Source organism: Podarcis tiliguerta (assembly GCF_965153285.1).
Source record: "Podarcis tiliguerta genome assembly, chromosome: 5".
In the NCBI taxonomy this organism is placed as follows: Eukaryota; Metazoa; Chordata; class Lepidosauria; order Squamata; family Lacertidae; genus Podarcis; species Podarcis tiliguerta.
In genome coordinates, this window is record NC_139538.1 from 63,140,211 (window position 1) to 63,284,389 (window position 144,179).

Here is a 144,179-nt window from a genome sequence, read left to right on the forward strand (position 1 = left end):
AGAAACGAATGATGTCAGAGATAACTCAAGTGGGAAGTGGTCACTTTCAGCTCTGGGAATTATCCTGAAGGTATCTTGGTTAACTGGCACATTATTAGATGTTAGGATATAATCTATGGTGCTAGTAAATCCTCACAATCATCTTCAAGGGGAGAAAACAGTTTTTTTGTTGGAACTATAAAAGCAGATTTGTTAAAAAAAGTCCTCTATTTTAGATTGTTTGGGAACCAGTGAGAGAGTTACATCCTCTGGGTCCCTGTGGCATTTACTAGCAGGCATAGCATCACCATGGGGAATAAACAAGGAGAGGTTTCCCCAGCCGAAGAAGAGCGAAGAAATAGAAAGTGCTCAGTTTGTTCAATTTAAGAGCTTCTCTGTGTGGTGACTGCCAGGAGTTCCATGAACAAAGTATAGAAGGGAGCTGGCGGTTAATAGCTAGCAGCTGGTGGCCTGCCCAGGATGCTTCACAGAACTTGCCCAAGATGTTTCTCATAGCATAGGCAAGAACGTGCTGATAGAATCTCAGTAGGTTGGTAAGTTTAAAAGTAGAGAAGTAAAAAAAAAGGAAAAATTAATTCCCTGGGTAGCAATCAATGCTAATTACAGTCCTATTATCTGCAGAGCTCCAAAGCCTGCTTGCTAAGCTGTCATCATCTTGGAACCGCCCCCATGTTACCAACAAAATATTAAGATGTTGCAAACTCAGTTTTACATGATTGTGAATCAGGAGGTGGAGTGGAAAATAAAATTAATGAGACAAAATTTTTTTTAATTTGCTAATAAAACTGACAAATTACTAGCGTGGCAGCTAAGAAAGCGTCAGAGTCAAAATATGATAAATAAAATAAATATAGGAGATACATTGACAGAAGACTTTTCAGAAATTTTATAAAGGTTTGTATAGGAAGGAGAAGGAAGATAAAAGGAAAATTGAGAGATATTTAGAAAAATATAAATTAAAACAAATTTCATTAGAGAAACAAGAACATTTAAATTCGCAAATAACGGCGTTGGAAATCCAAATGGCAATAAAACGTATGAAATTAGAGAAAGCGCCAGGACCTGATGGTTTTACTGCAAAATATTACAAAACACTTAGTGAACAACTTACACCATTTTTTCTGGAGGTTATGAATAATATATTGATAAAGGGACAAATCCCAAATACCTGGAAAGAAGCATATATTACTTTGATTCCCAAGCAGGATACAGACCGATTGAATGTCAAGAATTACAGACCAATTTCATTACTAAATAATGATTACAAACTATTTGCAGACATTCTGACAAATAGAATGAAAGATGACTCAAACTCAGGAAGCAAGGGAGAAATGTGTTAAGAGGAAGGCATGCTTGGCAAATCCACTGTGATCAACTCCCATCTAGGAAACCAATGCCCCCACTGTGGAAGGACGTGTGGATCCAGAATTGGCCTCTACAGTCACTTACGGACTCATTGAAAATAAAAAATCTAGATTTCAAACCGAATTGTTGCAGGGTAAAGTTAAATTGCTGTCAAAGATGTATAATTTGTTGTTAGAATGGTATACAACAGATGAAAAAATTAAAGAAGTTATGATAAAATGGACTTTAGACTTTGTGTATAATATTGAGTTTGAATCCTGGTCAAAATTGTGGAATGAAAGTTTAAAATTTACAGCATCTATGGCCTTAAAAGAGAATGTAATGAAAATGATGTATAGGTGGTATTTGACACTGGTGAAGTTGGCCAAAATGTATAGGATGAGGAACAAATTATGTTGGAAATGTAAAGAGAGAGATGGAGATTTTATCATATGTGGTAGACTTGTGATAAAGTAAAAGCATTTCGGGAACTGATCTGCAATGAGTTAAAAAAGATGTTTAGATATACCTTCCCCCAAAAACCAGAAGCATTTTTGCTGGGTTTGATGGGAGAGGAAATTGCAAAGGTAGATCAAAGATTATTTATGTACGCCATGACAGTCGCAAGAACCTTATTAGCCCCAAAGTGGAAATTGCAGGAATTACTAACGATTGAGGAGTAGCAGATGAAGATGATGGACTATGCGGAATTAGCCAAGCTGACCAGTAGAATCCAGAACCAAGATGACCAAAAATTTCAAAGAGACTGGAGTAAATTTATTTGGTATATGAATAATTACTATAAAAATGTGAAGACACTAGCGGGATTGAAATAAACCCTGCAACGAATTTTTTAAAAACTTTTTAGGCCAAAGAGACAGAGTTGATTATAAGGATACAAAGGTCAGAAGTCAAAAATTTTAAGTGCAGTATAAAGACCTGAAAATAATAAAAAAAAACAGTTGAAGGGATGGAGGGAAGTCACAAGCTTGGCAGAGCAAAAAATATATTTGTTTGTTATTGGAACGTTGGAAATACTGTGTTGAAAAAGAAATTAACAAAAAAAATTTTTTTTAAAAAGCAAGAGGAAATTAATGAGAACAAGATAATATTTATGGATTATTACAAAAATGGAACTGTGTGAGAATATTGATACGATTTAAAGCACTGGGCTTCCACTGAATCGCAATTAGGGCTATGCTTTTGAAGATCTACCATAGCTTTGCTAGGGCGCCAGATCGTTAGTGGCTGAGTGTTGGATGAGAAAGAAATGTTGGAGACCTGCCCAGGGCTATGCCTGGATGCCAGACCTTTTGTTAGACTTTGACAAACAAAATAGCGTGTGACGCAATGAAAAATACAGCCCCTGAGAGCAGAGGAGAGCAAAAAAGTGGAAGCAGAGATGCTGTATTACTGAATTACAACAGGAAGAATGAAGAAACAAATGGAAGCTTAACATCTCATACAGAAATTTACAGGACATAAACTCCTCTTGTGGAAATAAAATTTATTAAATATGCAATTACTAATGAAAGTTATGAAATCAGTGGCTGTTAAATAAGGGATTGAGACCAGAACTGTTGTAATTGGACTAATCAAGATTATGGAAGCAGAAAGAAATAAGAACTTTTTACCCTGAAGTCCAGCACACGGGACGTCACCCAAAATTGTTTAATTCTGTATTTGAATAATTGCCTTTTTAAATTGTATTGTAATTTGGAATTGTGATAATGTGGCTCTTATTGGATTATTGTAATTAAAAATTAATAAAAAATATACACACACATAAAAAATGGACACAATTTTATTGATTACAACTATAGGTGAATTTTGGCTCAGCCATTTTGTGTAGAGTTGTGCCTCAGAAGCTGAACAGAATCCATTACGGAAGTCCGTTTGACTTACGAAACATTTGACTTCCAAAGCACGGCTTCGGAAGCCACAAAAGCCCCATCAGGCATTCAGCTTCCGAAATAATGTTCAAAAACTGGAACACTCACTTCCGGTTTTCAATCATTCAGGAGCCGAAAAGGTGTTTGAGAGCCGAGGTACGACTATACATCTATTTTAACCTCCTGTCAGAGGAATGACGGAGGGCTGAAATTTTGAACAGGGCCCTGCCAAGGATTATGGCCTCCCTAAGATCTACTGAGGTAATCATCACCAGGCTGTCATTGGAAGCTCTATGGCCCATTTCCCCCCAGTTGACTTCTGGACAGCGACTTCCACCTGGACCCCTCTTACGGTTTGCCCCCAAGTTCACCTGGTTTAGGTCAGGGTGATGCACTAATTCGTAGTTGAGTAAGATTGTCTTCCAGAAACACGGTTTTAACAATGAGTCAGTAAATGACTGTGGAGGCCAATTCTGGATCCACATGTCCTTCCACAGTGGGGACATTGGTTTCTGGACAGGAGTTGATCACGGTGTGGATTTGCCAAGCGTGCCTTCCTCTTAGCCCGTTTCTCCCTTGCATCCTGGGTTCGAGTGTCTTCAAAGCCCATGACACCTTTGGTAAAGGCTGTTCTCCACTTGGAGCGCTCACAGGCAAGTCTTTCCCAATTGTTGGTATTTATACTACATTTTTAAAAATTTGCCTTGAGACAGTCTTTAAACCTCTTTTGTTGCCCACCAGCATTACATTTTCTAATTCACCCATAACCTCGATGACTAGGATTCCACCCAGTGGAATATGGCAACCATTTGAGAACCATAGCAAAGTCAACTGCAGTGGGCACAGGAAGCAAAGCAAGGTTAAGACAAGTTTAAAAACAGAAGCATGAGGGAGGGAGGGTTTGCTCTTTGGTCAACTGTACTGCCAGTGTCAGGCGCAGCTGGCTTTTAACCCTGGCCAGTGAAGAAAAGTGAGAACTTTGCCGCTCTGGTCTGCCATCCCAGTTCCTCCCACTTGGCTGCCCTCGCATGTTTGCATTTGTCATGTAGAAAGTCCATTGTGGATGCTAACCAAAGAGGAATATTCAAAGTGTATTTTTTCATCATGACAGTATGTTTGGGCAGTATGAACGCCATATGACTACAGTGAGAAGAACAATAATGTGTCTGAAACCACCCAAAGAAATGAGATTTGAACAGGGCTCCCCCCCCCAGCAGGAACTCACAGGAACTGAGCTCCAGCACCTCTCAGGTGGGTGTCACTGCTATTATTAAAGAACAAATGGAGATGTTCATGGGAAGCTCCAGCACTTATTTTTCTAGAAAAATAGCACTGGATTTGAACCATCTACCTGCTGATTGATGGTTTTTACTCTTAATTAGAACACTAAACTAGCATTTACACTTTGACAAACCTTTTGTTAAAATGAGACTGCCTACTTGCCTGGAAGAACATCAAATGGAACTCGGTGAAAATTACATCAGAGGATTATCCTGGAAGTTACGCAAGACCAAACCAATCATATCAATTAGCTATGACTTGTTATTCCAAGTAGGTGTTGTTTGCTCTTGACAAATAATGCCAACCTATTTAAAGTCATGTTGTTTGTAATTTCATTCCACGGAACCTAAATACATCTTCTCGGTGACTGAGGAGCAGTCTTGTATATCTGGGCTCAAAGATGGATTTGCTTCCACGCCAATCAATGATATGGCTCTTCATAATGGGGGCAGGCTTGGTCCCAGTGCTTATTAGTTCAGGAATATTGTGGAAAAGAAGAAGCGTAGACCCAGAAGCGACTATGAATGTTGTAAGCCATTTTCCTTTTCCTTTCTCATCTTCTTACCTCAAGGCATCTTTGACAATTAGTGTTGCTTAATGGTGCTGTACGCCACATCCTTGAAGTTAATTTTCCATGGACTGCTGGGGTTTTAGGGGACCAGAAAATATTTATTATAATATTTTGAAATAGTACCCTGCCCTCCCAATGCATCATTGCTCAGGGCAGCTTGGAATTTTATTTTATTTTAAAATCTCAATAAAATTCCCAACATTTGCTTCAAGGAACACCAGTGCTCTGTGAACATCAATTAGGTGCTCTGCAGTAGCAACTCTAGCATCCTGCACAGTGCATTATAATTGTTCAGCAGCAAGAACAAAAATCATTCAGTGGACCACCAAGTCCCTCAGCAATTTTCAAGTGGTCCAAGGGAAGGGGAGAGTTTGGGAACAACAGCCATAAAAATGTAGAACAGCAGCAACAGCAGCAATTGGCTGGGAAGGTATCCTGGGAAGACATTCTGCAACAAAAGGCTCCATTTTTTCTAATTTCAGCAGAGGGAGGCAGGTAATCAGTTCTTGGATTTCTTTGGAACTGACAAATAAGTGATGGCATGAGATTGTTTTACTACCTTATCTGGCTTATCACCCATCTGCACACTCCAGTTACCAATTCTATCATGTGGAAAATAAGTGTTTAGCAGTGTTTTTCTCCAGGGGGTACTCAAGGGTACACAGTACCGGCACCTCTGTTTGTTTGTTTAAAAGTATAGGACTTACTATAAAAACTTCATGGTGAGTACCAGCACCTATTTTTCTAGAAAAAAGCAGCGGTCTGTAGACATCTTACAGTTGCTTGTTAACCAGTCCAACCACACCATCTCCACCCTGCAGAGCGAAATTATTTCTTTCAGAGGATATCCCAGTGAGGAATATGAAGTGGTGACAGACGATGGTTATATTCTGAGTATTAACAGAATCCCTCATGGCAAAAGAAATCAGTCAAACAAGGGTGAGTGTGTGCTTTGAGGTATATATTGTGTGTACACATATATACAAATGTTCAATATTTTGGGGATTTATTATTATTATTATTATTATTAAATGATGAATTCTTGCTTTGCTAAAATTTGATTTAGTGCAAAAGAACATAGGCAGTTTGTTTGGTAATGTGCACTATTATTATGATTGTTGAGTGTGTCCTTCTTCTATTTTTTCTATAATATTGCAAAAGATAGGCCATATAGGTAGTTGAGGTCAAGTGCTTCTTATTCCTTTCCTGAACTATTAAAGAAGTAAGGAAATATGGTGACAAGGAGATGAGGAAGCTGGAATAAATAGTTCATAGTCCATGTTGACAGCAGCCATTTTCTGTCCTGATGTAGCTGTGCTCTCCATACCTTCTTGACCCAAGTCATAGGGAACTGCATGCAGTCTTTTTTGTGGGGGGAAATCTCTTTAGTTGCAAAAGAGTGTTTTTGCAGTTATTTAAGATATATGTTCTTCTGCCATTTATAGGGGTCATAAGGTAAAGGTAAAGGTACCCCTGCCCGTACGGGCCAGTCTTGACAGACTCTAGGGTTGTGCGCCCATCTCACTCAAAGAGGCCAAGGGCCAGCGCTGTCCGAAGACACTTCCGGGTCACGTGGCCAGCGTGACATCGCTGCTCTGGCGAGCCAGAGCCGCACACGGAAACGCCGTTTACCTTCCCGCTGGTAAGCGGTCCCTATTTATCTACTTGCACCCAGGGGTGCTTTCGAACTGCTAGGTTGGCAGGCGCTGGGACCGAACAGCGGGAGCGCACCCCGCCGCGGGGATTCGAACCACCGACCTTTCGATCGGCAAGCCCTAGGCACTGAGGCTTTAACCCACAGCGCCACCCGCGTCCCATAGGGGTCATAGCCTGAATAAAAAAAAAAGGAGAAAAAAACCAGGGCTATGAAGAGTTGGTGACACTGCCAATTCCATTGCCCAATGGCTTTGTGTGTTGTATGCAGCTTTTTCTTGAGTGAAAAGTGAAATGCAAGGGGGGGGGAGGAGGGAACCAAGTCATGTGGAAATGCCAAAAGATGTAGGGCATCTTCTTCCACATGTGGTAGGCATGTAAGCAAGCCAAATATACTGGAAAATAATTTATGGGGAACTGAAAAAATATTAAAGATGACCCCCCCCACCAAACCAGAGGCCTTCCTCTTAGGAGTAACAAACTTTGATATCCCCAAGAAGCTACTTAATCTCTTATTGTATGCGGCAACAGCAGATTGAGTAATCTATGCACAAAGGTGAAAAGACCCAAGAAATCCCAACTAAAGAGGAGTAGCAAAATAAACCTTAGACATGCCTTAGACCTGGCGTTTACCTCTTTGGATGTGGGTGATCTGACACTAAGTAAAAGTGAAACAAAAGAAGTGCCATGGTCAGATTACTTCTTGGTGCAACTGGACATCTCTGCAACCCTTCCACTCTGCAGGGAGGTGGGTTCGTATGGTCCACCCCTGCAACTTAATGGATCCAAATGGTTTCCAGAGAGTGGTAGGAGATATTTTATCCCATGTTGATGGCCTTTCAGCTGATTCCCTGGTGGCCTGTTGGAATGCAGAGTTAAGTAGGGCTATCAACTGTCTGGCTCCAAAGTGCCCTCTCTGATTGCATGGAGCCTGGACAGCTCCGTGGTTTTTCCCAGAGCTGAGGGCAATGAAACAATCATTGAGATGGCTAGAGCACCAGTGGCAGAGAATTAATTCTGAATCAGACCAGACACCGGTTAGAGTTCAACGTTGAGCCTACCAAGTGGCAATAGTGACGTTGAAGAGGACCTTTTTCACTGCCTCTATTGCATCTGCAGAAAACAGCAGCAGGTGACTCTTTCAGGTGGTTCATAATTTAACGGAACCACCTGTGCCATCGGGGCCTGATAAGGCCCCCAAGATCTCCTGCAATGATTTTGCAAAAAAAATTTTTGCAGTTAAAGTTGCTCAGATTCGGAATAAGGCAGACTCCATTGTGGGAGCAGGGCTGGGGTGGGAAAGTGCTAGAGTCCTGTCTAGTCAAGTTGCATGGGATCAATTCCAATCTCTCCAAGGGATCAATTCCAATCTCTCCAAGGATGTGGACAGGCTGCTTGGACGAGTGAAACCAACTATCTGTCTCCTTGATCTTTGCCCATCCTGGCTAATAAAAGCGAGCCAGGAAGGGTTGGGTGATGGGCACTGCAGGATGGTGAATACTTCCCAGCTTCGCTGAAAGAGGCGGTCATTAAACTGCTTCTTAAAAAAACACCTTTGGACGCACCCGATTTTGATCCGTTCCAATCGGGATTCAGGCCTCATCATGGGACTGAAACCACCTTGGTTACATTGGTTGATGATCTTTGGCAGGCTAGGGACAAAGGTGAAAGTTGTTTCCTAGTTCTTCTGGATCTCTCAGTATTCCAATCTTTTGATACCATCGATCATGACAGCCTTCTGGATTGTCTAGAGGAGCTGAGAGCCGGGGGCACTGTTATACAGTGGTTCCACTCCTTTCTCCTGGCCCGTGTCCAGAAAGTGGTGTTGGGGGATGATTGTTCAGACCCCTGGGCTCTCACTTGTGGGGTGCCTCAGGGTTCCGTCCTCTCCCCCATGCTTTTTAATATCTATATGAAGCCCCTGGGAGAGATCATCAGGTGGTTTGGGCTGGGTGTTCATCAGTATGCAGATGATACCCAGCTCTACCTCTCTTTTAAATCAGAACCAGTGAAGGCGGTGAAGGTCCTGTGTGAGCGCCTGAAGGTGGTTGGAGGATGGATGGCAGCTAACAGATTGAGGTTGAATTCTGACAAGACAGAAGTACTGTTTCGGAGGAACAGAGTGTGGGCAGGTGTGGGGGACTCCCTGGTCCCGAATGGGGCTACTGTGCTTCTGAAGGACCAGGTGTGCAGCCTGGGAGTCATTTTGGACTCACAGCTGTCCATGAAGACACAGGTCAATTCTGTGTACCAGCTCCATCTGGTACGTCAGCTGAGACCCTACCTGCTGTCTCGCCAGAGTGGTGCATGCTCTAGTCACCTCCCACTTGGACTACTGCAGCACGCTCTATGTGGGGCTACATTTGAAGGTGACCCAGAAACTGCAACTAATCCAGAATGTAGCAGCTAGACTGGTAACTGGGAGTGGCCGCTGAGACCATATAACACTGGTCCTGAAAGAACTACATTGGCTCCCAGTACATTTCTGAGCACAATTTAAAGCCCTAAACAGCCTCGATCCAGTATACCTGAAGGAATGTCTCTACCCCCATAGTTCAGCCCTGACACTGAGGTCCAGCTCCAAGGGTCTTCTGGCAGTTTCCTCACTGTGAGAAGTGAGGTTACAGGGAACCAGGCAGAGGGCCACTTCGGTATTGGCGCCTGCCCTGTGGAATGCCCTCCCATCAGATGTCAAGGAAATAAACAACAATCCGACTTTTATTTTATTTTTTTAATAACTTTTTTATTCAAATAAAACATATTATCCAAAAACATATCATCCTTATTTCCCCATTTTTCCTGACCCCCTGACTTCCCTCAGTTCCAGTCTTTGATTTCTTTAAAAATGCTATTTTCTGCATGTTACACAGTTGTATAGATCCTCAAACTATTTAGCTGATTATTATCAATAAAAAGTTTGTGAATGTTTATTCAAAGTCAGCCAAGGAGACCAATTTGCTTTGTTGCATTTTCAAATACTTTGTAAAGGGTTCCCCTTCATTCCCATTTAAAGTCCCATTCATTCCCATTCCCATTCCCATTTAAAGTCACAGTTATCCTTGTCCAGTAGTTTGTATGTCAGTTTTGCCAGTTCTGCATAGTCCATCAATTTTTCTTGCCATGATTCTTCAGTTGGGGTTTCTTCAGTCTTCCATCCTTGTGCTATTAAAACTCCCGCGGCCGTTGTCGCATACATGAAGATGTTTTTCAGCTTTTTGGGCAGATCTTTTCCTACAATCCCTAACAAAAATGCTTCAGGTTTTTAAAAAAATGTTAAATGGAACATTTTCTTCAATTCGTTGTATATCATTTCTCAAATTTTTTAAATTACCTTACAATCCCACCACATATGATAAAATGTCCCCTCCTTTTCCTAACAATCCGACTTTTAGAAGACATCTGAAAGCAGCCCTGTTTAGGGAAATTTTTAATGTTTGAAGTTTTATTCTGTTTTTAATGTTCTATTGAAAGCCACCCAGAGTGGCTGGGGAAACCCAGCCAGAAGAGTGGGGTAGAAATAATAAATTATTATTATTAACCAATAGATTATGTGGAGCTGGCAAGTATGAAAGCAAAAATTGGGATCAAGAGGGGACACTGCTAAGGAAGGAGTGGAAACCCTTTGTAGAGTACTTGAAGAGGTATAACTGTCAGATAGATTTACAAGAAGGACCTGAACAGTGAGCAGCAGAAATTAACAATTTGGGCATTATGTAGAGTGAATGAGGGTCGTTAAAGGCAATTAACATATGTATGTATTAAAATTTGAGGAAATTCTTAAGTAATTATAATAAAAGAAATGCAAATGACAGTCTAAGGGTGTTGCTTTTCTGAAAGATATTAGGGCTACCTAATACCTGAGAAGCAAAGGTGGTGTAATGAAGGAAGGGCAGGAGGACTTAGCCACCTGCTTCCAGTGCCAAGCTCCCAATATAAGATTATAATTGAGTAAAATGGCTTAAAATGTAAGAATAAGATGACTTATTGAATAATAAGATTATATTGAATAAGATGACATATTTTTAGTCATCTTATTCAATATAATCTTATTATTCAATAAGTCATCTTATTCTTACATTTTAAGTAAGTTCAAGAATTTGTAATGTCACTGGCTCACTTATGCACATGTGGTGGCAATGCCCCCAAGTTTTTTTGTTTTGGAAAAAAGCTTTTTCATGAAGCAGGCCTTATGACAAAACAGCATATCCCTTTGGATTCTGAAACAACACTTCTATCATAATAGTCAGAAATATTTTAACAGCTTTCCCCAAAATGTATCATTGGTCATTTAATGACTGCAATGTAGTATTGCAAGGTGTTGGAGGTTTCTAAAGGCAGACTTGTTTGAGATGTGGATCTCACCACTCTGTGATTTAACATTCATGGACAACCTGACAACCCATGTCTGAAGAGAGCAAAACAGACAAGGCAAGGTTGGGGGAGCTTGACCTGGTGTTGCATGTAGAGGTGAGGGAATTGGATTGGCTCCGCCAACATGCACTTCTCCCTTTCCCTTCTTGCTCTCCGTAAGCACCAGCAACCCCGTTTGCTGGGAAGCCATGAGAGTAACATTGCCCCACCTGCACCACTTCACTGGCTGCTACTTGAAATATGGAATGACAACAACTGCCATTCAAGGTTCTGATGGACCACTGTCTTGTTGGAAAGAAACACTGAAGTAGCCTCTTATAACTATACTTAAAAGACTTCTATTTCAGATCCGAAGCCCGCAGTGTTTCTGCAACATGGCTTGTTTGGCAGTAGCGATAACTGGGTGTCAAATCTGGACAACAACAGCCTGGGCTTCATACTGGCTGATGCTGGCTATGATGTTTGGCTAGGAAACAGTAGAGGGAACACCTGGTCCATGAAACACATCAACTATACTGCAGAGCAAGAAGAATTCTGGCGATTCAGGTAGAGGGAGCTTTCTAAACTTCATTATGTGTTTCTGGTTCCTAGTCTTCCTTTTGGGGTTTTTAATCTGCCATGCTCTTCTCTCTTCTTCTGTTTCAACATTGAACAGCACCCTGACAATCTAAAGGTATAGAAATATATTTCCAAGTAAATATAATTGGTAGTTGTTTCTTCAAACAAACAAACAAACAAACAAACAGCACATATTGTTCATGTGGGGAATTAGATGCTCTGATGAAGACTGGAAGATGATAAGATCCCCCAAAGATGTTCTCTATGGGGAGCTGACTTCAGGCAGCAGGCCCACTGGCTGACCAACTGTGTATTACAAAGACATTTCCAAACATGATGTGAAGGCTAGCAACATCAACTCCACCTTGTGGGAATCTCTTGCAGACAACAGCAGTGCCTGGAGACAGATAGTTAGGTGGCAGATAGTTAGGTGGTATATTCACAGTAAAGAACAGAGGAGAAATTACCACTGGGATGAGAAATGGCATGGTACACCTGCATCAGCAGAACCAGATGCCCTGATCTGCCCCAGCTGTGACAAAACATGTCTCTCCTGTACAAGCACAGCAGGCACTGTAACTCTTTGACAAATAAATAAAAAATAAAAAAATTGTCTAGTAGCACCTTAGAGACTAAGTTTGTTCTTGCTATAAGCTTTGACATTTTGAAGGCACACTCTTCCTGACCCAGATGGATGTCGGCAACAAGACAAAGCACACAGCCGGGACTGAAAGGATGAAATATGGCATTGCTAAACTCTGTAGATATAAACAGATCAGGTTGGCTTCGGGTGAAACTAGATTTGATGTGGGAGGACCAAGTGCTAGTGCCAAATTTTTGTTGTGGGTGCTCAGCACCCACACAACAGGGCCTCCAAGGTGACTTCCAGGGCTCCTAGGTGCCACTGTGGCACGTGCAATGTAATGTGACTTCATGACCTCAAGGGGCAATGTGACATCCTGACCTCACATTATGTTGCACATGCCGCTGGACACCCATAATCTGCGGCACAAGTCGGCGCCCCTCGGACCAAGTGTGAGTCCTGCTGATTCTGAGTAAAGTTACTTGGCCAGAATTTGAAGCTCCTCAGATATGCAGGGAGGCGAGGCAGAGCCTCCTGAAACTTCGGTTTTTAAAAAAGCTTTATGTTTCTCCTTTTGCTTCCAGTATTAGTCACACTAGTGCCAACAACAGAAGCATTCCTCTTCCCCTTCTAATCTGCCTGTATTTTATTTTTATACCACCCAACAGGTTTATGGGCACTCTACTGGCAATTCCTATTTTGTGCAAAGTCATGACTTATTTGGCTCTCCAGGTGCTGATATTTGACATTTAGGGACAGCTTGCCTGTTAAAACTGTCACATTGCAGGAACCCTATGGCCACTGTGAACTATTTGGTGGACTTTTGAAGTTTTCAGTGAATAGCTCATAGTGTTGCATTGACTGCTAGTGAAATATCTAAAGAAGATGAGTCATGGCTTAATTTAATCAGATTGTTTCACAAATGTTCAGAGAACTGGTAGTCCATGGAGGAGGTGATCTCTGGTTTGCCAGATATTGTATTGCATTGGGTGGAGAAGTCTGTATGCAAGTCTGTAAAACACAGTCTGTTATTCCTTTTCTTTGCAGTTTTGATGAAATGGCTAAATATGACCTTCCAGCTTCAATAAATTTTATCCTGAGAAAAACTGGACAAGAGAAAATATTTTATGTTGGTCATTCCCAGGGCACCACAATGGGTAGGTTAGGAAGCTTCTGAAACACATATTGCCAAGTCTAATAGCAACATGTTTATTTGTACAGTTGGTGTTGTATATTAATTTCAAGAGAGATTTTGGTCATAGTACAGTGGTAACACATAGAGCCACTGGACATGGAGAACCATCTTGAATAACAATCCCTGTGTAGGTTTCCTGCATTTTCCCCTTAGTAACATTTCCCATAAAAGAAATGTTTCAAAGCTGCTATGGACTTAGAGAAAGAAGTGTATGGAATATAATACAGTGGTACCTCGGGTTAAGAACTTAATTCATTCTGGAGGTCTGTACTTAACCTGAAACTGTTCTTAACCTGAGGTACCACTTTATTAGCTAATGGGGCCTCCCACTGCTGCTGTGTGATTTCTGTTCTCATCCTGAAGCAAAGTTCTTAACACGAGGTACTATTTTTGGGTTAATGGAGTCTGTAACTGGAAGTGTCTGTAACCCGAGGTACCACTGTACTCCCCTCACAAACCTTGTTTTATGTGCTTTGTGTTGCTTCAGTTCATCTCAGCTGACAAAGTCTTGTTTAATTTGAATAAAATCCTGGATTTCAAGCCAGGATCAAACCTGGTTTGTAGTTGGAATTTAAACAGAAGTTTCTGAGTCTGGATGTAACAGGAAACTGTAGCTTAACAATCCTGGAAGTACGATACTTTATTAAGGCTCCCAAGAGGAGGGGATATGAGCGTGTACTTTCCAATATTTCGTTTGACTAGAAGCATGTGACATAAGCCATTCCTCACAGGTCTTTCAATAATGTATACAGTCAAACCTTGGTTGTCAAATGTAATCCATTCAGCTTCCAAAACGTTTGACACTGGGGAGTGACTTCTGATTGGTTGCAGGAGCTTCCTGCATTCAAGCCGAAGCCGCGTCTGACATTTGGCTTCCGAAAAATGTACAAAAACTGGAGCATTTACTAATGGGTTTTCGGTGTTTGGGAGCCGAAATGTTCCAAAACAGAGCCATTCAGGAACTGAGGATTGACTGTACTTTATTGCTTTTGTGTTATGAGAAAAGGCTAAGATTTTTTTCTTGTATTGTGATCAAGGCAGTAGTGCTTGCTATATTCATTTATCTTCTATTTCGATTTCCCATCTTGTTTCTTAGCATTCATTGCATTTTCAACCATGCCACAGCTCGCCCAGAAGATAAAAATGTTCTTTGGATTGGCACCAGCGGTCAACACGGTTTATTCTATCAGCCCAATATCAACTGTGATCACTCACCTTCCTGAATCCTTGGCCAAAGTATGCATTTTGGACCAAATATTTGTTTAAAATAGAGGGTGCAAATATCTCTGGCTGTAGCTAAGAACTTGGAAATGTATCCATCATTTGACCTGAGGCCATTTGTCATTCTCATAGACACCTAAACTGTTCAAGCTGGCGAATGCTGAAATTTGGTAACAGGGTGTTGCTCAGTCTAAGCTGATCTGTAAAAATTGGGGTGCCCATTTTTCTATCTTGCTGTAAGTAGCATGGGTGCCAGCACAAAACACCTGCTGCGGGCAGGAAAGAAAGAGGTGCTGGTGTGAGAACAATCCTCAAGTGCCCAAGCAAAAGGACTTGGAACAAACTTACATGAAGATCTTGATAGTATGATGGCAGATTACACCTGTGCGTAACTCAGCTGCCTTTAAAGCAATAATGCTGAACAGTTATAGGAGCGTGTATTTATTACATTATTGGTTTATTTTACGTATTAAACAATGTATGACTATAGGACAAGAGAGCCAAACCAATCTACTGAGAAATAACTTGGGATGATCACAGTGTGGTGGGCAGTTACAGGCACATGAGCCCATTTTCTGGGCTCAGAAACATTTGCTGATTGTGTTGGAGGCTTTTGGGGGCTTCTGTGTTGGCCAAATGTCCCCCTCACCCACTTTTAGCTCAGTAATTCATACAACAACATTGTAACATGATCAGTTTTGTTCCCAGATTAGAGTCTGGTTGGTGGGAGGATTGAGAACAAGAGATTGTGGATTGTCTAAAGCCCCATACTGACTGTGGCTACGGGGGATATTTGATTACCTTGGGGGCTTTATGATTCGCAGCTCACCCTTGGTTTCTATGCTACACTACTTCTACCCTAGACAAAAGCAGATTGAAGTGCCCTTTTCAGATTGTAGGAACAGCCACTCCTTGTATTCTCAACCTGGAGAAGTCAGAAAACAAGGCAGTAAAATCATTCTCCCTTATGTTACCATGTAGACAATAGAGAAGGCATCATTCGCTGAAATTACTAGGAAATTAAGTAGGATTGCCATATTTCAAATTGTTGAGCTTTTTTGCCCAACATCTGGGCACTACTTCTGAATGTGGTATTTTGGATATGTCCGGACATATGGCAACCCTAAATTAAGTGATTTCAAGCACAGCACAACTATTTGGCTATTGGCTATTTGTGGCTATGTTTGCACAACAGCAAGTCTTTTGCATATTTGGGCTCCTACTGAAATGGTGTTCCTGAATCACGTTGCAAGGGCGCCAGTTGCACATTGCATACATCTCAAGATGCACTTTAACTGTGTCATCCTGTCTCCTCGATGGCTGAAATTACAATGTCCATGTCTTGAATATAGCAGAAGGTCCTTTTGTTTGACTATGCATGTGGGATTTGAATTATTGCTGTTATCATTATTATGGCCATGGATTGTTGAATGGGCATTCTAGCCTAACAATCTGAGTAGAAGATTCTCATAATACTGTTTGTGATATTTTCTTGCTACCCAATATTGCTGGAAGTATCTCTAGGGAAGCAGTCTTGACTAACAAAATGACCTGTGTACTAATGTTTTTGTTTTGACAGGTAATATTTGGAACCAAGCACTTTACTGCTCAAAGCAAAACTTCTAAATGGTTTGCTACTAACCTGTGTAATCGTTTCTTACTTGATCATCTTTGTGCCAGTTTTTTCTTCCTAGGGATGGGCTTTAATGTGAAAAACATAAATATGGTAAGATTTCTAACTACATAATAGGAGGTAAAGAGTGTGATCTAAAGAAAAGTATGTGGAGGCTTCTTTGAAATGGTTGCTGCTTATAACATCCATATCTTAATTACCCCTGGAGAAGTGGATCCCAGATGACTACTTCATTGAGCACTAGTGGATAGTGTAATTTGTGATATTTGGGGCTGCGCGCGCACACAAAAACCAACCCAGGACTGCCACTTAAATTTAAGTGTTTCATTTGAGTTAAATTGGTCTACCATATTGATTCAAAATGGTGCCCTGCATGCAAACATAGTTGAAGACTAATATATCCACCTCAGGAGTCCTCGTACCAAGTTTGGCGATGATATATTGAGAGGCAACCTGATTGGTTGGAGCTGTCCCACATTTTGGGCAATGATATCTTCAGAGATGTCCAAGTTGGTGAAGGTTGAAATTGTCACCTCAAATTTAAAAAAGACTTGCAGAATGGGGTGAAATATCTTCAGAGGTGTCCAAATGGGCAGAGCTATTATTATTGTTGTTGTTGTTGTTGGAAAATTATTGTCTGGTAGCATTAAGGCAGAAACCTTAAGAGGGCACAGCTGCCACATTCCTTGAGACAATACAATATAACAAATATTAAATACACAATAGAAATAAGAGCAAAAATAAGAACAAAATGAACCAATATGGCTTTTGTACAGATACTTGTAAACTGGAACTTAATATTTGTGTGCATTGAAAGATGGTGCACATCAGCCCAAGAAACATGTGAAGAGGTGAGAAGTCATGGTGTGCACCAAGGCCTGGTTAAGGTGCTTGGGGGCCCTTGTGCAATTCCCCATACAGGGGTCCACTTCCCCAAAACAGAATGCAGGTAATGCCTTATGGGTCACAAGAAGGCTGTGTCTTCCTTGCCACCATGATGCAATAGGACCATAGTTAAGAGCACTACTGAGTTTCAGTTCATAGTCTAGGAGTGGCCCTTAATTATGGTTGGTAACATAACTAGACATGGCACCAAAGCAGGGTGGAGTGAATTCATGTCCTACAGGAGGAATGCCCACTGCACAAATGGATGTTATTTGATATGTCTGTAATTGCCCTGGTTGTACCATATAAACAAAAATATTATAACTGGGGCTGTAATCCTGTGCATAGTTACCTGGGTGTAACCTGGTTGAACACAGTACAATTTACTTCTTAGTAAATGTGCATAGGATTGCTGTATTAGTAGAAATGTATTTATGTTGTGGGGCAATGCTTTGCTGTAAGCGAATTTCCCTCTTGTTTGGTAACACAATATTGGCATTTGCAGCTAGTTTGAAGTGTCAAGTTGATCTCCAAAACTGGCATGTAATTGCTACTTAAACACTGATTCCTGCATGATATCCAGATGTAGAGCTCTAGAGTGCACTTGTTTTGTTCAAACAAACCAAATGAAATTGAAATGGCTGTTACACTTTGAGATAAATTCAGCCAATCACTTTGTTCTTTCTTTCAGACTCGAATCAATGTATATTTATCACACTGCCCAGCTGGGACATCTGTGCAGAACGTGCTTCACTGGAGTCAGGTAGCACCTAAATCCTCAGGTGTTGGTAGTGCCAACTTGCTTAGATGACAACTCCCATCAGCCAGGCCACACTGGCTGGGGTTGATGAGAATTGTAGTCCAGAACATCTGGAGGGTTCTAGGCTAGTGAAGGCTGTGTGTCAGTAGCATAAGGCTGGCCAAGAAGTGCCATGATCTGGGAGCACCTGGTGTTGAATGTAGTTGCTGGTAATTTCTTCAAAATTGCAAAAACTAATCAGGGTTGGGGAATCTTTTTGATATCACAGGAGATTTTTATCAGGATTAGTTTCATAGGTCACATTTAAAAGCAGGGTGGGGCCACCTACCTGTCAATTACCTGTTGTAGCAATGGAGGATTTCAAAGTGTGTTGCAAGGTGCAGATGAAACTGATCCCTCCTCTTTATTTTCACTGGAGATTTTGATGCAGACCTTTTGCTGATCTGTTTTAACAAGGAAACCCCTTTAAGAGAAACTCCTTTCTGAATTGGGAAGGGATTTGCATGGAATTCTGGCAAACTGAGTAGGATTTACACACACACCCACACACCCACACACCCACCCAGCTGGCTTCAGCTGCAATCTCAGCTGGATAGTAGGTGGGAGACTTTGGGAGAAGTGTTTGGGCCAAACTGGATCCCCTGGCAGAATAAGATTGTCTTGTGGCGTGGAAGTTCCTGGTCCCTGGTATATATTTTGACTTACTTAAGTCCCCATAAGTTTAATCTTCCATGAAAGATTTGGAGGATGGCCACATAGGAACTGGCCATTTTTCCAATAGCTTCCCATTTGGGAATGCTTTTCCCAGGGAGGCTCACCTAGCCCCTTCATTATATATCTTTAGGCACTGAGCAAAAACATTCCTCTTCTCCCCGGCCTTTGGCTAATTACACAACCTATGGCCTCCTCCCCAGTGACCTCCTCCCCAGCCTGACCCTTCCAGAGAAGAAGAAGACAGTTCAGAATTACAACAGGGGTTTGAGGGAGGTCACAGCTCAGAGGCAGATGAGGGGGAAAGCTGGGAAATGAAGGGAGACGTGGAGGGGGAAGAGGAAGCACCAGAGGGAGAACAGCTGACGGACACAATGTCTTTAGAAAGCATTCCAGACCCCCTCTCTCCCAGAACCCAGCGAGCCTTGAAGGTAGTAGAGCAAAATGCTCAGAAACAGAGAGCCCTCCGTGGCACCCGTAGGGAGATGATGACGATGAGAAATGAGAAAAGGGGGAGTGGAGAGTCACTCGGGACAACGCCATTATCCCAAGAGGCTGTGTTCTAAGCCTCTCTCTGTAAATATTGAATAAAAAGCAGATGGTAAAAACTTTTTCTTCTCTTCTACGTTCCTCACAACCTGCCATGCCTGTTGTGTCTGTGCGTATTGTTTTGTTATTATGTTATGTGCTTTTGTGCTTTTATATAGTAAACTGCTCTATGATCCTCAGGTATTTATTGATTAATAATTAACAGCAATAATAATAACTTCCCCATTTAGTTTTTTTCAAAATATGGTACACTTCTTTTTTCAGAATAGGAGGAGTAAGGAGTTCAAAGGTTTTGACTGGGGTAGCAAGGAAGAGAACATGGCTCACCACAACCAGGTAAGAATTTCTCACTAATTGCATCTCTTTTCCCCTCTTTCTCCTCCCCTCCCTCCCTTCTCTGTTTATATGATGGTAGACATTGGTAAGGTATGGCAAAAGCTACTGATGGCAAAGGCTGCTGTTCATGTAATACATGGTGGATAAAATGTAGCTGCAATATGAAACAAAATAGTTAAAGGTTTATCTTTGACGTTTATAACCAGACTTTATATACATAAAATGTAATGATAATGATGATGATAATGATTTATACCCCACCCATCTGGCAGTTTTCCCAGCCACTCTGGCTGGCTTATATCATATATAAAAACATAACAAAACATCACGCATTAAAAATTTCCCAATACAGGGCTGCCTTCTGATGTCTTCTAATGGCTGTGATGCCCATGAATATGTTAACAAATTCTAATATGTAAATCTATAAACTGACTATTTATCAAAATAATATATCCACAATTATACAATAAACCCTAATAAAAATAAAATTTCTGTACAATGCATGAGATGGTCTTATACTTCTTTAATGATATTAATTAGATAGCTGATATGGCTCTATAAGATATTTTTAATGTTTTTTAATCAAACTTTCTGGATAACTGAAATACCAAACACATTTTGGCATTTTATGCTTCTTCAGTGGACTATTTTGCTATGCAGTATTCTGCATGCATGAGTTCAGTCTCTCAGTTTTGTTAAAAATTGTAACTAATATCCAAATAAACCAATCACTTTAACTAAAAATCTCACCAAACTAGATCCAAATATTACCTTTGCTGTTGTCGTGGTCAAAATTCGATATCTTCAGTCCATACAGGTTTGCAAAAAATGCAATCATCTGTTAAAGCAATGCATATAACATTAGAAACATATCTCAAAAATAGGAACGTATGAAAGTAAGTAAGTAAATATGATGAGAAACTTACCAATTAAAATTTCTACACCGCGGGGATCATGAGTGAACTTAAGTGAAAGAAGCTATTATTTTACCCGCAATATTGCACTGTTGATCTGATGACAATAGTTTCTAGCTCCATTTCATAGAAATTCCCCACACTGTGTCAGGGGCGCAGCAGTGGGACCATGGCTCCAGGCACACAATTTTGAAGTGGCACAAATCAGGCACCCCTATGCAGGGATTCCTGCCCTGTTTCTGGGGGTTTCTGGGCCCTGGAATCTGGCCCAGCCTCCCTGCTGTGTCCCTGGCCACCTCGCCCAGACAGCACATGCTTGCTCCTCAGTCAGATGGTGAACAGGTAACAACAACAACAACAACAACTTATTATTTATACCCCGCCCATCTGGCTGGGTTTCCCCAGCCATTCTGGGCGGCTTCCAACAAAACACTAAAATACAATAACCTACTAAACATTAAAAGCTTCCCTAAACAGGGCTGCCTTCAGATGTCTTCTAATGTTTGGTAGTTATTTTTCTCTTTGACATCTGGCAGGAGGGCGTTCCACAGGGTGGGTGCCACTACTGAGAAGGCCCTCTGCCTGGTTCCCTGTAACATGGCTTCTCGCAGTGAGGGAACCACCAGAAGGCCCTTGGCGCTGGACCTCAGTGTCCGGGCAGAATGATGGAGGTGGACACGCTCCTTTAGATATATTGGACCGAGGCTGTTTACGGCTTTAAAGGTCAGCACCAACACTTTGAATTGTGCTCGGAAATGTACTGGGAGCCAATGTAGGTCTTTCAAGACCAGTGTTATATGGTCTCGGTGGCCGCTCCAAGTCACCAGTCTAGCTGCCGCATTCTGGATTAGTTGTAGTTTCTGGGTCACCTTCAAAGGTAGCCCCACATAGAGCACATTGCAATAGTCCAAGCGAGAGATAACTAGAGCATGCACCACTCTGGTGAAAAAGTCTGCGGGCAGGTAGGGTCTTGGCCTGCGTACCAGATGGAGCTGATAAACACCTGCCTGGGACACAGAATTGACCTGCGCCTCCATGGACATCTGTGAGTTCAGAATGACCCCCAGGCTGCGCACCTGGTCCTTCAGGGGCACAGTTACCCCATTCAGGACCAGGGAGTCCTCCACACCTGCCCGGCTCCTCTCCCCCCAAAACAGTAATTCTGTCTTGTCAGGATTCAACCTCAATCTGTTAACAGCCATGTTGGCTGCCCATGCTCCCCACTGTGCAGACAGGCAGCAGGAGGGACAGCGTGGCCCCACTTGGCTCTGGGGACAAGGGCTGGCCTCGCACGGTGGACTCCATTCACCAGAAAATGAAGCTGCATTGCTGCATTGTGTAAATACAATTGTGTTCTTAACCTGAATTGTGTTCTTAACCTGAAACTGTTCTTAACCTGAAGCACCACTTTAGCTAATGGGGCCTCCTGCTGCTGCTGCGCCGCCGGAGCACAATTTCTGTTCTCATCCTGAAGCAAAGTTCTTAACCTGAAACACTATTTCTGGGTTAGTGGAGTCTGTAACCTGAAGTGTATGTAACCTGAAGCGTATGTAACCTGAGGTACCACTGTACATATTTACTATAGGGAGTGGTCTCCAGATTCCCTTGAAAATAGCTTATTTCTGTATCAAATGTATATGTATCTCTCAGATTTAATATGGGAATGTAGGTTTGTTGACAAATCTGCAAGATGCCAGGTGTCTATCTTCAGTCCCTTGTCATAAAATGAAGATATTGTCTACACTTTCCTCCGAGGGTCTTCTGCTGGTTACTTCACTGCGAGAAGTGAGGTTACAGGGAACCAAGCAGAGGGCCTTCTCGGTAGTGGTGCCCGCCCTGCAGAAAACCCTCCCTTCATATGTCAAGGAAATAAACAACTATTTGACTTTTAGAAGTTTGATGTTTTATCATGCTTTTGCTATTCCCTTGGGAGCTACCCAGAGTGGCTGGTGAAACCCAGCCAGATGGGCAGGGTATAAATATAATAATAATAATAATAATAATAATAATAATAATAATAATAATAATAATTCTATTTTTATATAGCAATATGTCACCATTATACAGACTGCTTCAGTCCAGTATGTATGTTCCTTCAAATTTATCCATATGTAGATTTGCTAACTCAGATGTCTGCTTTGCATGATGATATCTGAAATGTGCAAGAAGGATCTCTTTTAAAACTGAAATAATGTTGATTTGGTGCTCATGTCACTAATGCAAAAATGAAATGGGTTCTCCCTCCTTCTCTCTGTCTCTCTCTATCTGCCTATATGTGTATTACTTCCATTTTGCTTAAAGGATCCTCTGTCATCAATATGACTTCCTCCTATGGAATGTTAGTATAAAATGAGGCTCCATGAACACTTCGTTATCAGAGAATGATATGATAAAGGAAATAAATAGACAAATTTTGTATGCAACAACCTTCTTCGACCTAGTTCCTTCCAGATGTTTTGAAGGACAGCTCTCACTTCCATACATCACTACTGGGAAAACCATAGCTTTAACTATACAGACCTTTGTTGGCAAGGTGATGTCTCTGCTTTTTAAGATGCTGTCTAGGTTTGTCATTGCTTTTCTCCCAAGAAGCAAGCGTCTTTTAATATCATGACTGCTGTCACCATCTGTAGTGATCATGGAGCCCAAGAAAGTAAAATCTCTCACTGCCTCCATTTCTTCCCCTTCTATTTGCCAGGAGGTGATGGGACCAGTGGCCATGATCTTCGTTTTTTTGATGTTGAGCTTCAGACCATATTTTGCGCTCTTCTCTTTCACCCTCATTAAAAGGTTCTTTAACTCCTCCTCACTTTCTGCCATCAAGGTTGTGTCATCAGCATATCTGAGGCTGTTGATATTTCTTCTGGCAATCTTAATTCCAGCTTAGGATTCATCCAGTCCAGCCTTTCGCATGATGAATTCAGCATATAAGTTAAATAAGCAGGAAGACAATATATATGTGTGCGCGCGTGGGCACGTGCACATTTGTTTTGATCAGGAAATTTTTTGCAGATTCCTAACTTATAAAGTATTTTTTAAGTTGTTATCTCCCCCTCTCTTTTAGGAAACAGCACCTTTCTATGATATTAAACAAATGACTGTTCCAACAGCTCTCTGGAATGGTGGAAACGATTGGGCTTCAACTCCAAAGGATTTTGCCCTGCTGCTGCCTCAGGTCTCAAATCTAGTTTACCACAAGTTTATTCCTGACTGGGCACACCTGGATTTCATAATGGGCTTTGATGCCCCACAGCGCGTGTATAAAGAGATAGTTGAGTTTATGCAGAATTATCAGTGAGTTTGTGATCCTGAAATAGTCCTTCAAGAAATCAGCACCATCAGTCTATGTCTATGATGATGACGACAACAACAACTACAAAAACTACAAAAAAAAATCACCTTGGAAAGAAATCCCTGTTTGTTCACACAAAATAATTCCTTTGAAAATAATATGTTTGAACTGCTTATCATTATTTATATCCATGCATTTTTAATGGAGGTGTTGAGACATAACTCAAGTGACTTCTCATCACAGTACAGTGGTACCTGAGCGGGAGGAGGCAGGCAGACTCCTCAGAGGGCCCCATGGAGCATCCTGCCCCAGCTTGCCCCACTGAGTGACTGCTGAGGCATATGAAGCCTATGAAGAGTCATTTGAAAAACACTGAGGTGGCATGGTTCCCCACCTCCCCAGGCAGAACTTTCATATGTGGTGGCTCATTCTCATGTTATGCTTGGCATGGCAGTCTCTTCACCCATCCCTCAACAGGACCACATTTGCACCATTTGCTTCCAATTTGACACAGCTAGGCACTAGAGTGCCCATATGCCTTACTTTCCAGAAGTATCTTCAATAAACAATATAGAAGAAAGACTTGTGTAGAATAAACCAATTGCAGCAGAATGGAAAATACCAAATGATAATTTGAGTGGAAGTTGGAGCAGATTGAGTCACAGTTGCAGCACCCCTTGTGGCAAGTCATATAAAATGTTTTCCTGCAGCTGTAATTATGCTCCAAGAACACCATCTGAGTGATAGGCACGAAAGGTTAGTGAAGCATAAATGGTTTAGGCAACACTTTTTAACCCAGGGCCATTTTGGCTACAACTCATTGTGTTTCTACTTTATTACAGTTTTGTAAATAGATAGATGATAATAGATAGATAGATGATAGATTAGATAGATAGATATAGATAGATAGAGAGACAGATAGATAGATGATGTTGTTGTTGTTTAGTCATTCAGTCGTGTCCGACTCTTCGTGACCCCATGGACCAGAGCACGCCAGGCACTCCTGTCTTCCACTGCCACCCGCAGTTTGGTCAGGTTCATGTTTGTAGCTTCGAGAACACTGTCTAACCATCTCATCCTCTGTCGTCCCCTTCTCCTGGTGCCCTCCATCTTTCCCAGCATCAAGGTCTTTTCCAAGGAATCTTCTCTTCTCATGAGGTGGCCAAAGTATTGGAGCCTCAGCTTCACGATCTGTCCTTCCAGTGAGCACTCAGGGCTGATTTCCTTAAGAATGGATGCGTTTGATCTTCTTGCAGTCCATGGGACTCTCAAGAGTCTCCTCCAGCACCATAATTCAAAAGCGTCAATTCTTCGGCGATCAGCCTTCTTTATGGTCCAGCTCTCACTTCCATACATCACTACTGGGAAAACCATAGCTTTTACTATACGGACCTTTGTTGGCACGGTGATGTCTCTACTTTTTAAAATGCTGTCTAGGTTTGTCATTGCTTTCCTCCCAAGAAGCAGGCGTCTCTTAATTTCGTGGCTGCTGTCACCATCTGTAGTGATCATGGAGCCCAAGAAAGTAAAATCTCTCACTGTCTCCATTTCCTCCCCTTCTATTTGCCAGGAGGTGATGGGACCAGTGGCCATGATCTTCGTTTTTTTGATGTTGAGCTTCAGACCATATTTTGCGCTCTCCTCTTTCACCCTCAATAAAAGGTTTTTTAATTCCTCCTCACTTTCTGCCATCAAGGTTGTGTCATCTGCATATCTGAGGTTGTTGATATTTCTTCCAGCAATCTTAATTCCGGCTAGGGATTCATCCAGCCCAGCCTTTCGCATGATGAATTCTGCATATAAGTTAAATAAGCAGGGAGACCTGGAGCAGGAACCGGCAAGCCACTCCAGTATCCCTGCCAAGAAAACTCCATGGACAAAGACAACAGATAGATGATAGATAGATGATAGATAGATGATAGATGATAGATAGATGATAGATAGATAGATATAGATAGATAGATAGATGATAGATAGATAGATAGATAGATGATAGATAGATGATAGATAGATAGATGATAGATGATAGATGATAGATAGATGATTGATAGATACCAGAGATTCTTATACATCCCTTTACTTGGAACCTGATCCCCTTCACTGTGCTGCAGAGAGAGTGTGGTCAGGGGAATTTCTATAAAGAAGTCCCCAAGCTTTGAAAACCCCTTAAGAGTCAGACTGAAAAACTTGTCTCTGAGATTAATTCTCTGGGATTCTTAAACAGTTTAGGTCTCAAAAAGTTCTTTGAAACAACTCAAGACTCAAAGAAAAGCATTAACTGCATTGTGGAAGGAAATATCAAAGGCATCATGAATACAGTAAAATAATACGTCATGATTATTGCTCAATAGAAATAGTTGAGGCAAAAAACTTTATTCACTCCATCTGACTGAAGTAACGATCGGGAACCTCAAGTTATCTGTGCCCACCTTGAATGGTTTTTACTTGTGTTTTTTACCTCCCAGAACTCAGAAGAAACAGAAATATCAACATATCTGGAATCACACACCATGCTATTTGGCCACAGATGATCAGGCAATATATTCAAATCAAATAGCTACTAGTGATATAATTTAAATGATTATGTAAAACCTAAAACTGTAGTTAAAGGCAGATTCTCCCCAAGCATTTGTTCTCTCTCTCTCTCTCTCTCTCTCTCTCTCTCTCTCTCTCTCTCCTGGAAGGCCCTCCAGCCATCCAGAGCAGATTATGTGGTTGGTAGTGGGTGGGTGGGTGGATCCATCCGTGCAACAGTTTGCATCCTGTATCTCTAAAGCTTCTGGGTAGACCGGGAGAGCAAGGAAGCTTACAGAGATGATTTTGAAAATGTTGTTCAACAACTTCACAGAGTTAGTAGTCATGTTAATGAAATTTGAATATTCATACTTAGAATGCATATCCCTTGAAAGCCTAGACCAGGGGTTGTCCCTGGTCTTAGATACTTAAAAAGAATTAAATCTCATAACACACAATACACATGCACATATCAGCCACCAGCAGATGTTCCGGAATCAATTACCTTACCTGTGTATTCACATTCAAAGTTGAAGAATTTCCAGAAAGGTGGTCCTGTGGAACCTTAAAGGCAGAGCTCATGAAGTGATGAATGGCCCATTTGAAAGCCATCTCTATGACTGCAATTCTAATGTGCATGTTTTAAAAAACTGTTGCATGTTGAGTCCCACAATGCCACCCCCAAAAAATTCACACATCACACATCAATTTTTGTTTAAGTTTTTTGGCATAATTTTGGCCACAACTTTATTCAAAATACAAAAAAAATGTGAGTAGTTGCTTAGGCATTGGTTATGACTATCTGTCCTTGCCCCCAGGGACAGAGCTGGCCTTCCGGATTCCAACGGAAGCCAGAGTGGGAAACAAGTATTGGGTGAGAAAATGAAGCTGGGCATCAGTCCCTCACTTCTCACCCTCATGTTCCTGTGGGGCTTGCGCGGCCCAAGTCCGATGCCAGGGACAAGGACGAAAAGAATGGCAAGCCCCTGGATTCCTTTAAAGGAATTCCCTTTCCGCACCACCATTGGAGGGGTAGGCACTTACCCCTCCAACAACCAATTTTAACCAATGCCTAACCGCCATGAAGCCCTCAGCTCACCGCCAAACCACTCACACACCCAACCAAGCCTTCAGCTTAGCCACCACCGCACCCAGCCAAGCCTCATTCCCTAAGGCAGAAAGGTGCACGCCATCAGCTCTGAAAAAGGATTCAGCCTGAAAAAGAATCTCAGGGTGGGAAATCACATCTCCACCCAGCTCAAAAATCTTTTTAGACACAGCAGAATTGATGCGTTTCCTGGCCCTTTCGGTGGCAGCTGGGCAACGACTACCCATCCAAACGCGTCGTTGCAAAAGCTTTGACCAAAATATTTTTGCTGTCGGCACCACTGCCTGCAGCTTCTCCAGGTCACCCAAAATTGCAGCACGTAGTGAAAAATAGTCCATGGAAACCAAGTCGTTCTCACCCAGCTGCACCACGATAGCCGTGGGCGGTCCTTCCAACAGCAGCTGCCTCCGAATCAGCGGCAGGAACTCTGACCAGCACATTCCCCATTTGGACAGCCAAGACAACTGCACATGTGGAGGAAGGCCGAGACCTGGTCCCAATCCGGACTGCCGTGCTCTGATGCCAGCCCAATGGATGATACTGTGCCCCACCATCCAGATGCGGACAGCTGCTAAACCTGAGACAAACAAGCAAAAAGAATGTAAGATACCAAAAATTGTTAGCGAACATAACCTCTGAACGCATTTGATTTCCAGCGACCCAAATCCTTTATCCTGGCGGCTGACAAGCCCCAGTGAGCTGTCATCGTGGCAGCCCCGATCCTAAAGGAATGGGGGGCAAAACCATAGGCCGTGTCGCCACAAGCCAGGATCGCCTTACGCATCACTTTTGCAAACTGGTGTCTTGACAGGGGCAACCCATTCTCATGCCTCAACAGAGGACCATCCACTGGGGGGCGAACCGCCAGGTACTTCCTGACATCTTTTACAGGGCAAGGGCCTGCTTCCCCCGTAGCAGGGAGACGAATGAGGGCTCCCTTACCCCTCTGATCCATTTTTGAGTTCCTAATTGTGATTCTCAGCTCCGCAGGGGATAACTGTACGTCCTGGAGCAATAGGCCCCTAGAACGACCGTCCCTGTGAGCCTCCAACACGAGCTCACCCACTCTCAACGCTCCGAAGAAGGCAATAGAAAAGGCTGCCGAAGAAAGGCGAGCCTCATAGCCCGACCAGCACACATCCCGCAACTTTTTGCACATCCTACTCAACAAGTCAAATGAGATGGGGCGCCGGGTTGCTGGCCGGGAAGGACAAAGTCTACCCCAACCTTCAAGGGCCTTGTGTACGATAAACTTCGTGCACGGATCTTTATCAAAAAATGATTTACAGAAAAATGCTATAGCAGCTGCTTGAATCCTGATTGTCTTAGCTGCACGTCCCAACTGAAATAGGTGCGCCAAATAGCTTAACACCTGCAAAGAGGAGGGCGGGACCCCCCTTTCCCCACTGGCCAACTGACACGTAAATGCCAAAAAATCAGTCCAAGCTTTAGTGTACGATCTGAGGGTAGAAGGGGAAATAGATGCTGCTACTCCCTGCAAAACTAATTGCTGCCAAGGTTGCAGAGATGATCCGAGAAATATTCCGGACGTATCCGAGCCTCTGGAACCAGGAGTCTGAACCGCTCCATCTGAAAATGGGACAGAGCATCAGCAATTTTCTTAGATACCCCAGGAATGAAATGTGCAGAAAACACTATATTATAACCTATATTTTGCTCCTGATCCGGTGCAAAACAGCCAAGAGGACGCCCAACGTCGGGCATCCTGTATTTAAAGACTCTGACCCCTCCTCCAAACTGGAAACAATCAAAACTCCCCAGCAACCCAATTTTAACCACTTAATGGCTTGGGTTCATCCCAAATCTGCCCAGTAACAGCAGGGTGGCTTGTTCCCCCAACCGCAACACATGCTCTCTGTTAGGGAGAACACGCATTATATGGAACTAAGGTAAAAATCATAACAGGAGTCTATGACATGAAAGAGGCTGTGCAGTACAAATACAATCTGGTTCTCATTTCATTATCAGAAAATAATTCAAATTTATTTCTGCTTCCATGTATCTTTATTATTTTAACCATTTTAACCATTTACATGAGAATACTTTGATAATAAATACTCACAATATAAAAAGGAAGAAAAGGAGGATAAAGAAACAACTAATAACAAACTACAACAAAGAGAAAAATATTATATAGATAATTATCTTAACCACGCATATCTGTTTAACAATATAGCTAAATTATATCTAATCTTATTCCCCAAATATGTGTCATTCCAGGCCATAATAAATAAGGACCATGTCTCCATCCAGCTACTAATAGGCACAGCCTCCTCTCTTTTATAAAATGTGAGTTCTAATAATGTTACGATTTTTCATATTTCATCAAGCCATTGTTATATAAACGATGCTGTGGTTTTCTTCTAAGAGTTTGGAGTTGCTGATTTTGCTGCAATTGGCAGAGTTATGACCATTTCCAGATCAGAATCAGGTACCAGGAGACCTTTCTTTTTTCTTTTTAAAAAAGAAATATATCAGAACAGACACATATGCACTGCCTGTTGACCATCATCACCTCGGGAAATGCTGCTGAATCCTCCCCAAAGAACAACAGAGCTCATCAACTGCTCTATTCTAAAGCTTTTGTGTTCTTTTGGAAGCCCTGTTCCACCCACCCACGTGCTTCTTGTTTCTCAGTCGCCCCATGTGGACTCTGAATCGTGCTGGCACTCACCAGCTGAGGCAGCTATTAGGGGGAATGATAATTACAAGATTCTTTGTTAAAATAAAAATAAATAAACTTTAACACTTTTTGTAAATCCATTCATCCCTTTTTCACCATCTGCTAGTATCAAGGAAATGACTTTTGAAATAGTGAAATGGTATCATGCCATTATATTCTTTTAAAAAGGTGACGTAATATAAGTCAGAACATATGGGGCAATAGAGGAGCATGGCTTCGAACTCTTGCATTAAATGAAGCCATTGCATGCAGGGGCGGAGGAAGGGGGTGCGGTAGGTACAGCCCATCCCGGGTGTCACCATTGGGGGGGGGGTGTGACAAAATGCTGGGTGGCACTCACAGCGGGGCCTGCAGTGCATCCAGCTACGCATCTCTCCTGGGAGAGACGTGGTGGCTTGGACGTGCACAGCCTCCACACTGCCCCAACAGTCCACCCACTGCCTCATCACCCCCCAAGCTGTAGGGCGGCTGAGTGGAAGGAGGCAGGTAGATGCCGGAGGCCCTACGGTGTGCCCCGCCCCTGGGCATGCCACCCCAGGCACCCGAGAGGCACCCTCTGGCACTGATTGCATGCAGCTTCTGGGTGTGCATGTAATTGAAAAGCATCATTAAGGGCTGGATCCTGGCATCTTTTGCATGCCAAAGGGCACAGCAGGAAAAACAGGAAAGGGCATATATATGGGTAAGTTCTACTTGTGCACTTTAAACAGTGGCAAAGGTAAAGGTAAAGGTACCCCTGCCCGTATGGGCCAGTCTTGACAGACTCTAGGGTTGTGCGCCCATCTCACTCAAAGAGGCCGGGGGCCAGCGCTGTCCGAAGACACTTCCGGGTCACGTGGCCAGCGTGACATCGCTGCTCTGGCGAGCCAGAGCCGCACACGGAAACGCTGTTTACCTTCCCGCTAGTAAGCGGTCCCTATTTATCTACTTGCACCCGAGAGTGCTTTCGAACTGCTAGGTTGGCAGGCGCTGGGACCAAACAACGGGAGCGCACCCCGCCGCGGGGATTCGAACCGCCGACCTTTCGATCGGCAAGCCCTAGGCGCTGAGGCTTTAACCCACAGCGCCACCCGCGTCCCAAAACAGTGGCAAAAGGATATTGCTAAATTTGTCTAGTAGGGGGGAAAGCCCAGAATTAAATACAAATTGTTAACAGATGCTAAAGAGAGAGGTGGATTTTCTCTGCCAGATTTGAAATTATATTATGAAGTGTCCTATTTGTTGGCTACGGGAATGGGTACTACTAAAAATTCAGGGGTATTGGATTTGGAAGGACATGATAAAAGATATGGCTGACATGCTTATTTGTGGTATGGGAAAACAAAAGTACACAAGGGATTTCTGAATCACATTATAAGAAAATCAAGCTATCAAGTATAGGAAAAGTACAAAAATCTGTTGGAAAATAAAACGCGATGATGGTTCTCCCCATTAGAAGCAATATTGGTCAAAAAAGTAATTATGAAAGGAGAATGGGCAACTTACAAGGAATTGTTAAAGAAGGTGGAAAACCAATTAAAATTGAAAGAATGTAATGATATAAGGTGTTTGCTAACAGATTGGTTACAACATCACCAACTCAATGATATTTTCAGGTGTGATAAAGGAGTGGGTTTTGGGAAGGAATTTTCTAGGTTTGAAAAAGAACTATTGGGAAATAATGATAAATGTCTATCAAAACTGTATAAACTACTGTTGGAAGGGGAGACAAAAGATGAAGAAGTCAAAGTAGTGATGATACACTGGGCAAAGGATGTAGGTTATAACATACCAATTAATTTATGGGAGAGGTTCTGGAAAGAGAATTTAAAATTTATGGCTTGTGCATTGAAGAAAAACTGTATGAAAATGATAGACCGTTGGTATTGGTATTTCACTCCAGTAAAGTTGGCAAAAATGTACATAAATACATCTAAGTTATGCTGGAAATATAAGGATAGGGAGGGTACTTTCTATCACATGTGGTGGTTATGAAAGGTAGTAAAGGGCTTCTGGGAAATGGTATATTATTATTATTATTTAAGACAACGTTTAATTAAAAAACCAGAAGCATTCTTACTAGGTTTAACAGGAGAAGAAATACCAAGAGACCTAAAAAACTGTTTATGTATGCGACAACAGCTGCAAGAATGTTGTTAGCCCAGATGTGGAAGGAAGAGAAGGTCCCAACAAAAGAAGAGTGGATTAACAAAATGATGGACTATGCTGAAATGGCAAAGATGACTGTGAAGATCAGACATCAAGATAACAAAAATAATAATCAAGAATGGGAAAAATTTCACAGAACGAGCCGGGCACTCTCTGGAGCCACTCCCACAAGCAGAAAATACCTGTTTTCAAAAACGTAATAAGATTCGGACCAAAAACCGGCATGTTCCAGATGGAAGGAGATAAAAGAAAAAATCTGCCTAATTATACAGTCGATGGATGCTAAATTGCAGACTCTAAAAGGACTCTCATCTTAATGCAGCGATTAATGAGGTGAGAGACCTCTGTCTTTTTGCATTCATCATATCTGTTACCTCATGATTTGGCAAAGCTCACCCAGAAAGAAATTAATTATTCAAAGGAAGCACAAGAGGTGAAATTTCAATTGAATGATGCACAGCCCTCAACGTAGAACTCTAATTGGAATTGACAGGGTAAGATCTGATATGAAAGCAGCTCAGGCTGAGGACAGGGTGGGGGAAAAGATGGCGGCTGTATTGCGCAGTTACAAAAAGAATGGAATTCGTTTGGACTACAAAAGGCATATACTTTGCTCTAAGACACATCTGCTTGTATGGATTATTTCTATATATGATTTGAGGACAGAATGACAGTGAATTCTGGGCCCTGCCAGTTCTCCCAGGGCCTGGGAGAACTGGGGGGGGGGGGAGGGCGGCTCCTTTAGAAGAAACTGAAATAATTCTCATATAACATACAGATCCTGAAACATACCCCACGATACAGTACTTAATTTCATCGTTCTGTATGGGACAATGACAATAAAGATTATCGTATCGTATTGTATTATAATGGAAACATAAAGACACACCAGCTTATTAAGAGAGATCAGAAAGAATTTGTTGATATGCCGCCATAAACTTCAGAACCTTAACGAGACTTCGTCGAATGAAGGAGAGATCAAAGAAAGAGGACTGCACTTCAAAATAATTGGACAGAGAATAATATGGAACACAAATGCCTCCTTAGTATTAATAATATAAGGAACTGTTCAAAAAGATAGTGAGTCACAGATATAGTGACTGATGGACTGAGAAGATGAGGAGTGTTAAAAATCAGAGTTATGAAAATGGAAAATAGCGAACAACGCAGAGACTTTAACGAGGACAATATCTCTAGCCACCTGGAACATGGGGAGTCCTCCTCTGAATTTTTTTTATAATTGGAGTATATAATTGGTGGTATTGTTATTATTGTAATTAGGAATGATTTGATTTGTCATTAATTGGAATATTTTTATTGAAAATGAATAAAACTTATTTAAAAAAAAAGAATGAGAAAAATTTGTAAAATATCTTAAAAACCACTTTAGTTACTTAGAAACATTAGCATGATATATATAAGCAATAAACCTTCATCTTAAGGAACACAATGTGTCAAACTTACTTAAAAATTGGCACCTTGGGACTAAACAACATTTACTTGGAAATGATTTTTTAAAAATTTGCATTGATGTCAGTCCCCAGTTGTTGGAATGCAAGATTTGACCATGTATTAGAGTGTTGTCCTCGGTGGACCAGGGCTGAAGTTTCTACTCACCATAACTTCAAAGAGAAGCTATAAGGAGGACAAAGGTAAAGGTAAGGTAAAGGTACCCCTGTCCGTACGGGCCAGTCTTGACAGACTCTAGGGTTGTGTGCCCATCTCACTCAAGAGGCCAGGGGCCAGCGCTGTCCGGAGACACTTCCGGGTCACGTGGCCAGCGTGACATCGCTGCTCTGGCAAGCCAGAGCCGCACACGGAAACGCCGTTTACCTTCCCGCTAGTAAGCGGTCCCTATTTATCTACTTGCACCCGGGAGTGCTTTTGAACTGCTAGGTTGGCAGGCGCTGGGACCGAACAGCGGGAGCGCACCCTGCCGCGGGGATTCGAACTAACAACCTTTCGATCGGCAAACCCTAGGCACTGAGGCTTTTACCCACAGCGCCACCTGGACAGGACAAAAGGGGCACATAATTTTCCGGAAGTGCTGCCACAGTCAGTTTAAGCTGAAATTGCCACTGCAGGGGCCTAAAAGTGACAACCACTCCTACCCTCCTTCTCTTCTATATCTCTTCCTTCAATCTCCCCTCAGCCATTTACCACAAGCACATTTGCTCTAGAGAACAATAGCAACTATTTAGAAACAGAAAGGAAAGAGTAGGAATCAATGGATTCAAAAGGATCTCTCCAAAATGACAGTAAAATGGCAAATGCAATTCAATCCAAGCAAGTGTAAGCTGATACACACTGGGGCAGATAAAATCTTAATTTCACATGCTGTATATGCTCATGGGGTCTGTACAGGCAGTGATGGACCAGGAATGAAATCATGGGGTCAGAGTAGAGAGCTTGATAAAGATGTTGTGGCTGCTGTGAAAAAGGTGGATTCCATGCTGGGGATCAGTAGCAAAAGGACTGTAGATAAAGCTCCCAATATCACAACGATCCAAGAAGCCATGGAGGTGTTAGACCAGTGCTTGGAGGCAGTGACAGGCTGGATGTGGATCAAGTTTTTAAAACTAAATTTTGAAAGAACAGAGATGTTATGTGTTTCAAGTTCTCCAGTCTAGAAAGTACAAAAATGAAGTACCATTCCTGCCATTTAGGCGAAAAGTGAAATGGGCAACCTGCAAGGTGAATTTTGAGGTGGTGAGCATAAGCCCCTCGCACCTTTAATTGTAACTATACAGTATGTGCAAAATCTGTAATTAGACAGGGAAGTTCTTGTTGCCTTTTGAATCTTAAGAGTGGTGCTGGCTTCTGCTTTAGTTTGGATACATTTTCGGAACGAGTTACCACTTTAAGCAAGTTGATGCAGTCTGATGCCACAAGATGGAGCTGTGGCCCTTATGAGTGATACTTTGTAATTCGTTATTACATCTTTAGCTGGGAGGTGCTGTTCTTGCAACATAAAGAGAACATGAAAGAAACCACCCCTCCTTTTAAGTGTCTTAAAACAAGATTCCCAATATCTAGCCTGCCTTGCAACTTCGCTTCCTTTGCAGCAATAATTTTGTTTGTTTAAGGAAAAGACTGTGGTGATCACACAGGGTCCCCGGACGTTTGACGGTTTATTGATCCCTGTGCCACCACTGTGATTGCCTCTTCACTGCCACCAACCCGTTTCCCTCGGGGACACACGGAGTCCAGACAGTTGTTAACATTAACAAATAATCAAGTTTATTTTTATAAGCATGAACACGTTTAAGGTTTCGGTTAATTTTTCTTGGCAGTTTCTTAATCTTAGTTTCTATACTGTCTTATATGTTCCTAACAACTTCAAACTGATTATCCCAACTATCTATCTGACTCCACCTAACAGTTCCTCTCATTCCCTCACAACACATTTCGACCAACCCACAGACTTATCCTCCCTCTTCCTTCTCCAACTCCCCACTCTCAACTGACTTCCAAAAAAATCCACTTTAACACTAACTCCTCCTATCAGTTTCCACTTGCCAATCACATCACACTCATTTTAACCCTTTCCTTATGACCCACCTAGGAGGCACAAAGACCTTGTGGGTTCCTGTGTGAAGATGCAGAAACAGACATTTACAGTGGTACCTTGGTTCTCAAATGCCATGGTACTCAAACAACTTGGAACCCCAAAACTGCAGACCTGGAAGTAAGCGTGATCTTTTTTTCAGAAGCTGAACATGCTCTGCTTTGAGTGTTACACTTCTGATTTGAGTGTCACACTTCCGTTGTGAGTGCCACACTGAGTGTTAGGCTGAGGTCTGTCTGTTTTTGCTATTAATTCTGCATTATTTTTGGCCTCTCTTTTTGTTTTGTTTTTGGGACTGAGTGGAACTCAGTTCAGCTACTGATTGATTGATTGATTGATTGTGTGACTGCACTACATTGTTTATTGCTTTCATTTTATGGATCAATGGTCTCGTTAGTAAAATTCCTGTTAAATTGCTGTTTGGGGGGTTGTTTCTAAAAGTCTGGAATCAGTTAATCCATTTTGCATTACTTTCTATGGGAAAGTGTGCCTTGGTTTTAGAATGCTTTGGTTTTGGAACGGACTTCTGGAATGGATTAAGTTTGAGAACCAAGGTACCACTGTACCAGACATAGTAGCTTTCTCCAGTACTGCAAGCATTTTTCATAGGAAGTCTTCTAAAAAGCAAGTTTTAAGCCTTCGGACTCATTCAGGCCTGCGGGCATAGTGTAATCATTTAGGGCACACCTGATAGGTGACAGCTGAGCATATGAAGCCTAGGAAGATTCATTTGAGAAACACTGAGATAGCATGGTTCCCTACCTCCCCAGGCAGAACTTTCATATGTGGTGCCTCATTCACATGTTATGCTTGGCATGGCAGTGTCTTCACCCATCCCTCAACAGGACCATTTTTTTTAAAAAAAATAATTTTTATTAACTGACCAATCAAATCAAATCAAATCACATCACATAAATTCCAAATTACAAAGCCGAATTTTAAATTTTTGTTGGGGGTACCCATATTTCAAGTTCTGAAGGGGGTCCAATCATCTTCTTGCTGCTGCATTAATGTCCACAAATCTGTCCAAATAATGTTCATAATACTATCCAGTCCTATCTTGCTGTTTCCACATCTCATCTTGTTATTTTCGTATATTTTTCTTTTTTCTTTGTGACCTCTTCTAATAATCTCTTTAAGCAGGTAAAAGCAAGTTGTAATCCTGTGTGAATTTTTACGTTTGTCCAATAGCCATATCGAGATGGTTTCCATATATCATCACTTCCATAAATAAAAGCACTTTTTCCATCATTAATCTTCGCAAATCTGTCGCCTTCTTTTAGTCCTCTGAGGAGGTTCGCCCGCAGTATGAAAACAAAACCATTCGTCCTCCCAGACATAAATCTTCCGACAGAACTTGCCAAAATGGCGACGCTGTTTTTTACTGTGTCATCCCAAAACTCTTGTACTTTCCTTGATCTCCTTAAAGCATGCTTTTGGTTGGAGTTTATCTCCACACAGTCTTAAATCATCCAGCTTAGGTCATTTAAGCGGCATTTCTGACTTGTGAGGGGGATTATTGGTTAATCACATAGAAGAAAGAAAGAAAAGTCTCCCCCCCCCATCCAGTCCCGTTGCCGACATACCGAGCCTTGGTGTGTCTTCTCATGATATATTCCTGTTTATCTGACCCGTCTTCTTTCACAGAGGTCCCTTCAATTAGCAGTCTTTACTCCCCATTCTTCACTTGAAATATGTGCATTTGCTTCTTCCTAATTGTTTATTTTCAAGTTGCTGCGGCTAGTGGTGCAAATCGGAGATAGCGTCCAGGAGAGCCGAAGTCCACACAAGGGCGTTCTGCCTAGTGCCCTCACACCCTCAAATCCGGGGGTGATTTATGGGCACAGCAGGCAAGGGCAGTCCCCCCCATTCCCTTGGGGGGGGGCAGGGAGGCTGCATACTACCAGTACAGCCTCTTAATTACCTCGTGTGGGTCGGAGAGATGTTATTGTCGGCCATCTTCCAATGCACCCCTAGTGGCCCCCCCAACAGGACCATATTTGCACCACTCACTTCCATTGTGACGCAGCTAGCCACTAGAGTGCCCATATGTTGGGATACTGACAGGGAGAGAAAGTCCATCATGACTCCACGTCGTCTCTGACACGCAGTATCAGCAATTAGTGACACGAGCTCCAGAAATAGCTTGCCACATTCCAGAGCCGATGCACACTCTATCAGCAGATAATGCACAGAGAAAGATGCAGTCAGGAGAGCATTAATTACAAGTTTATTCAGCGTTGGTCAGAACAAAGAAAAACAAGACTGCCTGCTTCGGAGTCTCCGGCAGAGAGAGAGAGAAACGAAAGCAAAGACACAACATAAACATCCTGTGAGAACAGGAAATGCGCAGGCTGTGACACAAACATCCTGCTCCCTTTTAAGGTGGAACGGAAATATCCTAACACCATATGCCTTACTTTCCAGAGGAAACTCCTCTGTTTGAAAAGCTGCCTGGGCCAAGTCCAGTTTAAAGATTAAGAAAAAAAACAGCAGGAGTCTTGGCATCATGCCCCATCAATGCATAGCATGTGGACAGGAGAATGAGCTGTCTTCCCCACTATGGTAACATAGATTTCTATTTAGATTAAGGACAGAAGCAGATCAGAAGCTGGATCAGGTCAGGGGCTTATCTGAGTCAAGCACCATCTTTTTACAGTGGGCAACCAAATGCCTATAGGAAACCTCAAAGAAGGATCTCGGCACAACAGCAATCTCCAGCACTCAATAAGTCATAGAATTATATAGGTGCACCAATAGCACTAAATATAGTAATTATTTCAAGATTTTCATGTATACACAGAGGCAAGAAACTTGAACTCTCTTTGGATCTTCTTTTGGTGATGAGTAAATGGCCACTTGTTGCTTGCTTCCCATAAGCATTCTGCAGTCAGTTAAAAAATGGCCAGTTTTGGAATGCTATAACTAGAGTTAAAGGGTCAGTATTACCACAAACTCCAGTCTAACGAGCTGTAGCTGCTTCTTCAGTCTTCTCCTCCTGCTGTTTTTTTTTAAAAAAATGAAAATTAACAGTGTCCCAAAATATAGAGCTGTAGGACTTCCAGTGCAATCGCCATGGCGTTTGACACCTTTCCCCCCAGTCATGCAATTTATCAGGGATAATATGGGGGTAATTAGCCTTGGTGACCCCCCATGGCGGGGGGGGGGGACTTCTCACCTGCGGGTCATCCGATATCTGCCGCTTGCTACAATGGAATGTGGGGGCAGGGATGCTGGTTGCTTAACATTGCACAAATTGGAAACTCTCCATTGCCAGCGCCATGAGCGGGAGCATTCCTGTTCCTTAAAAAATATTTGAATTTGGACTCAGAAACTGGTGTGTTCTGGAAAGAAGGAGACAAAAAGGACCTGCTAAACAAACCAGTCACTGGGTCCTAAGGTTTTGATCCAGAAAGGACTTTGGTCGTTTTACTACGGTATATGTGAGGTGAGCATCTGTTTCTTTTCTATACATGCTACTTCATGACTTGGCAAGCCTCACGAAGAAAGATTTAATTAACTAAATGGAATGCAAGAGGAATTTTGTGAATCTGAGGATTTGTGGTGCGGGCCTCTGTGGAGGTCTCTAATTGGAACTGGCAAGATATGAAGGGACTTTGCACAAAAACATGATTAGATATATTCTCAGCTCAAGATGATAAAATGGTGTAATTTATGGTGATTTGAAAAAGAAAGGGCCTTTTCAGGGGGGCTGAAGACAACCAATGGATTACAACCGGGGTATATTTCACACAAGAAATCACATTTGCTGGCATGAACTTTTGTCGTATATCGATTAAAGTTAAAGTGAAGGTGGGCTTCCTGTTTCCGGCAGTGGGAAATGGCTGACTTCCATACGATTGGATCCCAGCCTTGCCGGTAATTCAGGGCTGATATGGGGGTAATTAGCCCTGGCAGACTCCCCAGGGTGGAGGAGGACTGTCTAGTAGACCCACAGATTGTCCGAGATTGTCAGTTTGCATCAAGGTACAAGAAGCAGGACACTGGGTACCAGACCACAACACGGCTGGCACTCTCTGAAGTCACTCTCATAGCCAGAAATATCTGTTTGATAAAATAATTTGATTTGGACAATAAACAGACATAGTCTGGACTGAAGAAGACTAAAAAAAAAACCTGCAGAACTGTACAGTCCCTGGCGATTAAGCTCGGACTTCTAAGAGATTCTCATCATGACATTTGGATTACGGAGGTGTTTGGCACATTCTTTTTCTATTCTTAATATCTACAATTGGTTTTCTATGCCAAGCCTCATCAAGAAATTATACTGTATTCAACAGTGCAGCTTTACTCAGTCTTGAAAGACTTGATAAAGATAAAAGAAGAAACAAGATGGCGTTTGTTAATAAGACACAGCACGGAAAAATGAGAATTCCTCCCTTTTTCAAGGGAAGCAGGAAATATTTGATGGCTGACTTTATAATGACTTGAGATAACAATTTGGGACAACAAATAGTGCAGCTGTTTGCAGACGTTTTTCATTATGAGCGAGAGAGGAGGCTGAATGGATGTCTAGCAGCCCCCCTTCTAGGGCCTGGAGGTGGGGATTGTGTGGTCTCCAAGAAGGCTGATCAATCGCCAAATGACTTATATCTGTAGATTACAGTTTATTTATATTGCAAACAGTCTGCCCAACAATCTATACAGTGCTACCTCTGGTTACATACTTAATTTGTTCCGGAGGTCTGTTCTTAACCTGAAACTGTTCTTAACCTTTCATCAAACAAAGGAAAGCTGGAAGGCAACCCAGAGTCCTGGAAGACAAGACTGTGGAATGAGAAAGGGACCTCGGGGGGGGGGGGGGGACTGCAGCGAAAAACATTTGGTGAACAAATAACAAGAAAAGCAAATTTCTTCTTGCATGTTAACATACATATGGATTTGTTAAATACGATTGAAAGTCAATACTAGTAACTATTAAGATAAGATAAAGGATTAAGATTAGAATTATGATGTGAACAACCAGGAGAGAAAAGGCAAGAACAAGAAACAAAAGATTTTCTCCTGACCAGCCAGAACATGGGAAGTCTCTGTAAATTGTATAATTGGGAATGTATGATTGGCTTTGTTATTTGGATTATGATATGGCAAGATTTGATATGTTATTAATTGGAGTGTTATAAATGAAAATTAATAAAAAACATTAAAAACAAAAAACAAAATATAGAGCTGTAGTAACCACATGACCAAGCCGTGCCTTATTTTGCTTTTAAAATTTTTTTCTTGTTTCATAGCAGTTCTTATCTTTTAGCACGTATTCTTCATGTCAGAATAACCATTTTTACCTACCTGACTTCTTACAGGTTAAGTGCTTGGTAACAATCCTAAAGCAAAGCTTTGTTACACTGATTTTTACCTGCTATAAATAACAACAAAGTGGAAAATGAAACATATTTTAAAGCCAATGGAAGGAAGATCATTATTGCAGTTAGTATCCCAACAAAGTGTAGAACCCTGAAGAAGAAGAAAGACTACAGACACTTGCTTTTTCCACTGCAGAGAGTACATAAAACACACACACACAGTCACTGAGCTCAGCACAGAGCATCCCTTGACATGGCATTCCTAAAGCCAGCTCTCTTCATACATGCATTAATGATATATATTATATGTCATTTATTTTTCTATGTTGGAATTTGAGATGCGTATCTAGTTCTCTCATCCAGATTCTGACCTGGTTGTTGCATCATACACCTTTGTGCACCTTGTGAACACAGGTTGACAAGCATCATTTGTAATGTGCTCCCACCCATCTTTTTCATTTTCCTACTTTTATTAAGGGGACGTGGGTGGCGTTGTGGGTTAAACCACAGAGCCTAGGAATTGCCGATCAGAAGGTCGGCGGTTCGAATCCCCGCGATGGGGTTAGCTCCTGTTGCTTGGTCCCTGCTCCTGCCAACCCAGCAGTTCGAAAGCACGTCAAAGCGCAAGTAGATAATTAGGTACAGCTCTGGCGGGAAGGTAAACGGTGTTTCCGTGCACTGCTCTGCTTCACCAGAAGCGGCTTAGGCATGCTGGCCACAAGACCCGGAAGCTGTACACTGGCTCCCTCAGCCAATAAAGCGAGATGAGCGCCTCAATCCCAGAGTTGGCCATGACTGGACCTAATGGTCAGGGGTCCCTTTACCTTTTTACTTTTATTAAGAGTCCTTCTGGTTTAAGTGATGATCATCTAGTATTATTCCACTGTGGGTAAGCCAAATGCTTCTGGCAACTTTACAATTGGGAAATGAAGGAATCAGTTCTCTCCCTCTCCTTTTCTCTCCTTTCCTCTCCTTCCCTATCCATCTCTCTCTCTCGCCCCCACTTGTCTGCAAGATGTAGGCTTTCAAGGGAGATGGATTCTAAGTTTGAATATTCCAATTTCATTAACATGACTACTTACTCTGTGAAGTTGTTGAACGTCATTTTCAAAATCATCTGTGTTAGAGATACAGGGTGCAAACTGTAGCACTGATGGATCCACTACCAACCACATAATCTCCTCTGGATGGCTGGAGGTCCTTCCAGATTGGGGTGGGTGGGGGGGAGAGAGAGAGAGAATGAGAGAACAAATGCTTGGGGAGAATCTGCCTTTTACTACAGTTTTAGGTTTTACATAATCATTTAAATTATCTCACTAGTAGCTAATTGATTTGAATATGTTGTCTGATCATCTGTGGCCAAATAGCATGGTATGTGATTCGAGATATGTTGATATTTCTGTTTGTTCTGAGTTCTGGGAGGCATAAAACACAAGTAAAAACCATTCAAGGTCAGCACAGATATCTTGAGGTTCCCTATCCTTCCTTCAGTCTGTCAGATGGAGTGAATGAAGAAGAAGAAGAAGAAGAAGAAGAAGAAGAAGAAGAAGGATTTATTTTTACCCCGCCCATCTGGCTGGGTTTCCCCAGCTACTCTGGGCGGCTTCCACCAAAGTATTAAAATACAGTGGTAACTGCCCTAAACAGGGCTGCCTTCAGGTGTCTTCTAAAAGTCTGATAGTTCTTCTCTTTGACATCTGGTGGGTGGGCTTTCCAAAGGGTGGGTGCCACTACTGAGAAGGCCCTCTGCCTGGTTCCCTGTAACTTGGCTTCTCGCAGTGAGGGAACCGCCAGGAGGCCCTCAGCGCTGGACCACAGTGTCCGGGCAGAAGGATGGGGGTGGAGATGCTCCTTCAGGTATACTGGACTGAGGCCATTTAGGGCTTTAAATCATAGAATCATAGAGTTGGAAGAGACCACAAGGGCCATCGAGTCCAACCCCCAAAGGTCGGCACCAACACTTTGAATTGTGCTCTGAAACATACTGGGGGCCAATGTAGATCTTTCAAGTTTCACCGGTGTTATGTGGTCTCAGCGGCCGCTCCCAGTCACCATTCTAGCTGCCGCATTCTGGATTAGATGTAGTTTCCGGGTCACCTTCAAAGGTATTATTATTATTATCATTAAACTATGTATTAAAGTAGAAACATGAAGAGTTGTAGCCAACACTGCAGAAACTGAGTTCCACTCATGCAAAAGGTCTTGCCTTGACTTACTTATTCCCACCAAATCAGTTGCAGATGGACCTGCAACACTCTGGAGCAGATTTTGAGGGTGCACAGGAGGCTGCAGGGGGAAGAAGAGGACATGGAATTCCATTTTGGAAGTAGAGGCCTGTTGCATGAGTGGAACAGCAATGTTGGATGCAAACTAAAGTCTTTGTTATGTACTGAGTTGAAAGGATCCAAAATGCAGCAGTCTGATTGGTTCTAGAACAATAGGATCCAGAATGCAGCAGTCTGATTGGTCCACAGGAGCCACCCAATCCAGCTCCAGGTGGACATGAATCCACAACCTGATTGGCCTACAGGAGAATCCCGGAATTAGCCAATCACGTGGGGCCCATTGTGTAAATAATGTATATAAAGCGGACATTTTGGGGGAACTTCCATGCCTCACTACTATGAGCTGTATAAAGAGCATGAAATCCACACTCGACTCCGAGTATATTTCAGTCTTCCTAATGTTTCTTTGGGGTGTTGCTATTTCCTTCTAATTGGTGAATAAGTAGCACCCTGCCAGTAACATAACTGGCTGTTGAAAGGTGGTTGTTGCTGCTATAATGATAGCCACACCCCAGGTTTTCAAAGGGCCCTGAGCTAAAAAGTGTTGCCTAAACCATTTGTGGTTCAATAACCTTTCATGCCTTTCTCTCAGATGGTGTTCTCGGAGCATAATTACAGTTGCAGGAAAACATTTTCTATGACTTGCCACGAGGGGTGTGCAATTCTAGTGTGCATGTTTTAAAAAACAGTTTTAGAGAACTACGGTAAAAATCATAACAGGAGTCTATGTCATGACAGAGGTTGAATTGGAAGATGGAAGAAAATCCATTTAATAGTCTGTTTTCCTTCACCACCCAGTCCCCATACATTAAAATAGCAAACCTTGACACAGCCATCAGTATATAATTTCTGATTCTTCCCATAACCTCCCATATAATTTCTGACTCTTCCCATAACCTCATAAATAAATGTTCAGATATTCAAACTGGCTCTCTGAACCAAGCTCTAATTTAAAAAACAACATTTTGAAGAACCCTTTCTCTCCCTTAGAACATCCGAACAGAAGCAATGCAATCAAATCTGCAAAATTCCAAAGAGAAAAACGAAACAGGAATGGGATCACCTCAATCAGCCATAGGAATTTAAACCGGAAGTTCAAACTCTGCCCCATTTCCAATGGATCCTCCACAGGGTCAAAGTTGGCATCATTTACTCAAAAGCAGAGACAGGTGTGCTGGGATTCTGAGAGAAAGAAAGCAACTCCCTCCCCAGAGGGCAATTTGACTTATGACATCTGTGCCATACAAATACAATCAGGTTCTCATTTCATTATGAGAAAATAATTCATTTTTATTTCTGCTTTCAAGTATCTTTATTATTTTAGCCATCTAAACCATAGGTAAAGGTAAAGGGACCCCTGACCATTAGGTCCAGTAGTGGCCGACTCTGGGGTTGCGGCGCTGATCTCGCTTTATTGGCTGAGGGAGCCAGCGTACAGTTTCCACGTTGTGTGGCCAGCATGACTAAGCCTCTTCTGGTGAACCAGAGCAACGCACGGAAACACTGTTTACCTTCCCCCCAGAGCGGTGCCTATTTATCTACATGCGCTTTGACGTGCTTTTGAACTGCTAGGTTGGCAGGAGCAGGGACCGAGCAACGAGAGCTCACCCCGTTGCGGGGATTCGAACCGCCGACCTTCTGATCAGCAAGTCCTAGGCTCTGTGGTTTTACCCACAGCGCCACCTGCAGCCAAGGCAAAAGCCTACAGCACACAGTATTCCCAGGCGGTCTCCCATCCAAGTACTAACCAGGCCTGACCCTGCTTAGCTTCCAAGCTCAGACAAGATCAGGCGTGTTCAGGGTAGTATGGCCGTAGACATCTAAACCATACTTTGATAATAAATACTCACAATATAAAAATGAAGAAAAGGAGGAGAAAGAAACAAATAATAACAACCTACATCAAAAAGAAAAATATTACATAGATAATTATCATATCTGTTTAACAATATAGCTAAATAATATCTATTCTTATTCCCCAAATACATGTCATTCCATGCTATTGGGCAATAGAGGGGCATGGCTTCTAATTATTGCATTAAATGAAGCTATTGCATGTGGTTTCTGGGTGTGAATGTAATTGAAAGGCATCATTAAGAGCTGGATCCTGGCATATTTTACATGCTAAACAGGAAAGGCCAAGGGTAAGTTTGGCTTGTGCATATCCTGATTTATTACTGGTAAGTAACTGTTTCAAAACACCTCTCTTGGGTAGTTTTGAGTTATACATTATACAATATACATGAGGTTACCAGTAGTTGCTGTATTGATTACAGTCCTTTGGAGAACCAGTGACCACCATAACTCTCTGGAAAATTCTAGAAGCAGATTCACCCCATGGAGTGATTGGGAGGTGGCTGCCTCTCTGTGTGGTTGCTGTTGTCGTGTGATCAGCTTTCTTAGAAGGTCTGTTGTGCATGTCAACCACATTTGCAAAGTATTCTTTTTCATCAATCCAACATTAACTCCATATGCCTGGGACGCGGGTGGCACTGTGGTCCAAACCACTGATCCTCTTGGACATGGTGATTGGAAGATCAGCAGTTTGAATCCACGCAATGGGGTGAGCTCCAGTTGCTCTGTCCCAGCCCCTGCCAACCTAGCAGTTTGAAAGCATACCAGTGCAAGTAGATAAATAGGTACCACTGAGACGAGAAGGTAAACGGTGTTTCCTTGTGCTCTGGCACTTCTCCTCTCTGCACCAGTAGCAGTTTAGTTATGCAGGCTACATGACCCAGAAAGCTTTCTGTAGACAAAAGAAGGCTCCCTCGGCCTGAAAAGCGAGATGAGTGCTGCACCCCATAGTCGTCTTTGACTGGACTTAACTGTCCAGGGGTCCTTTACCTTTACCTATTAACTCCATATGATTATGGTCTGAAAAATAATGTGCCTCATGCCACACAGATGAGCTTTGAATCAGCTACCTGCAAATTGATCATTGCACTCTTAACTGCTGTACTAAATGATCTGTTACACGTTGACTAATCTTTTATTGAACTGAGACTGCAGTCCTATGCCCACTTGCCTTGAAAGGTGCCACACAGAAGTCAGTGGAGATACCTTCTGAGAAGTTTGCGTAAGATGATATTGGGAGTTGGGCAAGACTGAACCAATGATATCAATTAGAGAGGATGTTTCTGTTCCTTCCAGGAACGTGTTGTACTTGGTGAAGAGTGGCAAGCTATTTAAGCCACACTCTCTGCCAATTCATTCTCCAGTATATGATATAGGTTAAAGCTCATATTCTTTAATCCAGCTTTGTGGAGCCCAGTCTTGTTCTTTACCCTGAAAGATGCATTTGCTTCCATGCACATCAAGGATGTGGCTCTTCATAATGGGGGCAGGCTTGGTCCAAGCCCTTGTTACTTCAGGAATATTTATGAAAAGAAGAACTGTACACCCAGAAGCTACTATGGATGTTGTAAGCCACCTATCTGTTATTCTTTTGTTTGCTTAACTCAAGGCATCTATGGTTATTAGTGCTGCTTAATTGTGCTATATTCCACATACCTGAAATTTGTTTTTTATGGAATGCTGGGATTGCCGGGGGCAAGGAAATGATGATGATGATGATGATTTTGAAGTATGTACCCTGCCCTCTCAATGCATGATTGCTCAGGGCAGCGTGCAGCATCTTTTTTTTTTTTAAGCATTCCCAAAGTAGCTCCCAACATCTGCTTCATGTAACCCCAGTGCTCTGTGAACTTCATTTAGGTATCAGCAGTAGCAAGTTTAGCATCTTGCCTATGCATTATTATTGCTCCACAGCATGAAGAAAAATCATTAAGTGGTCCACAAAGACCTTCAGCATTTTTCAAGTGGTCCAAGAGGATTGGGTGGAGTTTGGGAACCATTGCTATTAAAGATGTAGCCTTCTGTGGGAAAGAAGTGTCCAGGAGTTTTACAGTCCCAGCCAAACCCGGCCTTTTCTTTTCTCCCTTTCCGCCAAGGGTGAAATGATTTCCTTCAGAGGATATCCCAGTGAGACATATGAAGTGGTGACAGATGATGGGTATATCCTGAGTATTAACAGAATTCCTCATGGGAAAAGAAATAACCGGAAATCAGGTGAGTGTGTTTTTTGAGGCATTTATTCTGTATACATGCAAATACTGTGAGGACTTTTAAAATTATTATTTAAAAAATGATAAGATTTGGCTTTGGAATTCATTTACTTATTGCAAGAAAACCTCAACAATCTGTTTGGTTATGGATGTTTATTAATATGATTTCATTAATTATATGTTTTGGTCCTATTTTTTCCATAAAATTCCAAAAAAGGCCATAGATTAGGTTAAACACATTTTAGTCCTTTCTTGAGCTATTAGGTCCTCTGCATGGAGAATATGGAGGTATGCTATTGGGTGACAGAGAAAAGGCAGAACTGCTTTGTCTGTCTTCTTTTTAATTTTTTTAAAATTAATTTTCACATTTAAACATTATCATCATATAAACCATAAGAAACAACTTCAATAAAAATAAAAATAGAAAATAGAAAATAAAACATCTTCACACCATATTAAATCCATATTTTGGGATTACTCAGACCCCTTGACTTCCCTACATTTCCTCTCCTAGTTCTTTTATAATATATTATACATGTCTATAATTTATTAAATTTATTAAAATTTCCAATTTTAAACATTCTTAATATTACAAATGTTTTTAAAAGCCTGCTATTGTATTAACTTCTTTTACAATGTCTTTGTAAATATGCAGTAAACATTTCCCATTCTTTTTTATATTTGTGGTCTTCTTGATTTCTTAGACTTCCTTCCAGTTCATTTAGCTATTTCAGCATATTCCATTAATTTAAATTGCCAATCTTCTAATAGAATGAAAAACATATTATTACAAATAATACATAAAGACCAAACAGGATTTCTGCCAGGAAGACATATGAAAGAATATATAAAGACTATAATAGATACTTTTGAATATCTGGTAGTAAGAAATGAAAAACAAGCAGCAATTATGTTTGTAGATATGGAAAAAGCATTTGATAATGTTTCCTGGACCTTTATGTTAAAGGTCCTGGAAGGAATGAACTTTGGAGAAACTTTTAAAAGAGGAATAGAAGCCATATATTCAGAACAGCAAGCGAGATTAATAATTAATAATGTAACTGCAGAAGAGTGTGAAATTACAAAAGGGACAAGACAGGGGTGTCCCCTATCACCTTTATTGTTTATTTTAGTCTTAGAGGTACTGGTGAGAGATATAAGAGCAGATGATGATATTAAAGGAATAACTGTAGGAAATAAGTCATATAAATTAAAGGCATTGTGGATGAGTTAATGCTCATGATAGAAGACCCTGGTCAGAGACAAAGAAGAAGCAGGCACCAGCATGGGGGTGGGGGGTTGGATCTCCTGAACATAGAAGTGCAAGAAGCTGAAACGAAGAAACAGCTAGAGCAAACAGTTCCGCTGAGGCTGAGTTCAGACTTGGAGGGGGGGGGGGAGGAAGTACAGTCGGCTCTTTTGAGGCGTGCGCCAAAGAGGTTGGAGGTCAAAAGGAAAGCCGTAAAGCTGTCACACTTGAAATGCTGGGGGAGGTGTCGTAAGTCATTCGAGCCAACTGACCATGATGAATCAGAGTGAATAACCGGAGCTTGTGTTGACTTTGTTTTTTTTTTTTAAAAAAAATAATATTTATTAAAAGTTTAATAGTTACAGAAAAAGGAAGAGTAAGAAAAGAAAGAAAAAAAGATAATGAAAAAAACACAATAAAAAGTTTAACAAGCAATACATCAAAAATAAGAAAAAAAACCCAGAAAAAAGAACAAGAAAAAAAAAATTAAAAACACATCCAATATTCCATATCTTAACCTTTCATTTACTAGTTTCATCGACCTCCTCACACCTCCCTTTTTTGTATTCTAGTTCAATTAGCTATTTCAGCAAATCCTTTCCATCTTTCTTTGACTTTGTAAACAGTGTACAATAAACCCTATAAAATCATTAAGCTGTGATTGCTACCATTACTAGCGAGGAGAGAGACACCTCTAGATGTGACACTTACTGTATTCTCTCCAAAATCTATCTGCTTCAGTTGGCTCTTTAATTCTATGTTTTTCCCTCCTTGTATGTAAATGTGAGTCCTTCTGGGAATTCCCATCTATACCTTATATCATTCCTTCTTAAAGCATCAGTTAACACTTTATAGTTCAAGCGGTTTTTAAGAAGGCGAGCAGCAATTTCTTTAAGCAAAATAATGTTTTGGCCTTCAATTTGGAACCTCTTATTATAATTGGTCTGGAACATTCTATCTTTAATAGCTCCTGAATTCAGAAATACCAGGCAATCTCCTGGCATCTTCTTAATCTTTGCCATTTAATTCTATAGAACCTGTCCGCAGAGCTGTCCAGGAATTCTTCATCCAGTTCCAGCCATTCTGCTAAGGCCTCAATTAAGTATTCTTTTAGATCCTGCTCTCCTTCTTCTGGCACATTTCTCAGATGGACCACCAGTTCCTTCTGTTCCTTCATCTCTGCCACAGCCATAGCATCCCAAATCATTTCCTGGGTTGCATAGACTCCTTGTATGTCAACCTTCAATTTAATTTAAAAGGTAATCCAATCTTTGTTGCTAAAAATTGACACAGTATTCCCTCTTGAATAATATCTCCAATGTCTCCAACTTCTTCAAGAGAATATTAATACTTTCCTCAATTAATGAGGAAGTCTCTTAGTCTCAACTGTCTTCCAATTCAATATTAAATATCTCCAAGTTCATCTTTCAAAATGGCTTGAAGTTAGTTGGAAAGGTAGGCACTGCTGTCTGGTTCAGAGGCTTTGCTTTACAGAGCTGCACTGGTGCCTAGATTGCTGGCTTTTCTTTCGGCTCCCCCCCCCCCTGCACTTTTTGGTGCAGAGGCAGAGACCAGAGCCAGAGCCACTGTTCATGCTCTGCAGGACTCCTCGACACCTCAAACTTTCTTTTGAGACTTTTTTTTTGGGGGGGGGAGCTCGTCTCGGCATTTTCCCCCTGGTCCTCCGTAGAGGCAAGTTTGACGAAGCTGTCAAACCCATAATCCATCCACCATTCATGCCGAACCGGAAGTCCCTTTGCCTCTGTCTCTAATTCACAAGGAAAGTGATCCCTGACCTGGTGGTGACATATTAAATGATGTAAAGAGGGAGCTGCAGCCCAAGATAGGAAAAGAGGTGGTAAGGAAACACCTAGCTACTTTAAATGAATTCAGATCTGCAGGGCCTGGTGAGCTGTGCCCCAAAATACCTCTGCCTTGCTTTCCATATTGCATTTAGAAGATATTCATTCCAGACTCAAATTCCAGACATGTGAAATTGCTGGCCTGCTCTGCGTCCCAAGTTTATAGTTGGTGATACGCACTAGTGGCCAGTGAGGCCGCACATGTGGGGCATTGTTGCTCTCCTGGCTTCTTAACACAGCCGTCACTGGTGATTATTGGGAAGGAGAGCAGAAGTGCAAGGTGAGGAGAGCTTGGCCAGGTGAGGCTGCATCTTATTGGATGGAGACACTGAAATTACATATTGTAACTATGTTTAAAACAAGGAACTAGGCAGAGGGCCTTCTTGGTAGTGGCACCCACCCTGTGGAACGCCCTCCCATCAGATGCCAAGGAAATAAATGACTTTTATTTATTTTTTAATAATTTTTATTAACAGACCAATCAAATCAAATCACATAAATACTGAATTACATAGCCTTATTTTAAATTTTTGTTGGGGGGGTACCCATATTTCAAGTTCCGAAAGGGATCCAATCCTCTTGTTGCTGCTGCTTTAAAAGTCCACAAATCTGTCCAAATAATGTTCACAATTCTGTCCAATCCTTTCTTGCTGCTTTCCACATCTCTTCTAGTTGTTTTCATACATTTTTCCTTTCTCTTTGTCTTTGTGGCCTCTGATAGTCTCCATAAGCGGGTTGCAACAAATTTGTATTCCTGTGTGGATTTTTCCATTCATCCAAGAGTCATATTTCAGACAGCAGTCGTATTTCATCGCTTCCATAAAGAAAAACATTCTTGCTGTCTACTCCTTAACTTTTCACAGGTCTGTCCTTCTTTCTCAGTCCTCGAGGAGGTTCTACCAGGAATCCAATATGAAAACAAAGCTTCCTCCTCCCGATCATGAATCTTTCGACAAGACCTGTCAAAATGGCGACTCCCTTTTTGTTGCTGCACCATCAAAAGCCCTTGTTCTTTTTCTCGATCTCACAAGCCAAACTTTTGGTAGTAAATCATTTCCACACAGTTTTTAATCATCCTGCTTAGGTTGGTTATGCACAGTTCTTTTTGAGGAGCGGTTATTGATTAATCACATAGAAGAAAGGAAATAAATGACTTTTAGAAGACATCTGAAGGCAGCCATGTTTAGGGAAGTTTTTAATGTCTGATGTTTTATTGTTGTTTTAATTGTGTTGGGAGCCTCCCAATGGGGCTGGGGAAAACCAGCCAGATGGGCTGGGTATAAATTATTCTTCTTCCTCTTCAGGTCCCAGGCCTGCAGTGTTCTTGCAGCATGGCTTGTTTGGTTCTAGCAGTAACTGGGTGTTTAATATGGACTACAACAGCCTGGGCTTTATATTGGCTGATGCTGGTTATGATGTTTGGCTTGGAAACACCAGAGGTAACACTTGGTCCAACAAACACATCAACTATACTAAGAAGCATCAAGAATTCTGGCTATTCAGGTAGAGTGAGCTTTCTAAACCTAATTTCTTGTTTCTGGTTCCTAGTTTACCCTTTGGGGAAAACTTTAATTAGTCATGCTCTTCCTAGTGGAGCCATGTTTTTCCACCTCCCCTTATAATATATGATATGGAGGTATAGAAATACATTTCCAAGTAAGTAAAATTGGTAGTTGTTTCATTAAACAAACAAACAACTTGTTTGTTCCTGGGGGGAATATGGTCTTGGTGAAATGTGGCCTTGGTGAACTCCATAGAATAGATGATAGCAGATCAGCTTAACTTCAGGTGCAATTAGACTTGATCTGGAGAGACTCAATATTGGTCCTTCTGAATCTCTGCTGGAATTTGAAGCTTCTCAGACAGACATGGGTTGGAGGGAAAGCAGAATCCTCTCCTGCCCACAGCATAAATGCTGTTCCTCCTGAAACTGACTTTTTCAAAATGTTTTTGGTTTCCCCATTGCAGCCACATGGTTGCTCTTAACTATGTGGTGGGCATTTTCAGTTTGCAGTGAACAGCTCATAGTGTGGCCCTGCTTGCTACTGAACAGTGAAAATGGAAATATATAAGGAAGATGAGTCATGGCTTAATTCAGATAACTGTTTCACAAATGTTCATAGACTTGGTGACTTGAAGGATCCATGGAGGAGATGATCTCTGATCTGCCAGATCCAAGCCTGTTCTTGTATTGAACTGGGCGGAGAACAGAGCATTTTAGGCTTTCACAATGGAGATCCCACTGCATATACATGTCTGTTCAACATGTTCCTTTTTCTTTGCAGTTTTGATGATATGGCTAAATACGACCTTCCAGCTTCAATAAACTTTGTCCTGAACAAAACTGGTCAGGAAAAAATATTTTATGTTGGTCATTCTGAGGGCACCACAATGGGTAGGTTAGCAAGATTCTTAAACACATGCGGGCAATTCTATTAGCTACATACTTATATGCGCAGTTGCTGTTGTATATTAAATTCAAGAGACATCTTGCTCATGGTACAGTGATGTTCCATGGAACCTATGGACACCTATGGAGAAGCATCTTGAATAACAATCCCTGCATTTCGGTTTCCTGCATTGCGTGGACAGGAGGAGCCCCCAGATCCCGAGCGGTCCCCCCCCCGTCATGTGGAATAACGACTCTAGACAACGTGCTATGGGATTAAATTGGCCACAACTTTATTAAATTACAAATGTGGGTAGACCTTGGCTCAGGCATTGGGCGTTCTCCCTCCCCAGTCCCCAGCCGGGGACCTAGGGAGCTTCAGGGTTATCCAGTGTGTGTGTGGGGGGGATGAGCTGGCTCTGGAGAACATATGTTCAAGCAGAGATAGCCGCCCCCGTTACACTGCCACCGCAGGGGAGAGCAATGACGACCTTTCGGCGTACGGTCAAAGCCTCCCTTCAGAAACCCCTTTAACGGGGAACCCTGGTATCGCCGCCACAAAGAGGAAGATGGACTAAAGGATTCCGCCCAAGGCCTGATACCGCCAAAGTTGTGATGTTTTGCTACGGGAAAGGCGAAACCTGCCAATGCAGGGAAATTCCTTTCTGGCCCTTTAACAGCGACCTTAATGTTGCAGCGCCCGCATACCTGTGAAGAAAAGTTAACCTGCAAAAGAAGACATTAACTGAGGGTGGGTAGGGTGGGAGAAGCTCTGGAGCCAAGTGAGGATTCCCAGGTAAGATCCTCCCTCTATTGTGTGGGCAGGTAATCCCTCCCCTACCTGGCCTGGTCTCCTTGGCAACACTTCCCCCAGGTGGGATTGGACAACTGACTGAGGTAGGTGGAGACCTCCAGGTATCCCACCTGAGGGAAGGCAAAGCCAAGCCTATGCTGATGGAGCCGCTCCAGATCCAGGGGCTGCATGCGTCCACGCAAAGGGCGCCCCCCGTTTTAAGCGGGGAGCGGTCATTTTCCTCCTTTGTGATATTTCCCATATAGGTGATGATTCAAATTGGTTAAGGGGCTTATAAAAAGTGGTTTGTCTAGACTGAGAAACTGTTAAAATTCTGGATTGCAAACCAGTATCAAGCCTAGTTTGCAGTCAGAGTTTAGGTAACAGTTTCCCACTCTGGATGTAACAGAAAGCTATAGTTTAACAACCCCGGGATGTAATGTATTAAGGCCCCTGAGACAAGAGGAGAAGAAAACTTGTTGGCTGAACACTCCTTCTTGGTCTCATAAATCATAGTTCTATAACCAAACCGGTTTCAAAGTCACCTCACCTCTGACTGTCACTTCATGTTTTATTGGTTCTTAGTACAACCTAGAGTGACTGGAGAAACCCAGACAGATGGGCTGGGTATAAAAAAATAAAATTATTATTAATGTTGTTATTAGCCACAGAATGTATTACGCAAGTGAATTTACAATTATTACACCACTGAAAAAACATATGCAGCACTAAAAAGTTTTAAGTAGGTCAGAAACAAGGCAGGGCCTTTTCTGTTGTGGTGCGCAGATTATAATGAACCATTTCTAGTAGGGTCCTAGGTCAAAATGATCCCAGATCCTGAGATTTCAGGGCCCAAACCTGAGACTTAGTGGAGTTGTTATAGGGGTGGCTCTATATAGTGTCAGAGAGGTGAACCCCAGAGATGTCATGAAAAATGGCACATTAATCATGGTCTCTGAGAGCATGTCATTCACATAAAAAGCTACTGTTTGGAAATCAAGACAGAAACCTTAACTGAAGGGGTTATTCCCAGCTACAGCTAATCTACGAAGTACTAAAGATTCTTGCTATGAAGAGGATGAATAAGAGAGGTACTGGAGAAGTCAGTATAAGGTGCATTTTCAGCTCTGCTGAAAGTCTGTAAATTTTGATAATATACATGATTTTGTTATTGGGTTTTTTCAAGACTGCATTGCTAACTCTATTTATTTTTCTCTCCCCCCCCCCCCACACCCCACAGCATTCATTGCATTTTCAACCATGCCACACCTAGCCAAGAAGATCAAGATGTTCTTTGCATTGGCACCAGTAGTCACTGTTAAGTATTTGACCAACACGGCTTTCACCAAACTTGCAATGGTTCCTGAACCTAAGCTCAAAGTATGTATTTCAGAAAAAATACTTGTTCAAACAACGGAATGCAAATATTGCCTAATGTAGCCAAGTACAGTATTTGGAGATGTCTGTTTCATTTTACCTGAGGCTATTCATAATAATAATAATAATAAAATTTTTTATTTATATCCCGCCCTCCCCAGCTGAAGCCAGGCTCAGGGAGGCTAACAACAATAAAACAGTACAAAAGTACAGCACAAACAACACTCTAAAATCATTCCTTATAAAATTAATTAATTCAAGCCACTGGCAACCATTGGGTCAGAGCTCCGCGAAGCTTGCCGAGGGAGGGAGTCAGGCTGTGCCCTGGCCAAAGGCCTGGTGGAAGAACTCTGTCTTGCAGGCCCTGCGGAAAGATGTCAAGTCCCGCAGGGCCCTGGTCTCTTGTGACAGAGTGTTCCACCAGATCGGAGCCACGGCCGAAAAAGCCCTGGCTCTAGTTGAGGCCAGCCTAACTTCTCTGTCGCCTGGGACCTTCAAGATGTTTTTATTTGAAGACCGTAAGTTTCTCTGTGGGGCATACCAGGAGAGGCGGTCCTGTAGGTACAAGGGTCCTAGGCCGTATAGGGCTTTAAAGGTTAAAACCAGCACCTTAAACCTGATCCTGTACTCCACCTGGAGCCAGTGCAGCTGGTATAGCACCGGGTGAATGTGATCTAGCAGTGAAGACCCCGTAAGGAGTCTCGCTGCAGCATTCTGCACCTGCTGGAGTTTCTGGGTCAGTCTCAAGGGCAGCCCCACGTAGAGCGAGTTACAATAATCCAGTCTGGAGGTGACCGTCGCGTGGATCACAGTGGCTAGGTCAATGCTCTTAGACATCTAAAGAGCTCAAGCTAGCCAATGCTGCAACTTGATAGCACAGTGTTGCTTTGGCTGTTCTGTGCCAGGACTTTTTTGGGTAAAAAAATGAGGGGCTGGTTCTTCTCCCTTGCTGTATGTGTCATGGGTTCCAGTTTCTGCTGTGGGCAGAAAAAGAAAGGTGTTGGTATTCTATACTCAGGATACTGTTTGCATCTGGTGCCCATATTAAAGAATTTGGCGCAATTCTCTATGGTTCCTAATAAAATTGCCATAAGAATCTTGTCAGTATGGTGGCAGATCACACCTGTGGGTAACTTAGTTGCCTTTAAAGCAATAATGCTGAGCAGTTACCGTAATTTTCACCCTATAGGACTCACTTTTCCCCCTCCAAAAATGAAGGGGAAATGTGTGTGCGTCCTATGGGTCGAATGCAGGCTTTCGCTGAAGCCTGGAGAGTGAGAGGGGTCGGTGCGCACCGACCCCTCTTGCTCTCCAGGCTTCAGGAAGCTATCTGCAAGCCTTGAAAGCCCGGCGGGAGTTCCCGCGGGCTCGCAAGGCTTGCGGGCAGCAGCCTGCAGCCTGAACCATGGGGCACCCTCCGGAGGGTGCCCCGTGCTTCGCGCAGGTGTCCGCAAGCCTTGCGAGGCAGCAGGAACTCCTGCCCTGAGCACGGGGGACAGCGGGGAGGCTCAGCGCGCCTTCCCGCTGTTCCCCGACCTGGTTTGGAGGCTGGCACTGGGGAGAAGCGCCAGCCCCACAAGCTCGGGGGACAGTGGGGAGGTGCAGCGCCACCACCCTGCTGTTCCCCAACCTGGTTTGGAGGCTGCCAGCCACACAAGCTCGGGGGACAGATATTCACAAGCCTGGGGAGACCAGCAGGACTTCCCTGTTCTGGGGGCTGGGGTCGGGGGAAGCATCCCCTGCCCCAGCCCCACGCCTAGGGGGGAAATAAATCCCCCCCTTTATTCCCCCCCCCCAAAACTAGATGCGTCCTATGGTTCGGTGCGTCCTATAGGGCGAAAAATACGGTACATAGGAATGTATTTATTACAGTATTGCTTTCTTTATAGTACAGTAAGCCTATGCTCCAGGGATCTAGCTTAATGGCAAAACCTAGTAGAGTCAAAACCTTTTGGGTTCAATGGCAGGTGGGATTGCCAAAGCCCTTTTTCCTGAAACCCTGTCCCATTTCCACCTTCCTTCCTTCCTTTCTTAGTTGCGGACTTACTTCCTTACCAACAAGGAATGGCTGTAGGGGAAGAGAGTCATGCTGATCAAATTACAGGCACATGCGCCCATTTCTAGGGCTCAGAGATACTCACTGATCATGTTGGAGGCTGTTTGCTTGGGTCTCCTGTGTTGTCTATCTCTTCCACCCTGCTGCTTTTAGCTCTATAATCCATAAAACAACATTGGAGCATGGTCAGTTTTATCCCCATGCTACAGTCACCCTTGGTTGCTATGCTACACTCCTGTCCTTTTCAGATTGGAGGAATAGCTACTTCTCGTATTCTTAGCCTAGGTTCAAGTCAGGAGACATGGCACTAAATTAAGTCACTAGGCATACAATAGAGCAGTAAGACACTTTTGCTGAAATTACTGGGTAATTAAATGATTTCTAGCACATCTATTTAGCTACTGGACATTTGGCAAAATGTCTGCATAACTCATGTGCTTTGTATATTTGGGCTCCTACTGAAATAGTATTCATGTTGTGGGAACCATTATAATCTAGCTTGCTCCTGAACCACTTTAGAAGGACGCCAAAAGTCTAGAAATCAACGAAGATGATAGACTATGCAGAATTACCAAAGCTGACAGGCAAAATCTGAAACCAGAGTGACAAAGCGTTCCAGAGAGACTGGAGTAAATTTATTCAATAAATAGACAGTTATTGTAAACATGTAAAGACACTTGCAGGACTGCAATAAATCTCACAAAGCTCATTGGAAGGAACTTTCTACTTGTGCTTTAAGACTAAAATAACCAAGAAAAAAAATGTAGGATTGAGATGGTATAAATGTGTGGAAATATGATGTTGTTATACAAAAACCAGATAACGGGATGGAGGGAAGCCGAGTGGCTCGGTAGAGCTATGAATTAGTAAAAGGAAATAAGATGTTATAATAATGTTAAAAATGGAAAATAATAAAAAAAATTATAAAATAAAATAAAGAAACCAATGCCCTTAGAGGCTATGTTTGCATAACTCATGTCTTTTGCATATTTGGGCTCCTACCTAAATAGTGTTCATGTTGTGGGAACCATTACCATGTAGCTTGTTTCTGAACCACTTTGGAAGGTTTCATTCCATTCCATTCCATTTATGCCCCAACCATCTGACTAGGCTGCCCCAGCCACTCTGGGCAGCTTCCAACATATATAAAAACATAACAAAACATTAAACATTTAAAAACTTCCCTCTATAAGGCTGCATTCAGATGTCTTTTAAAGGTTGTATAGTGACTTATCTCCTTGTCTTGGGGGCTGCAAAACTCCATACCCTTCATCATTTCTCCGGTGAAAATAGGGAACTTTCTGGGATCAAATCAGAAACCAGGATGGCTTCTGTATATCTGGGATAGCCTCTGGAAAATAGGGACACTTGGAAGGTCCAGAGGGTCATTCTGTCTGACTGTGCTTGTGGGATTTGAATGGGTATTCTACCCTAAATATCTGAGCGGAAGATTCTCATAACAGGTTTTTTTGGTAATATTTTGTTTCTTCTCGATAGAAGTATCCATAGAAAAAAAGAGAATTGACTAACAAAATAGCATATGTACTAATATTTTTGTTTTGGCAGAAAATGTTTGGAACTAAGCAGTTTTTCGCTCAAGACAAAACAATGAAATGGTGTGCTACTTACTTGTGTAACCGTTTCCCAATGGATTATCTTTGTGGCAGTGTTGTCTTCATCGGAACTGGCTTTAATGTGCTAAACCTCAATGCGGTAAGATTTCTGATTACTTAATAGGTGTGTGCTCTAAAAAAAAGGTAGGTGCATGGAGGCTTCTCTGAAGTGATTTCTACTTGTGCCATTCATAACTTAATTACATTCAGACAAAACACAGAAGATACCTGCACATTTCGTCCCATCATTTTGCATCAATGATGGATAGAGATCTATTTTTTAAAGGAGAGCTCAGATTCTGGACCACTAGTAAAAGCTTGTGTGGGTGCCATGGTGTCTCTTGCACTAGGAGCAGTGGCATAATAAGCCTAATAAGCCTCATGGCTGTACTCAAGTACAGCAGCACACATGTGCAACCACTGCCTATCCTCCCTCAAGGCCTCCCTGCGCATTGACCGGCATCTTTTTGCCTTTGCTGTGGCGTTGTTTAAACAAGTGGGATGGGAAGGAGGGAAACGGACAGAATATGTGTGCACATTCAACCACATAATGACATCTGCGGCATCCAGGAGATTGCAGCCACAGAGATAAGAATGGAAGAGTCATTCCATTGTCTGGAGAGGTCACTTCCTAGTTTGCATGGAGAAGCAGTTTGCGACTGAGCCCAGTGACGGAGGAGCAGAGCTGTACTGAGGCATTGCTGGGTGTTGAAATTTTGCACCGCTAAGAATTTTGCACCCTGGGCAACTGCCCCACAATATGCCACTCAAGGGAGTGTCTCAATCCCCTTCTTATGTACAAAGCTAAAGTTCCAGAATACATTTCCACTGCCTACAAGATATTGGCCATATAAAGCTTCCTGTAAAAAAAAGCACAAAGACTTCAGTAGACCTCATAGTCTCACGCATATTTCTTCCTAATCTGGGATTTTGTCTCTGGTGTAAGCACTGCATAATGGCTAACTATTTATTTAAGTATTTAGATATCACTATATCAGCAAAATGTATCAGAGCAGTTTACAACAGTAGAAATAAGATTAAAACCATTTCATAAAAGCAGAAAAAGTGAAAAACAAGTTAAAAGCAGAGATCAGTAACCATAGTGGTGGGTGTACTGGCAGAACAGAGTTTTCAGCAGGCATTTCAAAGTTGGCTTAGAAGGTACCTGCTGAGTCTCTGTTGGTAGAGTATTCTGCAGGACTGGGCTGATGACGTTAAAGGCCTAGATTCTCATTGTTGTCAAGTGAGTCTCACCAGATGATCTCAGTTCATGCAAACTAGTAGCATCTCACTAAGCACACTAGTAACATCTCACTACATTTGTGTGGATTTTGCGGGTGATCTTTATGAGGCTGCTTATTTGTCTTTGCCCTTTCTTGCTTCCTTTCCAGCCAATATTCCTCTAAAATTATTCATTATTTACATTCTACATTTCATCAGGTGGTCACAGGGTGGGATACATTTTTTAAAAAAACAACACTTTTTTATATGTGTTGTAAGCTGCCCGGAATGAGCAGGAGATAAATAATACAATTATTATTATTATTATTATTATTATTATTATTATTATTATAACAATAAACAGCAGTCAAAAGCCCAGGAACATGAAGTGAGAAGCCATAAGTGCACACCAAGGCCAGGTTTGGTACTCAAGCAGGATAGGGTGAATTCTTGTTCTGTAGGAGGAACATACACAATGCAATGCCTATTGCATCAATTAGTGTTAGTAACCGTACCTGGATTGGTTCTAGTTGTACTGTATGATGAAAAGCATTATAGTTAGGCTGTAATCTAACCAGAGAGCCAGTGTAGTGTAGTGGTTAAGAGCGATAGACTCGTAATCTGGTGAACCGGGTTCGCTTCCCGGCTCCTCCACATGCAGCTGCTGGGTGACCTTGGGCCAGTCACACTTCTTTGAAGTCTCTCAGCCCCACTCACCTCACAGAGTGTTTGTTGTGGGGGAGGAAGGGAAAGGAGAATGTTAGCCGCTTTGAGACTCCTTTGGGTAGTGATAAAGCGGGATATCAAATCCAAACTCCTCCTCCTCCTCCTCTTCTTCTTCTTCTAATCCTGTGCAAAGGTACATGGGAGGAAGCCTGGTTGAACACTGTATAATTTGCTTCTTAGTAAATGTGCACAGAATAGCACTGCAAGTAATTTGATATATAAAATGTAAAAAAAATGCATTTAAGTTCTGGGACAGTTAAAACTGAAATGCCTTGCTCTAAGATAATTTCCGGGGTTTTTTGTTTGTTGTTTGTTTTTGTAACATCATATTGGGATTAGTAACCAGTTTAGAGCGTCAAGCTGTGTTGTTACTATGTAGACACAGATTCCTGTGTGATATCCCGATGTTGAGCTCTCGTGCACTGCTTTTGTGCAAACAAACCAAATGGAAGGGAAGTGGCTGTTGCAATTTGTGATAAATTCAGCTAATCACTTTGCGCTTTCTTACAGAGTCGAATCGATGTTTATTTATCACACTGTCCAGCTGGGACATCTATCCAGAACATGCTTCACTGGGTTCAGGTAGCACCAAAATCCTCTTTTCTCTTTAAAAAAGGGTTTTGGTATCAATTGAAGAATGAGCAGAACAGGCTTTTACAAAGACTTTTAAGAACGAATTTAATAAATATGATTGAAAGAAAAATTCTTAATAACTCAGCCTCTCTTTTTACAGACTCCAGAAATATGTTTTGTTTTTATGAGAAAGGATTTAAAGCTGAGAGAGTTTTATTGTGTTTAAATGTTTCCAAACAGGAGTATTTCAAAAGCTACAGATACAATAATATCCCCAATGGATTTTTTTTTTTTATCGTCAAAATAGTCCCTCTGCATGTAGATGGACAAATAGTACATTGCTGTGGTATTTTACTGACTTGTGTCTCAGTGAAGAACCCAGTGGAAGCTTTGCCCGCCTGTTTGGACTCCAACTCCCATCAGCCAGGCCACGCTGCCTGTTGCTGATGGGAGTTGGAGTCCAAAGCATCAGGATGGCTCCAGGCTAGACCAGCACTTTAACTTAGTGTCACCTGAATTATTTGTATAGAAACACAAAGACGGCTTGCTAAAGTCACACAGTAGAAGATTGGAGCATCTAGCTAAGATGTCCTTTCTGATTGCATATACATTGTGGAAGTGAAAATGAATAATGGCTTTGGTAGCCCTTCCTCGCTGGACTATCTTAAATCCATCATGCTAACCCACAGAGCTAAACATGCTGGTTATTTGAGGCTCATATATCCCACAATCGAGTTATTTTTTCCTAGCCACTGCTTCCCTTGAAGCTGCTCTCTATTTTGGATCAATTGTGTGAAATAATCTTTAGGATGGAGTTGGTGTTTTCTAACTCTGATTCTGTGACTTAGTCTGCATTTCTAGAAACACTTCCCTGGGAATAAGTCCAATTGAATGGTTCTGAATAGACATGATTAGACAGATGTATTTACACTTTAAAGTGGCCTATATCAATTTTGACTGTGTCACAAATCAGCAACCTTTTCCTTTGTTCCACAGGCCCGATTCTTATCAGGATCAGTTTCACATGCAAAGTTTAACAACTGGGTGGGGCATCCAACCTGTTAATTACCTATTAGAACAATCTAATAGTTACCTATTAGAATAATGCAAGGTGCTCCTTCTGGATTCCAATGCAAACCTCTTCCTGATTCACTTTAGTAACACTTCCAATGCAAACTCCTTCCTTCATCAGGAAGAGGTTTGCATGGAATACTGCAGAATTTAAATGAGTGAGATCAGCTGATGGGCAGGTGGGTATGTGTGGGAAAGTGTTTGGGTGAGACTGGATCCCCTGGCAGACTAAGTTGGACTGTGGAGTGGAAATTCCTGATCCCTGCACAATATTCTGATTTCTGAGCAATGGGATACCTGGGCTACTTATCCAACCACCCAACTTAATCCAGCTGCCCAGAGGCAGAGAGGAGAATTCATATTAGATCTGAAGAGAAATTTTCAGCCCAAACCTATGTGTATTTACTAAAGTCCCCCTAAGTTAGATGAGAGTTGTTTCCAGGTAGGTGTAAAACAGACAACTCATATCTAGTAGGACACATGTCAAACATTCTCAAGATATCAGATACACTGAGGAGACATAGAAGGTTAAGCAGTACTAAAAAACAGCTCTACTGCTTTCAGATGGCTTTGTGTAGCTTTCTTTGTATGTTTACATTAACCTTTGTTCTTCTCACTAAAGATGAAGTTAGACATTATTGCATAGCCTTAATCATAGCATGGTTTTTGACACGTTCAACATCCTTGTTTATGCCGGTACCGCGGTCTATTCATATCGCACACTTCTATATCATCTGCTTTCCCCATTTGGTTTTTCAAAATATGGCACACCTCTTTTTCAGATTGTGAAGGCTGGGAAGTTCAAAGGCTTTGACTGGGGAAGCAAGGAAGCAAACATGGCTCACCACAACCAGGTAGGAATTTCTCACAAATTCAGTATTTCTCTCTGTAGGCGTTCATATGAGGGTAGATACTGGGTAGCTTAATGTAAATCCATAGACTGAGCATGTATCAAAAGAATCCATCTCCAAGGTGTGAACAATCAGATTAAAAAGAAACTCTTTAGATAATACACGAGATGTTCTTGTAGTTCTTGTTATAGTAGTTCTTGTTATAGATTTAGGGGAGAGATCTCCCTAAACCCTAGAAATGAAAAAATGCTAGGATTTTGATTAACTGGGATGTGGATTAAAGTTGCAGAGCTGTACCAGACAGAAAATTCTTGACTGGCAGGCTTAGTGAAGACCAAACCTGTTAACATGACAAAAAGTGTTGATGGCCCATTGGGGAGAGAAATCTTTTAGCCTGGGGAATGAGATATTGCCAAGGTGATAGAGTGTGTATTTGAGGGGACAGGAAAAGGGTGTTTTTGAGCAAGGGTTGCTGGGATGAAGAAGCACATCGAAGAACAGAGACCTATCTTGACCAGGCAGGCTAGAGGCTGCCCACACCGCTTCCTCTTGAAATGACCATGCCATAAGATCTGGTTCTAAGATATGTCTAAATTTCAAGCCATACTTGAAATTTGCCAGAACAGTCTGTCTTGAAACTGCAATCATGTTTCTTCAGTGCTAACAAAACTGGAGCAGTAGGAAGAATCACAGTGATGACTGTTGGGAATAATGAGTCAAAGACACTGAGCTGGTTTGTAGGTAACTCTAAGCCAAACCAAAGCTTGCCATGAATGCTGTGTGGAAGAGCTTCCTGAGAGGAGAGCCTGGCCACTTTGCACTTCCCTTGACTCTCCTGCTGCGATTCTGCACTCTAATCCGTAGTTTGGTTTAGCAAGTTGCTCAACCCAGGCATGTGGCTTGTCTTTCTCCAGACACTGCATGAGTTGTAAATATGAGAACAAACTTTGGTTCCACCTTGTGGTTTGTTTGGAGTGAGGCAAAGCATGAGCCTGGGTTTGTCCTTAATGCTAAAGCAGCAGTAGTGAGACCAGAAAAGGGTCAAAGTGTCTGTGCAATCCTCTTAGGCAGAGTGCACATTCATGTTCAGTCATAGTTGGGCTTAATGTTACATGAAAAGAAGAAGAAGAAGAGTTTGGATTTGATATCCCGCCTTTCACTCCCTTTAAGGAGTCTCAAAGCGGCTAACATTCTCCTTTCCCTTCCTCTCCCACAACAAACACTCTGTGAGGTGAGAGGGGATGAGAGACTTCAAAGAAGTGTGACTGGCCCAAGGTCACCCAGCAGCTGCATGTAGAGGAGCGGAGGCGCGAACCCGGTTCCCCAGATTATGAGACTACTGCTCTTAACCACTACACCACACTGGCTCCCATTCCTTCAGAACAATCAGTAAATCCAGACAATCAGTGCTGGAATTACAGCCAGGCAGAGCAGCCTGCAGCCCAGGGTCTTGGCCACTTGATATTAAAAACAAACAAACAAACAAACAAACAGGCAGATGTTACTATCTAGGCTCAGTTGCTTAGTAACAGTAAGGACAAGAACAAAGTTCAGGTACTCAAAAAATCATAGAATCACCAAATAACAGAGTTGGGAAGGGTCACAGGGGTCATTGAGTCAAACCCCCTACAATGCAGGACTTTTTTGCCCAGCATGAGGCTGGAAGCACAACCCTGAGATGTAGATTGACCAGGCAATCTGCGCAATTTCCTCTTCATGGATGGATTATGTGCACTTTCTTGCACAACTTCTGATGAATGCCCAGTTGTTATGCACATTAATAGGTCAACCTGCACATTAATGGTTCAACCCTCAACTTAGATATGTTTGTGTTTTGCAAGTGTGCGTGTTTGATCAGGGAGTCTTTGCAGACTGTTTTTTAACTTTTTTTTTAATCTCCTCTCTTTAAGTCAACACCGCCTTTCTACAACGTACAACATATGACTCTTCCAACAGCTGTCTGGAGTGGTGGTAACGACTGGATTGCAGATTCAAAGGACATGGCCCTCTTGCTGCCTCAGATCCCAAACTTAGTTTACCACAAGGATATTCCTGAATGGGAACATCTGGATTTTGTCATAGGCTATGATGCCCCACAGCGCATGTACATAGAGATAATGGATTTAATGCAGACTTATAAGTGAATGTGAAATATTCCTTCAGAACCCATCACTGTCAATCTGTGTTGATGAAAAGCACTACAAGATTTCTTAAGATTCCATTTCTCATACAGGTTCATCACAGTCTCAGTTATAAGAAAGATTTGCTTAGTAACCTTGCCTTTTCTAATTCTGTCAGTGACCATGGGTGTTCCTCCGTTGCTCTTGCTTCATCATGCTGTGTAGCAGATTCTTGTTCTAGTACAGCATGACTATTGAGGGTAGAAAAAGTACTTGTGGTGATATCCAAGTCTTTACCTTTAAGGAACTGGTCCAATTCCAGTTGTTTCCCAGCCTTGGGATCTATCTGCTCTGGGATAGAGTGCTGCCTTTTCTTAGCTCCCTCAGCAGTTTCTGGTCTAATCTCTCTCTCTTTTGCTCTCCGCCACTGAGCTGTAAACATCAATTTGATAAGTTTCTCTCTAGATTGGAATCCTCCCTTAGTTAGCAGTTGTATTCCTTAGTTTTTCTTATCTCTTATTATTCACTTTGGATAGAGAAAAGGGGAGAGAAGCACTAATGACAGAGGAGCCTCTGTTGGGATATGTCACTCCCATATTTCTTAAGAAAATTCACCCTGGAAAGCATTCCCTACCTTCCCCTTCTCTCCCCCACCTCTCTCTCTCCCCTTCAGCTCACAATGCCTACGACAGCAGTGTCTCACACCAAATGTAACTAACCTGTAGAAAAGATGGAAAACAGAAATGCTCTATGTTCCTTTGTTATCCATGAAAACCCTTCCATAAAAAAACAACCATTGCTAGGATGTCTATGTGCAGTTTAGTAATCCCTCGGGGAATTAAATGTTTGCCCTCCTCAGAAGGATTTAAATCCATACATCTTTAATGGAGGTATTGAGATGCAACTTAAGTTGCATTCTCATCACAGTAGTCCTGATGAAGGGAAAAGCCTTGTCATCAAACTTGCATAATAATGTATATCTGAAAGTAAATCTGATCGGCTTCTGGGGTTGGCCGCGAATGGCTGCAAGGTGGAGCCTTAACCTCTGGGAAAGGCTTGATCACTAAAGAGGTCCGGGGAGAGCACAAGGGTACTGTGCCCCCAAAAGAAGCCCAAAAGGAAAGTTTGGGTGCGGAGCTTCGGCAGCGCTGTTTTGCAGATTCTCTGGTCCCGTCCCATCCCGCCCCGCCCCCCGCGTGAAAAGACAAAGAGGGAGAAGTCATAGGATTGAGCGACAGAAGCAGAAGAAGCAGACTTCAGCCTCAAGGCGAGAAGCCTTGAACTTTGGCCAGGACACGGCAACCTTTTCTGACAAATTTAAAGCCACATTGGATAAACTAAATTTTAGACATTTGGAAAAGAGATAATTTGGCAAAGAGACGGGGTGAAAAAACAGATACCTGCTCCTTTCTTGCTATACATACTTTGCATGGAAACAGTTCATAAATGTGAAATTGAGGAAGACACACTGCTAATATAAAAAAGCTGAAATTTGGATAAATTGGTCTTAGATAATGGATATAGATATTTTAAATTGTGGTGGATTAAAACTGAAAGTAAATCTGCTCTCTGGTAAACAGGAAAGGAAAAGCGGCTACATATTGCATCTAGTCTTTGTTCTAAATGGGATGTATATTTCTTTAATAGCGAAAACCACCCAGGTATTTATTTTGTTTAAAACTTTCAGAAGGGACTGACTGGAATGTAACATACTGAAAGTCTTAAAAGTTTCAACCGTGGCAAGTTCAAAACAGATACTGAATTGGATTTGTAGAGAGAGACAGCTATTAGCGGGTGAGAGTTGGATACAAATATATCCCCTTTTGACTTTAGTTACAATAAAATTGATGGTTATATATTTTACATGCTTTATATCTGTTGTGGATAAGGCAGAGAAGAAACTGAAGAAATCCAAGTGTGTGTTTATTTTGGGGAGTGAAGATCGCTCTGTATTGTTGGCAGACATTTGGGATTAGGCTGAATAGACCTGAAGATTTTTTTGAACCTCTTATTTACCTCCTTAAGTTTTGGATTACAAACTTGAATTCTCTTTGGATCTTTTTTTGGTGATGAGTAAATGGCCACTTGTTGCTTGCTTCCCATAAGCATTCTGCAGTCAGTTAAAAATGGCCAGTTTTGGAATGCTATAACTAGAGTTAAAGGGTCAGTATTACCACAAATCTAACGAGTCTAACGAGCTGCAGTTGCTTCTTCAGTCTTCTCCTCTTGCTGTTTTTTTTTTTTAAAATGAAAATTAACATTGTCCCAAAATATAGAGCTGTAGAGCCATGGTGTTTGACACCTTTCCCCCCAAGTCGTGCAATTTATCAGGGATAATATGGGGGTAATTATCCCTGGTGACCCCCCATGGCAGGGAAGGAGGGGATTTCTCACCTGCGGGTCGTCCAATATCTGCCGCTCACTTCTTTTATTAAGAGTCCTCCTGGTTTAAAGTGATGGTCCATCTAGTCTAGTATTATGTTTCCACTGTGGGTAAGCCAGATGCTTACCCACAGTAACTTTACAATTGGGAAATGAAGGTGACTTTACAATTGGGAAATGAAGGAATCAGTTCTCTCCCTCCCTCCCTCCCACCTCCCTCCCCCTACAAGATCTAAGCTTTCAGAGGATATGGATTCTAAGTATGAATATTCCAAATTCATTAACATGACTACTAACTCTGTGAATTTGTTGAACATCATTTTCACAATAATCTCTGTGTTAGAGATACAGGATGCAAACTGTAGCGCTGATGGATCCACTACCAACCACATAATCTGCTCTGGATGGCTGTGTTAGGTTTCTGTTATGCCACTGTGCAGTTCTTGGAGTCACAAGACTTTATTGACATTCCAGACTGTTGGAAGTCTCACGGGAGACAGATGTTGATGTTACTGGTTTCCTCTTTCTTTGTGTTCAGTTTGTTTTCTGTCTCTCACAGAAAGCAGATGCATAATCTTTTCTGTCTTATGTAGTTAGAAATAAAGTAGCAATGTAGCACATATTTCTGGCTCGTTCTGCTGCTGTCTGATACTCTGCATGAATGGAAAGTGTGCCTGAAGTTTCATTCAAAGGCTTAGGTCATTAAACATCGTTGGAGGAGAGCCTGGATGGGTTCTGAAAATACAGCCGAAGGAGTAGCCATGACAGCTTGGTCGTACGGAAGCTCCAACAGGCTGGAGGGCCTTCCAGATGGGGGGGGGGGAGAGGGAACAAATGCTTGGGGAGAATCTGCCTTTAACTACAGTTTTAGGTTTCACATAATCATTTAAATTATATCACTAGTATGATTTGAATATGTTGTCTGATCATCTGAGGCCAAATAGCATGGTGTGTGATACCAGATACCTTGATATTTCTGTTTGTTCTGAAAGGCATAAAACACAAGTAAAAACCATTCAAGGTAGACACAGAGATCTTGAGCTTCCTATCCTTCCTTCAGTCTGTCCGATGGAGTGAATAAAGTATTATTATTAAGTAGAAACATGAAGAGTTGTAGCCAACAGTGCACAAATGGAGTTCCACTCATGCAAAAGGTCTTCCCTTGACTTACCTATTCCCACCAAATCAGTTCCAGATGGTCCTGCAACACTCTGGAGCAGCTTTTGAGGGTGCACAAGAAGCTGCAGGGGGGAAAAGAGTACATGGAATTCCATTTTGGAAGTAGAGGCCTGTTGCATGAGTGGAACAGCAATGTTGGATGCAAACTAAAGTCTTCCTAATGTTTCTTTGGGGTGTTGCTATTTCCTTCTAATTGGCACCCTGTCATGTAACTACATAACTGGCTGTTGAAAGGTGGTTGTTGATGCTATATTGATAGCCACATCCCAAGTTTTCAAAGGGCCCTGAGCTAAAAAGTGTTGCCTAAACCATTTGTGCTTCAATAACCTTTCATGCCTTTGTCTCAGATGGTGTTCTTGGAGCATAATTACAGTTGCAGGAAAACCTTTTATATGACTTGCCACGAGGGGTGTGCAATTCTAGTGTGCATGTTTTAAAAAACATTTATAGAGAACTACAGTGAAAATCATAACAAGATTCTATGTCAAGACAGAGGTTGAATTGGAACATGCAAGGAAATCCACTTAATAGTCTGTTTTCCATTAGTTCCCTACTCACCACCCAGTCCCCAAACATTAAAATAAGAAAACTTGACACAGCCATCAGCATATAAATTCCGACTCTTCTCATAACCTCATAAATAAATGTTCAGATATTCAAACTGGCTCTCTGAAGCAATCTCTTATTAAAAAACCAACATTTTGAAGAACCCTTTCTCTCCCTTAGGACAGCAGAACATAAGCAATGGAAGCAAATCTGTAAAATTCCAAAGAGAAAAATGAAACAGGAATGGGATCACCTCAATCAGCCATAGGAATTTAAACCGGAAGTTCAAACTCCGCCCCATTTCCAAAGGATCCTCCACAGGGTCCAAGTTGGCATCATTTACTCAAAAGCAGAGACAGGTGTGCTGGGACTCTGAGAGAAAGAAAGCAACTCCCTCTCCAGAGGGCAATTTGACATGACATCTGTGCTGTACAAATACAATCAGGTTCTCATTTCATTATGATAAAATAATTCATTTTTATTTCTGCTTCCAAGTATCTTTATTATTTTAAAGGAAGAAAAGGAGAAGGAGTACAAAGAAACAAATAATAACAAACTACATCAAAAAGAAAAATATTACGTAGATAATTATCTTAACCACTCATATCTGTTTAACAATATAGCTAAATTATATCTATTCTTATACCCCAAATACATGTCATTCCATGCCATAATAAATAAGGACCATGTCTCCATCCAGCTACTAACAGGCACGGCCTCCTCTCTTTTACAAAATGTGAGTTCTAATAATGTTACGATTTTTCATATTTCATCAAGCCATTGTGATATAAACGATGCTGTGGTTTTCTTCTAAGAGTTTGCAATTGCTGATTATTGCTGCTATTGGCAGAGTTATGACCATTTCCAGATCAGAATCAGGTACCAGCAGACTTTTCTTTTTTAAAAAAGAAATATATCAGAACAGACACATATGTACTGCCTGTTGACCATCAGCACCACAGCAAATGCTGCTGAATGTGTGTTGAGTTGCAGTTTTTTCTGTAGCAAGTAGGAGTGTTGGGATTTTCACTCCTCTTCTTCAGTTTTCCACCCTTCTCTGTACAACAAACATGTTTCGCTTTTTCGTATTTCCCCAACTTGTGTTCCCCTGTTCTAAAGCTTTTGTGTTCTTTTAGAAGCCATGTTTTCCCCACCCACATGCTTCTTTATTCTCAGTTGCCCCAGTTGCTCCCTCAGTTGAGAGCCAGTGTGGTGTAGTGGTTAAGAGCCGTAGACTCATAATCTGGGGAACCCGGTTCGCATCTCTGCTCCTCCACATGCAGCTGCCGGGTGACCTTGGGCTAGTCACACTTATTGAAGTCTCTCAGCACCACTCACCACACAGAGTGTTTGTTGTGGGGGAGGAAGGGAAAGGAGAATGTTAGCCGCTTTGAGACTCCTTTGGGTAGTGATAAAGTGGGGTATCAAATCCAAACTCCTCCTCCTCCTCCTCCTCCTCCTCCTCCTCTTCCTCTTCCTCCTCCTTCTATTTCTTCTTCTTCTTCATGTGGACTACATATCCTGCTGGTACTCACAAAATGGTGACTTAATATAATGGGGCAATAGAGAAGCAATAGAGGCATGGCTTCTAATTCTTGCATTAAATGAAGCCATTGCATGTACTTTCTGGGTGTGCATGTAATTAAGAGGCATCATTAAGAGCTGGATCCTGGCATCCTTTGCATGGGAAAGGCCAAGGGCAAGTTTGGCTTGTGCATATCCTGATTTATTAAGGGTAAGTAAGTGTTTCAAAACACCTCACTTGGGTAGTTTTGAGTTATACATTATACATGAGGTTACCAGTAGTTGCTGTATTGATTACAGTCCTGTGGAGAACCAGTGACCTCCATAACTCTCTGGAAAATTCTAGAAGCAGATTCACCCCTTGGAGTGATTGGGAGGTGGCTGCCTCTCTGTGTGGTTGCCGTTGTCGTGTGATCAGCTTTCTCAGAAGGTCCATTGTGCATGTCAACCACATTTGCAAAGTGTTCTTTTTCATCTATCCAACATTAACTCCATATGCCTGGGACGCGGGTGGCACTGTGGTCTAAACCACTGAGTCTCTTGGGCTTGGTGATTGGAAGGTCAGCAGTTTGAATCCATGCAATGGGGTGAGCTTCCATTGCTCTGTCCCAGCCCCTGCCAACCTAGCAGTTTGAAAGCATACCAGTGCAAGTAGATAAATAGGTACCACTGAGACGAGAAGGTAAACGGTGATTCCTTGTGCTCTGGCGCTTGTCCTCTCTGCACCAGTAGCAGTTCAGTTTACCTGCAAATTGATCGTTGTACTCTTAACTGCTGCACTAAATGATCTGTTACATGTTGACTAATTTTTTGTTGAACTAAGACTGCAGTCCCATGCCCACTTGCCTTGAAAGGTGTCACACAGAAGTCAGTGGAAATACCTTCTAAGAAGTTTGCGTAAGATGATATTGGGAGTTGGGCAAGACTGAACCAATGATATCAATTAGAGACGATGTTTCTTTTCCTTCCAGGAACGCGTTGCACTTGGTGAAGAGTGGCAACCTATTTAAGCCACACTATCTGCCAATTCATTCTCCAGTATATGATATAGGTTAAAGCGCATATTCTTTATCCAGCTTTGTGGAGCCCAGTCTTGTACTTCACCCTGAAAGATGGATTTGCTTCCATGCACTTCAAGGATGTGGCTCTTCATAATGGGGGCAGGATTGGTCCAAGCCCTTGTTACTTCAGGAATGTTTATGAAAAGAAGAACTGTACACCCAGAAGCTACTATGGATGTTGTAAGCCATCCATCTTTTATTCTTTTATTTGCTTAACTCAAGGCATTTTTTTGTTATTAGTGCTGCTTAATTGTGCTATATTCCGCATACCTAAAGTTTGTTTTTCATGGAATGCTGGGATAGCAGGCGCAAGAAAATGATGATGATGATGATGGTGGTGGTGGTGATTTTGAAGTATGTACCCTGCCCTCTCAATGCATCATTGCTCAGGGCAGCATTTTTTTTTTTGTTGTTATTTAAGCATTCCCAAAGTAGCTCCCAACATCTGCTTCATGTAACCCCAGTGCTCTGTGAACTTCATTTAGGTATCAGCAGTAGCAAGTTTAGCATCTTGCCCTATGCATTATTATTGCTCAACAGCATGAAGAAAAATCTTTAAGTGGTCCAGAAAGATCTTCAGCAATTTTCAAGTCATCCAAGAGGATTGAGTGGAGTTTGGGATACATTACTATTAAAGATGTACGGTAGTCTTCTGTGTCCAGGAGTTTTACAGTCCCAACTGTCAGAGAACTGGACTTTCTGACAAGCAGCGAAAGAGAAGGCACAGAGGAAGGGGGGGGGGGGGAGAAGCAGTTAGCCACAGGAATTTGACCTTTGTAGACACAGAGACGAAGTGACACAGAGAGCAGGAATTCATCTGCAAGGCTCTGATAGTGACACAGACACAGAAATAGAGAGAATGCACTCACCCTGATCGTGTAGACTCATAAGATTAGCCGAGAAGCGTGAAAATTACAGGAAGTGGAGGTGGGGGTTTTCCTGTTGGGGGAAAAGGGGGCGGAGCTCAGTCCCAACAACAGTGGCATCGGAGGAAGACTGAAATTAGTGGAGTTCCAACCAGGGCTTTTTGTTGAACCAATAAATCTTAATTAATCAACTGCCGCCTTTGTCTCATGTGTGCGGGAGAGACCCAAGCCTTACACCAACCAAACCGTTCTTTTCTCCCCTGCCACCAAGGGTGAAATTATTTCTTTCAGAGGATATCCCAATGAGACATATGAAGTGGTGACAGATGATGGGTATATCCTGAGTATTAACAGAATTCCTCATGGGAAACGAAATAACCAGAAATTGGGTGAGTGTGTTTTTGGAGGTATATATTATGTATACATGCAAATACTGTGAGGACTTTTAACTTTTTTGTTAGTAAAACAATAATTTCTTGCTTTGGAAACTTTTTACTTATTGCAAGAAAACCTTATACCAGATGAATCTAATTTCTTTTTCTGATGGAGTTTTTGATGGAGGTACAAGTCTGGTGGAACAAAGGAATGCTATGGACATTGTGTAAGGTTTTTGGCAAAGTCCCCCTTGATATTCTTGCAGAGAAGCTGGTAAAATGAGTACACTTGTACCTTGGTTTTTGAACAGTCTAGCTTTCGGAAGTTTTGGCTTCCGAACACAATAAACCCAGAAGTGACTGTTTTGGTTTACGAACTATTTTTGGAAGCCAAATAAACTGACAGGGCTTCCACAGCTTCTGATTGGCTGCAGGAGCTTCCTGCAGCCAATCAGAAGCCACACTTTGGTTTCCGAACGTTTTGGAAGTCGAACGGACTTCCAGAACAAATTCCGCTCGACTTCCAAGGTATGACTGTACTGAATAAGGTAACTGTTGGGTGATTTTGTAGCTGGTTGACTGACCAAACCCAAAGAGTGCTGACTAACAGTGTCCCGGTCCCGGTTACAGGCAGTTGGAGTCCCGGCTTGGTACGTCGGGACTGGGGTAGAAGACGGGACACAGGAATCAGCAGTCCAGGTCAGCAGTCCAAGGGTTAGGAAGTCAAGAGTCCATGAATCAGGAAACCAGGAGTCAGGAAGTGAAGAGTCTGAGGGTCAGGAAACCAGGAGTCAGGAAGCCATGGGTCCAAGAGTCAGGATACTGTGTTGGGTAGTGTGTTGCTGTGGCAAAGAGACAGAGGGAAATGCTGCTCCCGGCCCTTGCCACCAGGTGCTATGAGTCTTCTGTCAAGGCTCACCTGTGAGGCCGCGCCTTGCCCTTCCAGGCCAAACTCAGGAAGGCCCCAGTCCTGCAAGGCCCTACCAGTCACAGGGTCTGGATCCTGCATGCACTCCTGACAAATGGTTCCTTATTATCCTGGAAAAAAGTGATAAGTAGGGTGCTGTACAGTGCTGTCCGGGTCCATTGTTATTCAACATCTTTATAAATGACTTGGATGAAGGTACTGAGGGCATGTTCATCAAATTTGAAGATACTGAACTGGGAGGGGTATCCAATGCCACTAAAGACAGAATTGGGATTTGAGTTGCTATTAACAGATTGGATAACTGGCCAAAACTTTAAGTAAGGATTGGGTGGCCATCTATTGTGGATGCCTAATGAAATGAATTTCAGTATGGACAAATAATAATAATAATAATAAATAATAAATTTTATTTATATCCCGCCCTCCCCAGCCGAAGCCGGGCTCAGGGCGGCTAACAACAATAAAACAGTACAACACAACATAACACAACACAACACAACACAACACTCTAAAATCATTCATTATAAAATCAATTCAAATCAAAGCAATGGCAATGGCAACCATTGGGCCAGAGCTCTGCGAAGATTGCCGAAGGAGGGAGTCATGGCCAAAGGCCTGGTGGAACAGCTCTGTCTTGCAGGCCCTGCGGAAAGATGTCAAGTCCTGCAGGGCCCTGGTCCCTTGTGACAGAGTGTTCCACCAGATCAGAGCCACAGCCGAAAAAACCCTGGCTCTAGTTGAGGCCAGCCTAACCTCTTTGTGGCCTGGGACCTTCAAGATGTTTTTATTTGAAGACCGTAAGTTTTTCTGTGGGACATACCAGGAGAGGCGGTCCTGTAGGTACAAGGGTCCTAGGCCGTATAGGGCTTTAAAGGTTAAAACCAGCACCTTAAATGTCATGTTCTGCACAAATATAAAATTGGGAAAACCTGGCTTACCAGTGGTACGTATGAAAAGGATTTAGGAGACATAGTATACCACATGCTGAACATGAGTCAACAGTGTGATGAAATAGCAAAAAAAGCTAATGCTATTCTAAGCTGCATCGACAGAAGTACCGTGACCAGGTCAAAGGAAGTAATAGTGCAGCTCTATTATGCCTTGATCAGAGTACACCTGAAATACTGTGTCCAGTTCTGGGCACCACAATTTAAGAAAGATATTGACAAATGCTTTGGAGTGTAGGAACTCAACCAATGGCTTCAAGTTACAAGAAAGGAGATTCCATCTAAAAATCAGGAAGAACTTTCTGATGGTAGGAACTGTTTGACAGTGGAATGGACTCCTTTGGAAGGTGGTGGACCTTCCTTGGAGGTTTTAAAGTAAGGATTGGATGTCCATCTATCGTGGATGCCTTACCTGAGATTCTTGCATTGCAGAGGGTTGGACTAGATGAGGGTTAGCCTCTATTATTCTGTGTGTGCAGAGGAGGATGGCAAAGATGATAAAGGGTCTGGAAAACAAGCCTTATGAGGAACAGTTGAGGGAATTGGGTCGGCTTAGCTTAGTAACGAGGAAACTGAGAGGAGATATGATAGTCATATTTACATATCTAAAGGGCTGTCCCATGGATGATGGAGCAAGCCAAGGGATTCAAATTATAAGAAATCAGATTTTGACTAAACATCAGGAAGAACATTCTGACCATAAGAGCTGTTGAACAGGGAACAGAGTCGCATGAGATGTGGTGGACTATCCTTCCTTGGAGATTGTTAAGCAGAGGTCAGATGGGCATCTGTCATGGATGTATGCGTTGCAGGGGGTTGGACGAGTTCATAGAATCATAGAGTTGGAATAGACCACAAGGGCCATCGAGTCCAACCCCCTGCCAAGCAGGAAACAAGTTGATTCTTGGGGTTCCTTCAACTCTAGAAATCTATGATTCTATATGTACTTCAGCCATCTAGAGTCAGTCACTGCCAGATTTATTGAATTTTTTTTAAAGGCAAGACCAACAGGGTAAATGTAGACACTGCCAGCTCAATTTCCCAATGTAATTATGTGTGTTGTTTGCAGCTTTTCCTTGGGTGAGTTCAGTCTGATGAAAATGTGGTAGGAGAGCTTGAAGGCGTTGCCTTTGTTAAGCTTGATTAAAGGATGATCTGAAAACTGAGCAGCAAAGGTGGTGCAATGAAGGAAGGGCAGATGGACAATAAAAATTGCCCAGTAGCACCTTATAGACCAAGTAAGTTTGTTCTGGTATAAGCTTTTGTGTGCATGCACACTTCTTCAGATACATGCACATGGAAGCTTATACCAGAACAAACATAGTTGGTCTATAAGGTGCTACTGGACATTTTTTTATTTATTTTATTTATATTTGAATTGTGTCAGTCCAACACGGCTGCCTACTTTAATCTCCATTATCAGGTTCAAAGATCAAGCAGTAAATTATTTCAGCTTAATCAACACTCTAATCAATACTTTAACAAGCACTGCTACCTACGATTGGTCTACATAGTTGAGCTATTCACATGATACCAGATAGATGAAAGCAATCATTCACTCATTCACAATATTAAGGCTAGTGTTCTGATTCCTCATACAGTACTTTTAAATCAAATGTGACCAATACTGAACTGATGATTTATGTTGGTTCTTAAAAATACCTCTACCTTGCTTTCCATATTGCATTTAGAAGATACTCATTCCAGACTGAAATTCCAGACATGTGAAATTGCTGGGCTGCTCTGCATCCCAGGTTTATAGTAGGTGATACACACTAGTGGTCAGTGAGGCAGAACAAGCGGGTCATCATTGTTCTCCTGGCTTCTTAACACCACCATCACTGGTGATTATTGGGAAGGAGAGCAGAGGTGCGATGTGAGGAGAGCTTGGCCACGTGAGACTGTTCTGGGTCAAGCTGCCTGTGCCTTGACCTTCCCTTCTGCATCTAATTGGATGGAGACACTGAAATGACTTATTGTACCTATGCTTATAACTATTCCCTTTTAGGTCCCAGGCCCGCAGTGTTCTTGCAGCATGGCTTGCTTGGTTCTAGCAGTAACTGGGTGCTTAATATGGACTACAACAGCCTAGGCTTTATATTGGCTGATGCTGGTTATGATGTTTGGCTCGGAGACACCAGAGGTAACACCTGGTCCAACAAACACATCAACTGCACTGAGAAGCATCAAGAATTCTGGCTATTCAGGTAGAGTGAGCTTTCTAAACCTAATTTCTTGTTTCTGGTTCCTAGTTCACCCTTTGGGGAAAATTTTAATTAGTCAAGCTCTTCCTAGTGGAGCCATGTTTTTCCACCTCCTCTTATAATATATGATATGGAGGTATAGAAATACATTTCAAGTAAGTAAAATTGGTAGTTGTCCCTTTAAACAAACAAACAATTTGTTTATTCCTGGGGAAAATATGGCCTTGGTGAACTCTATAGAATAGATGATAGCAGATCAGCTTAACTTCAGGTGCAATTAGATTTGATCTGCAGAGACTCAATATTGGTCCTTCTGAATCTCTGCTGGAATTTGAAGCTCCTCAGACAGACATGGGTTGGAGGGAAAGCAGAGTCCTCTCCTGCCCACAGCATAAATACTGTTCTTCCTGAAACTGATATTTTAAAAATCTTTTTGTTCTTGTATTGCACTGGACAGAGAACAGGGCATTTTAGGCTTTCACAATGTAGATCCCACTGCATATACATGTCTGTTAACCATGTTCCTTTTTCTTTGCAGTTTTGATGAAATGGCTAAATACGACCTTCCAGCTTCAATAAACTTTGTCCTGAACAAAACTGGTCAGGAAAAAATATTTTATGTTGGTCATTCCCAGGGCACCACAATGGGTAGGTTAGCAAGATTCTTAAATACATGCTGGCAATTCTATTAGCTACATACTTATATGTGCAGCTGCTGTTGTATATTAAATTCAAGAGGCATCTTGCTCATGGTACAGTGATGTTCCATGGAACCTATGGACACCTATGGAGAAGCATCTTGAATAACAATCCCTCCCTTTGGGTTTCCTGCATTTTCCTCCTTAGTGATATTTCCCATATAGGTGATAATTCAAATTGGTTAAGGGGCATATAAAAAGTGGTTTGTCTGGACTGAGAAACTGTTAAAATCCTGGATTGCAAACCAGTATCAAGCCTAGTTTGAAGTCTGAGTTTAGGTAACAGTTTCCCAGTCTGGATGTAACAGGAAGCTATAGTTTTATAACCCCGAGTTGAAATATCTTAAGGCCCCTGAGACAAGAGGAGAAGAGAACTTGTTGGCTGAACACTCCTTCTTGGTCTCATAAATCATAGTTCTATAACCAAACCGGTTTCAAAGTCACCTCACCTCTGACTGTCACTTCATGTTTTATTGGTTCTTAGTACAACCTAGAGTGACTGGAGAAACCCAGCTAGATGGGCAGGGTATAAATAATAAAATTATTATTAATGTTGTTACTAGCTACAGTATGTATTAAGCAAGTGAATTTACAATTATTACACCACTGAGGAAATATATGCAGCATTATCAAGTTTTAAGTAGGTCAGAAACAAGGCAGGGCCTTTTCTGTTGTAATGCGCATATTCTAATACACCATTTCTAGTAGCGTTGCTACCAGCCGTGGAGTCTGCCTGCCTCCTCCCACTCAGTCACCCTACAGCTGGGGGGGGGGGGGAGGCAGCGGGTGGACCGTTTGGGCAGCACGGAGCCTGTGCACACTCAAGACACCGCATTTCTCCCAGGAGAGACGTGTGGCTCGGGCACACTGCAGGCCGCACAGTGAGTGCAGCCTGGCATTTTGTCACTCCCCTCAGTGGTGACACCCGGGGCAGCCCGTGCCTACCTCACCCCACTTCCTCTGGTTGCTAGGTCAAGATGATCCCAGAGGTGGACCCCATGATGTCATGAACAGCTACTCTTGCTCCACGAAGTACTAAAGATGCTTGCTATGAAGAGGTTGAACAATAGTGAGACTGGAGAAGCCAGTATTAGGTGCATTTTCAGCTCTGCGGCTGGGCCCACAACTCAATTGCATTTTGTTTTAATTTGCTCATTGCAAATAGCTGAAAGTCTCTAAATTTTGATAATGAACCCAATTTGCAGTGGGGGTTGAATAATTTCATTTGCAACTGTAATTCTGCCTTCAATCCAGATTTTAGTTTGGTAAAATCCTCCATTTCCTTAAACACTCTGCTCCCTCTTCCATCATGTCATTGATTTCTGTTTTGAAAAGGATTTCTTGGTTGTTGTTTTTTGCTTCAAACTAAACTAAACTAAATAATAATCACCTCCTTTAGTCTAGACTCTGCAGTCTCCACTTCTGTCAATTTTTGTCTTCACCTTTTTTTTATACCTACCACCCACTAATGGTAAAATCTTGATGGTAAAATTTCCTTGCCGCCCACCAGTGTTCGATGGAAGGAGAATTCAGCTTGTGCCGTAGAACCCCCTACCGCTCACCTGGAATCATGAAACACCCACTAGTGACCTAGTGACCCACTAGGGACCAGGTTGACAACTCCTGGTCTAGACTCTCCAGTCTCCACTTCTGTCAATTTTTGTCTTTGCCTCCTCTGACTTATTTGAGAGCCATCCAAGAATTGCTCTGGGGTTTCTTTTTGAGGGGGCAGGAAGTCTCAGCTATGGCTGTTACTCTTCATGTGCTCTGCAGCAATACACCTTGTGTCAACCACACATGCACACTCTAAAGACTTTCCTCCTCTTGAGCCCAGCCCAGTTCCTTTTCTTCCTCTGCACTCCTTCCCACCACAAAGCCCTGGAGATGGAGGTTGATGTGGAGAGGGTAGAAGTGAAGGAGGGAAGACGCCCCCCCCCCCGCGCGCTCCAGAGAGTCAATGTTACAATTTACAGCCAGCTCTTGCTGAGCTTAAGCTTGCAATCCCCCTGGAGGGGACCGGGCAAACCTGGAGACTAGGTCAGCCCTAGAGCCCTGGCAACCCCAATGCCTATAGAGTTCTGGTTTGCTGCTTCTCTTTTAAACTTCTGGCCTTTCTATTCTGTCAGTTTTTCACTGTGATTTCATGTGCCTATTCCACTTCATTAACACTTTGCAAAACGATATGTGAGCTGAAACACAACCATCCTTCCAAATTCACCCTTCTCTGGATTTTGAAAAGAAGTTCTGCATCCAAGAAATGTGCACAAAAATCATATACTAGGGTAAAAATGCATGAGTGGAAATATATACAAAAAAGCGTTATATTTGGAAAAAGTGTTTTGCAAAACTGTGGGTACTAGAGAAGATTGCAGACAAATCATGCAAGCTTCAAGAAAATTGCTCTAAAATGATTTTCATAAGCACTTAAAAAATGGGTGGGGAATCATCACCATCATTTTATTTGTACGTCTCCTTTCCACAGTTAAAACAATGCTCATGGCAGCTTACAATATGAAAAGATTTACATAATTACAAATATAGCAAAGTAGTCATAAAAATAAATAAAACACATTAAAAACTACATAATTTCTACATAAACAATTTCTACATAAAATTACAGATACAAAAAGTTAATACCAGAAACATGGAGAACTAAACTTCAGATTTGCTTATTCTCAGTTTTAGCTACTATTATTGCTGTCATTGTTTTATTTCACTAATCTTGTAAGTCACTTTGATTTTTTTTTTTAAAAGCTGGGCATAGAATTCCATGTACCCGATTGCTTTTGCATTATGCAAAAACTGGGTTGAAGATTTTGTTACTGGGTTTTTTCAAGACTGCATTGCTAACTCTATTCATTTCTCTCCTCCCCCCCCCCCCCAGCGTTCATTGCATTTTCAACCATGCCACACCTAGCCAAGAAGATCAAGATGTTCTTTGCATTGGCCCCAGTAGCCACTGTAAAGTATTTGACCAACACGGCTTTGACCAAACTTGCAATGGTTCCTGAACCTCAGCTCAAAGTATGTATTTCAGACAAAATATTTGTTCAAACAACAGAATGCAAATATTGCTGGATGTAGCTAAGTACCATCCTTTTCCGTCTATAAGACGCCCACATGTATAAGATGCCCCCTATTTTGGGGGCCTCAAAATTTAGAAAATAGGGGGTTTGGGGGGAGGATTATTTGGGGGGAATGCTGAAAATCGCTCACCCACCGGAACGCAGCACACAACCGCTCATGTTGCAGCTACCCAATTGCCGCCACTAGCCCTTCCGATTCCACTGTCGCAGCCAATAGACAGCTGCCCTTGTCACAGCAAGCAGGAGTGTGCCAATCGGCAGCCTCTGGTGGCGATCGGGCAGCTGATAGGTGGTTTCCGCTCGTGTTGCTGAAATCGCCGCTTAGAGTCTCGGGCTCGTGCTAAAAAAAATTCGCCTGTCCCACCTCATCAGTACCCGTGTATAAGATGATCCTAAATTTTGAACCTCATTTTTGGGTCAAAAAAGGTTATCTTATATATGGAAAAATACAGTACTTGGAGATGCCCTTTCCATTTGACCTGAGGCCATTTATAAAGAGCTCATGCTAGCCAATGCTGCAACTTGATAGCACAGTGTCGCTTTGGCTGTTCTGTGCCAGGACCTTGGGGGGGGGGTAAAAAGAATGAGGGGCTGGCTTTTCTCCCTTGCTGTATGTGTCATGGGTTCCAGTTTCTGCTGTGGACAGAAAAAGAAAGGTGTTGGTGCTCTATACTCATGGATACTGTTTGCATCCAGTGCCCATATTAAAGAATTTGGCGCAATTCTCTACGGTTCCTAATAAAATTGCCATGAGAATCTTTTCGGTATGGTGGCAGATCACACCTGTGGGTAACTCAGTTGCCGTTAAAGCAATAATTCTGAACAGTTACATGGGAATGTATTTATAACAGTATTGCTTTATTTACAGTACAGTAAGCCTGTGCTCCAGGGATCTTGCTTAACGTCAAAACCAAGTAGAGTCAAAACCTTTTGGGTTCAATGGCAGGTGGGATTGCCAAAGCCCTTTCCCCTGCAACCCTGCCCCCTTTCCACCTTTCTTTCCTTCTTTCTTTCTTTCTTTCTTTCTTTCTTTCTTTCTTTCTCTTTCTTTCTTTCTTTCTTTCTTTCTTTCTTTCTTTCTTTCTTTCTTTCTAGTTGCGGACTTAATTCCTTATTAACAATGAATAGCTGTAGGGGAAGAGAGCCATGCTGATCATATTTACAGGCACATGCGCCCATTTTTAGGGCTCAGAGACACTCGCTGATCATGTTGAAGGCTGTTTACTTGGGTCTCCTGTGTTGTCTATGTCTTCCGCCCTGCTGCTTTTAGCTCTATAAACCCATAAAACAACATTGGAGTTGGAACATTGGAAATATTGTTAGTCCCCCCCCTCCCCATGTTCTAGTAACGCTTGGCTGCTATGCTACACTTCTGTCCTTTTCAGATTTGAGGAATAGCTACTTCTCATCTTCTCAGCCTGGGGATGAAGTCAGGAGACATGACATTAAATTAAGTCACTAGGCATACAATAGAGCAGTAAAGCACTTTTGCTGAAATGACTGGAGAATTAAATGATTCCAAGCACATCTATTTAGCTACTGGACATTTGGCAAAATGTTTGCATAACTCATGTCTTTTGCATATTTGGGCTCCTACTCAACTAGTATTCCTGTTGTGGGAACCATTACCATCTAGCTTGTTCCTGAACCACTTTAGAAGGACTCCAGCTGCACGTTGTGTACATGGCAAGATGCACCTGAACTGCATCACGTCTCTTAGATGGCTCTAATTACAATGTCTGTGTCTTAAATATTGCAGAAGATCATAACCTCCAACATTTCTCCTATAAAAAATAGGGACATCTTTTTATTTTATTTATACCCCACCCATCTGGCTCGGTTGCCTCAGCCACTCAGGGTGGCTTCCAACATATATGAAAACATAACAAAACATTAAACATTTAAAAACTTCCCTATACAGGGCTGCCTTCAGATTTCTTCTGAAGGTTGTATAGTGACTTATCTCCTTGTCTGGGGGCTACAGAACTCCATATCTCTTCATCATTTCTCCGCTGAAAATATGGACATCCTAAGGAACAGTGGAACTTTCTCAGATCAAATCAGAAACCAGGATGGCTTCTATAAATCTGGGATAGCCTCTGGAAAATAGCCTCTTGGAGGGTCCAGAGGGTCATTCTGTCTGACTGTGCTTGTGGGATTTGAATGGGTATTCTATCCTAAATGTCTGAGCGGAAGATTCTCATAACAGTTTTTTTTGTAGCTACTCGTTAGAAGTATCCATAGGAAAAAAGAGAATTGACTAACAAAATGGTGTATGTACTAATGTTTTTGTTTTGGCAGAAAATGTTTGGAACTAAGCAGTTTTTAGCTCAAGACAGAACAGTGAAATGGTGTGCTACTTCCTTGTGTAACCGTTTCCCAATGGATTATCTTTGTGGCACTGTTTTATTCCTGTTGAATGGCTTTAATGTGCTAAACTTCAATATGGTAAGATTTCTGATTACTTAGTAGGAGTGTGCTCTAAAAAAAAGGTAGGTGTATGGAGGCTTCTCTGAAGTGATTGCTACTTGTGCCATCCATAACTTAATCACACTTAGACAAAACACAGAAGATAACTGCACATTTTGCCTCATCATTTTGCGTCTATGATGGTTAGAGGTTTATTTTTTAAAGGAGAGCTTAGAGTCTGGGACACTAGTAAAAGCCTGTGTGGGTGCCATGGTGTCTCCTGCACAAGGAGCAGTGACATAGCATGGGTTGCCAGTGCCTGCGGCAAGGCAAGTATTGTACACCCTAGCCCCTGGACTGTGTGCTGTGCTTGCCCCATGGAAAGAGTTAAGTGGAGTGGCCAGAGAGACTCCTCTCCACCACCGCTCAGATTCTGGGGCACTAGTAAAAGCCTGTGTGGGTGCCATGGTGTCTCCTGCACTAGGAGCAGTGACATAGTATGGTTTGCCAGTGCCTGAGACAAGGCAAGTATTGTGCCCCCCTGGACGGTGTGCTGTGCTTGACCCATGGAAAGTGTTAAGTGGAGTGGAGTGGAGTTACTATGTAAACTTGGATTCCTGTGTGATATCCAGATGTTGAGCTCTGGTGCACTGCTTTTGTTCAAACAAACCAAATGGAAGGGAAGTGGCTGTTGCAATTTGTGATAAATTCAGCTAATCACTTTGCGCTTTCTTACAGAGTCGAATCGATGTTTATTTATCACACTTCCCAGCTGGGACATCTATCCAGAACATGCTTCACTGGACTCAGGTGACACCAAAATCCTCTTTTCTCTTTTAAAAAAAGGTTTTTGTATCGATTGAAGAATGGGCAATCAGAACAGGCTTTTACAAAGACTTTTAAGAATGAAATTAATAAATATGATTGAAAGAAAATTTCTTAATAACTCAGCCTCTCTTTTTACAGACTCCAGAAATATGTTTTGTTTTTATGAGAAAGGATTTAAAGCTGAGAGAGTTTTATTGTGTTTAAATGTTTCCAAACAGGAGTATTTCAAAAGCTAAAGATACAATAATATCCCCAATGGATTTGTTTTTATTGTCAAAATAGTCCCTCTGCATGTAGATGGACAAAATACTACATTTCTGTGGTATTTTACTGAATTGTGTCTCAGTGAAGAACCCAGTGCTACTGGAAGCTTTACCTGCCTGATTGGACTACAACTCCCATCAGCCAGTCCATGCTGCCTTTTGCTGATGGGAATTGTAGTCCAAAGCATCAGCATGGCTCCTGGCTAGCAAAGGCTGAGTCTTCATATCATTGGGCAGGCAAGGCAGTGATATGATTTGGGAGCACATGGTATTGAATGCAGTAGAACAGAACAATCTGACAAAGAGGTACAAGTCACAGACTTGTAGCACTAAATAACATGGGTTGTTGTTTTTTTCCCTATCTGCGGTAGAAGAGGCATTGTAGAAGCACATTGGAAACTGACTTGTTCATGAGAGTCATTTCTGTTGGATATTAATGCTTGTTTGTAAATGGTTTAAAATAATAAAAGGCGATTTCCGTACATGCCTTGATCCAGGTTTGGGGCAAATTCACTTTGGTGAGGGAGCCCCAGCAGAAATTAAAAATCACAAAACATGGAAATATAGGCTGTTAGAACTTTTAAATATCTCCCTTTAAGATTCTTCCAAAACCCCCTTTCTTTCCCTTAGCATAGAAAAAGAACATATGTTTGGTAAGTTATAAATGGTTTATTTACAGAGTCATGTGCTTTCCCATAAGAGTTGCAAGAAAAGACAGGCACTTTAACTTAGTGTCATCTGAATTATTTGTATAGAAACACAAAGTTGGCTTGCTAAAGCCATACGGTAGAAGCTTGGAGCATCTAGCTAAGATGTCCTTTCTGATTGGATTCACAGGATGGAAAAGAGAATGAATAATGGCTTTGATAGCCCTTCCTTCCAAAGTGAGGGGGAATGACCTAGTGAAGCCTGGCTGGACTGTCTTAAACCCGTCATGAATTAACTAGGGTTAAACATGCTGGTTATTTGAGGCTCATATATCCCACAATCGAGTTGTTTCTTCCCAGCCACTGCTTCCCTTGAACCTGCTCTCTATTTTGGATCCATTCTGGGGAACCTTTTTTTGCTCCACAGGCCCGATTCTTATCAGGATCAGTTTCACATGCAAAGTTCAACAACAGGGTGGGGCATCCAACCTGTTCATAATCTATTAGATTAATCAAGGATGTCAAAGCTCCTTGCAAGGTGCTCCTTCCAGATTCCAATGCAAACCTCTTCCTGATTCACTTTAGTAACACTTCATTTCTAGTAGGACACGTGTCAAACATTCTTGAGATATCAGATAAACTGAGGAGACGTAGAAGGTTGAGCAGTACTAAAAAAACAGGTCTACTGCTTTGAGATGGCTTTGTGTAGCTTTTTTTGTATGTTTACATTAACTTTTGTTCTCCTCACTAAAGATGAAGTTAGACATTATTGCATAGCCTTAATCATAGCGTGGTTTTTGACACATTCAACATCCCTGTTTATGCCCGTACCGCGGTCTATTCATATCGCACACTTCTATATCACCTGCTTTGCCCATTTGGTTTTTCAAAGTATGGCACACCTCTTTTTCAGATTGCGAAGGCTGGGATGTTCAAAGGCTTTGACTGGGGAAGCAAGGAAGCAAACATGGCTCACCACAACCAGGTAAGAATTTCTCACAAATTGAGTATTTCTCTCTGTAGGTGTTTATATGAGGGTAGATGCTGGTAAGGCTTGGCCACAGGTACTCGTGGCAAAGGCTGCTGTTCATAAAATACAGGGTGGATAATATGAAGTTCAAAGGTAAAATTAAAAAGTCAAGGGTAACAGACTTAAATGAAGTTTATCATTAGGCTCTACATACACAAATTTAAACGGTTGTTGTGCCCATAAATATGTTAACTTCTTTGTTTACGTAAATCCAAAGAATATTTCTTAAAGCCACAGAAGTGTCTGCCATGTCTTCTATTCTCCAAAGGGACACAAACCCTGTATGGGTGCCTGGGACCCCATGGGCTCTTGCCACCACTCAACAGTGGGACAGGCAGGCACCTGACTTTTGTCACAGTATGCTCACCAAATCAGATCCAAATAGCACCTTTGTTTATGTGAAGTCAAAAGCCAATATGTTCAGTTGATACAGCTTTGTACAAAATAAATAAATTAATGGCAACCATCTGTTAAAGCAATGCATACAACATGGAACCATATCTCCAAAATAGGAACATATGCAAATAAACAAACAAAAACACAAACAAATGGAAAAACTTGCCAAAATAACATTTGACAGTGCAGTGGTCATGGGTGGTTTCAATGAACTCAGGTAAGAGGATCTGCTATTACTTTACGAACAATAGCCATTGCATAGATAATCAGGTTTCTGTTTCCCTCTTCACCGAGCAGCAGCTGCAAGTCATGGGACTATGTTTTCATTCTACAGTCCAGATACTGTTGGGTTCCCACGGGAAAGGGAGACGGGATGTGACGTACACTGGTTTCCTGTTTCCTTTGTTCTGTCGTTCTTTGTTGGAGTTGCTCTCTGCTTCTCACAGAGACAAGATATATATTTGTATGCTCTCTGCATAGCTTAGGAATAAAGCTTTTAGCAGTGTAGCACCATACCTGCCTCATCCTTTCGTTGCGGACACTGGATGTATACTCTGCTGGGCTCGATCCAAGATGAGCCGTATCAGCTCCAGATGGGCCGGAGCTGAAAAATTCTAACATCTAGCTCCATTTCATAAAAATTCCATGCATTGTGTCAATACAGTGACAATAATAATAACTGGAATGGCAAGAAATGTGGCATAATTTCCAATAAAAGTACATCTTTCAACTTGTTGTATAACAGTCACCCATTTTATGTTCTCCTTAAGTCCACCAGGTGCTACTGTTCTTAATCTATAGATTCCTCTCAATATATTTATGAATATATATATATAATATTGTCCAGTAGCACCTTAGAGACAAACTAAGTTTATTCTTGGTATAAGCTTTTTTGTGCATGCACACTGTGTATCTGAAGAAGTGTGCATGCGCACGAAAGCCTATACCAAGAATAAACTTAGTTTGTCTCTAAGGTGCTGCTGGACAATTTGTTTATTTTTTTATATATTTCGACTGTGTCAGACCAACACGGCTACCTACCTGAAATAGATCCCTCTTATTTCCTTCCTTTTAAATTGTGTCTATAATTGTTTCTCTGAACCATGTATGTTCTCAAAGCACCAATACTTTAGATTTAGCATCACGCTGCTCCTCTATACAATGTTTAAGCAATGACACATTGAGTTTTTTGGTCCTTATGCAACTTTTGCATTCTCCTGTCCAGATCTGATTAAAATCAGGATTGCTCAAGGAATTCCTTTTACCACCATTACAACTCCCACATGGGAATTATTTGGCCCAGCTTGATAATATCTAGGGGGTTAAAGAGGTTTTGGATTTACTTTAGGATATGCCAAAATATCTCTTAAATTTGATGCACATTTACTATAGGGAATGGTCTCCAGATTCCCTTGAGAATATCTAATTTCTATATCCAAAAAATATATCTCAAATGTAATATGGGGATGTAAATTTGTTGACAAATCTGCCATATGCCAGGTGCCTATCTTCACTCCCCTGTCATATAATGAAGATCATTTTTCTATAAAGCAATACATCACACCCATAGTGGTGTAGCGTGGGTTGTCAGCACCCGGGGCAGGGCAAGTAATTTGCACCCCCTAACCCGTGGGTTTGCGCCCCCTAACCCTAACCCCCAGATGTTGTGCCCGGTGTGGCCGGCCCCCCCTGCACCCCCCACGCTACGCCACTGCACACCCATGAGAATTGCTTCCATCCTTTCTTTCAAATTTATCCCTCTATACATTAGCTAACTTGGGACGCGGGTGGCGCTGTGGGTTAAAGCCTCAGCGCCTAGGGCTTGCCGATCGAAAGGTCGGCGGTTCGAATCCCCGCGGCGGGGTGAGCTCCCGCTGTTCGGTCCCAGCGCCTGCCAACCTAGCAGTTCGAACGCACTCTCGGGTGCAAGTAGATAAATAGGTACCGCTTACTAGCAGGAAGGTAAACGGCGTTTCCGTGTGCGGCTCTGGCTCGCCAGAGCAGCGATGTCACACTGGCCACGTGACCCGGAAGTGTCTTCGGACAGCGCTGGCCCCCGGCCTCTTGAGTGAGATGGGCGCACAACCCTAGAGTCTGTCAAGACTGGCCCGTACAGGCAGGGGTACCTTTACCTTTACCTTTTACATTAGCTAACTAAGATATGTCTGGTTCTAACAGCCATACTTGAAATTTGCCAGAAGAGTCTGTCTTGAAACTGCAATCATGTTTCTTCAGTGCTAACAAAACTGGAGCAGTAGGAAGAATCAGAGTGATGATAGTTGGGAATAATGAGTCAAAGACACTGAGCTGGTTTGTAGGTAACTCTAAGCCAAACCAAAGCTTGCTATGAATGCTGGTGTGGAAGAGCTTCCTGAGAGGAGAGCCTGGCCACTTTGCATTTCCCTTGACTCTCCTGCTGCTGCTCTTCTGCACGCTAATCCGTAGTTTGGTTTAGCAAGTTGCTCAACCCAGGCATGTGGCTTGTCTTTCTCCAGACACTGCATGAGTTGCAAATACGAGAACAAACTTTGGTTCCACCTTGTGGTTTGTTTGGAGTGAGGCAAAGCATGAGCCTGGGTTTGTCCTTAATGCTAAAGCAGCAGTAGTGAGACCAGAGAAGGGTCAAAGTGTCTGTGCAATCCTCTTAGGCAGAGTGCACATTCATGCTCATTCATAGTTGGGCTTAATGCTACATGAAAATCATCTCATTCTTTCGGAACAATCAGTAAATCCAGACAATCAGTGCTGGATTTACAGCCAGGCAGAGCGGCCTGCAGCCCAGGGTCTCGGCCACTTGCCATTAAAAACAAACAAACAAACAAGCTCAGTTGCTTAGTAACAGTAAGGACAAGAACAAAGTTTAGGTACTCAAAAAATCATAGAATCATCACATAACAGAGTTGGGAAGGATCACAGGGGTCATTGAGTCAAACCCCCAACAATGCAGGACTCCCCCCCCCCCCAGCATGAGGCTGGAACAACAACCCTGAGATGTAGATTGACCAGGCAATCTGCACAATTTCCTCTTCATGGATGGATTATGTGCACTTTCTTGCACAACTTCTGATGAATGCCCAGTTGTTATGCACATTAATAGATCAACCTGCACATTAATGGTTCAACCCTCAACTTAGATATGTGTGTGTTTTGGAAGTGTGTGTGTGTGTGTGTGTGTGTGTGTGTGTTTTGATCAGGAAGTCTTTGCAGACTGTTTTTAAACTTTTTTTATCTTCTCTCTTTTAGCCAACACCACCTTTCCACAACGTACAACGGATGACTCTTCCAACAGCTGTCTGGAGTGGTGGAAACGACTGGCTTGCAGACTCAAAGGACATGGCCCTCTTGCTGCCTCAGATCCCAAACTTAGTTTACCACAAGGATATTCCTGAATGGGAACATCTGGATTTTATCATAGGCTATGATGCCCCACAGCGCATGTACATAGAGATAATGGATTTAATGCAGACTTATAAGTGAATGTGAAATATTCCTTCAGAACCCATTACTGTCAATGTGTGTTGATGAAAAGCACTACAAGATTTCTTAAGATTCCATTTCTCATAAAGGTTCGTCACAGTCTCAGTTATAACAAAAATTTGCTTATCAACCTTGCCTTTTCTAAATCTGTCAGTAACCATGGGTGTTCCTCCGTTGTTTTAGGAGCGGCTAAGATTCTTTGTTGCTCTTGCTTCATCATGCTGTGTAGCAGATTCTTGTTCTAGTACAGCATGACTATTGAGGGTAGAAAAAGTACTTGTGGTGATGGCCAACTCCTTTCCGATGAGGAACTGGTCCAATTCCAGTTGTTTCCCAGCCTTGGGATCTATCTGCTCTGGGATAGAGTGCTGCCTTTTCTTAGCTCCCTCAGCAGTGTCTGGTCTAATCTCTCTCTCTTTTGCTCTCCGCCACTGAGCTGTAAACATTAATTTGATAAGTTTCTCTCTAGATTGGAATCCTCCCTTAGTTAGCAGTTGTATTGCTGGAATTTTCTAGTTAGTTTTTCTTATCTCTTATTATTCACTTTGGATAGAGAAAAGGGGAGAGAAGCACTAATGACAGAGGAGCCTCTGTTGGGATATGTCACTCCCATATTTCTTAAGAAAATTCACCCTGGAAAGCATTCCCTACCTTCCCCTTCTCTCCCCCACCTCTCTCTCTCTCTCCCCTTCAACTCACAATGCCTAGGACAGCAGCGTCTCACACCAAATGTAACTAACCTGTAGAAAAGATGGAAAACAGAAATGCTCTATGTTCCTTTGTTATCCATGAAAACCCTTCCATAAAAAAACAACCATTGCTAGGATGTCTATGTGCAGTTTAGTAATCCCTCAGGGAATTAAATCTTTGCCCTCAGAAGGATTTAAATCCATACATCTTTAATGGGGGTATTGAGATGCAACTTAAGTTGCATTCTCATCACAGTAGTCCTGATGAAGGGAAAAGCCTTGTCATCAAACTTGCATAATAATGTATATCTGAAAGTAAATCTGATCGGCTTCTGGGGTTGGCCGCGAATGGCTGCAAGGTGGAGCCTTAACCTCTGGGAAAGGCTTGATCACTAAAGAGGTCCGGGGAGAGCACAAGGGTACTGTGCCCCCAAAAGAAGCCCAAAAGGAAAGTTTGGGTGCGGAGCTTCGGCAGCGCTGTTTTGCAGATTCTCTGGTCCCGTCCCATCCCGCCCCGCCCCCCGCGTGAAAAGACAAAGAGGGAGAAGTCATAGGATTGAGCGACAGAAGCAGAAGAAGCAGACTTCAGCCTCAAGGCGAGAAGCCTTGAACTTTGGCCAGGACACGGCAACCTTTTCTGACAAATTTAAAGCCACATTGGATAAACTAAATTTTAGACATTTGGAAAAGAGATAATTTGGCAAAGAGACGGGGTGAAAAAACAGATACCTGCTCCTTTCTTGCTATACATACTTTGCATGGAAACAGTTCATAAATGTGAAATTGAGGAAGACACACTGCTAATATAAAAAAGCTGAAATTTGGATAAATTGGGCTTAGATAATGGATATAGATATTTTAAATTGTGGTGGATTAAAACTGAAAGTAATTCTGCTCTCTGGTAAACAGGAAAGGGAAAGCGGCTACATATTGCATCTAGTCTTTGTTCTAAATGGGATGTATATTTCTTTAATAGCGAAAACCACCCAGGTATTTATTTTGTTTAAAACTTTCAGAAGGGACTGACTGGAATGTAACATACTGAAAGTCTTAAAAGTTTCAACCGTGGCAAGTTCAAAACAGATACTGAATTGGATTTGTAGAGAGAGACAGCTATTAGCGGGTGAGAGTTGGATACAAATATATCCCCTTTTGACTTTAGTTACAATAAAATTGATGGTTATATATTTTACATGCTTTATATCTGTTGTGGATAAGGCAGAGAAGAAACAGAAGAAATCCAAGTGTGTGTTTATTTTGGGGAGTGAAGATCGCTCTGTATTGTTGGCAGACATTTGGGATTAGGCTGAATAGACCTGAAGATTTTTTTGAACCTCTTATTTACCTCCTTAAGTTTTGGATTACAAACTTGAATTCTCTTTGGATCTTTTTTTGGTGATGAGTAAATGGCCACTTGTTGCTTGCTTCCCATAAGCATTCTGCAGTCAGTTAAAAATGGCCAGTTTTGGAATGCTATAACTAGAGTTAAAGGGTCAGTATTACCACAAATCTAACGAGTCTAACGAGCTGCAGTTGCTTCTTCAGTCTTCTCCTCTTGCTGTTTTTTTTTTTTTTTAAATGAAAATTAACATTGTCCCAAAATATAGAGCTGTAGAGCCATGGTGTTTGACACCTTTCCCCCCAAGTCGTGCAATTTATCAGGGATAATATGGGGGTAATTATCCCTGGTGACCCCCCATGGCAGGGAAGGAGGGGATTTCTCACCTGCGGGTCGTCCAATATCTGCCGCTCACTTCTTTTATTAAGAGTCCTCCTGGTTTAAAGTGATGGTCCATCTAGTCTAGTATTATGTTTCCACTGTGGGTAAGCCAGATGCTTACCCACAGTAACTTTACAATTGGGAAATGAAGGTGACTTTACAATTGGGAAATGAAGGAATCAGTTCTCTCCCTCCCTCCCTCCCACCTCCCTCCCCCTACAAGATCTAAGCTTTCAAAGGATATGGATTCTAAGTATGAATATTCCAATTTCATTAACATGACTACTAACTCTGTGAATTTGTTGAACATCATTTTCACAATAATCTTTGTGTTAGAGATACAGGATGCAAACTGTAGCGCTGATGGATCCACAACCAACCACATAATCTGCTCTGGATGGCTGTGTTAGGTTTCTGTTATGCCACTGTGCAGTTCTTGGAGTCACAAGACTTTATTGACATTCCAGACTGTTGGAAGTCTCACGGGAGACAGATGTTGATGTTACTGGTTTCCTCTTTCTTTGTGTTCAGTTTGTTTTCTGTCTCTCACAGAAAGCAGATGCATAATCTTTTCTGTCTTATGTAGTTAGAAATAAAGTAGCAATGTAGCACATATTTCTGGCTCGTTCTGCTGCTGCCTGATACTCTGCATGAATGGAGAGTGTGCCTGAAGTTTCATTCAAAGGCTTGGGTCATTAAACATCGTTGGAGGAGAGCCTGGATGGCTTCCGAAAATACAGCCGAAGGAGTAGCCATGACAGCTTGGTCGTACAGAAGCTCCAACAGGCTGGAGGGCCTTCCAGATGGGGGGGGGGGGAGAGGGAACAAATGCTTGGGGAGAATCTGCCTTTAACTACAGTTTTAGGTTTCACATAATCATTTAAATTATATCACTAGTAGCTAATTGATTTGAATATGTTGTCTGATCATCTGAGGCCAAATAGCATGGTGTGTGATACCAGATACCTTGATATTTCTGTTTGTTCTGAAAGGCATAAAACACAAGTAAAAACCATTCAAGGTAGACACAGAGATCTTGAGCTTCCTATCCTTCCTTCAGTCTGTCCGATGGAGTGAATAAAGTATTATTATTAAGTAGAAACATGAAGAGTTGTAGCCAACAGTGCACAAATGGAGTTCCACTCATGCAAAAGGTCTTCCCTTGACTTACCTATTCCCACCAAATCAGTTCCAGATGGTCCTGCAACACTCTGGAGCAGCTTTTGAGGGTGCACAAGAAGCTGCAGGGGGGAAAAGAGTACATGGAATTCCATTTTGGAAGTAGAGGCCTGTTGCATGAGTGGAACAGCAATGCTGGATGCAAACTAAAGTCTTCCTAATGTTTCTTTGGGGTGTTGCTATTTCCTTCTAATTGGCACCCTGTCATGTAACTACATAACTGGCTGTTGAAAGGTGGTTGTTGATGCTATATTGATAGCCACATCCCAAGTTTTCAAAGGGCCCTGAGCTAAAAAGTGTTGCCTAAACCATTTGTGCTTCAATAACCTTTCATGCCTTTGTCTCAGATGGTGTTCTTGGAGCATAATTACAGTTGCAGGAAAACCTTTTATATGACTTGCCACGAGGGGTGTGCAATTCTAGTGTGCATGTTTTAAAAAACATTTATAGAGAACTACAGTGAAAATCATAACAAGATTCTATGTCAAGACAGAGGTTGAATTGGAACATGCAAGGAAATCCACTTAATAGTCTGTTTTCCATTAGTTCCCTACTCACCACCCAGTCCCCAAACATTAAAATAAGAAAACTTGACACAGCCATCAGCATATAAATTCCGACTCTTCTCATAACCTCATAAATAAATGTTCAGATATTCAAACTGGCTCTCTGAAGCAATCTCTTATTAAAAAAACAACATTTTGAAGAACCCTTTCTCTCCCTTAGGACAGCAGAACATAAGCAATGGAAGCAAATCTGTAAAATTCCAAAGAGAAAAATGAAACAGGAATGGGATCACCTCAATCAGCCATAGGAATTTAAACCGGAAGTTCAAACTCCGCCCCATTTCCAAAGGATCCTCCACAGGGTCCAAGTTGGCATCATTTACTCAAAAGCAGAGACAGGTGTGCTGGGACTCTGAGAGAAAGAAAGCAACTCCCTCTCCAGAGGGCAATTTGACATGACATCTGTGCTGTACAAATACAATCAGGTTCTCATTTCATTATGATAAAATAATTCATTTTTATTTCTGCTTCCAAGTATCTTTATTATTTTAAAGGAAGAAAAGGAGAAGGAGTACAAAGAAACAAATAATAACAAACTACATCAAAAAGAAAAATATTACGTAGATAATTATCTTAACCACTCATATCTGTTTAAAAATATAGCTAAATTATATCTATTCTTATACCCCAAATACATGTCATTCCATGCCATAATAAATAAGGACCATGTCTCCATCCAGCTACTAACAGGCACGGCCTCCTCTCTTTTACAAAATGTGAGTTCTAATAATGTTACGATTTTTCATATTTCATCAAGCCATTGTTATATAAATGATGCTGTGGTTTTCTTCTAAGAGTTTGCAATTGCTGATTATTGCTGCTATTGGCAGAGTTATGACCATTTCCAGATCAGAATCAGGTACCAGCAGACTTTTCTTTTTTAAAAAAGAAATATATCAGAACAGACACATATGTACTGCCTGTTGACCATCAGCACCACAGCAAATGCTGCTGAATGTGTGTTGAGTTGCAGTTTTTTCTGTAGCAAGTATGGGTGTTGGGATTTTCACTCCTCTTCTTCAGTTTTCCACCCTTCTCTGTACAACAAACATGTTTTGCTTTTTCGTATTTCCCCAACTTGTGTTCCCCTGTTCTAAAGCTTTTGTGTTCTTTTAGAAGCCATGTTTTCCCCACCCACATGCTTCTTTATTCTCAGTTGCCCCAGTTGCTCCCTCAGTTGAGAGCCAGTGTGGTGTAGTGGTTAAGAGCCGTAGACTCGTAATCTGGGGAACCGGGTTTGAGTCTCCGCTCCTCCACATGCAGCTGCTGGGTGACCTTGGGCCAGTCACACTTATTGAAGTCTCTCAGCCCCACTCACCTCACAGAGTGTTTGTTGTGGGGGAGGAAGGGAAAGGAGAACGTTAGCCGCTTTGAGACTCGTTTGGGTAGTGATAAAGTGGGGTATCAAATCCAAACTCCTCCTCCTCCTCTTCTTCTTCTTCTTCTTCTTCTTCTGGACTACAAATCCTGCTGGTACTCACAAAATGGTGACTTAATATAAGTCAGAAGATATGGGGCAATAGAGGAGCATGGCTTCTAATTCTTGCATTAAATGAAGCCATTGCATGCAGTTTCTGGGTGTGCATGTAATTGAAAGGCATCATTAAGAGCTGGATCCTGGCATCCTTTACATGCTAAACAGGAAAGGCCAAGGGCAAGTTTGGCTTATTTATTAAGGGATTTATTAAGGGTAAGTAACGCGGGTGGCGCTGTGGGTTAAAGCCTCAGCACCTAGGGCTTGCCGATTGAAAGGTCGGCGGTTCGAATCCCCGCGGCGGGGTGCGCTCCCGCTGTTCGGTCCCAGCGCCTGCCAACCTAGCAGTTCGAAAGCACTCTCGGGTGCAAGTAGATAAATAGGGACCGCTTACTAGCGGGAAGGTAAACGGCGTTTCCGTGTGTGGCTCTGGCTTGCCAGAGCAGCATTGTCATGCTGGCCACGTGACCCGGAAGTGTCTTCGGACAGTGCTGGCCCCCGGCCTCTTTGAGTGAGATGGGCGCACAACCCTAGAGTCTGTCAAGACTGGCCCGTACGGGCAGGGGTACCTTTACCTTTAACTGTTTCAAAACACCTCTCTTGGGTAGTTTTGAGTTACACATTATACAATATACATGAGGTTACCAGTAGTTGCTGTATTGATTACAGTCCTGTGGAGAACCAGTGGCCTCCATAACTCTCTGGAAAATTCTAGAAGTAGATTCACCCCTTGGAGTGATTGGGAGGTGGCTGCCTCTCTGTGTGGTTGCTGTTGTCGTGTGATCAGCTTTCTCAGAAGGTCCATTGTGCATGTCAACCACATTTGCAAAGTGTTCTTTTTCATCTATCCAACATTAACTCCATATGCCTGGGATGCGGGTGGCACTGTGATCTAAACCACTGAGCCTTTTGGGCTTGATGATTGGAAAGTCAGCAGTTTGAATCCATGCAATGGGGTGAGCTTCCATTGCTCTGTCCCAGCCCCTGCCAACCTAGCAGTTTGAAAGCATACCAGCACAAGTAGATAAATAGGTAAGACGAGAAGGTAAACGGTGATTCCTTGTGCTCTGGCACTTGTCCTCTGTGCACCAGTAGCAGTTTAGTTTACCTGAAAATTGATCATTGTACTCTTAACTGCTGCACTAAATGATCTGTTACATGTTGACTAATCTTTTGTTGAAGTGAGACTGCAGTCCCATGCCCACTTGCCTTGAAAGGTGTCACACGGAAGTCAGTGGAAATACCGTATTTTTTGCTCTATAAGACTCACTTTTTCCCTCCTAAAAAGTAAGGGGAAATGTGTGTGCGTCTTATGGAGCGAATGTAGGCTGCGTAGCTATCCCAGAAGCCAGGGATTACTGCTTTCACCGCGCAACGATCCCTCTTGCTGTTCTGGCTTCTGAGATTCAGATTTTTTCCCCTCTTGTTTTCTCCTCCAAAAACTAGGTGCGTCTTGTGGTCTGGTGCGTCTTATAGAGCGAAAAATACGGTACCTTCTGAGAAGTTTGCGTAAGATGATAATGGGAGTTGGGCAAGACTGAACCAATGATATCAATTAGAGAGGATGTTTCTGTTCCTTCCAGGAACATGTTGTACTTGGTGTAGTGTGGCAACCTATTTAAGCCACACTATCTGCCAATTCATTCTCCAGTATATGATATAGGTTAAAGTGCATATTCTTTAATCCAGCTTTGTGGAGCCCAGTCTTGTACTTCACTCTGAAAGATGGATTTGCTTCCATGCACTTCAAGGATGTGGCTCTTCATAATGGGGGCAGGCTTGGTCCAAGCCCTTGTTACTTCAGGAATGTTTATGAGAAGAAGAACTGTACACCCAGAAGCTACTATGGATGTTGTAAGCCATCCATCTTTTATTCTTTTATTTGCTTAACTCAAGGCATTTATGGTTATTCGTGCTGCTTAATTGTGCTATATTCCACATACCTAAAGTTTGTTTTTCATGGAATGCTGGGATAGCAGGCGCAAGAAAATGATGATGATGATGATGATGATGATGATGATGATTTTGAAGTATGTACCCTGCCCTCTCAATGCATCATTGCTCAGGGCAGCTTGCAGCTTTTTTTGTTTTTGTTTTTTAAGCATTCCCAAAGTAGCTCCCAACATCTGCTTCATGTAACCCCAGTGCTCTGTGAACTTCATTTAGGTATCAGCAGTAGCAAGTTTAGCATCTTGCCCTATGCATTATTATTGCTCAACAGCATGAAGAAAAATCTTTAAGTGGTCCACAAAGATCTTCAGCGATTTTCAAGTCGTCCAAGAGGATTGAGTGGAGTTTGGGATACATTACTATTAAAGATGTACGGTAGTCTTCTGTGTCCAGGAGTTTTACAGTCCCAACTGTCAGAGAACAGGGCTTTCTGACAAGCAGCGAAAGAGAAGGCACAGAGGAAGGGGGGGGGGGGAAGCAGTTAGCCACGGGAATTTGACCTTTGTAGACACATAGACGAAGAGACACAGAGAGCAGGAATTCATCTGCAAGGCTCTGATAGTGACACAGACACAGAAATGGAGTGAATGCACTCACCCTGATCTTGTAGACTCATAAGATTAGCCGAGAAGCGTGAAAATTACAGGAAGTGGAGGTGGGGGTTTTCCTGTTGGGGGAAAAGGGGGCGGAGCTCAGTCCCGACAACAGTGGCATCGGAGGAAGACTGAAATTAGTGGAGTTCCAACCAGGGCTTTTTGTTGAACCAATAAATCTTAATTAATCAACTGCCGCCTTTGTCTCATGTGTGTGGGAGAGACCCAAGCCTTACACCAACCAAACCGTTCTTTTCTCCCCTGCCACCAAGGGTGAAATTATTTCTTTCAGAGGATATCCCAGTGAGACATATGAAGTGGTGACAGATGATGGGTATATCCTGAGTATTAACAGAATTCCTCATGGGAAGCGAAATAACCAGAAATCAGGTGAGTGCATTTATTGAGGTATATATTATGTATACAGATGTTGGGAAAGATGGAGGGCACAAGGAGAAGGGGACGACAGAGGACGAGATGGTTAGACAGTGTTCTCGAAGCTACAAACATGAATCTGACCAAACTGTGGGTGGCAGTGGAAGACAGGAGTGCCTGGCGTGCTCTGGTCCATGGGGTCACGAAGAGTCGGACACGACTGAATGACTAAACAACAACATTATGTATACATGCAAATACTGTGAGGACTTTTAATTTTAATTTTCCTGCTTCGGAAACTTTTTACTTATTGCAAGAAAACCTTATACCAGATGAATCTAATTTATATTTCTGATGGAGTTTTTGATGGAGTTACAAGTCTGGTGGAGCAAAGGAATGCTATGGACATTGTGTAAGGTTTTTGTCAAAGTCCCCCTTGATATTCTTGCAGAGAAACTGGTAAAATGACTACAGTATCCAATGTCACTAAAGACAGAATTGGGATTTGAGTTGCTATTAACAGATTGGATAACTGGCCAAAACTTTAAGTAAGGATTGGGCGGCCATTTATTGTGGATGCCTAATGAAATGAATTTCAGTATGGACAAATAATAATAATAATAAATAATAAATCTTATTTATATCCCGCCCTCCCCAGCCGAAGCCGGGCTCAGGGCGGCTAACAACAATAAAACAGTACAGCACAACACAACACTCTAAAATCATTCATTGTAAAATCAATTCAAATCAAACCAATGGCAATGGCAACCATTGGGCCAGAGCTCCACGAAGATTGCCGAAAGAGGGAGTCAGGCTGTGCCCTGGCCAAAGGTCTGGTGGAACAGCTCTGTCTTGCAGGCCCTGCGGAAAGATGTCAAGTCCCGCAGGGCCCTGGTCTCTTGTGACAGTGTGTTCCACCAGATTGGAGTCACAGCTGAAAAAGCCCTGGCTCTAGTTGAGGCCAGCCTAACCTCTTTGTGGCCTGGGACCTTCAAGATGTTTTTATTTGAAGACCGTAAGTTTCTCTGTGGGACATACCAGGAGAGGCGGTCCCATAGGTACAAGGGTCCTAGGCCGTATAGGGCTTTAAAGGTTAAAACCAGCACCTTAAATATCATGTCCTGCACAAATATAAAATTGGGAAAACCTGGCTTACAAGTGGTACGTATGAAAAGGATTTAGGAGACACAGTTTGTGGTTCGAGGACCCGACCCCCGCTCCGTGGGAATGAACTCACAAGGACACACGGTATATGGTTTATGGGCATGAAAAGGCCACAACTTTATTGATTACAGCAGTGAAAAGGTATTGGCTTAGGCATTGGATGTCCACCACAGGGGTTGAATCACCAGGGGGCAGAGCCTGTTGATGATAATACAACTATAGGTTCTCCCCTGACGTCACCAGGGGTCGTGCCATGGCCTCCCGCCAAGCAGGCATCGGACAGAATACACGACCCCCAGATTCCTTTAACGGAATACCCAAAATTGAAGGCTTAGGCGATGGCCACACCTAGCCTTCCCACACACCATAACGCAATAATCCAATGCCTAACCGCCACCCGAGCCAAAGGCTCGCCGCCAATACCCTCACAGCTGCAACCAATCCCTAATGCTACTGATGATGCTGTCAAGCCACAAATCATTCCCTTGGTCCGAGAGGTGGACCCCATCATCCCGGTACAAGGCCTTGTCGCCAATCCGGATACGGTCATGCGAGATAACCTGGCCATTCAAATATCGTACACGACGGGACACGGCCCGGTTCAAGATCTTCCTTGTTCTCTCAACGGCCATACCACACTTAGCCCCTTGCCACACAATTCTCTTCAGGAGGGAGGACCAAAACACGGTAGTCCCGGGACACAAGACAGCAATCTCGCCCAAATCAGTTCTTATACTCCATGACAAGTCCGCAGTACTCCTGGTAACAAGGTCATTCTCGCCTAGCTGGATAATAAGGATGTCGGGAGGGCCAAACGAGGCCACTTTCACGGAGCAGAAAGAGGCTGGGAGAGGGCTGGCGCTGCAATTTGAACTTGGCTGACCACACCCCCCAGCGGCTCCCGATTGGGTGCCGGCTGGTGGGAGGCGCGCCAGCCAGGGGAGAGGAAGGCAGGGGGCTGAACCCCCCTGCTATGGGCGGTGCTCAGGCTCCCGACCACAACCACTCCCCTCTCTTTCAGGGAGGAGAGTCTATACCACATGCTGAACATGCTGAACATGAGTCAACAGTGTGATGCAATAGCAAAAAAAGCTAATGCTATTCTAAGCTTCCACGACAGAAGTACAGTCTCCAGGTGAAAGGAAGTAATAGTGCAGCTCTACTATGCCTTGGTCAGAGTACACCTGAAATACTGTGTCCAGTTTCGGGCATCACAATTTAAGAAAGATAGTGACAAATGCTTTGGAGTGTAGGACCTGAACCAATGGCTTCAAGTTACAAGAAAGGAGATTCCATCTAAACATCAGGAAGAACTTTCTGATGGTAGGAGCTGTTTGACAGTGGAATGGACTCCTTTGGAATGTGGTGGGCCTTCCTTGGAGGTTTTTAAGTAAGGATTGGATGGCCATCTATTGTGGATGCCTTACTTGAGATTCTTGCATTGCAGAGGGTTGGACTCTATTATTCTGTGTGTGCAGAGGAGGATGGCAAAGATGATAAAGGGTCTGGAAAACAAGCCTTATGAGGAACAGTTGAGGGAATTGGGTCGGCTTAGCTTAGTAACTAGGAAACTGAGAGGAGATATGATAGTCATCTCCACATATCTAAAGGGCTGTCCCATGGATGATGGAGCAAGCCAAGGGATTCAAACTATAAGAAATCATATTTTGACTAAACATCAATAAGAACTTTCTTACCATAAGAGCTGTTGAACAGGGGAACAGAGTCCCACAAGATGTGGTGGACTATCCTTCTTTGAAGATTGTTAAGCAGAGGTTGGATGGGCATCTGTCATGGATGCATGCATTGCAGGGGGTTGGACTAGATTCTTGGGGTTCCTTCAACTCTAGATAACTATGATTCTATATGCGCTTCAGCCATCAAGAGTGAGTCACTGCCTGATTTTTTGATATTTTTTTAAAGGAGAGGGCTAACAGGGTAAATGCAGACACTGCCAGCTCAATTTCCCCATGTAATTATGTGTGTTGTTTGCAGCTTTTCCTTGGGTGAGGAGTTCAGTCTGATGAAAATGTGGTAGGAGAGCTTAAAGACGTTGCCTTTATTAAGCTTGATTAAAGGATGATCTGAAAACTGAGCAGCAAAGGTGCTGCAATGAAGGAAGGGCAGATGGACTGAGCCTCCTGCTTCCAGTGCTAAGCTCCATTATAAGTCAAAACAAAAAAATAAATAAAAATAAAAATTGCCCAGTAGCACCTTATAGACCAAATAAGTTTGTTCTTGTATACGCTTTCGTGTGCATGCACACTTCTTCAGATACATGCACATGAAAGCTTATACCAGAACAAACATAGTTGGTCTATAAAGTGCTACTGGACAATTTTTTTAAAAAATTATTTTTCAATTGCGTCAGTCCAACACGGCTGCCTACTTTAATCTCCATTATCAGGTTCAAAGATCAAGCAGTAAATTATTTCAGCTTAATCAACACTCTAATCAATACTTTAACAAGCACTGCTACCTACGATTGGTCTACATAGTTGAGCTATTCACATGATACCAGATAGATGAAAGCAATCATTCACAATATTAAGGCTAGTGTTCTGATTCCTCATACAGTACTTTTAAATCAAATGTGACCAATACTGAACTGATGATTTATGTTGGTTCTTAAAAATACCTCTACCTTGCTTTCCATATTGCATTTAGAAGATACTCATTCCAGACTGAAATTTCTGGGCTGCTCTGCATCCCACGTTTATAGTAGGTGATACACACTAGTGGTCAGTGAGGCAGAACAAGTGGGGCATCATTGTTCCCCTGGCTTCTTAACACCACCATCACTGGTGATTATTGGGAAGGAGAGCAGAGGTGCAATGTGAGGAGCTTGGCCACGCGAGGCTGTTCTGGGTCAAGCTGCCTGTGCCTTGACCTTCCCTTCTGCATCTAATTGGATGGAGACACTGAAATGACTTATTGTACCTATGCTTATAACTATTCCCTTTTAGGTCCCAGGCCCGCAGTGTTCTTGCAGCATGGCTTGTTTGGTTCTAGCAGTAACTGGGTGCTTAATATGGACTACAACAGCCTAGGCTTTATATTGGCTGATGCTGGTTATGATGTTTGGCTTGGAAACACCAGAGGTAACACTTGGTCCAACAAACACAGCAACTATACTAAGAAGCATCAAGAATTCTGGCTATTCAGGTAGAGTGACCTTTCTAAACCTAATTTCTTGTTTCTGGTTCCTAGTTTACCCTTTGGGGAAAACTTTAATTAGTCATGCTCTTCCTAGTGGAGCCATGTTTTTCCACCTCCCCTTATAATATATGATATGGAGGTATAGAAATACATTTCCAAGTAAGTAAAATTGGTAGTTGTCCCTTTAAACAAACAAACAATTTGTTTGTTCCTGGGGAAAATATGGCCTTGGTGAAATGTGGCCTTGGGGAACTCCATAGAATAGATGATAGCAGATCAGCTTAACTTCAGGTGCAATTAGACTTGATCTGGAGAGACTCAATATTGGTCCTTCTGAATCTCTGCTGGAATTTGAAGCTCCTCAGACAGACATGGGTTGGAGGGAAAGCAGAGTCCTCTCCTGCCCACAGCATAAATACTGTTCCTCCTGAAACTGATATTTTAAAAATCTTTTTGTTCTTGTATTGAACTGGGCAGAGAACAGGGCATTTTAGGCTTCCACAGTGGAGATCCCACTGCATATACATGTCTGTTCAACATGTTCCTTTTTCTTTGCAGTTTAGATGAAATGGCTAAATACGACCTTCCAGCTTCAATAAACTTTGTCTTGAACAAAACTGGTCAGGAAAAAATATTTTATGTTGGACATTCCCAGGGCAGCACATTGGGTAGGTTAGCAAGATTCTTAAACACATGTGGGCAATTCTATTTGCTACATAATTATATGTGCAGCTGCTGTTGTATATTAAATTCAAGAGACATCTTGCTCATGGTACAGTGATGTTCCATGGAACCTATGGACACCTATGGAGAAGCATCTTGAATAACAATCCCTGCATTTGGGTTTCCTGCATTTTCCTCCTTTGTGATATTTCCCATATAGGTGATGATTCAAACTGGTTAAGGGGCTTATAAAAAGTGGTTTGTCTGGACTGAGAAACTGTTAAAATCCTGGATTGCAAACCAGTATCAAGCCTGGTTTGCAGTCAGAGTTTAGGTAACAGTTTCCCAGTCTGGATGTAACAGGAAGCTATAGTTTAACAATCCCAAGATGAAATATCTTAAGGCCCCTGAGACAAGAGGAGAAGAGAACTTGTGGGCTGAACCACTCCTTCTTGGTCTCATAAATCATAGTTCTATAACCAAACCGGTTTCAAAGTCACCTCACCTCTGACTGTCACTTCATGTTTTATTGGTTCTTAGTACAGCCTAGAGTGGCTTGAGAAACCCAGCTAGATGGGCAGGGTATAAATAATAAAATTATTAATGTTGTTATTAGCTACAGTATGTACTAAGCAAGTGAATTTACGATTATTACACCACTGAGGAAATATATGCAGCACTATAAAGTTTTAAGTAGGTCAGAAACGAGGAAGGGTGTTTTCTGTTGTGATGCGCAGATTATAATGCACCATCCCTAGTAGGGTTGCTACCAGTGGTGGAGTCTGCCTGCCTCCTCACACTCAGCCGCCCTACAACTGGGGGGGGGGGGGGGAGGCAGCAGGTGGACCGTTTGGGCAGCACAGAGCCTGTGCGCGCTCAAGACACCTCATTTCTCCCAGGAGAGATGCACGGCTCAGGCACGCTGCAGGCCCCGCAGTGAGTGCGGCCTGGCATTTTGTCACTCCCCTCAGTGGTGACACCCGGGGTGGCCCGTGCCTACCTCACCCCACTTCCTCTGGTTGCTAGGTCAAGATGATCCCAGAGGTGGACCCCAGTGATGTCACGAACAGCTACTGTTGCTCCACGAAGTACTAAAGATGCTTGCTATGAAGGGGTTGAACAATAGTGAGACTGGAGAAGCCAGTATTAGGTGCATTTTCAGCTCTGCGGCTGGGCCCACAATTCAATTGCATTTTGTTTTAATTTGCTCATTGCAAATAGCTGAAAGTCTCTAAATTTTTATAAAGAACCCAATTTGCAATGGGGGCTGAATAATTTCAATTGCAAATGTAGTTCTGCCTTCAATCCAGATTTTAGTTTGGTAAAATCCTCCATTTCCTTAAACACTCTGCTCCCTCTTCCATCATGTCATTGATTTCTGTTTTGAAAAGGATTTCTTTGCTTCGAACTAAACTAAACTAAATAATAAACACCTCCTTTAGTCTAGACTCTGCAGTCTCCACTTCTGGCAATTTTTGTCTTTACATCTTTTTTATACCTACCGCCCACTAATGCATCTTTCTTGATGATAAAATTTCCTTGCCGCCCACCAGTGTTCGATGGAAGGAGAATTCAGCTTGTGCCGTAGAACCCCCTACCGCTCACCTGGAATCATGAAACACCCACTAGTGACCTAGTGACCCACTAGGTACCAGGTTGACAACTCCTGGTCTAGACTCTCCAGTCTCCACTTCTGTTAATTTTTTTTCTTTGCCTCTTCTGACTTATTTGAGAGCCATCCAAGAATTGCTCTGGGGTTTCTTTTTGAGGGGGCAGGAAGTCTCAGCTATGGCTGTTACTCTTCATGTGCTCTGCAGCAATACACCTTGTGTCAACCCACATGCACACTCTTAAGGCTCTCCTCCTCTTGAGCCCAGCCCAGTTCCTTTTCGTCCTCTGCACTCCTTCCCACCACAAAGCCCTGGAGATGGAGGTTGATGTGGAGAGGGTAGAAGTGAAGGAGGGAAGACCCCCCCCCCCGCGCTCCAGAGAGTCAATGTTACAATTTACAGCCAGCTCTTGCTGAGCTTAAGCTTGCAATCCCCCTGGAGGGGACCGGGCAAACCTGGAGACTAGGTCAGCCCTAGAGCCCTGGCAACCCTAATGCCTATAGAGTTCTGGTTTGCTGCTTCTCTTTTAAACTTCTGGCCTTTCTATTCTGTCAGTTTTTCACTGTGATTTCATGTGCCGATTCCACTTCATTAACACTTTGCAAAACGATATGTGAGCTGAAACACAACCATCCTTCCAAATTCACCCTTCTCTGGATTTTGAAAAGAAGTTCTGCATCCAAGAAATGTGCACAAAAATCATATACTAAGGTAAAAATGCATGAGTGGAAATATATACAAAAAAGCGTTATATTTGGAAAAAGTGTTTTGCAAAACTGTGGGTACTAGATAAGATTGCAGACAAATCATGCAAGCTTCAAGAAAATTGCTCTAAAATGATTTTCATAAGCACTTAAAAAATGGGTGGGGAATCATCACCATCATTTTATTTGTACGTCTCCTTTCCACAGTTAAGACAATGCTCATGGCAGCTTACAATATGAAAAGATTTACATAATTACAAATATAGCAAAGTAGTCATAAAAATAAATAAAACACATTAAAAACTACATAACCAAACCAAACAATTTCTACATAAAATTACAGATACAAAAAGTTAATACCAGAAACATGGAGAACTAAACTTCAGATTTGCTTATTCTCAGTTTTAGCTACTATTATTGCTGTCATTGTTTTATTTCACTAATCTTGTAAGTCACTTTGAATTTTTTTAAAAAATCAGGGCATAAAATTCCGTGTACCCGATTGCTTTTGCATTATGCAAAAAACTGGGTTTAAGATTTTGTTACTGGGTTTTTTCAAGACTGCATTGCTAACTCTATTCATTTCTCTCCTCCCCCCCCCCCAGCGTTCATTGCATTTTCAACCATGCCACACCTAGCCAAGAAGATCAAGATGTTCTTTGCATTGGCCCCAGTAGCCACTGTAAAGTATTTGACCAACACGGCTTTGACCAAACTTGCAATGGTTCCTGAACCTCAGCTCAAAGTATGTATTTCGGACAAAATATTTGTTCAAACAACAGAATGCAAATATTGCTGGATGTAGCTAAGTACCATCCTTTTCCGTCTATAGGACACCCACACGTATAAGACGCCCCCTATTTTGGGGGCCTCCAAATTTAGAAAATAGGGGGTTTGGGGGGGAGGATTATTTGGGAGGAAATGCTGAAAATCGCTCACCCACCGGAACGCAGCACACAACCGCTCATGTTGCAGCTGCCCAATTGCCGCCACTAGCCCTTCCGATTCCACTGTCGCAGCCAATAGACAGCTGCCCTTGTCACAGCAAGCAGGAGTGAGCCAATCGGCAGCCTCTGGTGGCAATTGGGCAGCTGATAGGTGGTTTCCGCTCGTGCTGCTGAAATCGCTGCTTACAGTCTCGGGCTCATGCTAAAAAACCATTCGCCTGTCCCACCTCATCAGTACCCGTGTATAAGATGACCCTAAATTTTGAACCTCATTTTTGGGTCAAAAAAGGTCATCTTATATATGGAAAAATACAGTACTTGGAGATGCCCTTTCCATTTGACCTGAGGCCATTTATAATGCTCTTGGACAACTAAAGAGCTCATGCTAGCCAATGCTGCAACTTGATAGCACAGTGTCGCTTTGGCTGTTCTGTGCCCAGGACCTTTAGGGGGGGCGGTAAAAAGAATGAGGGGCTGGCTTTTCTCCCTTGCTGTATTTGTCATGGGTTCCAGTTTCTGCTGTGGACAGAAAAAGAAAGGTGTTGGTGCTCTGTACTCATGGATACTGTTTGCATCCAGTGCCCATATTAAAGAATTTGGCGCAATTCTCTACGATTCCTAATAAAATTGCCATGAGAATCTTTTCGGTATGGTGGCAGATCACACCTGTGGGTAACTCAGTTGCCGTTAAAGCAATAATTCTGAACAGTTACATGGGAATGTATTTAGAACAGTATTGCTTTATTTACAGTACAGTAAGCCTGTGCTCCAGGGATCTTGCTTAACGTCAAAACCAAGTAGAGTCAAAACCTTTTGGGTTCAATGGCAGGTGGGATTGTCAAAGCGCTTTCCCCTGCAACCCTGCCCCCTTTCCACCTTTCTTTCTTTCTTTCTTTCTTTCTTTCTTTCTTTCTTTCTTTCTTGTTGCGGACTTAATTCCTTATTAACAATGAATAGCTGTAGGGGAAGAGAGCCATGCTGATCATATTTACAGGCACAAGCGCCCAGTTTTAGGGCTCAGAGACACTGATCATGTTGGAGGCTGTTTACTTGGGTCTCCTGTGTTGTCTATGTCTTCCGCCCTGCTGCTTTTAGCTCTATAAACCCATAAAACAACATTGGAGCATGGTCAGTTTTCCCACCATGTTCTGGTCACGCTTGGCTGCTATGCTACACTTCTGTCCTTTTCAGATTTGAGGAATAGCTACTTCTCATCTTCTCAGCTTGGGGATGAAGTGAGGAGACATGACACTAAATTAAGTCACTAGGCATACAATAGAGCAGTAAGGCACTTTTCCTGAAATGACTGAAGAATTAAATGATTTCAAGCACATCTATTTAGCTACTGGACATTTGGCAAAATGTTTGCATAACTCATGTCTTTTGCATATTTGGGCTCCTACTGAACTAGTGTTCCTGTTGTGGGAACCATTACCATCTAGCTTGTTCCTGAACCACTTTAGAAGGACTTCAGCTGCACGTTGTGTACATGGCAAGATGCACCTGAACTGCATCATGTCTCTTAGATGGCTCTAATTACAATGTCTGTGTCTTAAATATTGCAGAGGATCATAACCTCCAACATTTCTCCTATAAAAAATAGGGACATCTTTTTATTTTATTTTATTTTATTTTATTTATTTTATTTATACCCCACCCATCTGACTCAGTTGCCTCAGCCACTCAGGGTGGCTTCCAACATATATGAAAACATAACAAAACATTAAACATTTAACAACTTCCCTCTATAAGGCTGCATTCAGATGACTTCTAAAGGTTGTCTAGTGACTTATCTCCTTGTTCTTGGGGGCTGCAAAACTCCATACCATTCATCATTTCTCTGGTGAAAATAGGGGCATCCTAAGGAACAGTGGATCTTTCTGGGATCAAATCAGAAACCAGGATGGCTTCTGTAAATCTGGGATAGCCTCTGGAAAATAGGGACACTTGGAAGGTCCAGAGGGTCATTCTGTCTGACTGTGCTTGTGGGATTTGAATGGGTATTCTATCCTAAATGTCTGAGCGGAAGATTCTCGTAACAGGTTTTTTTGTAATATTTTGTTGCTACTTGTTAGAAGTATCCACAAGAAAAAAAGATAATTGACTAACAAAATGTATGTACTAATGTTTTTGTTTTGGCAGAAAATGTTTGGAACTAAGCAGTTTTTAGCTCAAGACAGAACCATGAAATGGTGTGCTACTTTCTTGTGTAACCGTTTCCCAATGGATTATCTTTGTGGCAGTGTTTTATTCCTGTTGCATGGCTTTAATGTGCTAAACTTCAATATGGTAAGATTTCTGATTACTTAGTAGGAGTGTGCTCTAAAAAAAAGGTAGGTGTATGGAGGCTTCTCTGAAGTGATTGCTACTTGTTGTTGGCTACTTGCAGTATGGTAGCGCTGCAGAGAGCTTGCTGGGGAGACCATGCATTAAAAAGGGACTCAAAAAGTACTTAAACAAGGTTTTAATTACCAAAACAAAAACTCCTTATACACTAAATACATCATCAACAACAAACCAGACCCAACCACCAACCCATCCCCCAGGGTAATGTGAGAGCTAGGTGCTGCTCCTTATATACTACACCCAAATGCTGACACAGCTTAATCAATACAACTCAGCAGCACCTACTATGTTTCACAGCTGTAAAACTGGGTCTCGTTATTTTGCTCTGGCCCTTGCTCTGCCCCCTTAAAGACATACACATCGAGTAGAACAATGATGAACTTTTACATTTAAAGAAACCATTCAACACTTGTGCCATCCATAACTTAATTACACTTAGACAAAACACAGAAGATAACTGCACATTTTGCCTCATGATTTTGCGTCTATGATGGATAGAGATTTATTTTTTAAAGGACAGCTCAGAGTCTGGGGCACTAGTAAAAGCCTGGGGGTGCCATGGTGTCTCCTGCACAAGGAGCATTGACATAGCATGGTTTGCCAGTGGACGGTGTGCTGTGCTTGCCCCATGGAAAGTGTTAAGTGGAGTGGAGTGGAGTTACTATGTAAATTTGGATTCCTGTGTGATATCCAGATGTTGAGCTCTGGTGCACCTGCTTTTGTTCAAACAAACCAAATGGAAGGGAAGTGGCTGTTGCAATTTGTGATAAATTCAGCTAATCACTTTGCGCTTTCTTACAGAGTCGAATCGATGTTTATTTATCACACTTCCCAGCTGGGACATCTATCCAGAACATGCTTCACTGGATTCAGGTAGCACCAAAATCCTCTTTTCTCTTTTTAAAAAAGGTTTTTGTATCGATTGAAGAATGGGCAATCAGAACAGGCTTTTACAAAGACTTTTAAGAATGAAATTAATAAATATGATTGAAAGAAAAATTCTTCATAACTCAGCCTCTCTTTTTACAGACTCCAGAAATATGTTTTGTTTTTATGAGAAAGGATTTAAAGCTGAGAGAGTTTTATTGTGTTTAAATGTTTCCAAACAGGAGTATTTCAAAAGCTACAGATACAATAATATCCCCAATGGATTTGTTTTTATTGTCAAAATAATCCCTCTGCATGTAGATGGACAAAATACTACATTTCTGTGGTATTTTACTGAATTGTTTCTCAGTGAAGAACCCAGTGCTACTGGAAGCTTTGCCCACCTGATTGGACTACAACTCCCATCAGCCAGGCCACACTGCCTTGTGCTGATGGGAGTTGTAGTCCAAAGCATCAGCATGGCTCCTGGCTAGCAAAGGCTGTGTCTTCATATCATTGGGCAGGCAAGGCAGTGCTATGATTTGGGAGCACATGGTCTTGAATGCAGTAGAACAGAACAATCTGACAAAGAGGTACAAGTCACAGACTTGTAGCCCTAAATAACATGGGTTTGTTTGTTTATCTATCTGTGGTAGAAGAGGCATTGTAGAAGCGCATTGGAACCTGACTTGTTCATGAGAGTCATTTCTGTTGGATATTAATGCTTGTTTGTAAATGGTTTAAAAGAATAAAAGGAGAATTCCCTACATGCCTTGATCCAGGTTTGGGGCAAATTCACTTTGGTGAGGGAGCCCCAGCAGAAATTAAAAATCACAAAACATGGAAATATAGGCTGTTAGAACTTTTAAATATCTCCCTTTAAGATTCTTCCAAAACTCCCTTTCTTTCCCTTAGCATAGAAAAAGAACATATGTTTGTTAAGTTATAAATGGTTTATTTACAGAGTCATGTGCTTTCCCATAAGAGTTGCAAGAAAAGACAGGCACTTTAACTTAGTGTCATCTGAATTATTTGTATAGAAACACAAAGTTGGCTTGCTAAAGCCATACGGTAGAAGCTTGGAGCATCTAGCTAAGATGTCCTTTCTGATTGGATTCACAGGGTGGAAAAGAGAATGAATAATGGCTTTGGTAGCCCTTCCTTCCAAAGTGAGGGGGCATGACCTAGTGAAGCCTGGTTGGACTGTCTTAAACCCGTCATGAATTAACTAGGGTTAAACATGCTGGTTATTTGAGGCTCATATATGGCACAATCAAGTTGTTTCTTCCCAGCCACTGCTTCCCTTGAACCTGCTCTCTATTTTGGATCCATTCTGGGGAACCTTTTTTTGCTCCACAGGCCCGATTCTTATCAGGATCAGTTTCACATGCAAAGTTCAACAACCGGGTGGGGCATCCAACCTGTTCATAATCTATTAGATTAATCAAGGATGTCAAAGCTCCTTGCAAGGTGCTCCTTCCAGATTCCAATGCAAACCTCTTCCTGATTCACTTTAGTAACACTTCATTTCTAGTAGGACACGTGTCAAACATTCTTGAGATATCAGATAAACTGAGGAGACGTAGAAGGTTGAGCAGTACTAAAAAACAGCTCTACTGCTTTCAGATGGCTTTGTGTAGCTTTTTTTGTATGTTTACATTAACTTTTGTTCTTCTCACTAAAGATGAAGTTAGACATTATTGCATAGCCTTAATCATAGCGTGGTTTTTGACACATTCAACATCCCTGTTTATGCCCGTACCGCGGTCTATTCATATCGCACACTTCTATATCACCTGCTTTGCCCATTTGGTTTTTCAAAGTATGGCACACCTCTTTTTCAGATTGCGAAGGCTGGGGAGTTCAAAGGCTTTGACTGGGGAAGCAAGGAAGCAAACATGGCTCACCACAACCAGGTAAGAATTTCTCACAAATTGAGTATTTCTCTCTGTAGGTGTTTATATGAGGGTAGATACTGTTAAGGCTTGGCCACAGGTACTCGTGGCAAAGGCTGCTGTTCATAAAATACAGGGCAGATAATATGAAGTTCCAAGGTAAAATTAAAAAGTCAAGGGTAACAGACTTAAATGAAGTTTATCTACATACACAAATTTAAACGGTTGTTGTGCCCATAAATATGTTAACTTCTTTGTTTACGTAAATCCAAAGAATATTTCTTAAAGCCACAGAAGTGTCTGTCATGTCTTCTATTCTCCATAGGGGCACAAACCTTGTATGGGTGCCTGGGACCCCATGGGCTCTTGCCACCACTCAACAGTGAGACAGGCAGGCACCTAACTTTTGTCACAGTATGCTCACCAAATCAGATCCAAATAGCACCTTTGTTTATGTGAAGTCAAAAGCCAATATGTTCAGTTGATACAGCTTTGTACAAAATAAATAAATTAATGGCAACCATCTGTTAAAGCAATGCATACAACATGGAACCATATCTCCAAAATAGGGACATATGCAAATAAACAAACAAAAACACAAACAAATGGAAAAACTTGCCAAAATAACATTTGACTGTGCAGTGGTCATGGGTGGTTTCAATGAACTCACGTAAGAGGATCTGCTATTACTTTACGAACAATAGCCATTGCATGGATAATCAGGTTTCTGTTTCCCTCTTCACCGAGCAGCAGCTGCAAGTCATGGGACTATCTTTTCATTCTACAGTCCAGATACTGTTGGGTTCCCATGGGAAAGGGAGACGGGATGTGACGTACACTGGTTTCCTGTTTCCTTTGTTCTGTCGTTCTTTGTTGGAGTTGCCCTCTGCTTCTCACAGAGACAAGATATATATTTGTATGCTCTCTGCATAGCTTAGGAATAAAGCTTTTAGCAGTGTAGCACCATACCTGCCTCATCCTTTCGTTGCGGACACTGGATGTATACTCTGCTGGGCTCAATCCAAGATGAGCTGTATCAGCTCCAGATGGGCCGGAGCTGAAAAATTCTAACATCTAGCTCCATTTCATAACAATTCCATGCATTGTGTCAATACAGTGACAATAATAATAACTGGAATGGCAAGAAATGTGGCATAATTTCCAATAAAAGTACATCTTCAACTTGTTGTATAACAGTCACCCATTTTATGTTCTCCTTAAGTCCACCAGGTGCTACTGTTCTTAATCTATAGATTCCTCTCAATATATTTATGAATATATATATAAAATATTGTCCAGTAGCACCTTAGAGACAAACTAAGTTTATTCTTGGTATAAGCTTTCTTGTGCATGCACACTGTGTATCTGAAGAAGTGTGCATGCACACAAAAGCCTGTACCAAGAACAAATATAGTTGGTCTCTAAGGTGCTGCTGGACAATTTTTTTATTTTTTTATATATTTCGACTGTGTCAGACCAACACGGCTACCTACCTGAAATAGATCCCTCTTATTTCCTTCCTTTTAAATTGTGTCTATAATTGTTTCTCTGAACCATGTATGTTCTCAAAGCACCAATACTTTAGATTTAGCATCACGCCGCTCCTCTATACAATGTTTAAGCAATGACACATTGAGTTTTTTGGTCCTTATGCAACTTTTGCATTCTCCTGTCCAGATCTGATTAAAATGAGGATTGCTCAAGGAATTCCTTTTACCACCATTACAACTCCCACATGGGAATTATTTGGCCCAGCTTGATAATATCTAGGGGGTTAAAGAGGTTTTGGATTTACTTTAGGATATGCCAAAATATCTCTTAAATTTGATGCACATTTACTATAGGGAATGGTCTCCAGATTCCCTTGAGAATATCTAATTTCTATATCCAAAAAATATATCTCAAATGTAATATGGGGATGTAAATTTGTTGACAAATCTGCCATATGCCAGGTGCCTATCTTCACTCCCCTGTCATATAATGAAGATCATTTTTCTATAAAGCAATACATCACACCCACAGTGGTGTAGCGTGGGTTGTCAGCACCCGGGGCAGGGCAAGTAATTTGCGCCCCCTAACCCGTGGGTTTGCTCCCCCTAACCCTAACCCCCAGATGTTGTGCCCGGTGTGGCCGCCCCCCCTGCACCCCCCACGCTACGCCACTGCACACCCATGAGGATTGCTTCCATCCTTTCTTTCAAATTTATCCCTCTATACATTAGCTAACTTGGGACGCGGGTGGCGCTGTGGGTTAAAGCCTCAGCGGCTAGGGCTTGCTGATCGAAAGGTCGGCGGTTCGAATCCCCGTGGCGGGGTGAGCTCCCGCTGTTCGGTCCCAGCGCCTGTCAACCTAGCAGTTTGAAAGCACTCTCGGGTGCAAGTAGATAAATAGGTACCGCTTACTAGTGGGAAGGTAAACGGCGTTTCCGTGTGCGGTTCTGGCTCGCCAGAGCAGCGATGTCACGCTGGCCACGTGACCCGGAAGTGTCTTCGGACAGCGCTGGCCCCCGGCCTCTTGAGTGAGATGGGCGCACAACCCTAGAGTCTGTCAAGACTGGCCCGTACGGGCAGGGGTACCTTTACCTTTACCTTTTACATTAGCTAACTAAGATATGTCTGGTTCTAACAGCCATACTTGAAATTTGCCAGAAGAGTCTGTCTTGAAACTGCAATCATGTTTCTTCAGTGCTAACAAAACTGGAGCAGTAGGAAGAATCCTACAGTGATGACTGTTGGGAATAATGAGTCAAAGACACTGAGCTGGTTTGTAGGTAACTCTAAGCCAAACCAAAGCTTACCATGAATGCTGGTGTGGAAGAGCTTCCTGAGAGGAGATCCTGGCCACTTCACACTTCCCTTGACTCTCCTGCTGTTGCGATTCTGCACACTAATCTGTAGTTTGGTTTAGCAAGTTGCTCAACCCAGGCATGTGGCTTGTCTTTCTCCAGACACTGCATGAGTTGTAAATACGAGAACAAACTTTGGTTCCACCTTGTGGTTTGTTTGGAGTGAGGCAAAGCATGAGCCTGGCTTTGTCCTTAATGCTAAAGCCGCAGTAGTGAGACCAGAGAAGGGTCAAAGTGTCTGTGCACTCCTTTGAGGCAGAGTGCATATTCATGCTCAGTCATAGTTGGGCTTAATGCTATATGAAAACCATCTCATTCTTTCGGAACAATCAGTAAATCCAGACAATCAGTGCTGGAATTACAGCTAGGCAGACCGGCCTGCAGCCCAGGGTCTCGGCCACTTGCCATTAAAAACAAACAAACAAAAAACAAACAGGCAGGTGTTACTATCTAGGCTCAGTTGCTTAGTAACAGTAAGGACAAGAACAAAGTTTAGGTACTCAAAAAATCATAGAATCACCAAATAACAGAGTTGGGAAGGATCACAGGGGTCATTGAGTCAAACCCCCTACAATGCAGGACTTTCCCCCCCAGCATGAGGCTGGAAACACAACCCTGAGATGTAGATTGACCAGGCAATCTGCACAATTTCCTCTTCATGGATGAATTATGTGCACTTTCTTGCACACCTTCTGATGAATGCCCAGTTGTTATGCACATTAATAGGTCAACCTGCACATTAATGGTTCAACCCTCAACTTAGATATGTTTGTGTTTTGCAAGTGTGCGTGTTTGAGCGGGGAGTCTTTACAGACTGTTTTTAAACTTTTTTTATCTTCTCTCTTTTAGTCAACACCACCTTTCCACAACGTACAACAGATGACTCTTCCAACAGCTGTCTGGAGTGGTGGTAACGACTGGGTTGCAGACTCAAAGGACATGGCCCTCTTGCTGCCTCAGATCCCAAACTTAGTTTACCACAAGGATATTCCTGAATGGGAACATCTGGATTTTATCATAGGCTATGATGCCCCACAGCGCATGTACATAGAGATAATGGATTTAATGCAGACTTATAAGTGAATGTGAAATATTCCTTCAGAACACATTACTGTCAATCTGTGTTGATGAAAAGCACTACAAGATTTCTTAAGATTCCATTTCTCATACAGGTTCATCACAGTCTCAGTTATAAGAAAGATTTGCTTAGTAACCTTGCCTTTTCTAATTCTGTCAGTGACCATGGGTGTTCCTCCATTGTTTTAGGAGCGGCTAAGATTCTTTGTAGGGGCGCGGGTGGCGCTGTGGGTAAAACCTCAGTGCCTAGGGCTTGTCGATCGCATGGTCGGCGGTTTGAATCCCCGTGGCGCGGTGAGCTCCCGTCTTTCGGTCCCAGCTCCTGCTCACCTAGCAGTTCGAAAGCACCTTAAGTGCAAGTAGATAAATAGGTACCGCTTTATAGCGGGAAGGTAAACGGCATTTCCGTGTGCTGCGCTGGTGCCGGTTCGCCAGAGCAGCTTCGTCACGCTCACCACGTGACCTGGAAGTGTCTTCGGACAGCGCTGGCCCCCGGCCTCTTAAGTGAGATGGGCGCACAACCCTAGAGTCGGACACGACTGGCCCGTACAGGCAGGAGTACCTTTACCTTTAAAATTCTTTGCTGCTCTTGCTTTGTCATGCTGTGTAGCAGATTCTTGTTCTAGCACAGCATGACTATTGAGGGTACATAAAGTTCTTGTGGTGATATCCAAGTCTTTACCTTTGAGGAACTGCTCCAATTCCAGTTGTTTCCCAGCCTTGGGATCTATCTGCTCTGGGGTAGAGTGCTGCCTTTTCTTAGCTCCCTCAGCAGTTTCTGGTCTAATCTCTCTCTCTCTCTTCCTCTCTGCCCCTGAGTTGTGAACTTTAATTTGATTAGTTTCTCTCTAGATTGGAATCCTCCCTTAGTTAGCAGTGGTATTGCTGGAATTTTCTAGTTAGTTTTTCTTATCTCTAATTTTCACTTTGGATAGAGAAAAGGGGAGAGAAGCACTAATGACAGAGGAGTCATTAAACTTGCATAATAATGTATATATGAAAGTAAATCTGATCTTCCCAAATTTTGTCATGGAGAGTGGGGTTGTTAAAACCTTGCTAACATCTGTGGTAACATAAAATCTGCTTTTAGGAAGCTTTTTAGAAACAAGATATTGGGTAGTAGTCAACTAGGCTTTCCTCAGAGTAGACTCATTGATATTAATGAACATGTCCAAGTTGGATACTACCCCACTCCCCATAACAGACTTAGGAAGACCAGCTCTCATTCAGAGTGCTCCAAAGCAATAAACCTTCGTCTTGAAAGCAACGTGATGTGTCATGCTTACTTAAAAATTGGCACCTTGGGACTAAACACCATTTACTTGGAAATTATTTTTTTTCAAAAAAATTGCATTGATGTGAGTCCCTAGTTGTTGGAATGCAAGATTTGACCATGTATTAGAGTGTTGTCCTTGGTGGACCAGGGCTGACGTTTCCACTCTCCATAAATGCAAAGAGAAGCATGGAAGCAACAAGGAAGACAAAGGGGGCACATAATTCTTCTGCAGTGCTGCTACATTCAGTCCAGTAAATATTGCCACTGCAAGGGCCTAAAGTGACATCCACTCCCACCCTCCTTCTCTTCTATAGCCCCTCCTTTAACCCCCCCCCCAGCCATTTACCACAGGCACAATTGCTCCCGAGAACCTTCCTCCAACCTATATTCCTCATCTTTCCTCCCAATGCCTCATCTTTAATCTCCTCAGTGCTAGAAACACCACCTCCCAGATCTACTTGACCTCTTCTCAATTCCTCCTCCTCTCCAGCTTTCTCTTCCCCTTGACTCCCAGCCAGTTCCTCTGTTCTCTCCTCCGGTTCCTTCTCTTTCCCTTCCACCCATTACCAGTGGACTAAAACTGCTATATTAACCTGTTCTCGCTTGCCTCTCTCTTGCCCCCACTGTCACACTGTTTTCTCAGAGCAACTTCACTCCACCTCTACCATTAGAACCTTGGATAACAACCAATGAAAACAGAGTGGTGACACCTTACAATCGATCTACTGTCTTGGCCTGAATATAAGCCTCACTTTTCTTCCAAATCCCGACCGTGAAAAGTTAACGTACAGCTTAAATTCGCAAGATTTTTACAAAAATTGGCTTTTATGATATGATTGCTGAAACAGACATACGGTAAAACGGAATGAGTGTGAGTGCCTGTGGAATTTTAAGGGAGCAGCTTATATTTGAGTATTGTCTCCCCCCCCCCCTTGAATTTTAAAGGTGTGGCTTATACTTGGGTGTGGCTTATATTCGGGTCAACACAGTATATACACCCACACACCTATAAACACCCACACCCACCAGGAACCATACTTGCAGTTATGAAATAATGAAGAAACCTGTGCACTATGCATAATAATAATAATAATAATAATAATAATAGTAAAAATAAGTAAGTAAGTAAGTTTATTTATACCTCGCCCTCCCTGGCCAAAGCCTGGCTCAGGGCAGCTAACACCAATAAAATTACAATAAAAACATAATAGGTGAAAAAAATAAAGCAACTTAAAATACAGGTTAGAATGCAATTTAAAATGCAGCCTCATTTTAAAAGTAGCCCATAGGTCAAAACTGTAAGGGGAGGGAAACTTAAGGGTCAGACTGAGTCCAAACCAAAGGCCAGGTGGAACAGCTCTGTCTTGCAGGCCCTTCGGAAAGATGTCAAGTCCCGCAGGGCCCTAGTCTCTTGTGACAGAGTGTTCCACCAAGCCAGGGCCAGTACTGAAAATGTCCTAGCCCTAGTTGAGACCAATCTAACCACCTTGTGACCTCGGACCTCCAAAGTGTTATCTTTTGTAGACCTTAAGGTCCTTCGTGGGGCATACCAGGAGAGGCGGTCCTGTAGGTACGTGGGTCCTAGGCCGCATATGTTTCTAGGTTTGGGGGGTTGGGGAGGGTGCTGGGATGGATCCAGAATTGGCCCCCACAGTCACTTACGGACTCACTGTTAAAACCGTGTTTATGGAAGACAATCTTACTCTGCTACGAGTGATCACCAAAGAAGAAGGAAGAAGAAAGAAGGAAGAAGGAAAAGAAGGAAGAAGGAAGAAGTTTTCCTGTAGATATGATACTCTGGAGGGATCTCTCCAAAAAAAGAGATGGCCAGACAATCACTTTTAGTCACAAAAACCACATGGAGCAAGAAGCTGTACAAGACCAGAGAGAAATAATGCAATTACTTGGGTATCCAAAATGTCAGAATTTCTGTAGCTTTAATTTCAAAACAGATGACAGGAATGTCTATAAGAATAACCAGTTGTGTCAGAAATGCTTGACAATTCAGAACAAGTGGTTTAAATTTTGGATCCAAGAGTTTTTATTTTGCATTAATTAATTAATTAAATTTCTGTACTGCCCTTCATACGAGGATCACAGGGTAGCTCACAGCATAAAAACACAAAAATAGTAGCAAGTTATTTCCTAGTGCCCACTCCTCACTATCCAGGCAGTCCCTGGAAGTTCCTAAACATTGATCCACTGTCTACAAAGGAAGACTTTTGGGAGTGTTTAGACATCCCTGTGCCTTGTTATGCATCAATATTAGGTAAAGGTAAATGATCCTTGGATGGTCCAGTCAAGGGAGCTGGCATTTGTCCACAGATGACTTTCCAGGTCATCTGGCCAGCATGACTTAACTGTTTCTGGTGCAACGGAACACCCTGATAGAAGCCAGAGTGCATGGAAACTCCATTTACCTTCCCACCACAGTGGTACCTATTTATCTACTTGCACTGGTATGCTTTCAAACTGCTAGGTTGCCAGAAGCTGGGACAGAACAAGGGGCGCTCACCCCATCAAGCGGATTTGAACCGCTGACCTTTCGATCGGCAGGCCCAAGAGGCTCAGTGGTTTAGACCACAATGGCCCATTTCCTTGTGCAACCACTCTACATCTGCTAACCTCCCCATCCTTTTAAATAACTGCCTGTTCATTTTCTCCATCAGGTTTCCTTGACCTAGGTTTTGGTAAAGAACACGTTCTTTGGTACCTAGAAAATGTCAGTAATTCTGATGCTAAGCTCACACTGTTAACTCTTTTGTGCATTCTTAAATCAGAGGTGGGGATGGAAAACCCTTCTGCATTTCTGAGTTGGGGGTGGTGTTAACTCAGTACTCTTGCTGTCAACCTCTGCCATAGAAAATTGGTGGGATTAGGATGGAATGTATAGTTAATTAATGTAATGTATCTGTATTGAATGAAATGGGTTGAGAAATGGCCTCGGCCCAGTATTCCTGAAGGAGTGTCTCCACCCCCATCGTTCAGCAAATTGAGGTCCAGCTCTGAGGGCCTTCTGGCGGTTCCCTCACTGTGAGAAGTGAAGTTACAGGGAACCAGGCAGAGGGCCTTCTCGACAGTGGCACCCACCCTGTGGAATGCCCTCCCACCAGATGTCAATGACATAAACCATTTGACTTTTAGAAGACATCTGAAGGCAGCCCTGTTTAGGGAAGTTTCTAATGTTTAATCTTTTATCGAATTTTTAATATTCTGCTGGGAGCTGCCCAGAGTGGCTGGGGAAACCTAGCCAGATGAGTGGAGTGTAAATAATAATAATAATAGTAATAATAATAACCTCCATACAATAGTGCCATTTCATCAAGACCTCCCTAAGCCTTCTCCTAGCCCATGTAACCTCTAGCTGTCCCAGCAGTTATCCAATGGAAAAGTGGTACCAACAAACACAATATAGCAAGCAAGTGCACTTACAAAAGGGGGGAAGTGTTCTGCAAGTCCCCCCCCCCCCTTTGCTCATTGTTTAATTTCACACACACACACACACACACACACACACACACACACATTCTTATCAGGTAAAATTTATACCTTCTTACTATCTAATGCATATGGTAAAACTAAGAGAGAGGGGGGAAACAGGAAAGAGCGAGGCAAAAGAAAAAAGAAACGCGAAAGTATAGAAAGAGATAAGGGAAAAAAGGAGGACACATAGAAGAGAGAGAAAAGAAAGAAAGAAAACCTCACAAATATTCTAAAATCCCTGTATTACATTTCACAATATGGACACTTCAGAGCAACATACTTAATCCTTAAACTCTGGTTTCTATTCAGATCATATATACTTTTCGCCTTTTACTAAGTAGCTTTCATTGTAATGGCGAAATCATTAGTTAAAGATCCTAGACATAGGAGTTTTTGTTGCTTTTTTGAATCTCATAGTGCTGCCACTTTTTGCTTTAATTTGGATACCTTCCTGGAACAAGCTACTATTTAAAGTGAGTTGATGCTATTTGCCATCAAAAGATGCAGCTGCGGCACTTACAAATGGTGCTTTGTAACTGCTTTGTAACATCTTTAGATGGAGGATGCTGCTTTTGCAACATGTATCAAAGAGAGAGAGAGAGAGCAAGAAACAGAAACAGAAACAGAAACAGTAACAAAGAGAGCCAGAGACAAAGAAACCTTTTGCTAATGCCTGAAAGCAAGATTCCCAATATCTAGCCAACCCCCAATGTAGCTTCTTTTGCAGAAAACAAATGTGATTGCTTAAGCAGAATGACAATAATTTGTGGGTTCTTGTGTGAAGATGGAAAAGCATGCAAGGATCAGCTCTAGCCAGTACATCCACCAGTGCAATCATATTACACAGAAGACCTTTTAGAAAGCAAGATTTTAGCTTGGGGCCTTGTTCACAAATGTCTGTATAGTGTGCATCATGTCAGGTACACCCAGTAGGTGGCAGCAGAGTGTGTAAACAGGGTCTATAGGAAAGCACTGAGATCTGGGATGTATCTCCTCCCACCTACTGAACACAATAGCTCATTCACAAGTTATGTTTGGTGCGGCAGTTGCTTCACCCATCAGAAGGGCCACATTTTCAGCATTTGTTCCCATTCTGACACAATCAGGCATGTTAAACCAATCACCCATCTCCCACTAACCTTCTGAGAAAAACCCCATCCCACCCTCCCACTATATATAAAGGTCTGGTGACTTCTGTTTCAGTGTATCTGAAGAAGTGTGCATGCACACCAAAGCTTATACCCAGAACAAACTTAGTTCGTCTCTAGGGTGCTACTGGACAGGTTTTTTAAATTTTATTTATTTATTTCGACATAGCTCATACGTCATTTTATTCAATGGGTATATATGCAATCAGTATAGATACCCAGTATATATACCCAAGTTCATTTTCCTGGATTCTTAGTGAAACAGCTTTAAAGGCAGTTTTTACCCAGATTCTCTTCCACAAAGTATTGTCTAATGGCGCACCCAAGTCGTTTCCCCATCACTTCAGACAGCAGGGTGGAACCAGTGGCCTTCCTGGAGTTTTTGGACTCCAACTCCCATCAGTCAACATGGCCAATGATAAGGGATTATGGGACTAGGAGTCCAACAACACCTAGGATATGGTTACCAGATTTTTTTCAATGAATCCTGGGACCCCCTTTTTTTTTTTGAAGCTGAGTAGCAACAGGGAGTCAGTAACGGGGATGGTGAGGCAAAAGACCCTGGGCCCAAGCACACATGCATATTGTATAAAGGTGCAAACCCCTTCCTTCTCACCCTGTGAAACATAAATGCACAGCTTCCTCCTTTGCTTTGACTGATCGGGGGAGGCTTGGGAGTCACAGGTGGGCAGCTGTTGCCCAGTTTTTTTAAAAAAAACCTCTGCACATTTATGTTTCACAGGGTGCAAAAGAAGGGCATTGCACCTTGCCTGGCAGAGAAGCCACACACCTTGCACCCCTCCTGGGCAATGCCTGCCCGCCCGTGACTCCCAAGCCTCCCCCGATCTGTCAAAACAAAGGGGGAAGGGGGAAGGAGATCTGTACCGCCAGACGTCCCTGGTTCTGCTTCAGCAGTGGCGGTGGCAGCGAGCAGCAGGCAGCTCCTGAAGCCAGCCAGAGCCAACTGTGCTATCAGGCTGGCTCCGGGCTGCTGAGGCTGCCACTGCCACATTTTCCAGGGACAAATTTGTAAATCTGGGGACGTTCCGGGGACAGAATCTGTCCGGGGACAGATTTGCAAATCAGGGGATGTCTGGTTATCCTAATCTAGGGGGCCCACAGGTTCCCCATATCTGATCCAGGATTTAGGGACACACCACCTGAACACGAATGTAGTTAATAGAACTAGCAATTTCATTAAGTTGTTGAATCTTTGTAAAACATCTTGGATCCATTCCAGTCTGGCTTCTGACCAGGTCATGGCACTAAAACTGCCTTGGGCACCTTTGTTGATGACATCTATCAGGTGAGAATTACGGATAGTGTGACCCTCCTTGTCCTCCTTCATCTCTCCATAGCTTTCAATACTGTGGACCACAGTCTCCTTCTCAAGTATCTCAAAGAGGTGGGAGCTGGAGTCCCTATACATCAGTGGTTTTGCTCTTACCTCTAGGGCTGCTTCCAGAATGTATTCATGGGAGGTTCCAGTTCAGCACTATGGGAGTTGTCCTGTGGTACCACGGTGTACCTCATGCTATTTAACAACTTTAGGAAGCCTCTGTGATTTGGCACGAAGTGTCATCCATATACAAATGACACCCAGCTCTAGCTCTCTGTCTCATGTGAACAAGAAGAGGCAATTGAGGTGTTAGACCAGTTCTTGGAGGTAGTGATGAGTTGGATGTGGGCCAATACAATGAACCCTGAAATGACAGAGGTGTTATGTGTCTTGGAGGATTGTTAAGATTAGAAGTGCTTAATCCTTGACACATCCTTAATTTCCTATAGCCCCAAGGGAAGTGAGAAACAGGACTTACAACAGACAAGGCAAAGTTTATTCCCTTTGGGGGAATCATTTTAATTCATTAATAGTTTCTAATCCCTCAGGATGAGCACTGCGTGCAGTGGTGCCCTGCATATTTAATTGTGTCCAATAGATGGCAGTGACACTTAATTTCCACAGTCCCTTCAAAAGTTAAAGTTTTGAACCATTTGTGGTGCCTCGTTCTGGTAATTTCTTCCAATAGACATGTCATGGATGATGCAATATACCCCTAGATGCAGTTGTGCCAATAACCTCAAGTGTGGAGGACGGAGAGCTACAAGGCTCTTCACAATTTCCCCTCGTTTATGGTCTTTAACCATAAGTGGGGATAGTTCTGGAAGACTTGAACTGTCAGAGGACATTGGTTCTCAAAGGGGTGGCATGAACTTGACTGTAAACCAGTGCTTAGTACAGTAGAGCAATACTGCTGCTAGTACCATTATTATGATTTATTTTATTTTGTCTCTGTTAACATTTATAGCCCACCTTCCCTCCAAGGGGCTCAAGGTGGTGTTCATGGTTCTCCCCCCCCTCCCCACCATATTCTCACAACAACTCCATGAGGTTGATTAGGCAGCGGGATTGTGACTGCCCCAAGGTTACCCAAAGTTACCCAGGCTGAGGCAGGATTTGAACTGTGGTCTCCCAGGTCCTCAACCAACAGTGTAACCACTACACCACACTGGCTAAATTACCCTTTAAAATCCTATCCATGTCTACTAAGAAGTAATTCCTATTATGTTCACTGGAACTTACTCCCAATTAAGTGTGCATAGGATTGCCGCTTGAGTGTTATGTATGAATGACTTGCATGGGTTGCATGCATAAATGGGGGAGAAATCCAGTTCAGTTCCTATTTAAAGGTGAATCAACCTAATTTGAACTTTCCAAAACAATACATGAACTGAAACACAGTCATCCTTCAGAATTCACACTTCTCCGAATTTTGCATTGCAGTTCTCTAGCCACCTGTATACCAAAAAACAAAAAAACAAAAAACAAAACGGGTAAAATATTGATACAAATGCATACATGAATGAAAACATGCAAAAATACACTGTAGCAGGGGAAATGGCTTTGCAGAAATGCATATACAGTGGTCCCTCTAGTTGGGGAAACAATCTGTTCCGGGGTGCCATTTGCACCCCGAAAAGTGTGCAACTAGAGCGGAGCTTCTCCGCAAGTGCAGAGCACAATAGAGTGCTTCTGTGCATGTGTGAAGCATGCAGAATGCTTCTGCACAAGCACACGTGGCAAAATCCGGAAGTATACACTTCCGGGTTTGCCGCATTCGCAAGCCAAAAAGACACAACATGAACCTAATGCAACATGAGGTATGACTGTATTAGGCAAAGTTGCATACAATTAGGAGAAATTCACACTAAAATGCCGGTGAGTTTTCATGTAGACTATTTTCTTTAAAAATCACAAACAGATGTGGAAATGAAGTGTGTCAAACTTAAGACTGGAAAAATGGGGGAAAGAAACAAAAACGGACACAATTGCCTAGCAGCCCTAGTTGTTGTTGTTGTTGTTGTTATTATTATTATTATTATTATTATTATTATTATTATTAGCTGATAGGAACTGAAGTTCAACAATAGCTGGAGGGCACCTCATTGGCTATCCCTCCTCTAGTACATGCCAACAGTTGAGAAGCCAGAAGTTAAGTTTCCAGGTTTTGTTTTTAGACTCTCGTGCTTTCAATACGCCTCACAAATCTGAGAATATGATTCACTTCTTTCCCAGTTTTTGAAACACACCCTAGTCAGACTCTACTGATTTCATTTGCCTGGAGGTTATGCACGTGTTCCTCTTTTATTTCCCTATGCCTTTGCATCCTGCAGAATGTCATTTCTTTCACAAACTAGCTTGGATAAGCAACAGGCTATACAGGCTTTCATCCAATGGAAAAATCCAATGGAATGTGCAGAAGAGGGGGCATGGCCAAGGGCAGCTCAGCCAATGGGAAACGCTTGAAACAAGCAACGGGGAAATTCCTTTGACACGTTTTGCTTTCTTTAACTTTGAGAAAGAAAGGAAACTGCACGGGTTAGTTAAAGGAATTTCCTCCCCCTTCTTTTGTGATGTCATATGAAGGAGTGGATGAAAGAAGGCTGGTTAAAAGGAGCCCGGTTGCAGCAGCAGCAGCAGACAGACAAGCAGCAGCAGCAGCAGCACAAGGCAACATGAACTCCAGTGTTCAGAACAGAGAGCTGCTCAGTTGTGATGGGCTGGAGGACAGGGAAGGCATGCTGACTTTGCAGCCGGTCTGGGACTTCATCGTAACGCAGGAGGCTTTGCTCAAGTCACCCTTCTTCCCAGTGCTGTTCAACTTTACGCTATACACAGCTTTCTGCCTGCCGTTCATCGCTCTGGACTTCTTCAGCACTCGAGTCCCAGCCTTGAGAAAGTACAAAATCCAGCCCCAGAGTTCTCCCACTCTGAGTATGATGGCACTTTGCATGACTCAAAACGTCTACCACCACCTGGTCTGCATTTTCCCAGTGACTGTCGCTCATTGGTACTGGAGACCAGTGAGTTTGCCAGTGAAAGCTCCTGCCTTGCCGAGGCTCTTGCTGGACATAACGCTGTGCCTGCTGCTCTTTGACTTCCTGTATTTCCTGTGGCATCTGCTCCATCACCGGGTGCCATGGCTCTACAAGACCTTCCACAAGGTCCACCACAAGCACATCTCTACGTTTGCTCTCACCACCCAGTACGCCAGCATTTGGGAACTGCTTTGGCTGGGGTTTTTTGCGGGGATCAGCCCAATGCTGCTGAAGTGTCATCCTTTGACGGAGATGACATTCTTCATTGCCAACATCTGGTTTGCGGTGGAGGATCATTCTGGCTATGACTTGCCGTGGTCGACCCACAGACTGGTCCCATTTGGTCTGTATGGAGGAGCACCACACCACGATCTCCATCACTTGAAGTTCAAATTCAACTATGCCCCATACTTTACTCACTGGGACCGTCTCTTTGGGACACTTAGCCATGCTGTCGGGGAAAATGACATGTCAGAGAAGCTGGCCAGAAGCTGAGTTCAGCCATCCTCTCCAGATTAACCATCTGGAAACAAACTCACACCATTGCACTGCATTTATTTATATTAATGTATTTATGGAACAGTTTTTGTGAAGTATGCATAGCCCTATGGTTGTTTGGAACAAGCAATTTTAATGAAGCCATCGGAGAGAGGCTATCACTGTGAGTCCATTTTCTTTTGGATATCCAAGCTTTTATAAGGCTAATGTGTATGCTCAATGTGTATGTAAGAGAGTTTCTGCTTGCTGAAATGAGAAGATGAGTTGTGAGAGTCAAATTAATGCTTATTATGATTCCTATGGAATATATCTTGGCTTCATATTGGAAATTAAATATGGACACACAAAGAAAAATGAAGAAGAAGAAGCATCTAACCTGATAACATTTCTGATGACTGTCAATAGATCTAATGGATATGCGATTTGTTATAATTTGTTCAGTCAGAATTATTTATGTTTTATTATTTTATACTGGAAAAATAAATATTTATATTGTTCCATTTTCCCCTTTTGTGTTTATTTTCCACACTATTTTTCAAAAGCAATGGAATAGATTTTTCTAGGTGACCAATTTGACAACCCAGTCTTATGCATGCCAACCCAAAAGTGACCTTTATTTATTTCCATTTGACTTACTCCCAAATACGTGTGTCTAGGATTTCAGTTGTAGATCCACATGATACATTTAAAGGATATTCAACACACATTTAAAGCAAATGGCTTCCTCCAAAGAATCCAGGGAACTGTAGTTTCTGCCTTACAGAATTACTATATCTAGCACTCTTAACAAACTACAGGTCCCAGAATTCTTTGAAATACGTCATATTAAATGTATAGTCTGCATACACAGCAGAAAGAGGTGATACAATTCTCGTGGCAAGGTGGACCACACCACTTTAGACTGCATGGGTTCCACATGTGAAAAAGCTTCCTAAAATTAAAACAAAAACACAACCTATTATAACCAGCCCACTTCTTGCCGTGTTGATCTTCTACCTGCAGCTTCAGGAGGGCATTAAATCATGTGATATCCACCCTCCATCGGTAGTCTGAATTTGAAGAGCCCAACTACCCCTTCGAAACCTTATTGTGTTATTCTGCTACATGTGAAGATCAAGCCTCACAATGTAATCCTATGCATGTTTACTCAGAAGTAAGCTCCCATGAATTTTCAATGGGATCCTCTTGGATCAGTGCATGAAGAAAAGCATCCTCAGTTTCCTAAACTGTGATGTCTGCCACCCCCTCCAGCTAATCACACTGCATTTAAAGTTCATTCATAGGGATATAGACTACATCAGTGGCAGAATCTGGAAAATATTCTTTTTAGGAAGGGGAAAAAACCAGTAAAAGCTCCTTCCTAAATATCCTCCTTCCTAAACATTTGTGCTGGCCTATTTGCATACGATGCTGGTGTGATGCTTATATAGCTGCTTATAACCTGTCCTAAGCATTGTGGTGCAGCCAAATCAGCATTTTTCTATAGGGACAGTTCCTTTTTAACTTCCAGTATCCCCCCTGTCATCTCTATCATCTATCTATCTATCTATCTATCTATCTATCTATCTATCTATCTATCTATCATCATAATCATCTGTCTATCTGTCTATCATCTATCTATCTATCTATCTATCTATCTATCATCTATCTATCATAATCATCTATCTATCTATCTATCTATCTATCTATCATCTATCTATCATCTATCTATCATCTATCTATCTATCTCTATCTATCTATCTATCTATCTATCTATCTATCTATCTATCTATCATCTATCATCTATCTATCTATCATCTATCTATCTATCTAATCTATCTATCATCTATCATCTATCTATCATAATCATCTATCTATCTATCATCTATCTCTATCATCTATCTGAAATAATTCAAAACAGTAAAAGAAAAGGAGAAAAGGAAAGGATCGGCAATAGCAGAACATAACAGAACATAGAAGAAAAATTAATGGAAACTTCCAGTGCAGCAGAATTTCTCAGACATTGGGCTGAGACCCACACATGGGACTTGGGCCGCTTTCAGTTGAGTCTCAGTGCCACAGCCTACAAATTGCTTCCTCATTTACCTGCACCATCCCCACTAGCCATGTCTTTTGGGTGGACCAGCAAGTGCTTGCATGCTGGTAAAGATGGCTGAGAGACAGAGAAGTTTGGGGGTGGGGTGGAAATGGAAGGATTTAATAATTTCCAAAGACAAATCAGATATCAGTAGAAAATGTCAGTAACCGCCAGCTGTAGTATGGCAATCTCTGCCTCCAGAATTCTGTGACTGTTGGGCTCTCAGTCTTTGTCAACCTTTCTAAGTGAGCCCTGGGGGTAGAAAGTCTGAGAGCCCCTGTAGTAGAAGGTTTGGGGAAAGGCATTCTATAGAAATGATTAACAAATACTGTAATTAACCCAGTGCTTCAATTTCTATTTCTAATGAGATATTTGTGGGTGGTGGGCAGTATATCTACATACTTATGGGTGGATATGCTTGTATGCCCCTCTTTGCAGTTGTTGTTGTTGTTGTTGTTAAAATTGGTATACCACCCTTCATCCAGCAGTTTTTATTATGAAACATTAGCCAGGGAGACATGGGTTTGCTGTTTTCATATGAGTTCATGGCTAGCTCTGTGGGGATTTGACCACTGGAAGCAATGATCAGAATCCAGCACTGAAACCACTTACTACACCAACATTTTAACCCTCCAACATCTGGGACATGGCTCTGTTCCTGTGTGAGTCATGTGACCCACGCAAGATCACCTAGCCCCAAAAACGCATTTTGGGGCAAAATGCATGGGATCACAGCCTCATGCCATATCACGGAGCCCAAAAACACATGTTTTGGGGTTCTGTGATCTCACACAAGGTCATGATCTGGCATATTCTCTCCCACACATTCATTTTTGGGCTCCAAGATCATGCATTTTTGGAGACCCACAGTGCCCCAAAACCGGATGCCCCGATTTTATCAGGCCAGTTGCTGGGTATGTTACTACACTGACTCATGCATGGGAAAGTGTCTAATGCATCCGTTCCTCTTTTCTTGAACAAGCCTTTATGATTTGAAATTCCCAAATCTAGGAACATAGGAAGCTGCCTTATACTGAGTTCGACCACAGGCCCATCTTGCTCCATGCGGTATCTAAATTGTGCAGCTGTTGTTCTCCTGGGTATCAGACAAGGGTCTTTCTCTGTCTTGCCTTGAGATGCCTGGGACTGAACATATCCTTACTGGACTCAGTGCATCTATACTGGAGATTATTGGGATTGGATCTGGGACCTTTGATCTCAAAGCATGTGCCCTGCCACCAAGCCATAAATCGGATGATGAGACCTTTAGACACACTTCTCATGTTTTAGTACAGCAAGTTTCAGGACTGGCACCATATTGCAGCTATTGGGTGGTTTTTAACTGTTTTAGTGTTCTGGCTCACCCCTGACATGGATGGCACAATTTTCTCCATGTCACTCCAAATGCCTTCCTTAAGTCTGGGTTGGTGTTACCTTCGTGAATAGCCAAAGCACACCATGTGTGATTATATCCTCTGCATGGACAGCTCTAAAAGGTGCTGCAAAGTTTAAGTGGTGGCTGTAAAGTATAACTGGCCTGTAAAATTGCCTGGGTGGAGGTAGCCTTTAAATAATATAGATGGGACCTGAGTCATTTGCAACATGGGTACAGCACCCATGTGAAAGGTCACACCAGAGCCCTGTTTTCCAATCCTGCAGGCAGAGACCACATTCAGAGTTGTACGAGGCACAGGAGACCTGCACACACAGCTTTCATATTCCCACCCAGCTTTCTCTGCCTAGGCCTTGCAACAGGTAGGTAGCCATGTTGGTCTCCCATAGTCAAAACAAAATAAAAGAAATCTTTCCAATAGCACCTTAGAGACCAACTAAGTTTGTTATTGGTATGACCTTTCCTGTGCATGCACACTTCTTTGTACCTGAAGAAGTGTGCATGCACACAAAAGCTCATACCAATAACAAACTTAGGAGGCCTTGCAAGCTCCTTTTGCCCGAGGCATGAAGAGTGATGACTGGATACAAAGCACTGAAGGGCTAGTTGCACTTTTTTGTATTTGAGTAAAGGCGGAAGGCTAAGAGGGGCAAATAAAAACAGTTTTCATAGTTGCAGATGAATTTTGTGGTAGAAATAAAGTGTGGCTTAGGGGGAGCAGAGTGATGTACATCACTGTTTTGATCTACTGGCTTCTTACACAGACTGCGTTGTCTCACAAATCTGCCCCTCCCTTGCACTCATCAGCAGACCCTTCAACCATCATCAGAGGTCAGATTGGTTGGAGTGAAGGACAGGGCCTAGGCTGGGAAATGCCATTGGTCCCTCTTTTGGTGTGCTGCCAACATCTTTTTGTTCTGCCACAACTTTGACTTGGTTTACATTCCTCTTCCTCTTCAATGTATGGGTTCTGTTTTTTGTTTTTTTAAATCTTTTGTTTTGGTCTTTTTTGTTTTATGGATTGCATATTGTTTTAATTGATGGTATACAACTGAAAGGTAGGACATACGCTTATACGCCCAACACTTATGAGTACAAATGGACTGTGGAAGTAATTAAGATAGCTATCTACTGATCTTCACAGCTGCTCTGTTGGTGACTTCCTGGATCTATGGAAGACTTCCTGGATCTATGTCAAAGCAAGTTGGATCTTCTTCCACTGCATCATAGGTTTGTGCGTCACACACATACATACCACAGCCTTGTGAGGAACAGCTTGCCATGTAGAAGGTTGAAGTCTCCCTTAAAGCAGTGTCTTCTGGTTCAGCATGGAGCAGAGCTGGGGAACCTGTGGCACTCCTGATGCTGCGGGACTACAACTTCCACCATCCCTGATCATTGGCCATGCTGAATGAGGTTGGTGAAGTTAGAGTCCTAAAACATCTGGAGGGTTCCTCCGCCCTGGCACAGAATAAGTGAAGGAGGCACAGCTTTGATGGAATGGGTCTTTCCCAATGGGTCTTTCCCTATGCCCAAGCCTCAGATCAAGGGGGAAATGATTTACATTATGAAAATAGGTCAAACCACATAGGCACGGCACTTCCTGTTTGACATGCTTAAACCAGAAGCTGTCAGAGATTTAGTAATAGATTATTCTATTTTTCTTTGTACAGTAACTAGTCATTCACCAAATGTGAACACTTTCCATAAAGCTGGTGGGTGTGCCTATGGTTTCGCATTTTGATTGCTCATGCTGTTGTTGTGAATATATCCCTACTTTTAACAAATCCAGTTAAGTATCAGAAATAGAAACTCCTGGAGAGTTCACACCATCTATATATAGTTAAAGGCAACATGTTTGATCTTGCTCTGCTTCCTTCTTTCCGACAGTTTCGAGACCTGGAGCCTTGAAAATGCTTTACCTGGTAATGGAAAATTGTTAGAATATTTCATGCAGCTAGTACGGGCTTTGAGCAGGATTAGATTTAGGGACTGAGACCCAGGCTCAGCTGACCTGGGCAAAAAGTTCATATTTACCTTTAGAACTGAGTTGGGTTACCAGGATTTCAATGACATTTTAAAAATGGTTGTTTTTCACAGTGAAAAATACAATACTGCTGTGCATTCAAACACTGTACTTGTGATAATTCTAATGTTATCATAGTGTTACAAAAGTTGAGTTCACCCCCCCACACACACTTTTTTGCCAAGTGGTGGCAAGAGCCCCCAGGCACTCGCCCGGGGTTTGTGCTTCATTGGAGAATTGATGACACGGTGGAGACTGCAGTCTCTAGCTAGCACAGCTGATAGTCATGGAACATGGAAACTGTAGTCCAATAACATCTGCAGGGCTACAAGTTAGGCTGTGTCCAGGTGGTAGGCAGTCATGATGCTAACTCAGCAGTTGTGCACTAAATTAGTAATGCAGAAAGCTAACCACATGGGAACATATAAAACCTGCACATGAAATGTAATGCAAGAAGTAATTTTCTATGTAATTTTATAACAAATCACTCCTGATCTGCCCATGATCTCAATGGGTGTCTTTTGCCTAAATGCCACCCATTGTAAAGGGCACCAGGGAAGTCAGAATCTGATTATATGCATCATCACTACTGGAGCTTGTGGTGTGTTTGTCTAAGCAATCAGGATGCGCTGCTGAACAACATCTGAGCCACATCAGAGAGAGAAGCAGTTCAAATCCTGTTGGGGGAAAGTATAAGAGGGAAGGGGCGCAGTGAGCAGTGACATCAGGCACAGATGGTGGGTGACAACACTTCCTCCAGGTAACAATGGTGATTACATTCGACTTGAGGGAACTCAGCAGGGAAGGGGGAAATATTTCAGCTGCTGCTTTTCTCTCCAGGATTCTTTTAATAGTATGGATGTCCATAAAGGAGGAAATGCAACAAGACAAAGAAGATGAGATGCTAGCTTTTGTGTGTGCATCGGTCACAGGTGTCTGATTTTGTAGGTCCATTATAGGAGCATGCCTGAGTGTACAGGGGGGTCTCAGTTTAGAGCAGTGGAGGCTGGTCCATTTGGGTACATGAGGGCACTGCCCCACCAACCTCAGTCAGCCCTGCCTGCCTGCCTGCCTGCATGCATGCATACAGACAGCCCAGGACTTGACAACACCTGTCAACTTCCCCTTCGTCCTTATTCTCAGTGTTGCCCATGTAGAATTCAGCAGTGAGGAGGAGGATGGTGGCAAAACTAGAATTAGTTGTCTCTGCTTGCTATTGGCTCTGGTTCTACCTCCTGTTTTCTGCCCTACCAGTCACAATGGGCATCAGCCACTAGTTCAGAATATCTAAATGCATCTGTCTAAAGGCACAAGCAGAACTGTGAAAGAGCCCTAACTCCCATCCCTGGCTATCTCTAAGGGCTCATCCAGATTTCCTTTTGTGCTGCACGTGTCTGAGTCTTTCTTTCCTGGCACTCACAGAAAATCCAATTGCCATTTGCTCCAATTCAGCAGCAAAGCATAGGGTTTCTCGGGGAAAGCTCTGGGACCAACAACAAAAACCACTGCCCAGAAGTGGAGTTTTAAAGCCCAGAGCTGTGCCTAGAAACATGGCAAAAAAAGGAAGTCTGGATGAGCCCTAAATCTTATAGGAAGGTTGAATAAAGTGCAAAAGCAAATGCTCTTGTGATCTACGACTCTCAAAATTTTCTGAAGCCTTTAATTATGAACTCCAGTTATCGCTTGATCTTTGCACCCTAAAGGTTTCTTCTAATAGTGCCTGCTGCTTGCGTTCACTTCCTCATGCCATATAAGGGCTGCAGGAATATTGTAATGTGATCCTGAGGCGGAAAGGTGCGGCTGGCGGGGAGACAAGTCTCTCTAAGCCAAAATGTGGGAGTTTCTACAGAACCAACCAGCAACAAAAGAAAACTTCCTGTGCCGGCATTCATCTTTGATAAAATTGGCACCCTTTCATATGACCTTTCAAAGACTCAGGAAGGAGGAAGAAGAAATACTGAACACTCATTGCAGAGTTGTATCAAACTAGGACTTGGGAGTTCAACTTCCTACTCTACCATGAAGTTCACTGGGTGACCTTGAGCCACTCTCTATCTCACAGCCTAACCAACCACAGACGGTTGTTGAGAGGATAAAATGGAGAGCAGGGAGAACCAAGTGTGGCACCTTGAGGTCCTTGGAGGAAAGGGAATGAGCCTCCATCAAGGTAATACATTTTAAAACATAATCATACTACTTTAAACAGCCATTCCTTCCCCCAAAGAACCCTGGGAACTGAAGTTTGTGTGAGGGGAACAGAGCTCTCCTAGCATCTCTTAGCACTCTTGACAAACTACACTTCCCATGATTCTTTTGGGGAAGTCATGATTGTTCAAAGTGCTCAGAAACTGTGTTAAATGTATAGTGCAGATACATAAAGGAGTCTTTAAGACATATCTTAAATGAGAGAGTGACCAATGATGATTTCTTAATTTAACATTGAACCAGGAGGAGGAGGAGAAGAAGAAGAAGAAGAAGAATTTATACCCCACCCATCTGGCTGGGTTTCCCCAGCCACTCTGGGTGGCTCCCAACAGAATATTAAAAACATGATGAAAGATCAAACATTAAAAACCTCAATGAACAGGGTTGTCTTCAGATGTCTTCTAAAAGTCAAATGGTTGTTTATTTCCTTGACATCTGATGGGAAGGTGTTCCACAGGGTGGGCGCCGCTACTGAGAAGGCCCTCTTCCTGGTTCCCTGTAACCTCGCAGTGAGGGAACCAGCAGAAGGCCCTCGGAGCTGGACCTCAGTGTCCAGACAGAATGATGGGGGGGTGGAGATGCTCCTTCAGGTATACTGGGCTGAGGCCGTTTAGGGCTTTAAAGGTCAGCACCAACACTTTGAATTGTGCTTAGAAACATATTGGGAGCCAATGTAGCTATTTTAGGTCTCAGCGGTCTCAGCTTTTAGGTCTCTTTTTTAGGGTCTCAGCGGCCACTCCCAGTCACGAATCTGGATTAATTGTAGTTTCTGGGTCACCTTCAAAGATAGCCCCATGTAGAGTGTATTGCAGTAGTCCATGTGGGAGATAACTAGAGTATGCACTACTCTGGAAATACTTAAATATATAAAATCCTGAAAAGTAAACGGTTTATTGAGGAGGTATTCTCACACAGTTCATTCTTTTCCTGGATGACTGCTGAAACACACAGGACTCATCCAGACTTCTTTTTGTGCCACCTTTCTAAGCACAGGGCTGGGATTTAAAGCTTCATGTCTGAGCCTTGATTGATTGATTGATTGATTGAGTGTCCTGGCACTTTCTCCAGGAGTACCCACATTTAACTGCTATATCAGAGCAAACAGCAACTGGGTTTTCTGCTGATTGCCATTTGCTCCAATTCAGTGGTAAAACATGGGTTTCCCTGGGGAAAGTGCTATGCCAAATACACACACACACACACACACACACACACACACTGCTCAGACACAGAGCTTTAAACCTCAGTCCTGTGCCGGGGGGGACACAGTGCAATAGGAAGTCTGGATGAGTCTCTAGGCAATTTGTGATCATTTCTCAAAACTAGTGTCTTTGTATCTTAACTAATCCTCAATTTGTCCTGATGTAACAATGTCACTCATCATTTGTACAAGAGCAAAGAGTGAAGTTATGAAGTGCAGCGGATCCGGGTGCCATAAAATGTGCTCAAAGGAATGTGTTCAGCAAACCCGAGGGCTCAAATTTGAAGCGAAGGTGTTGACAGAGATGGGTGTTGCTTTCATTTAGGACATTTGGATGCAGCAGGAAATAGGAGTGGCTGTGAAGTAATTGACTGTACCTTCCAAACAAGGAGTGATGTAACTCTGGGTGGCTCAGCCTCACTCCCACCTCTGAAGCTATGTAGGCCCTTGGGCATGAGAGCATTCAGGTCATCACCCTAGGCTGTTCATATCATAGTGGGACATGGATCACTCTGGCAATTGCATAAGCACACGAAGCAACAGGATGTGCAAGCATCATGGGTACATGGAGCTGAAACAGCTGCAACCTAAGAGGAAAAGGGTTTGATGAGCTATAGAGCTTTTCATTTAGCAGAACCAAAGTGCAAGACCAGATCTGAACATAATGCCATAATGAGAAAAATTGCTTTCCTCTTGGGTTGAAACAGTAGAGGCATTTTAGCTGAGGAATTCACGTTTATAAGATATGTTCTTCAGAGCAGGTTGTTATAACGGTTTTAATGATGATGCCTCTTTCCCCATTGCTGAGTTTATTGCATTTCTTAGGAATGATTCTTGTTTGGTGGACAACCACTGTGACTGAATTTGCACGCTTATTTTTTTATCTGCTGCGCTTTCCTCAGTTTGCCTATGGCATATTTACTTATTCATCATGTTTGTGGCTGACATCCCAAACCTCAGTCCTTTCTGAAGCTGTGCCAAATAGGCTGTTTATTTTGTATACTGACTAATGCAACGAACGAACCACATGTGTGGCTGATGGCAAAAACCAAGCTACAAGGAGCTGGGGGTTTCCCACCCAAAATTTTCTGGCATCTTCTTCCTCTGCAAGGCATCTGGACTCAATAAAAAGCTCTGAGGGGGCTTCAACTTAGGGCTCTGTCTGGCCATAGGCAGCTGCTTTATTCTCTTCAAAGTTCGGAGAAATTCTATAGGAGTACAGTATTGCCACACTGAGCACGGAACTTATTACGTAACTAATTCCCCTGTCTTTGCTCCTCATAATTTGTAGCTGCTGGTGAGCATTGGGAAACTTGGTGAGCAAGATTTTTTGTGGTTTATTCTGCTTAACAATACAGCAAAGAGAAGAAGTTCAACACTGACACCAGCTTAATGTTTGGGAACTACAGATAACCAGCTTCTAAGTTAGCCAGCAACCAGGCATATTTCCTGCTCATTTTACCTACTTGTAGTGAGGGAGAAATGTGCACTATCTCTAGACAGTTTGGCTTTGTACTTGAATACAGTGTGTGTGTGTGTGTGTGTCTCTGGATTTGACTGAAGCACGGGTGTGGAAGAGGTGCTTAATCCTTTCTCTGTAGATCATTTTTCTGATCAACATTTGCTCGTTGTCCTTGTTTCCCTACTTATAAGGAGAAAGATACTGGGGTCCATCTATATTTTCTCCAGGGAGGACAAAAAGAGCTGGGCGGGAGCAGTTCTAATCAGAAAACTATCTTGGGAAAGGCTTAAAAACCCTTCCTCTTGGATCTGCTCAGATCAGATCAGCCTTGCTGCAGCTGCATTAAAACAAAAGTTTAAAATGTGAGGACACAGTGCACAATCTTCATGCTTAGCTTTGCCTTTAGCATCAAGTATTTTGCTGAATACTTTTAATCGGGGTGAGTTCAGTAAACTGTTTCCACATTTAACCACACACACTGACCTACTGGCTTCAATGCACCATTTCACTCACCAAATTCCTCCATACCACAACTCTCCCTTGCCAAAAGTTACCTGGTTCAGCCCTGCCCTTTGGTTTGCCCATGTTGTTACAGTTGCTTATAAGGGCTTATAAGGGCAAGCTGACAATACCTGAGCAGGGCTTCTGTGGTTCCTTATCACCTTAAAACCAGCCCACTGCTGACATTAATCTTAAGTTATTTCTGGGACCCAAACTACAGTGGTACCTCGGGTTACAGACACTTCAGGTTACAGATGCTTCAGGTTACAGACTCCACTAACCCAGAAATAGTACCTCGGGTTAAGAACTTTGCTTCAGGATGAGAACAAAAATCTCATGACAGCAGCGCAGCAGCAGTGGGAGGCCCCATTAGCTAAAGTGGTACTTCAGGTTAAGAACAGTTTCAGGTTAAGAATAGACCTCCAGAATGAATTAAGTTCTTAACCCGAGGTACAACTGTACAATGATAGTCAACAAAGGAATTCTGCTGTTTTGTCTAGGAATGGGTGAAACTGTCAATTTTTGTTCTTTCTGTTTCTCAGTTTTCCAATCTTAAATTCAGGTCTCCACATCAATTTATATTGTTCTTGTTGTTGTTTTTAAAAAAGTCATTCTGAATGCTTATCAGCACTTTAGTTCAAATTTCTAATACGTACTTCTTAAATGCTGTTTTACACAATATACACATTTGTGCAAAATAATTTTAATAAAAATAAAATAGCAATAATAATTTTCCCTAATATAATGCATGTTCATATGCTGTTTTTCACTGATATGTTCACTTTCATGTACTTATAACCCTAGTATATACATCTTTGTACATGTTACTTGGTTGCATTGCAAAATTCCCATAAGTGCAGATTTTGAAGGATGTCTGTACTTTGGTTTGTGTATTGTTTTGGGAAGTGCAAATTTGGTAGGTTTTCCTTTAAATAAGAGAAGAATTTAATTTCTCCCCTATTGCTTGTTATGTGCAATATTATTTTAAAACCCAGGAATTTCCCACGAAATTATAAGCACATGATTTTGGGGCACTCTATAAAACCAAATAAAGATTCCAGGCAATAATGCGGCTGAACAGAGAGCCATGTAATCTTCTGACTCTGGTTTACTTTAGCAATGTTTCCTTGTAATATACTTCATTTGATTTTGAGGTGTTTTATGGCCTTGGGAGCTTTCAAAGTATACTTAAATATTTGTGCCTCAGAATGCCTCTACTTATAAGTGAATCATGTTTTCATTGGAATATATATGAGAAGTGAATTGTATTTTCATTGGAATATGTATAAAGGTTTTTCCAACATTAATTCTGGAAGAAAGAATGGATGTAACTAATTAATTTTTCATTGCTTTTGACTAACACTTTGCTTGTTCGGTCCTGTTACCCCTGAATTGAATGCTTCCAGAGAAATGCGGTTTCAGTATGTAGGTTGATTGTGAAAGGTCACAGTTCTTCCCATAGAAATAACAGCAATGAAGTTACTGGAGTAAATATCTACCACTTGTATATAATTAGCAGCAGTTCAAACTGACCAGCATTCATTCTTCCCTGATAAAAAACTTCATCAAACTCCAGCATCCCTAAGTTGGGCAACTTACTTGCAGAAGGTTAGTCTGGAAGGCAGATGATAGAAGTAGTTCACAGTTTCATAAAGTATAGAAAAAGGAGAGATTTGAGCCGGGCAGAAACGGCTTCTGCAAATTCTCCATCCTACTTGGGGAGGTGTCAAAATTGACGCAGGGCATTTCATTAAATATTCCTCAGCAGTGTAGGATTTTTTAAGTAACCTGTGTTTGTATGTGGTGAGGTAGATTAAGATATTTCCCAGAAAACTCATGGGGGGGGGGGGTCAGCTCAGTTAATACTGGATGAAACTATATTGTCAGTTTATATTAATGGGTGAAAAATGTTGCAGATGACTGGAAGAAAGAGGGACCAAACTAGGGTTCTGGGAGAAATTATGTAAAATCAGTTTGCATTTACAACTGAACCTAATAAATTGGCCCTTTGCGAAACAATAAATGGACAAAATTTTGGAATTTGAAATTCTAAGAATTTTGCAGTGCACTTATGCAGCCAAGTAATGTGTATATAAATGCATGGGTCAGGGGAAATATATGCATAAAAATGCATATTTTAGTTTAGTGAAAACTGCTTTGTAAAAATTAGCACATTTGAGAAAACTGCATACAAGCATGTGTATATGAGGAGAAATTCACAGTGAAATGCTAACAAAGTTACTTAAGGACTTTTTTCTTTGTAAAAAATAATCGCAAACAGATGTGGAAAGTGGAGAACTGAACATAAGGGTGTGGAAAGTAGAGAAACCAAAATGGACAGATTTGCATAGCGCTAGCCCAGGTCCTTTTCTTTCTTTCTTTCAGCAATATTATAAACAGATCTATGCTTAGCTCCACTTTATTCATCAGCTCTAAATCTGTCTTGGGATGGGGAGAAGGGCTGAAGTCTTTTGTCACACTATGAAAGGGATGCCACCGGATTCTCACTCAGAGATCCCTTTTGAAGCACATCTGCCAAGTGAAGAGAAGGGAATGATTTTGAAGAATGGTTTGCTAGACAGGTATTTTGCCTTTGTTAACAATAAAGATTTTTGTGACATCTTCCCACCAGCTCTTTCCCAAATATGGGACAGAATCAGGGTCCCAGCAGCAGTAAACCAAGAGTACACTCAGTTAACAAATAATCTTTGTACAGCATGCACCACAATTATGTAGACCTGGTTATTTGTTTGTTAATTAATTAAAGGCATTTCTAAACAATTTAGTGTTTTTTTAAAAAAATCTCAAAATAGCATTCAAACACAAAAACAGTAAAATAGCATGATAAAATCCAGAACAGGAGCGATTGTGTTGTGTTCAAAAGTTGTGTTTTCTATGTATTATTGGTTACAAAATAACCTTTTGGGATTGTTGCTGCAGTTCATTTTAGAAATTGGGTTCCATACCTAATCGTATATAGAAGAAAGAGATGCAGTAGACTGCTACCTAACTGTCAAGAAAGAGCAACAACAGTAATTTCTTAGTATCCTACCATCAAAATTGCCATCTCAAGGTTTTAGGAGTTGGATGACTATAGGATTGCAATAGTCTACCTTTAAAATAAAAATGCTAGCAGTATTTGAGATGCTAGAATGTGTTGTTGCACTTACAAGGTTGCCCATGAGGCTTGCTTCTCCTTGGTCCCCATAGCTTGGAGCCTGCATCTTTGTGCAGTGTATCCAGGTAGAACCAGAAATGGGTGACAACTAATGATCCTAAAACGGGGATGGAGACTGACTGACTCTCCAGAGGTTATTGAACTCCAGCTCCCAGCAGCTTCAGCCAATATGAACAATTGCCAAGGATGATGGAAGCTGTAGCTGAGCAACAGCTGGAAAGCCACAGACTCCCCATCCCTGTCCTAAAATATGGCCCTAGAAACCAGACAATATCTGAACAGGAAGTCACATGCTTCTGAATACCAGTAGCTGGAAATGGCAGGAGAGGATTGTGCTGTTGTGCCTAGGTCCTGCTAGCGGGGTTGCCATACACATCTGGTTTGTCACTGTGAGAATAGCATGCTGGACTATATGGGCCATTGACATGATGCAGTAGGACTATTCCTATATTATTATGTACTTATATCTGTGTACAATACATTAATACTAGGAAAACTAGAGAGGGTGACATAAATGTTCCATTGATTGTGAAAGAAAACTGCAGTGCTGTCTAACTTCTCCCTTTCATTTTTCTTATTTTTTTCCATCACCACAGACCCTCAAGACAGCTTACAATTTTTTAAAAAACTACTGTGAAATTTCATTGAACCACAACTAAAACAACTCAACGCACCCCCCAGAGAGTTGTGATCATCGCACTATTTCCTTCTATATATCCTGCTTGCTAACCTTACAATAGTTCCCTCTGCTGTATAGCTTAAAATATAGCAACAAGTCTAGATCTGAAATGTCTGCATCCATTTATCATCTTTGTGGTTGGCTGTCATCACTGCTTATTTACCCACAGCATTGCAAAACTTTGATTGCTAGCCATGATCCTTACAAGAAAATGGTCTTTAATGGGTTGACAGCATTACGATGTATATTGCACAATTTGATGTGGTTTTGTGAGTGGAGCCAACTGGAAAGCCGTCACTTCTTGGCCCCATGTCACTTGTCCAAACAATTATTGGCATTTTTTCTCTATGTTCATGTTGTGCTTTTAAAAATCTTGATTATTTGGGTCTAATATTTCAGGCAAGCCTTCTTTAGTTGAATGACTATGCGGCTTCCCATTATGAGAGTGTCCCATGGTGAGCCTAGGGTTCACATGCTCCTTTTCCTTTTCCAGCTTGGAGAAAACTGCAGTTTCTGTTTACAACTTTGGTTTGTTGGGCTACCAAAACTAGGATATGAAACCATAGTTTGAGACTACTCGTTCTGAACTTCCTCTCCCCATGCACAAAGGAGGTAGGGAATAGAGTTACAGTGGGAAATAATTTTCCTAGCATATTTGAGCTAAATTGCCCCCAGCCAGTTGTGTTCTAGAAGGGCTAATTCCCTGAACCTGAAGAAGTACGTTGCAGTACTTGTATTGATGTACATGTCCCAAGCCAGTGTAGTAACAGAGTGAGAAGCTTGGTTGTTCTTTGGGGAAGGACCATAGCTCAGTGGTAGATCACCTGTTTTGCATGCAGATGGTTTCAAGTTCAATTCCTGGCATCTCCTGGTAGGGCTGGGAAAGATTCCTTCTACCCCGGAGAGCCTTTGCGAGTCAGTGTAGACAATATTGAACTGGATAGACCAAGGATCTGATTCAGTGTAGTAGTAGAAGAAGAAGAGTTTGGATTTGATATCCCGCTTTATCAGTATCTGAAGGAGTCTCAAAGCAGCTAATATTCTCCTTTCCTTCCTCTCCCACAACAAACACTCTGTGAGGTGAGTGGGGCTGAGAGACTTCAAAGAAGTGTGACTGGCCCAAGGTCACCCAGCAGCTGCATGTGGAGGAGCAGAGACACGAACCCGGTTCACCAGATTACGAGTCTACCGCTCTTAACCACTATACCACACTGTAAAATAGCTTCTTATGTTTCCTTTATGACTGAACTTAATGTGTATTTCACTTTTAAATTCATTTGTTTTTATTTTAGTGATTTGTATACTTCTTAATCACAGTCATCTCTAAGTGTTGCACATGAGACTCGACACAATGAAACTCGAAATGAGTTAAGACAATAAAATCAGAATTCAGCTGAAAGCCTATTGGAATAATAATAAGAAGAAGAATACATTTGAAGCAAATGCCGGATGTTCAGCAGGGAAGGTGCTTTGAAGTGAATCAATTGGCAGAACCAAAATGCCTGGCAATTCATGACTCAGGAGTAGACATATATTTTGTTTGTTTCTCAGCCTGAGTCGGCTCATGATATTTGTCACACTGAGCCTTGTTCCAGCATTCTCTTTGATAGGAATGGAGAAACTGGGGCTCTCCAGAAATTATTTTGAACTCCCAGCCAGCATGGTCAGTGGTCAGGAATGATGGACGTTGAAGTCCAACAACATCTGGAGAACCACAGGTTCTTTGTCCCTACTCACTGACATCACAAGGGATCTGGTTCCAGTATCTTCTCTGACATTACTGAGGATTCCTAGAGTGCCCACCTCATCTTTGGTTCCTATAAAAGTTTTCCCAAAGCAACTGGTTGGGCGGCTTATGCAGTTTGGTCAGTTTTGCTCTCAGATGACTATTTGCCCCATCTTTTGGTTTCCTGTGTACTCATCACTTCTGATGATAAAAAGTAATTATTTAGGCTGAAAGTATTGCATAAACAATACCTTGAAGTCAGAACTTATTTCTTTGCGGCATTTTCTTGGTATAGCAAGCAACATTTCAGCTGATGTCAGATTACGAATCTAGTTGGCTTTCTCTTTCTCGGTTCAGCTCATTACGAATGTTTTCCATTATATTCATAAAATAAGCTCTTCACTTCTGAGCTGCTAAGCCAAATCAAGTTAATCATTTCCAGTGGTTTACTTTTGTCTCTCAACATCCCACACCTCCGGTCCTGACAATGGCACGACACTGAATTTTGTTTCCTACTCTCACCATTTGAGCCTTCCTTTATGAATCATTGCCGTGTGATACCTGTGGAATAAAACACCTTTGTCAGCAAGAGCTGGTGTCTACTGTAATTGAGCACATGGGATCATACAATGAAAAGACCTGCTCAAACAGATATTTTAAATGTATTGCTCCAAAATGTCTTCGATGCATGGACATAGCAGGTGACAGAATTTCCTGTTCCAGAACAGGAACAGAACAGTGGGAATTGGAACAGTATCTGAAGCAGCCTTCAACAATCTTGTGGCCTTCAGACCCAGGGGATTGTGGGGGTTGTAGCCCAAAACATCTGCAAGACACTTGAATTGAATATGAGTGCTAGGATTTATAGCTCCATCAGGGGTAAACTTCGGTCACCAGGATTCTTTGGCCGGGGGT

General features: G+C 42.3%; 4 protein-coding genes and 3 long non-coding RNA genes across 15 annotated transcripts; 5 read left to right on the plus strand and 2 right to left on the minus strand.

Annotated features, from left to right (window-relative positions):
- The first annotated feature begins 4,825 nt into the window (after positions 1-4,825).
- Positions 4,826-23,907, plus strand: LOC310679019 (putative lysosomal acid lipase/cholesteryl ester hydrolase). Of its 2 annotated transcripts, XM_083443721.1 has the most exons (9): positions 4,829-5,046; positions 5,910-6,027; positions 11,460-11,658; positions 13,301-13,410; positions 14,545-14,684; positions 16,249-16,395; positions 17,879-17,950; positions 19,472-19,543; positions 23,522-23,907. In XM_083443721.1, the coding sequence occupies exons 1-9, from the start codon at positions 4,918-4,920 to the stop codon at positions 23,753-23,755; spliced, it is 1,221 nt and encodes a 406-aa protein (XP_083299847.1). In that variant the 5' UTR covers positions 4,829-4,917; the 3' UTR covers positions 23,756-23,907. The 2 variants fall into 2 exon arrangements, with proteins under 2 accessions (XP_083299848.1, XP_083299847.1); XM_083443722.1 differs by lacking the exon at positions 16,249-16,395 and having other exon boundaries at positions 4,826-5,046.
- LOC310679052 lies at positions 6,418-7,231 on the plus strand. The gene is made up of 2 exons (XR_014512100.1): positions 6,418-6,543; positions 6,918-7,231. It is a non-coding gene; the product is annotated as an uncharacterized lncRNA (long non-coding RNA).
- Positions 16,606-43,433, minus strand: LOC310679049. Its single transcript, XR_014512095.1, has 2 exons — positions 43,332-43,433; positions 16,606-20,381 (listed from the first exon to the last, which is right to left on the minus strand). It is a non-coding gene; the product is annotated as an uncharacterized lncRNA (long non-coding RNA).
- A 3,136-nt stretch (positions 43,434-46,569) lies between these two features.
- Positions 46,570-90,311, plus strand: LOC310679021 (putative lysosomal acid lipase/cholesteryl ester hydrolase; the record flags this gene model as incomplete). Of its 7 annotated transcripts, none has more annotated exons than XM_083443728.1 (9): positions 46,570-46,821; positions 47,351-47,468; positions 51,880-52,078; positions 52,861-52,970; positions 54,998-55,137; positions 58,757-58,903; positions 61,261-61,332; positions 63,177-63,248; positions 89,977-90,311. In XM_083443728.1, the coding sequence occupies exons 1-9, from the start codon at positions 46,693-46,695 to the stop codon at positions 90,208-90,210; spliced, it is 1,221 nt and encodes a 406-aa protein (XP_083299854.1). In that variant the 5' UTR covers positions 46,570-46,692. The 7 variants fall into 7 exon arrangements, with proteins under 7 accessions (XP_083299854.1, XP_083299853.1, XP_083299852.1 ...); XM_083443727.1 differs by lacking the exons at positions 58,757-58,903; positions 61,261-61,332; positions 63,177-63,248 and adding exons at positions 83,462-83,608; positions 84,308-84,379; positions 86,221-86,292; XM_083443726.1 differs by lacking the exons at positions 51,880-52,078; positions 52,861-52,970; positions 54,998-55,137; ... (1 more) ...; positions 61,261-61,332; positions 63,177-63,248 and adding exons at positions 77,181-77,379; positions 77,915-78,024; positions 80,959-81,098; ... (1 more) ...; positions 84,308-84,379; positions 86,221-86,292 and having other exon boundaries at positions 46,571-46,821.
- Positions 78,760-80,950, minus strand: LOC310679055. The gene is made up of 2 exons (XR_014512103.1): positions 80,109-80,950; positions 78,760-80,068 (listed from the first exon to the last, which is right to left on the minus strand). It is a non-coding gene; the product is annotated as an uncharacterized lncRNA (long non-coding RNA).
- Positions 90,312-97,376: 7,065 nt separating the features above from the next.
- Positions 97,377-116,234, plus strand: LOC310679023 (putative lysosomal acid lipase/cholesteryl ester hydrolase). 2 transcript variants are annotated; one of them, XM_083443732.1, is made up of 9 exons: positions 97,377-97,692; positions 98,654-98,771; positions 102,887-103,085; positions 103,638-103,747; positions 106,662-106,801; positions 109,146-109,292; positions 110,151-110,222; positions 112,061-112,132; positions 115,807-116,234. In XM_083443732.1, exons 1-9 carry the CDS (start codon positions 97,564-97,566, stop codon positions 116,038-116,040), a joined length of 1,221 nt encoding a protein of 406 aa, XP_083299858.1. In that variant the 5' UTR covers positions 97,377-97,563; the 3' UTR covers positions 116,041-116,234. The 2 variants fall into 2 exon arrangements, with proteins under 2 accessions (XP_083299858.1, XP_083299859.1); XM_083443733.1 differs by having other exon boundaries at positions 97,378-97,692; positions 103,638-103,699.
- A 9,552-nt stretch (positions 116,235-125,786) lies between these two features.
- Positions 125,787-127,320, plus strand: CH25H (cholesterol 25-hydroxylase). The gene has a single exon (XM_083443773.1). The coding sequence runs from the start codon at positions 125,854-125,856 to the stop codon at positions 126,811-126,813; it is 960 nt and encodes a 319-aa protein (XP_083299899.1). The 5' UTR covers positions 125,787-125,853; the 3' UTR covers positions 126,814-127,320.
- Positions 127,321-144,179: the final 16,859 nt, after the last annotated feature.

What these genes read in the sequence shown, in the direction of transcription:
- LOC310679019 (XM_083443721.1), top strand. Translation starts at nt 4,918, where the DNA reads ATGGATTTGCTTCCACGCCAATCAATGATATGGCTCTTCATAATGGGG. An exon ending in TTCCCAGGGCACCACAATGG is followed by an intron (nt 13,411 to 14,544) that starts GTAGGTTAGGAA and finishes CTTGTTTCTTAG; the next exon opens with CATTCATTGCATTTTCAACC. An exon ending in ACGTGCTTCACTGGAGTCAG is followed by an intron (nt 17,951 to 19,471) that starts GTAGCACCTAAA and finishes TTCTTTTTTCAG; the next exon opens with AATAGGAGGAGTAAGGAGTT.
- LOC310679023 (XM_083443732.1), top strand. Translation starts at nt 97,564, where the DNA reads ATGGATTTGCTTCCATGCACTTCAAGGATGTGGCTCTTCATAATGGGG. An exon ending in CAGAAGCTACTATGGATGTT is followed by an intron (nt 97,693 to 98,653) that starts GTAAGCCATCCA and finishes CCTGCCACCAAG; the next exon opens with GGTGAAATTATTTCTTTCAG. An exon ending in TTCCCAGGGCAGCACATTGG is followed by an intron (nt 103,748 to 106,661) that starts GTAGGTTAGCAA and finishes CCCCCCCCCCAG; the next exon opens with CGTTCATTGCATTTTCAACC.
- CH25H (XM_083443773.1), top strand. Translation starts at nt 125,854, where the DNA reads ATGTCATATGAAGGAGTGGATGAAAGAAGGCTGGTTAAAAGGAGCCCG.